This window comes from Chenopodium album, chromosome 5 (genome assembly GCF_948465745.1).
Source record: "Chenopodium album chromosome 5, dcCheAlbu1.1, whole genome shotgun sequence".
Lineage (NCBI taxonomy): Eukaryota > Viridiplantae > Streptophyta > Magnoliopsida > Caryophyllales > Amaranthaceae > Chenopodium > Chenopodium album.
In genome coordinates, this window is record NC_137838.1 from 35,354,945 (window position 1) to 35,499,123 (window position 144,179).

The window sequence follows — 144,179 nt, forward strand, 5'->3', positions numbered from 1 at the left end:
ATCTCTAAATAAGAGTCCATGACAAAGCCCAAATCCTAACTCTAATCTAACTATACTAGCCCAATCCAATTCATGATTGGTTACTTGTTCATGAGGCCCATAAACGGGCCTCTAACTTGCTTAACCCAATACCTTTGTTGTGTGACCTCATAGGATCCATTCTAGTGGGCTTTGGACTATTTGACTAGCCCAAAGATCAATTATCATATTCTAGAAACAGATAATGACGACCCAAAAGAACGAACTTATTATCTCCATAATAGTGATCCTTGATATATCTAGTAATTGCACTTATCGAAGACAAAACTCCTTCACTTATCATTGGGGTTTTCAATCAAGTTGAAAGTGGAAGTGATAAATTAGGAGGTTCTTCTAGTATTAGAGGAATCAATGCTTTTTTAGATTGGAGATTTAGTAGCAATGCCACAGAAGTCCCTTCTCTGGGCCAAGGTTTACTTGGAGTAACAAAAGAGAAGGAAATGAGCTTATTCTTGAAAGGCTTGATAAAGCCTACATTACTGAAGATTGGTTCCATCGTTCTCCGGAAGGAAAGGTGGTCCATGAACTGATTACCTGCTCCGATCATGCAGCAATTACTTACCACTCTAACTTGATTGCTACTTTGTCTAATAGGCCTTACCAAATTGAAAGTTGGTGACTCAACTTTCCAGAAATTAAAGAAATGGTTGGAACAACTTGGAAGACTGGTTTCAATGGCTCATATATGTTCCAGATTTCCAAAAAATTAAGTATGGTTAGAAATAAGATTCAATACTGGTGCTTGGAAAACAAAAAGGTTTGGGGGATTAATTGAAGGAAAACAACAAAAGATCTGCAAAGTTCGTGTTTGAACATTGGCTCCGTTCAAGAAGGAGATGGCTATATTCACATGATTAACCATCGTATTTCGGAGGATCAACTCAGTTTCGACTTTTGGAAGCAAAGAATGAAAGAAAATTGGGTAAGGTATGGGGATTGTCCAACTCTGCTAATGTATAGGAAAGTGAAGCAAAGACAAGTGAACAATGAAATTATGACTTTGAAAGATGACAATAATAATTGGGTGGAAGGGCATAAAGAGGTGGAAGATGTGGTCTTATCATCCATCAAGGGGATTTATAATCCTGTTATGTCTGATAATCATGGGGAAGAGGTGGATCTTTTGTTAAGACAAATGGATATACCTTCGATATCCTTAGATGACCGGATTTTACTTGACAAGCCTTTTACTGATTAAGAAATCAAGAGTGCCATGTTCAATATACACAAGTCTAAGTCCCCTGGGCCAGATGGTTTCATTGCTGATTTCTTTCATTTATTTTGGAATGATGTAGGGCAATTGGTGACTGATAGTGTCCACCAATTTTTGAAATCTAGTCATATGCTGAAAGAGTGGAATCAATCTCTTCTAGTTCTAATTCCTAAGATCAAGGTCCCTGAAGCAGCTAATCAATTCAGGCCAATCAGTTTATGCAACAAAGTGTATAAATGTATTTTAAAATGCTTGGTCAACAGGATTAAGGTAATCCTTCCTAAACTGATATCTAAGAATCAGCATGCTTTTATTCCAGGGAGGTACATGGAGAACAATGTTCTTCTAAGCCATGAGCTTATGCATTTGATAAACTCAAAAAAGGGTTCAAACTACACTGCAATTAAGATTGATATGTCAAAAGCATACGACAGAGTAGACTGGGTTTTCCTCCTGAAGGTTTTGCAGGCTTATGGGGTTTCTAGCCACTGGATCAGAATAATTTCGCAATGTGTCTCAACAGTAAGTTTCAAGGCTGTCATTAATAGGAAGACATCTGAGCACTTCTCTCCTAAATGTGGTCTTCGGCAAGGGGATCCTTTATCCCCATATCTCTTTATTTTCTGCATGGATATCCTCTCAAGAATGTTGACCTTAGCAGAGGATATAAATATTTTAAAAGGGCTAAAAGTCTCAAGAAGATCCCCTTTGATTTCGCATCTTTTTTTTGCGGATGATGCTATGCTCTTCTTTAAAGCAACGGAAGATTCCTGTAATTGCATCAGAGACATCCTTCAAAGGTTTGGTAGTGCTTCGGGTCAACAATTAAATCTTCAGAAATCCTTTGTCAAATTTTCTCCATGTCTAGAGATTAATGCTCGAATTTCTCTAAAAATAATTCTGTCAATGCCAGAGACTGATAATATGGGGATTCATCTAGGTGCTCCAATTGATATTCAGGGGAAGAAGAACTCCTCTTTTCAATTTCTAGTTGACAAGGTGTCAGAAAAGATGGTCTCTTGGGCCTCATTGAGGAGTTCTCAAGCGGAAAAATAATTTTAATAAATACTGTCTTGGTTAGTATCTCGGCTCATGTCATGAAATGCCTAAAATTACCACAAGGTGTAGAAAACAAAATTGACTCTCTGATTACAAGGTTTTGTTGGTCCAATAATGGTAATAAGGGAATGCACTGCGTGAGGAAAGCAACTATTCAACTGCCCAAAAGTATGGTAGGACTAGGGATTAGAGGTACGTCAACTCTTAATGAGGCCCTCCTGTTTAAGCAGGCAACAAGGATGCATCTGAATCCACAGCTGTTGATTTCAAGAGTACATAGAGGGTTTCAACCTTGTGGGATCTGTAATTTATCCAGGCCTTATGAGAGAGTAGGATGCCCATCGATGGGAAGGTCAAGTTTGCAAAAAGTGACCAGCTCTTTTAAGGAAGGTTTTGTTTGGAAAATGGGTAATGGGGAAAGCATAAAGGCTATTAGTATGCCTTGGGTCAATGGAGAAATCCCAGTTGCAAACTCAAACCAAACACTTGGAGTGTCGTTAGGTTGGAAGGTAAGTGATTTTATTGACAAGGACTCGGCTGCTTGGAAGGTGGGAAAAGTTAGGGAATTCTTCGATTAGAATAGTACGAGATCAATTCTGGCAATGGAGCTTCCCTGCACTATGGAGGATGATTTCCTCTACTGGAAATACCATCCGTCAGGTAGATTCACTGTTAAAACAGGTTACTACTTCATGGCAAAGAACCAGGGGACAGAGCATCTGAATCTTTCTGTAGAGGAGCAGGGATTTGTTAAGCTCATTTGGAGGATGAATATCCAACCAAAATGGAAGGTCTTTATGTGGAAGCTTTTTCATGATGGAATTACGGTTAAAAGCAACTTAGCCAAAAGAGGTTTACAAGTCGAGGAGACTTGTGAATTTTGTGGAGAGGATGAGGAAGATAGCCAACATCTTTTTAGGCTATGTAATCTAGCAAAGGAGGTCTGGGAGAACGGCTCCCTGGCAATTTGCTCTGACTCTACTGGGTTCAATTCATTAAGAATGTGGATCCAACATTATATCCTGCTGTTTAATAGCGAGGATAGTAAGTACAATTCCCGTATTACTAAGTTTATTGCCACCTTATGGGGACTATGGAAGACTAGGAATAAGTGAAGCTTTAATGGTGCCAATGGAGGAGCAAACCATGTCTCGGGTCTTGTCAACTTGGCAATGCAAGAGCATGAAACTTTCTGCCAAAGTGATGGGGATAGGAATAATAATATGGATAGTTTGAGGGAGGACCCCTACTTTCCTCCGGGTTTCAATGCTGTGCAATTGGGAAAAGAACGAAGTGGTTTCGACAACTTCATTGTGGGAGTGGATGGCTCGTGGGATAAGAGAACAACAAGAGCAGGGATTGGTTGGGGAGAAACCCTAGTAATAAGGTAAGCGAGGGGGGAAAACATGGAGTGGCGACCTCAGCCCTACATTGTGAGGCATGGGCTTGTTTAGAAGCAATGAAATTGGCTAGAGCAAAAGGTAAGCAAGGGATTCTCATCCTATCGGACTCCATTATGCTTATTAATAATCTCCAAGACCAATCAGGTAAGGATATTTTGACCTCTTGGATGACAAAAGAAATTAGGGAAGTGTGTGTATTGTTTCAAAGGTGTGCAATTCTTAAAGTCCAAAGGGACCAAGTTCAAAGGGCAGATAACATTGCAAGAAAATGTCGCACTTCCCTCTCGAATTATTTGTTTTTTTTTTGTGGTTTGCTATTGTCAAAAAAAAAAAAAAGAGATCCGATTTTATTGTTTAATCGCTATCTTAGAAAATGTATTTGTATGATTTGTTTTAGGTGAAGGTTTACTCTATACTTTGTACAGATTTATTTGGTACAATTTTTAATGAATTACATGATCTCGTATTCAAATATAGATTGTCTATTTATCTTATATGGGCATGTGTTATCTTATGGAGTCATGATAAATCATGGTTTAATTGAATCCCATTTTTAGTGATCTTGTTGATTGTATATATGTGCTTCTTTTTCCTTTCTTTTATTGTGATTTACTACATAGAGTATAATTGATCAGTTAGTTTGTGATCAGTTTATATGCTTTGAAATCAATTCAGAAATTTTGTTTTTTCAAAAACTCATCAATAGTTAGTAATTAATTATACTTAGCGTGATTGACTTCATGGTTCGACTGAATCAATATGAGCACTTCAGCTAGTATTAATGTTTTATTCACATTATGTCTATAGAACACTTTCATTATGTTGGTCATAAATAAGATGTCTATAATTAACCCCAACAGAGATAACAATCTATGTTAATTAATAATTACATAAATCCCAAAAACGATTTGATTATGGCTATTTTTTTTTTCCACTCGTGATCTTATTGCATATAAGATTTATCTCCGATAAACAATATGTGGATTGGATATGGGTCATAATATTGTGCCACAATTAGTGTGAAGACCTATGTGTAAGTGATTGCTATGTATTTCTGATCTTGATGCTATGCTTGGTTAATGGTTATCCTTGAATAATGATGATCTTAGTTTGTTAAATCGATCCCTTGATTTTAGGTATTGCTATTATTTGAACATATCTTTTAGTATATGATACTTTTCCATTTGTATATGTCCATTGTATACTATAGCATGATTTTCTAATTAAGCTAGCATCTACTTGAGTTAATATACCATATACTTGTTTATTATTTAGCTCATTTAAGTATTTTGCCATAGTTAAACTTGTGTTTCTAATATTTCTTACGAGCAAGTGGTCAAAACTCAAGAACTTGATGTGTATGTGCTTATAAAAGGATTAAAGTTTGGGGCCTAGTATATATGAAGAATGATGTATACGTAATTCTCTGAAACGCATAAAACTAATTATACTTTTATGACTGTGATGATTTATACATGTATATGATGTCATGTTTTATTGGGCACATGAATGTTTTGTTCCACCACGTACAATTCATGCTAGCTAGCACTTGTTTGAAGATGAATTTGACAACAATCATTTATTGTGCTAATTATACGTGAAAGGAGTTTCATTAATGAATTATACATTTTCATGATTATGTCAATTCCATGAAATACTAATGTTTTTTTATTTTTTTTTATGAAATATTAAGACAAGTAGTGTACTACCAAAGTACTTGTACACTAATTGCATACTCCTTTTCATATATGGACGGTAAGTTCTAGATATTATTCATGTACATATGCATCATAATTGACATTATTAAAATGATCATATAATTTGAATAACTATCACAATTTTATTATGAATATGTTGATTGATGTGTGATCAAATTCAATAATAGTATATATTATGTACGAATGTACCTACTTGAAGTTGGATCATTGAAAGTAAATTAAATATGATTGCACAATATTTATTTGAACAAGAGATAGATGACATTGTGGAAAACTTACTTGTAAAATTATATTTATTATGCCCATACTTATAAGAAATTATTAAAATTGGGCAAGATTTGCGAGTAAGAGTTTATAAGAATAATATTATTATGCAGGATACATGCATTGCTAAAAGAATTTATGCCTTAAAAGGTAGAAGAGATTTAAAGATTGTTGGATTATTTTTATACCCCCATATGCAAGGATTAGGGGGAGATAGTATTTATTCCATTGTTTTTATGTAATCCTTGCACATGAATAATTAATATGTTGATGGTCAGTTTGATACGTACACTAGCCTAAATATCAATTATTTATTTAATAGAGGTGGCCACACGATAATCAAATATTTAGAATGATACCATCTTGAAGATGGATATGAATAAATGTCATTTCCTATATACTAGCTATAAATGTACATATTAAGTTGATGTCCTAGAAAGACAAGATCAGTTGCTATTGAAACTAGCACACCTGAAGTGTGGTAATCCAAAGGGTTACAATGATAATATAAGAATTCTTGAAAGAGGAAAGGAGCAATAATTGACAATGACAAATTTGAGAAAGTGACACATTTTGATGCATCTCCTGAAGTGATCATTTCTACTACATTAAAATGTGTTATGGTTATATATAAAGTACTCCAGAAGAGTATAAAATGTTGTCCAATAAGATTAGCATGTATCAAGATTACAATCGATCAATGCTCTAGTGGAGTATGAGTATTAGTTAATTGCCTTGCCAATTGTAGAAAGAAACACATTAGTGTATTTATATCACACCATATTCATGGCCACGCATAAAAGTACTGTAATAAGGTGATCATCAATATTATAAAACTGACCATAATTTAAATACTAAAGGAAAAGTGATTTGATGTGAGATTAATAATTATGCCATCCGGGGTTTAATAAATTCCCGCTATGAAAACATGAAGTTTCATTTGATATGAAAGAAATAATGTGCTGACGCTCTCTCATGTTAAATATATGAAATAAATTGAATGGCAAGACATAACATTGAGATTGAACTATATTTGGATTGTGATTTTTAATAGTTTGTGTTAAAAGAAAAGTTCAAGAGATAATACATTAGTTTTTCTAAATAATTGGTGACCATAAGTTCACTAGAATAATTTATATGTTGACAAATATTAGGTGACCAGAAGCTCACCACGTACAAGTTATATGTAGAAATTCTAAGTAACTAGTATCATACTATCAATATTTCTAGTGATCCCGAAGATCACCACCTAGGGAAATTACAAGAAAGTTTATATTTGTATAACAATTCTCTTGATTGGGGCTATTGTATGTCAGCACATAAGGAATAAAATAAGAAATTAGCAACTGCACAATTTATTACCCCCTATTAATATTGATCTCTAGAAGAGAACAAATTTTCATTATTCTCCAGAAGAGATAGAACTTTGTTGAATATATATGATTATCCTACGAGATGAAATTTGATGCACATGAAATTATATTCTAAGTTGGTGAAGAATTGCCCCAATATTTAAGATGTTTTACCAACTTAGGGGGGAGAATGAAGTAAGTTGGCAAAATTATAAAATTATAATTAATTGATCCCTATTATGATACTTTGTAAAGTTACATGCCAACTTTTATGTCAAGATAGGTTGCACATCTACTATTTGATTTGTATACCATTATGACCCATTCAAACGCAAAGAGAGATATATTTTGGTCATAGAAGAATGTGCATACATTGAGATTGATCTTGCCTATTTTTGTTGAATCACTACACCCGAAGTGTAGATTGTAAGATCGGTTCCAATATATGTGATATTATATGTATATGGCAAGATAGTGCAGCTGATATTAAAACCATAATGTATGAAATACCGTAGATAGATTTGGTATATATAGATATTTGAGAATTATAATAGATTGCCTATGATGAAAAAAAAAAAGTTTTAATGGTACCAATTCAATTAGAGATGTATTCAGATATCATAGTAGATTAGCATGCAAACTTGTATCTTACTGAATTTTATAATACCGGTATACTATGGAACCGATAAATAATATGCATATGCATTATAGAATGGACCAGTGAATAAGGGATCTGAAATACATATGTCCATTTTAATGTCGACATAATGATAATAATTAAAAGTTTATCATGGACCAGAAGTCCAATGAAATATGGATTTTTAAATCCACACTGACAGATTATTCATTGTATATTTTGTTTAATATCTTATCATGATTCCTATATCTCATATTGCATGCATTAGCTAGTTTCTATATAATGTTTGTGGTATATGTAATTGTTCATTATATACATAGAATACATATTTACAACTTTAATGGAAAATTAAAAAAGACAAATTTATATTCCAATGGGCTTATAATTATGATGAAATTTTATATGACATTGATCTAATATTATTTATGAATTATGTAATAAAAGTTCCCGAAAAACTTATATACAACATATTTATAGCCCTACAAATTTTATATGTGAATATTGCAATTATTATCAAACTCATGAAAAGTCAATATGACTATATCATCGATATCTCAACCCGAAGTTTGAGTATGTGAGATTCAACAAGTCTTTGTATTCATTGGCGAAATCTCATGTAAAACATGAAATGTCTAATTAAAGAATAAAGTTGAAATACTATTAAGAATAATATTCTTGTGGTCCAGAAGAGCCATGAGCAAAATATGTAATTAGTTTAATTTCTTAATTCTAATGATACTGGAAAATGAAATATATATGATGATATCAAGTGAATTCATGATATTATGTTTGGATAATGTGATCAATCATTGATCATCATTTTGTAGTATATATGACCTCCAGAAGAAGAAGGCATATATCTAATTGTTATGATAATTCAAAACAAAACTATCGAATGAAATAGTGGTAAACACATGTATTATTTTCACAAGTATGAAGATATGAAGACGTCTCAATAAATCCATGTGAAGATTTGAAGATTCAAGTTCAATTTGAAAGGATCAATCATCAAGAAATGGTGTTCTACTACATGGAATAAGTTACCCAACCATATCGCGTCGGATTTATTGCACTTGAAGATTTCACGTTAGTACGTTATGTATTCATCAGGGGGAGAAAATACACGTTGCACTCTTTTTCCCTTAACCATGATTTTATCTTACAGTGGGTTTTCCTGGTAAGGTTTTTAACGAGGCATCATTTTGAGTGTATTACGAAGAATGTTTTACTCTTTTTCCTTCATTAGGTTTTTATCCCACAGGGTTTTTCCTAATGAGGTTCTAATGAGGCACAATCTTCGATAATAGACATCCAAGGGGGAGTGTTATGAAATATATGTGGATGTCTATATACTATGTACTCTCCGGAGCATTCTAGATCTAGGGTTTATTATTCTCAAAACAAACCCTAGCATTGTATCCGTATATATATATGTATATCCCTACTCTATAGAATAGACACACATAATAATTCTCTCTTAATCTCTCATGTTTCTCCTTATTTCACAACATAATTATAATTTTTTCAATTAAATTTTTATCTTTTTAAGATCATTTTCAAAAAATTAAATTATAATTAAAATTTAGAAAATAAAAAATTCATCATTTTTCAATAATGTTCTTTATTCATGTTCAACAATGTTTTTCATTCATGTCATATATTAACAACCCATTTCCAAAATCATTGTTATTTGTGAAAGTATACTCAAATCCGGCCTAAAATCCTCATTAAAATTCATAAATGAATTTTTTTGTAGAGTTTCGCTTTTTTTTTTTTTGTTTTTTTTAGTTTTGATGTTTAGGTTTTGTGCATTAAAAAATCTCAACAACAATCTCATTTTTAAGTATTTGTTAAAGAAGAATTATATGCATAGGTGTTTTGCAATATCATAGTGGTCGGCGACATAGTGATATAGGTTGAATGATTGGCGTTCTTCCAACTGCGTGATCGGAGAAGACGACTATTTCCTTTTTGTTTTCGAGTCCCATCAGTTTGATCGGCACAAATTAATTAATTTTTCGCAAACTTGTTTGTGGATTAGGTAGTGACCTAAACTACTTTTGGTCATTACATATAAGAATTATATGCTCTGTTTATATTTAAGGCATTTACCTAAGTATACTTTGGGCGTGACCTCATAATTATATACAAAACCGTAGCATTGATGGCTACTAATCAATAATCAACTAGGAAAGAATATCTACAGTCAACTAATTTACAATTATACAACTCATAGGCTCTAAACTAGGAAGGAAAATAATACACCAAATTAATTCACATTTACAAAGATATATAAAATATATTTAGGATACAATATATTTAACACATCCAAACATAAATCATAATGGTTTATTGACGGAATGTATATCAATTATTATAATTACCGAAATTTATCCTATTATTAAATATTAGATATAATCTTATATTTTATTTTATAATAACCAAAATTGTCCTTATTTAATATATTAGTTGTTTTCCATTCAAAAAAATATATTAATTATTATCCTACAATTAGGTTAATATTGTAATTAACAAAATTTATCCTATTTTAAATTATGTTTCATATTTTTGAGAATGAATAAAAATAGAATGTTTAATTCATGATGAAATTTATATTGTGATATAATTGTGTTGATAATAATAATAATAATAATAATAATAATAATAATAATAATAATAATAATAATAATAATAATAATAATAATAATAATAATAATAATAATAATAATAATAATAATAATAATAATAATAATAATAATAATAATAATAATAATAATAATAATAATAATAATAATAATAATAATAATAATATCATTATTCTAACTAAAAAGGAGAAACAAATTAATACTAGACAATAGTCATGACCTAATATAATAAAATTTATGTAATTTCCTTACTTTATATAAGGTGGTTGAATATTTGTTTTAAAAATGAAAAGAAAATTATGTAGCTTACTTACATTGTATAACACGCTTCCATATTTATATATTTGTACTCCAGGTAATTAATGACCTAAACATTTATAAGTCATAACATTTTTATTTAATGTTATTTAATTAGTGTATCCTCTTTCTTAAAATATCAATTGAAAGTCTAATAGATGTTAGTTTATCACTTTATAAATGAAAATGTTATCATCTTAAATTCATAGTTGTAACACTTTCCTAAAATAGAAATATCACAATAGTTAAAACACACTATAAAAAGAATGTTTGGGGGATTTTTCTGTGTGACTTGCCACAACGTGTGGCTAAGGTTACTCGAGTTACTCGGTCAGGGCTGACTCGAGTTAGTCCTGACTGAGTAACTCTTCAAGTAACCCCTAATCGAGTAACCCTTACCAAACCCCTCAAGTAACCCATGACCGAATATTCCCTCGAGTAACCCCTGATCGAGTAACCCCTCAGGTAACCTATGACTGAGTAACCCCTGACCAACCCCTCAACTAACCCTTGATTGAGTAACCCCTAATCGAACCCCTCAAGTAACCCTTAATTGAGTAACCCCTAACCGAACCCCTCAAGTAACTTATGACCGAGTAACTCGAGTAACCCCTAACCAAGTAGCTTGAGTAACACTGGCCACATGGTGTGGCCAGCCACATATAAAAATTTATGTTCAAATTAAAGAATGTATACTATTTAAGGTAAAAATTACCCCAAATACGTGGTCTAATCCCACAGTGACACATGGCCCAATCAAGGGGCGACATGTGTCACTGTAGGAAGGTGACACGTATAAAGAGCATAAGAGCACCTGAAATATAAAGAGAGTAAAGGCCTCTACAAGGAGGCCCAACTACCCTTGAAAGCCGAAAAACGGGACCCTAGAGGGACACGTGCCCTACACTGATTGCGTAGCCAATTATAGCACATATTCCTAGTCACTTACCTTAAGGGGCACAAATTCACACCCCTATAAATACCCCAATCATTGATGATGGGAGGGGTGGATTGTGACATAACATTAAATAGAGCACCAAATTGCTCCAACTTCTCTCTACTTTCTCACTCTAGTCTTACTCCGTTTTTCGATCACTAACTTGATCGTTGGAGGCGGATTGGAGTTCCGTGGTTTTTCAGGCGTCCGAGTCTCATTGCCAGCGAAGCGTGACCGGTATCCCAAGTGATTCCAAAAAACCCCGAAACATATACGATTAATTCCAAATATAAATTATTGTAGGCAATTATATTATCTTAGTGTCATGAAAGGCAATTAACAAGATTTCTTTTATAATAATTTTTCAAAACATCAACTTTTGTAAAATTTTACTTATACGTAGCCAAAGTTATTATTAATGGTCAAAGATGTTCATTGGAGACCATACAAATGTAAAGTGAATTGAAACGTTTAGGAATAGAGAGAGTACATCAATTCTCAAAATCTTATTAAGAACATAATACATTCAATGCATCTAGTCCTTTTCCCAACCATTATAGTAACATTCAATGCAGCTAGTTCTTTTCTCAACCATTATAGTAACATTCAATGTAGCTAGTCCTTTTCCCAACCATTATAGTAGTAGTAGTAGCAGCAATAACATCAACTAAAAGGTAAGACCTATATTGTGTTATCCCATTACCTGAATTTGTTGTCTAAAATAATTTTTAACTCTAATAAAACTTATTAATAATTGTCTTTCATGTGACTAAGATAAAAAAATTGCCTACTACGATTTATATTTGGATGTAATCGTAAACATTCTTTAACTTGAATTGTTCATCATTATTATACTTTGCAAATAACATGCACATGATTGTTCTATTTATGTGATCATATATATTTTTTAAAAGAAAAAACTGCATACATCCTCCATTTCTTTATAGTTATAATATAAACTTTATCACAGTAGTTAAAAAAAAGTGGACCTCACATGTTATAATACATCTAAAATTAGATTAAAAGGTTGTTAAAAGTATAATCAAGTGGGTCATGAGTTTTAGATACATGTAATAATACAATTTTCACCATAAAAACCTTCCTATTATAGTGTATTGCAACTATTGTGATAAATCTATTTTATGAAAGTGTTGCAACTATAAATTAGAGATTGTAATATTTCCATTTATAAAATGTAAACTAATACTCCATCCGTTTCATAATGTTAGTCCCATGTACTATTTTGGGAGTTTAAAAAAGATATACCCATGTTGAATATATTTCATTTATAACTTGATTTTTTTTTGGAATTAATAAGTTGTGGATTGATGACATGACTCTAAGTAAGGAAATCATTACCTTAAATTATGCAATTATGACTTATGTTTTCCTAATAAAAATTAAAAAAGTTAAACTTATTATGAATTATGTTGTACTTTAATGTTAAATTCCTAATATATTTCTTTTCTTATTTCACGTGATTGATTCCATTTGGGAATAACATTATGAAACAGAGAGAGTATCTATTAGACCATTAGACATTCAATTCATACTTTAAAAAGGAAATGCACTAAGTAAATAACATCAAATAAAAATGATATGACTTATAAAAGTTTAGTTTATTACTTGAAATACTTATAGATAAATATAGAAGTGGGTTATATAATATAAGTAAGCTACATATATATTTTTTATGTTTAAAACAAATATTCAACCTCGTTCTATAAAGTAAGAAAAATACATATATTTTGTTATATTATTAGGTCATGTCTAGTATTAATTTGTTTCTCAAATTTAAATTAAATAGTGTCAGTATTATCATATTTATCGACACAATTATGTTGCAATATAGATTTAATAATGAATCAAACATTCTATTTTTCACTCTCAGAAGTATGAAACATAATTTAAAATAGGATAAATTTTGTTTATTAAAATATTAAACAAATTTTCGGATAATAACTTATATAAAATATATATGTATAATTTTGGTAATTATAGTATTTAAAATAAATTGTAAGATAATAATTGATGTTTTTAGTAGGATAAATTTCGGTAATTATAATAATAAATAAATTCTTAGGATAATCTTTTCAAAAAATTAAAAAAATTCTTAAGATGATAATGGATATACTTTCCGTTAAAAAAACTCACTACAATTTATGTATGGAATTTTTAAATACATTGCATGTTATATATATATTGTATATATCTTTGTAAATATAAATTAGTTTTATTGATTCATGATTATATGCAAATCTGTAGCTTAACTAAAAGCTACAATCAAGGGGATCAAAGCTATAAACTAGTACAACACATCTACTACCAACTAATTTACAATTATACAAATCAAAAGCTATAAACTAGGAAGGAAAATAATATTAACTAACTTACATTTACAAAGATATATATAATATATCGAAATGGATCTAAATGGAAATAACTAAAACTACAATCTTAAGACTCCATACATAATGTATAAATAATTGTGGATTGATTGTGCTTTTATGTCATATATACATTCTTTTAAAAAATCTACATATTATTTATATAATTACGTCATAATATATTTTCAGGTAATGCCCAAAGTAAACATAGGTAAATTCCTTAAATACAGACAGAATTTATAATACCCTCTTTTCCTATGTAATGACCTAAAGTAATTTGGGTCATTAACTAATCCACAAACAAGTTGACGAAAAATTTATTAATTTTTACGAATCAAACTAATGGGATTCAAAAAGGAAAAAAATGGGTCGTCTTCTTCAATTACACAGTTGGAAGAACACTAATCATTCAACCTAAATCGCTACGCCACCGACCATCTATTGTGATATTGCAAAACATATATGTGGGTAATTCTTCCTTAGCAAATACTAAAAAAATGAGATTATTTTTAAGATTTTTTATAAACAAAAATCTAAATTCAAAACTGAAAAAACGAAACTGTACACAACAATTCATTTACTGAAAAAAATGAAACATAACAAGACAATTTATTTACAAATTGAAAATTAACAATGATTGGGAATGGGTGCAGTGCCTAATCTATGACATGAATGAAGAGCATTGATGAACAATGAAGAACAATGATGAGCAATTTTAATTTTTTGATTTTTAATTATAAGTATAATTTCGAAAACTAATTAGTTTTTTAAAAATAGATTTGTAATTTATAATTATGAAAATCTACAAAAATATATGTATTAAAAAGAATAAATAATATAAATAAAATTTTAAAAACGTTATGAACATTAAAAATAATTAAAAAAAAAATCAAAATACTAAATACGGGCCAATCAAATTTTGCCATGTAAGCAAATTGTGGTGCTTTTTTAAAGAATGGCATTGTAGAATTTTTAACCTAGACACCTAGTAATAAACAATCATTTTTGCAGCAATATACTATAGAGTAAAATGTTAAAATGTGTCAAATTATATGTACGGAAAAAGTATATGATTTTGTATAAATTGTTTTAGGTATTTTTACCCATGCCACGTGGGCCAATCATGTCGTAACACGTGTCATACTTTGATTGGTCCAAAGTGGACAATTCTCCATTTGACACGTGTCACTCCTAGAACTTAGGAGAAAAAGGCGGCCCTCAAGGACCCAAATATCGAGAAAGCCACAATTCGATGCAGCCTAGCAATATTAGGTCAAAATGACCTAATCTAGGGCACATTTCTCGATGACCCAATAAATAGGGAGATTTCCCCCATTTTGGGGCACCTACAATTTATGACAGCATACCCTACATTCTCTTACATCAGAGAAACACTTGATTTAAGAATCCTAGAAGATATCACCTAAATTTCCGCACATTTTTCTTACTTTCGTTTAAGTACTAACTTGACCGTCGGAGGCGGAGCTCCAACCATCTGGAGTCTTTGTTGTTTTTCAAGTACATGCCATGCGCAACCAGTCTTCGAACAGTAACTCTCCCGAGAGACAAAACACCCAAAACATTTGGCGCCGTCTGTGGGGAGAGTACCTCAAAGATGGTTCAAGAGTCTGTTCGCCTCCTGACCCCAATAGCCATCACCCGGAGGTCTTCACATACCAGGAGGATGATGACCCTCAGGTTGAAACATATGTGGCCAAAGATGGGTCACTCATTACTAGACACCTACATCCCAAGAATAACCTGGAACGAGGTGAAAGCCAGGCGGGTCCTAGCAGGCCCCCTGGGCAGGGGGAAACCCAGTAGGCAAGAGGTCAGGCTCCAGTCACCAGAGACGAGCTAATAAATTCATGACAAGTTTCAAGGGTTAGATCAAGGACCTGATCGAAAAGAGGATAGCTGGCTCTAGCAAGGGTCAGTCGGCCAAAAAATCTCCTCGAACTACGAGGAAGAAGCCAGTCAAGGACTTGCAGCCTACTCCGCATCCCAAGGATAAGATTATGCCTGCAATTGACTGGACAAAGATCCTTCTTCCCCAGACGGGCACAAAGAAGGTTATCCATGATGTTCAGCCGGATGACAGCAAGAAGACTTAAACCGACGCTTGACATGTCACTGAGCAGAATCGGAATCAGCAACTGTGTGAGTCAGCCTCTACATCGAGATTTTTAGACATCTTCAAAAATACAACTGCGAGGAATATTCAATCCTTGCATGACAGCCATAAAGGTGGTAATACCGTCCACTCTGGCCTTTAGATGATTGGGAATGCCCCGTACGCACCCCCTATGGTGTACGACCAATATTCCCCTCATTTCATGCAGCCGACCTTCTTTGGAGGTCGGCGGCATATAATGTCCAAGCTCTGGACTGGCAGCTCCATCTACTCAAACTTACTGAACAAACTTCTGCGTTCACCAAGGAGATAATCGAGACATCACAGCTGGCCAAGGTTAAAAATATGTTGGTGGGTGCCTATGATGGTACCACCAATCCAGAGGACCACCTTATGGCCTACTCCAACCTCATGCACATGTAGGGGCTGGAGGACGCTATGTGGTGTTGGTGCTTCTCGGCTATATTGAAGGGCATTGCCCAACAATAGTTAGGCAACCTGCCAGCTAGATGCACTGACAGCTTCAGGAAGCTTGCCTTCCTATTTGCCTCCAACTTCTCATTGAACATCCCTGCCAAGAAAACAAATCTTGACTTAAGCACTTTAAGGCAAGGAGAGAGAGAAAAGGACTACGTGTCTTTGTCAGGCGGTTCAACCTGGTGAGAATCCAAATCTAGAGGCTGTTTGACGAGGTAGCCTATACAAACTTCTTCAATGGTCTGAAGGACGGGTCGACCTTTAAGTTTGACCTTGTCCGAAAGAGGGTTTTCACCCTTCAAGAGGCGGAGAGCTTTATTCAGGCTACCGACCTCTGCTCGTCCAGCCATCAGTCGGACTCCAAGAAGTCCGACAAGCAAAAGGAGAGTCAGCCTGCTCAGCCGGCTCTAAAATATGAAGAGATCAAAAAGAGAAAAGAAGTTTGGGCGAGCCTGATCAGCCGTCCAAAAAGAAGAAAGAGTTCAAATCGTATGTCTCACGGTATGAGTTCAATAAAGAATGTTACACCATCTTCACAGAGGTGAAGGACTGGCTGACTATTGAGAAGCCAAATCCTATGAAGAGTTTCGTTCAGTCGCGGAACAATAATAAATTATGTCACTTCCATGAGGAAGTGGGCCACGACACTAACGACTACTATATCCTTAAGCGGACGTTGGACCATCTAGCTGACAAGGGCTTGCTGAAGTCCTATGTCTTGAATTCCGAAGTGGCTTCTAAGACGAATCCGGGGCAGTCGTCAAAGACTGTCCAGCCTAATAGTAGCTCGGATACCGATAAGGATCCGGTCTACACCATAGCAGGCGGATTCGCATGCGGTGGCCCGACCATCCAGGGCACCAAGGATCATCTCAAGAAGATGATCCATTCAGTTGATGACGAACATGCATCCTCCAATGGGACATTCCCTGACGTCCTCATCACTGAGAAGGATCGGGGTAAAGTGCGCCGACCGTATGACGACTAAGTCGTCATTAAATGCAAGGTCACCAACCAATTAGTTGGCCGGATCCTGATAGACACAGGTAGCTTATCTGATACCATCAGCTATAAGTGTCTGTCCAAGCTTAATTACAAGCTGGACAATTTGCGCGACTTCTCCTATCCATTAGTTGGTTTTAGGGGAGGGGTCGTGCACCCAGTCGGGAAAATTAACCTACCCATCCGGCTGGGGCAGAAGGGAAAAGGCGGCACATGGTCGTCCTGTTCTTTGTGGTTAAAGAGCTAACTGCCTACAATATTATTCTTGGCCGACCCACTTTGAACAAGCGCAAGGCCGTCATCATCCCAACTCTCATGCTTCTCAAGTATGAAAAGGATGATGACTCTATTGGCTCACTTAACAAGGATCAGAAGACGGCAAGAGAGTGTTACCTCTCAGACGTCAAGCCGACTGCTGATGGAGCCGGTCAGCCGAAGGAGCCAATAGATCTAAACGATGTCAAGGACCCTGATTCACCCCCTACAGTATCCGCACAGAAAAGATCAAGAGAGGACGACCTTCGTCACTGATCAGGGGCTATTATGTTATACGGTGATGCCGTTTGGCTTGAAAAATGCGCCGGCTACTTTCCAATACATGATTAATACAGTCTTCATTAATCAGATTGGGAGGAATGTAGAGGCGTACATTGATGACGTGATAGTAAAATCCTAGCTAAAGACGGATCATATTGCTGATCTCCGAGAAACCTTCACCACACTCAGGTGGCATAGTGTCATGTTTGTAGGGAATATTTCAAGCATTACCCTAAACTTGAACCCCACTGTGATCATACACTTAAGCATGGTGGCGTCCAAAGGGAAGGAAGCTAGAGCAAAAGAGTCGCCAACAAGTTTTAGGAACTTGTAAACCGTTCACATGGTGAAGGTTACACCCCTTAACGATCTAGGAGATCGTTAACTCCAATAGGTCTGTAACCAAGACTGGAAATTCAGGGATGAAGGTACAAATCCAATCTAAAAGAGAAAGAACCTGCCCTAATAATAGGCCTCTACTTTATTCTTCTCGTATTCATGTGCGCTTTTTGACTAACATGCAATCAATAAGTTAACCGTAAACCTGTTCAATCTATGTTGTTGAATATTAATGCACAAATAAAACTATTATTGGCGATCACTTGAAGTATAATCATATTAACCCTAAACAAGATTATTAATTATCTTATTAAGCGTGATTACAAGTAACAAATTCCCTTTAAACATGCATAAAAAGTGTGATCAAGCAATAACAATAAAAATATAATCAAGCAACATAATAATAATAATTAAAATAATAATCAAAATTATAACCATAAAAATTATAAAAATAATCATAATAATAATTGTAATCAATAATCATGTTAACAATAAAGCATAATAATAGCAAGATACTAGGCATGATACTAAAAAGATTAATAACAAACCCTAGCATGTCACTAAGCATCCAAGATCAAATATATAGCCTTAACATGATACTAACATGAATATTGGGAAAGACAATAAAAGGCATCATAGAAATCATAATTGACATTATATTCTTTACCCTAAACATGATACTAGGAACTTATTGTTGTCACCCTAAGCATTAAATTAAGAAAAGCATCCTAACATGATACTAAGAATCAAAATAACAACCTAAACATGATTTCTATATCATAATACCAATAAAACAATTGAAAGCACTTACTTGGATGCCTCATATCTCTTTCTAATAACAAAATACACACATTAGTAAGTTCAAGAAAAATATAAAATAAAAGAATTAAATTAAATAATTGAAAGAAAGAATCAAAAGAAAGTTTAGACTAGATTTGGGACCAAACCCTCAAAATTCAAACCTTTCACGTCTAGGGCAAAGGCAACTTCGAACTTGGCTAGGTGTCTAAATCTTGTGAATGCGGAATTTTGTGTTTGAGAAAAGGCTAGTAAATATAAGAGTGAGAGAATATCAAGAAATTCTTGATGATAGTTGGTTATTTAAAACGGAGGTTTTAGGAGGCTATTTATAGAGAAAATCAGCCGGATATGATAAAAAACCAAATCAAAGTTTCGAAAAGAATAAAACACGTCTGCAGCGCAAAACACGCGCTTGTCACCAGACGTCAGGTCTGTCGCCAGGCGACATACATGTCGTATGGCGGTGCAAATAGTTTTCCACGCGTTTTCTTTTTTTGATAAAATGTAAGCGTACGAGAGGGCAATCTGTAACTAAAGTCAATTTATCAATTCTAATCAAATTAGGATTCAAAAGAACCTTCTACAAGGTTCTAGAAGACTATAATCAATCCTAATCACATTAGGAATGATAAATCAATAATAGGCCCTCGTTTAGATTATTAGGCCGCTCATAAATATCAAACCGGACCCAGTCTAGTAATCTGGCCATAACTTCCTCATTATTCATCGGAATTGGGCTTATAATATATCGTTGGAAAGGTCTTTTCAATCCCTATCCAACTAAAATATTATTGGACCCTTATCATGGACCAAAATAAACTGGAATGCACGTTTTTCATAAATAAGGTAAGAAAAGAAATATTTTCAAAAACAGAAAGAAGAGATATTTTTAATAAAAACATGCTCATTACTAGACTTTTCACACTTTCGCTTTATTCAATAATCAAATGACGTGAAAGGTATTCATCACTAGTTTGGTTTTGGGGAGACACATTTGGGTGACTACAATGTTAAATCCCAAAAAGTGTGTTTTTGGTGTTGAGTCAAGGAAGTTTCTCGGATTCCTGATTGATCTAAGGGGGATAGAGGCTAACCCCGAGAAGATACAGGTGGTGATTGACATGAAGTCATCACGCACTATCAAGGAAGTTCAGAGGCTTACCGATTGTCTGACTGCGCTTGGGAGATTCCTCAGCTGGTCAGGTGACAAGTGCATTTATTTCTTCCAAGTAATCAGGAAAAGGACTAGATTCGAATGGGAAGATGATGCTGAGGTGGCCTTTCAGAAGCTGAAAGAACATTTACACTCCTTGCCAAGGCTTGTTAACCCTCTGCTAAAGGAGACGCTTTATATGTATCTAGCCGTCTCAGATCATGCCCTCTGTGCCATTCTCCTTACTGAGAGAGACGACATCCAACTCCTGGTTTATTTTATTAGCCATGTTCTCAGAAATGCTGAAATCCGATACCCCATGGTTGAAAAATTTGGTCTTACTCTTTACATGGTTGTTAAGAAGTTGAAACCATACCTCTTGGCACATCCGGTGGTTGTCTATACATATCAACCCCTTAAGCGGCCAATGACAACCCTGGACTCATCCGGTAGAATGCTCAAATGGGCTATTGAAATTCAAAGTCTTGAAATCACATACGAACCAAGAAAGGCAGTGAAGGGTCAGGCGTTTTTCGCCTTTGTTGTCAAAATGAAAAGGCCGGTTGCTCCGGACAACCTTGATCCGGTTTGGAAGGTGCATGTAGACGAGAGCTCTAATATGAACGGCTGTGGTGCAGACATAATCTGTAAGTCTCCAGAAGGAGATAAATACGAATATGCACTACGGTTCAAGTTTCAGGCCTTAAACAGTGAGGCGGAATATGAGGCCCTGCTAGCCGGCATCCGCATGTGCAAGGCGGTAGGGGCAACAAAAATTGACGCCTGCTCCAACTCTCAGTTGGTTGTTAGCCAATACAATGGTGAGTATGAAGCTACCCATCCGGCTATGATAGAAAATCTATAGGTGGTCAAAGCTTAAGTTGGGACACTTGAACAATTTCATCTAAGTAAAGTGCATAGGTATGAAAAAAACCAGGCGGATGCCCTGTCGAAATTGACATCCTTCGCCTCCTATGATACGCCTCGGTCAGTCTTTTTGGAAGTTATGGAAAAATGAAGTATATCTGATGACGAGCCCATTGGAGTACTAGACCGAAGTTCTACTTGGATGGCTTCCGGGCATACCTGACAGACGGCACGCTCCCTAATTCACCCCAAGAGGCGGCCGTACTGAAGAAGCGTGCTACAAACTTCGAGATAAGGGTAGGAGATCTCTTCAACGCTGGGGTTTTTGAAGCCTCTATTGAAGTGCGTCACCCCAAAAAAGGGGTAAGAAATTCTCGAAGAATTTCATGCGAAATACTACGCCTCTCATGCAAGTGGCAGATCTTTGGCTGTCAGAGCCAGGCGACACTATTTCTGGAAACCTCTTGAGTGAGATACCATGGAGTTGTTAAAAAATGTGACAAATGTCAAATATTTGGGAAGCAAATCCATTGGCCGGCTACTGATCTGATGTCAATCCACAGCCTAGTCCCGTTTGCTAAATGGGCCAGGCATGACCATTCTGGGTCCGTATACGCTTGGTGGTTGTGTATTATTTAACCAAGTGGGTGGGCATCAAGATAAAGTATGTCATCTCCTTCATCCGAAAAAATATTATCACCCGATTTGGGGTACCTATGTCTATGGTGTTTGATAATGGACCTCAATTTGAGACGCCTCAGCTTAAGACTTGGTTGGGAGATCAAGGGATCTCACATTTTTTGCATTATTCGGCCGACCCCAAGCAAATGACCAAGTTGAACCCTTCAACAAACTCATCTTAGACGGTATCAAAAAGAGAATTGAAAGAGCTGGTGGTTTATGGGCTGAAGAATTAATTCATGTCATATGAGCCATCTGGACAACTAAAAAAGGGGCAACCGGTGAAAACCCATTTCTCATTGTTTACGGTGCTGAAGCCGTCTTTCCCATTGAACATTACGAGTTAACTCTACGAGTCATGCTATACGATGAAGAGGCAAACTGGGAGGCCATGCGGCTAGCATTGGACTCACTCCCGGAGCGCAGGGGTTTAGACACCCATTTGTGTCTCCCCAAAACCAAACCCAGTGATGAATACCTTTCACGTCGAATCATAATCGAATGAAGTGAAAGTGTGGAAAGTTTAATGTTGCGGATAATTTTAATTTCTTTTCTCTTCTCTCTGTTTTTAAAAACTTATTTTAAGAAAACAGCCAATCCAGTTTGGTTGGTCCATGATATGGGTCCAATAGTAGTGTAGTTGGATGGGGCTTGACAAGAGCTTTCCAACGATATATTATAAGCCCAATTCCGATGAATATTGAGGAAGTTATGGCCAATTTACTAAACTGGACCCGTTTTGAGCCTTATATACGGCCCAATGATATAGGGGAGGGCCTAATATAAATTTATTATTCCTAATGCAATTAGGAATGGTTTTAGTCTTCTAGATTCTTCTAGAAGGTTCTTTTCATTCCTAATTCAATTTGCATTGATAAATTGACTTTTGTTGACTTTTTAGAGTTTTAATTAAAATCAAAGAGCATTTTTGAGGAAAATACGATTTTATCCTTCTGTACGGCAATTTTTATCTGATTTTAAGAAAACGCGTGAATTTCCAGATCAGCGCCAAACGCCAGCTGTAGCGCCTGGCGCTAGCATTGGCACCTGGCGCCAATAGCCAGCGTTGGCGCTGATCAGGTTTTACGTGCGCCAAAACTCTGTTTTGATATTTTATCTTTTTGGCTGATTTTCTTTATAAATAACGTGCTTAAAACTCTGTTTTCGACAACCAGTTTTCATCTATAATCAATTCACCAACTCTCATCAAGATTCTCTTGATTACTCTCTCTCTCTTTTTCTAAACTAGCTTTTCTCAAATACAAAATTCCGCATTCATTAGATTTAGATACACCAAGCCATATTCGAAGTTGCCTTTGCCCTAGACGTGAAAAGTTTAATTTCTGAGGGTTTGGTCCCAAATCTCTCTTTCAATTATTTAATTTAATTGTTTTGTTTATTATTTTCCTTGAAGTTACTAACGTGTGTATTTTGTTATTAGAAAGAGGTACGAGGCATCCAAGTAAGTGCTTTAATGGTTTTTATTGATGTTATTAGGTAGAAATCATGCTTAGATTGTTATTATGATTCTTAGTATCATGTCTAGGGTAAATTTAATATCAAGTATGATTAAAAGTATGATGCTTCCTATGTTCTTCCTAATATTTATGATTGTTAGTATCATGTTAGGGTTAAAGATTTGATCTTTATTACTTAGTGACATGCTAGGGTTTGTTATTAATCTTGTTAGTATCATGCCTAGGATCTTGCTATTATTATGCTTTAACATTATTATGATTATTCTTTATGATTTATGATTATAATTGTTATAATTATTGTCATGATGATTATTCTTAATTATGATTGTTATGATTATAATTTTATTGTTATTTCCTTATCACGCCTTTTATGCATGTTTAAAGGGAATTGGTACTTGTAATCACACTTAATAAGATAATTAATAATCTTGTTTAGGGTTAATATGATTATAATTCAAGTGATCGCCAATAATAGTTTTATTTGTGCATTAAATTCAACCAACATAGATAAACAGGTTTAGGGTTAATCTTATTGATTGTATGCTAGTCAAAAAGTGCACATGAATACGATCAGAATAAAGTAGAGGCCTATTATTAGGGCAGGTTCAATCTCTTTTAGGTTGGATTTGTACCTTTATCCCCAAACCTTATTTGGTTCAAGACCTTATGGAGTTGACGATCTCTTGGATCGTTAAGGGGTGTAACCATCACCCGGTGAACGGTTTACAAGTTCCTTAAACTTGTTGGCGACTCTTTTGCTCTATCTTCTTCCCTTTTGGACGCCACCGTACTTTAGTGTATGATCATAGTGGGGTTCAAGCTAGGGGTTAACGCTTGAAATTATTCCCTGCAGTTTTTGGCGACTCCACTGGGGAGGATTTCTATTTTAATTCCTGAATTTGTTTCGACAATGATTTAGAATGAGTGGATGAGACTCGAAACGTTCTAAGTATTATATGTGCGTAATTTTGATTAACATTATTGTCTTATGCATAAAAAAGATATCATTGGAAAGACCATCCGTAATGAGTTAAAAACATAGGATTTTACACGTAGGAAATTTGAGAAATATCTTTCACAACTAGGACCGAAATAACACTGCGCGAAACTGGAAAATTTTATCGAGCACAGAAAAGCTGCTGAGGCATGTAGGAATTAGCGTCAGCGACCAAAGGATTGGCGCCATATTTTTAACTGTAGCGCCAGACGCCAGCATTGGCGCCAGGCGCTACAGCTAAAATTTGGCGCCAAGCTCTGTTTGCTGGCGCCAAATTCTTCCAATACCGAGCCTGAAATATGCGTTCTAATTTCAACCATTTTTTTGTATTTTTTGCTCGATCCTACTTCTTGATTGAGTTTTTCTCACTTTTCTGAAACCCATATGTGTTCTAAATATGGACATAACCCTCTGGGAATTCATGCTCCATCTACCTGATTGAACGCTCTGAGCAACAAAAATTACATCCGAGAACGTTGAATTCACCAAACCATGGAAGCGAGTTTTTCTAAAACTCGCGGTGTCCCATCTACTCGCGCCAACCCTTCACAGTTAGGCTTCCACGCGGTGCATCTGGACAATTAACCATGGACCCTCTATTGACTAAACCATATCCCGAACTTTAGAGAACTAGAGCTATGGTTAGGTTACAAACTCATTACATCATATTGTGCCTACTTGATTAATTGAGCATATATATGTTTTCTTAACCGTTTGTTTGATTTGTATTGAGATTAAATAAATTAATAACTTAAAGAACTTTGCCTAATTAATTAATTAATTAATTAATTTGAGTCAATAAAGTCTAATATTTTAATCAAAATTGACTTAGTACGACTGTTGATTAATAACACCGAAAACAGTCCCAGATTGAAGCTCCAGCATTGGTGCCAAATTCTGGACTGTAGTGCCACTCTGTGGAGTGTAGCGCCTGGCGACAGCTCTGTCGTTTGGCGCTACACTACACAGTGCGACGCCAGTCCTGTCGTTTTGCCGACAGTTCGGATTATTGGTCGAGTCATCACCTAGTGTCTAATTAACCAGTTTGCTAATTAATTCGGTTAAATTTCGCTGTCAATAACACCTTGTTAAGTCATTAATTGAGTCTAGTCACATAGTCTAGCCACATGGTCATGACACGAGTCTTAACATATCACCTACACTCACTAGTTTTATCACACACTTCGAGTATATGTCACCATGACCATGTTTTAGGTTCATGCATGAGTCGGTTTTTTTTCCGTCATTTGAGTTGGGGGTACATTCTATTCCTATCCCTCCATCTACATCATTTTTTTTCTTCACATTTTGTTCCAATATTTCTTCACTTCCTCCATCCATTGCATGTTGAATAAAGTTTGAGTCAAATAATTAACAATGAATATCCCCAAATTCCTTTTCCAAAGTACTTGGTCGAGGAGAGAAGGGCGATTAATCAAGGAAAACCTCTTCATTCAAGTTTCACTTTTCGATAAACCAATTCGTCAAAAGAGGAAGGCTAAAAAGATAATGGCAAGTCAAGAAGAGGTTAATGAACTTAGGAATCAATTGAATGACGTGACTGAGGTGTTAAAGGCTTTAACCCTCAAAATTGATGATCCTGTGAAGCAACAACAAATGAACCTCATGCAAGAAAGTTTGAGAAAGCTATCTAGTGACTATAAATTTTAGGGCATGAGTTCACAAGGGGTCTCGCTGGAGAAGGAACTTCTTCCGCATAAGTTCAAGGCCACTGACATCCCAAAATTCAAGGCAACAGATAACCCTTACTTTCCATCTAAGAGCTTTCGAAACCATAATGAGTATTAAGGGTATCGATAAGAAGGTTTTCCCCTCTCTGTTCTTACTGTCTCTTGAAACCGTTTTCAAACAATGGTTCTTCTCCCTTGATAAAGAGAAAACCTCTACCTGGGAATCGATAGTGAACGCTTTCGTTGATAGGTACAAGTGCAATATTCAAGTTGAAACCAACTATAGACAACTTGAGATGCTAAGTAAAAAAGAGAATGAAGGCTTTACTTCTTTCTTTAATAAATGGAGGGAAACTTCCGCTAAGATGATTGAGGTGCCCACTGAAAAAGAATCCGTGAGGATGTTTATCAAGAATCTCCAAGAGAAGTATTCGAAGCATTTAAAATATCAACACAATCTGAATACTCTCAAGGCCGTTTATGACATCGGAATTGAAATCGAAGATGACCTCGCAGAGCAAAGAGCTACTAACAATAGTAACCATGGTGGCTGGAAAGGAAAGAAGAACGACAATCCTTCTTCTTCCGAAAACGCCCACTCTAGTAACAATGTTAGTACCTTTGATCTCAGTGAAGTTTTAGCCATGGATAACCAAGGATCTAAGAAGAAACTAAGGAAAGACTTCATCCCCATTGGGATGAGCTACGATACTGCCTTCGATCGACTCCATGCCAAAGGACTCATTACTCCCATTGGACCTATTCAAGATCCCGCACCTGTAGAGAGATTGCCTAGTTGGAATCCGGACGAACACTGCAACTACCATTAAGGTAGGTGTTTTGGGTGTTTTTTTTCCCTCGGGAGAGTTACGTCACGGAGTCTGATCCGGCTGAGTTCTACCTGCAAAACAACGGAGACTTCGGGCGGTAGGAGCTCCGCCTCCGACGATCAAGTTAGTTAATTTAAAGGGAATAAAGAGTACGAAAATTTAGGTGGGGATCTGCTTGGATTCCAAGCTCAGGTTCCCAAAATAGGGAAATATCTCCCTATTTATAGGGTCATTGGAGAACGTGCCCCTATCTAGGTCACTTGACCTAAATTTCAGTGGGCTGCGCCATTTTACGGCGTTCTTGGAATTTAGGCCCTTAAAGGGCGCCATTTCAGAGATGTATCTAAGGGCGCCATGTGTCAAGAGGATATTAAGCCACGTGGGCCATCCTGAACTCGACACGTGGCCTCCTCTCATTGGTCCATGTGTCTAGTGTATTTTTACCCTAAACATTTGCCCCTCACATGGTGCACGTGGATATCACGTGGGGCCTGTGACACATGTCCACCTTTCAAAGGTGAACAGTAACGGGTAGTAAAATTTGAATTTCAAATCAAAGTTTTCCCCCCGCTTTCACCTTCTATAAATAGAAGTTTACCTCCCCCTTTTCTCTCACCTTACGCTCATTTTGACTTTTTAGAGAGAGAAAGAGAAAGCTTCTAGAGAGAAATTCTCTGCCTCCGTCTGCATCAAAGCAGTTTCAAGTTTCCGTGTGCTAGAAGTTCAACACCCGGTTTACCGGCTGTAGTGGTTTTCAGATTTTTCAAAGTAAAAGTAAGGTAACCGCCTGTACCATTTTAGTTTTCCTCCTTTTCAACGTGTATACAATTTTTTCTCCGCTTGTATACCTAGTTTTTTAGAAAATATAAATGAGTTCTCAATCCACTCACTCGGCACTGCCTAGGACACTCAGACGGTCCCCCGAAACGGCTGAGTCTAGAACATGGGGTGCCTTTTCTGGACTGTCGGAACCGATATGCTCATCTCCGAATTCCTCCCTCTCTGTGTTTGTGCAGGACACAATGGCCAGAACGAAACAGAAGACCAGACGGTCTAAGAGCCGGTGCACTATGGAAGTGCCAGCCGATGAGGTTGTTCCCGACGGGGAACAGAGGGATTTGGAAGAGATTGGTTCCGATGAAGAGGCTCCCTCTACTTTCGGGAGCTCGGGGGTACGAGAGGTAGACGGCGAGGGAGCCGCCTCCTCTAATGAAGTCGGCGATGCTGAGGCCAGCCAAGGGTCAAGGGCCGAATCTTCCGACTCTGACCAAGATAATTTTACGGCTGACTATCAGCAGCCGCCTAAGGTCGTTGACAACCCCAACCCCAAACGGACCCGGATGCTACCGGGTAACATTGCCTTTCTCAAGAGCGGCTTTAGGGCCTTCAAAGAAAAGCACCCCTTTGGAAGGGGCTAGGACATCATCGTTCCTCCGGCTGACGCTGTAATGGCCTGGAACGATGATATTGATAATGTAGACCATTACTTTGTCTGCTACGAGGCGGCCATCGAAGCCGGCCTCCGGTTCCCCCTCCACCCCGGGATTAGGAAAATCCTAAAGGGGCACGATGTAGGAGTTTGGCAGCTTACCCCCAATTCGTGGGTGAACATTCTAAGCTACATCGTCGCCTGCGAGTTCCAAAATATAAACCCAAGCTTTTCCGCCTTCGCTTACATGCACTATTTGAGCAAGGCTCCAGGCGGCCATGGGGCATGGTATACTCTGACTACCTTGCCCCAATATTTGACGACTTTGGACAAAGTGTCCAAATGGTCCGGGGTGGAAGGACAAGTTTTACTTGATGTCTTCCCCAACTTTGAGACATAACCGGACACTGCGCCGGTACAACACTGAGCCGACTCTTCTAGGCAGGAAATGCCCTCTCCTGGTGCTATCTACTAAGGCCCGAGAGCAAATAATGGAGCCAGGATTTTTTGAAACAACAACTGAACCCATGGGGGATGGGACTCACATTATAGTTCCTAAGAACTGGATCCCCAATCCGGACTTCTTCAAGGACGAGTGCTTCTTGTCCGCCTGCGGGCTGAGTACCATGTTTCCCAAGGGTAGAATACTTTACATCCGAAATGCTTGTTATTTTTATTTTTATTGCAAACTTGCCATAGTTTCTTCTAACCATGAATTCTATTCATGCAGCCGACGCCTTGAAAATGGTCGACCTGGCGAAGACATCAGCTAAGTCGGCGGCGCTGCTGCGCAAAGAGGCTGCACTTGCCAAGAAGGCAGCCGTCGAAGCCAAGGACTCCAAGAAAGGCTGGGTAAGACCGCCTGACTTTTTATGTGTTTACATATATATATATATATATTTTTTTTTTTTACAATTTGTCGGTTGGGTATACTTACCCTTGTTCGTTTCTCAGGACTCCGCAAAGAAAATTCCACGATCCTTCTCCAAGCTTCTCAAAAGGCAAGGAGACGATCTGGAGAAAGCTCCGGCTGCGAAGGCCGCTAGGAAGGACCGCCCTCCCCAGAAACATTCTTCTGCCTAATCTGGTCGTCCAACGACCGGAGGCAAATCACCTGCTGCGATGAAGATTCTGAGCGAAAGCGCAGAATGCTCAAAGCAGAAAGCGCCGGATGCCTCTACGACATCGAAGGGTGGCGAGCCACCTAATGTTGCAGCCGGTGCGGCAACACCTGGGGAGTAGCAGAAGCCTGAGCCCCATCCGGATACCCAAGGTAAGGGAAGGATTGAAATACCTTGGCGTCTTGATTTCATGAGAGTCAAGACTAAGGTTGATCCCTCTGGGGGATCAGTCAGCGGCTGGTAACGAATGAATGCCAACTATGCTGCCTCTTTCTCACAGAGTACTACTTTTGATGCAGATCTGACATCCGACGAGTCGGATCTTGTGGGCTTCGCAAAACGGATGGTGAGGACCCTCACCCGGTCATAGAAGAACTCCATACCTGATCTGCAGGTGGTGGACTTCGACCGGATAATGGGCCAATGGCTGAGGTAAGGAATCCCGCAATCTTGATATCTTGTTCCTTTAATTCTACTAAGTAACTCATAATCCGACTGCTCTTTTCTCAGGTGATGCTGAGAGTGGATGGCCTCCAGGGCCCCTTTAGGCAGAAACAGGAAGAGGTAAATGACACCAAACGGAGGGCCCTTGAAAACCTCAACTCTGCTGAATATGCTAATTATATGTGTGATTTAAAGATTAAAGGAGTAGAGTTGAAACAGGAGGAGCTGATCCGGAGTTTGACGGCTGCGAACGACGAAGCTAACAACCAGGCTGATGATCTTGATCAGAAACTGGAGGATGCCAAGTCAGACCTAAAGGCATTAGAAGGGGTTGATCAAGAAAACACTCAACTTCGAGCAGACGTTTCCCGCCTGGGGGTTGAACTTGTCAATATGCGAAACAAGCAGTCGGACGAGCTAGCCCAAGAGCAAAAGCGGCTGACGGAGGAGAATGAGCGTGATAACCTGGCCCGGCTGAAGATCACTTGGAGCCTCCTCTACCCAGACATAGACTTTGAGGTCTATAAGCTAAGGTATGATTACGCCACTGAGGTGTATGATGCCAAGCTATTGGGTGATGCTCCACCGCCTCGCTTTAAAAATTAGGCTGCTAAGCAGGGATATGAAGTCTCTGATAACGAGGAGCCGGTGGCGGATGAGCATAACGAAGGAAAAACCAGCCAGACTCAGTGATATGTCCATTTTATATAGTGTTTTATCCCCGTCCCTTGGTCGTTATTAGTAGTGTTTTTGGCTCTTTCGGGCCACTTTTATTACTAATTTGTGTGTTCTAGTGTTTTCGTAGTTTTAGTTATATTTTACAGGAAATTGCACTCTTTGAGCATTTTCTCGGACTTTATGGATCGACTACGGAAGCTAGAAGGACACGACCACTCTTGAAGCCCAGGATCGGTGAGAGCCGGTGATTAAGGGCTTGGTATGTGATACCGGGGCTATTGGATCAATTAGTCAAGACCCGATGAGGAAATCCAGATTGGGCCGAGGAATCGAGCCCAATCGAAATCCAAGCCTTAGAGAAGAAGCCGGGCCCGATCGGGCAAGCATATGCCCGATCGGGCGAGTGCACGCAAGAGCAAGCCTCAGGAAGAAGCGCGCCCGATCGGGTGAGCGTAGGCTCGATCGGGGGCATCATACCAAGCAAGGGCAGAGTAAAAAGGCGGGCCCGATCGGGCGGCCCTTCACCCGATCGGGCGCGTGTTTTCTTAGTAGCTGATTAGTTTAGTTTTAATTCTTGTTTTAAGAAAGGTTTAAATACGATTATGTACGGAATTTTTAGTTTACCTTCTTTCTTAGACTTTCTCTCTCTACTTAGTATTTTCTCTCTCTTAAATTCTCTCTAAACTTTTGTTCTTAATACTTCCTTTAATTCCAGATTTATTCTTGGTACAATTTCTTCCCTTTTAATTTCAGCTGTTTTAATTGCTTTCTTGATTATGCTTTTAATTATTTACTTGATTGGGTTAGTTATGATGATTAGTGAGTAGTTCTATTCTAGGGTTTATGGGGATCCATAATTAATATGAAGGGATAGTTTGTTATTATTGACTAATGATATTGCATGATAATAACCTATTGAATTGTTTTAATTCTTTGCAATTAGATTATGAATCGAGCAGATGTAATTTGATTGTGAATGTTTAGCAATATTGAATTGATGAATCGAGCAGATGTTAATATAATGTTAAAGGCTATTTTTAATAGGAACTTAGGTCAAGTAAATTGCGAGAGCCTGTTAGATCTATGTTGATTAATAAATTGCGAGAGCCTGTTAATCATGTTATCTGTGCATTGTTAATTATTAATTACTTCGTTCTATCCCGGAATATTAATTATTAGTGAACCTGTGACCCTAGGCTTCCTTATTATTGTTTCTTTTCTCCCTAAACTTATTCTTCGTAGTATAGAATTCATACCTAAAATTATTGGTTACTTAGATAATTTAGATTATAATAATTAATTAGATTTAAAAAGACATGTTTCCCTGTGGAGTTCGACCCTACTTCCCTATCTACTTTAGTTAGAGATTTAGGTAATTATTTTTTATTAGGGGATACGACTTTACCCTGTCAAAATTTGGTGCCGTTGCCGGGGAAACGGTTTTATTTTTATTTCTGATTGTTTTTGTAGTCTAGATTATTTCCCTTTTTGTCTCAGAGAGCGATAGTTCTCTGAGACAAATCTCACATTTGCTTCTAGTTTTTGTTTATGCCCAGGTGTTTCAGATCAGGTTATATCCCATTCGATCCTGAGATCGAACGTTCCTTCCATAAACAGAAAAATCTCTACAAGCAAATCCTGGCGGATTCTGGTGATAATAACAATAATCACCGCGATCCTCCAACTGATTCTAGCGATTTAGAGGCATCATCAGACGCAGAATCAGAGATGACGACTCCAAAGAAGCTTAGTGATTATTCACAACCAAAGCTTACGGATTTTCCACATCTCACCCCTACTCCGGCTCTTGATGGGGTTCAATTCGAAATCAAACCTCACTTTATAACGATGATAGAGAGGAAGCAATTCAGTGGAGCCAAGGGTGAAGACCTGAATATTCACATTGCCGACTATTGTCAATATTGCAACACCATCAGGCAAGCCGGGGTCACTCAAGACCAAATCAGGGAGATTCTCTTTCCCTTCTCTCTAACTGGAAAAGATAAATTGTGGTTTAATGGCTTAAATAGAACTACACTTGGTATAAATGACTGGGAAACTCTTGTGTTGAATTTTTGTAATCAGTATTATCCTGCAGAGAGAACAACAGTACTACGGAGTGCGATTCAGAACTTTTCCCAAGAAGCCGATGAGTCTTTATATGAGGCTTGGGAGAGGTTCAAGGACTTACAAAGAGAATGCCCTCACCATAATTTAGCGCAATGGCAGTTAATCCAAGCCTTTTATAACGGCATTGGAAATTCCTCTAGAATAATTTTAGACTCTGCAACTAGTGGGAGATTCATGAATCTTAATGTTGATGATGCAGGTCAGGTTATTGAAGATATGGCGATACACAATTCCCAATATGGGAATCCCAGAGGATTTGCTAACAAGGGGAAGCATAGTGTCGACTCTGTATCGTTTTTGCAAGCTCAACTAACCTCTATTTGCCAAAAATTAGATAATTTGAGCACTGCTAATGTAGCTAATGTTTCTGCAATTAATAATAATTCTAATGAGGCTTTCTGTGAAAATTGTGGTATTGTAGGTCATTGGGAGCAAGATTGCAGGAGTTCCGTGGAGCAAGTTAATGCCTTCCAAGCTTATAGGCAGAATAACCCATACTCCAACACCTACAATCCTGGGTATCGGAATCATCCGTACCTTTCCTACCGGAGCACTAATGTTCAAAATCCACCACCACAAGAACCACAGGCGCCACAGCAGCAGAAATATTATCATCCCAATGCTAGCCAGAAGAACCAGCCACAACAACCCTCCCCATCTTCTGACCCTTCTCTGGTGGAAATTAGAGTAATGTTGGCTAATATGCAAAAGCACATGGAGAGCAGAGATGCGACAATTGATCAAATTATAGCGCATAATAAAATTATGGATAATCAAATTGCGCAACTCTCCGCTACTCTACAAGCCCGCCAACAGGGAGCCTTGCCGGCACAGCCTACTAGGCCTACGGATCAAGCATTTGCAATTACTCTAAGGAGTGGTTCAAACTATGAAGGGCCCTCTATGCCCAAAGTTGATGAACCTGTGTTATCAAATAATGCTAATCTTGATTCCATTAAACCAAACAATGTAGTTGATAGCCCTGCAGGGCTAAAGGATACAACTAACATATCTAATTTTACATTGCAGGGTACAACTCCAGAGAAGGTGGCTACTCCAGACAAGAATAATAATGTTCCAAAGCCAATTATCAAACTCCCTTTCCCCAATCGTCAATTGAAGACAAACGTGGATAAGCAGTTTGGTAAGTTCCTGGAGGTGGTAAAAGATTTGAAGGTAACAGTTCCCTTTACTGAATTGATCACACAAATCCCCTCATATGCAAAATTTATGAAAGAAATATTGACAAGAAAAAGGTCTATTAGTGAGGTAGAGACAGTAGCTTTCACTGCAGAGTGTAGTGCCGTACTTCAGAATAAGTCTCCACCTAAATTAAAAGATCCGGGTAGTTTTTCTATCCCTTGTCATATTGGCAATCTCTTGATTGATAATGCATTATGTGATTTGGGTGCTAGTGTTAGCGTCATTCCATTATCTGTGTGTTCTAAGTTGAATATGTGTAAATTAAAAGCCACCAATATAACTCTACAAATGGCCGACCGCTCTTTCAAATACCCCTTAGGTGTTTTAGAGGATGTCCCCGTTAGAGTAGGTAAATTTTATATACCTGTAGACTTTGTTGTTCTTGACATGGCTGAGGATATGCAAACCCCAATTATTTTGGGTAGACCATTCCTTAACACTGCAGGAGCAGTCATAGATGTACGAAGTGGTAAGTTAACACTATCAGTAGGGGATGATAAAGTTATTTTTTATCTGAATAATGCCCCTAAAAGCTCCATGACTGAGGAGAAATGTTTCAGTGTTAATGTGGTTGTAAATTATTCTAATAAGCCCCAAGCTCTTGAAAAAGATCCCTTGGAGGCGGTATCTTTTGTCGCATCCTTTTCAGATGAGATAGACAAATGGCAGAAGGAAGTTGATGCAATAGAAAGAGCACTCTACAATGTTGGTCTTGGTTTTGAGGGTGAAAAGGTGGAACCGTTAAAGCAAGTTGTGCGAATCGAGCCTACGGTAAGTGTTCCGCCAGATCGAGTTGCAAGTGTTGAACGCAATGACAATTTGAAGCAACACTCGATCGAAGAAGGATTTTTAGTGCGTAGCATTGAAGATTCCCCAATCCAAGTCAAAGAGGATCCACCAGATAAGGTGGTTTGGCGTCCCACAGGGTATGTCAAAAAGCTGAATCACAGCCTGAACACCGCTAGAACGGGTAAGAAACCACCCGATCAAGCGTTAGGCCAAGGGTCCTAGATATTTTAATTGGTAAGAAGGTCGTGCGGGACCTAGATAAACCAGCGCTTTGCGGGAGGCAACCCGTATTTCATGCTTTCTAGGCTAGTTTCCCTTTTCCCTTTTCCTTATTTTTGATTTTTATTTTAGAGAGGCGAGGAGAGTGATATTTCACCAGTTATAAGTGTTGTTGTACAGGTATGAATTTGACAGGTATAAAGACTTAGAAAAATTTGAAGAAGAAAAGAAATCGGAGAAAAAGGAGTGCAGCCGAGTTGGGCTCGGGCCCGATCGGGCGCGCAAGCAACCCAAGATTTCAGCCGCAAATTTGCCTGATCGGGCGGAGCAGCCCGATCGGGCGCGCAAGCAAGGTTGAATTCGAACCTATTTTCGCCCGATCAGGCGAAGCAGCCTGATCGGGCGCGCAAGCAGGGTTGAATTCGGAGGTATTTTCGCCCGATCGGGCACATTTTTGTGGAAAATCGAGTGAAGGAAAAGAAATGTCGGGCGACGCTCGCCCGATCGGGCGAGCAAAGTAGAGAAATTTTGCTTCGTGTTCGCGCCTGATCGGGCGGAGCTCGCCCGATCGGGAGCGCAACTGGAGTTCCGGAAAATCGTTTCTTCGCCCGATCGGGCGAAGCTCGCCCGATCGGGCGCGCCTTCAGCCACGACCCCTTTATTTTCTTTTCTCTTCTTTCTTTCCTCACTTTCTCCTTATTTCATCTTCTTCATTTCACTTTCTCTCTCTAAAACCTCCATTTTCAAACCTTCAACCTACACTTCAATTCAAGATCTCCTCCAATTCTTCCATCAAAACTAAAAAATTCTTACATATTTCCACTCCTCTCATCTTCCTCTACAATCTACACTAATTTTCCACTACTTTCTCTCAAATTTTCTCAAACCCTAAGAGAGAGAAACCTTCAATTTCCTACTATTTTACAAGAAGATGGCCTCAAAACGTTCAAGGAATCAAAGGGGTGAGAGTTCGAGGGCACCACAACCAAAGGTCAACCCGGATCTTCAAATTCCGGGATGGGAGGAGGTTGTCATTACCTCGGAGGAGCAACGGGTTAGAATGGTCAATCTCATCAATCGCCAGGTAATCTCTACCCGTTTTATTCATCATCCCACACTAGTTAGGTTAGGCCTAGATAAATATTTGGAAAAATTGTTCAAAGGTATAGGCATGAGTGGTTTCTTTCAAATGTGCCATGATACATATGACTACTTAACATTGGAATTTATTTCAAGTTTTAATGTTATTAAAATGAATGCACTAATTACTCATGTACAATTCCGATTGTTAAACAACGATGTGAGACTAACTCTTAAAGAATTTGGAAAGTTGTTTGATTTAAAATCGGATAAACCAATTGAACCCTCTCAAGACCACACCGTCGTGGTCTATAAGAGGCTAATTGGGGAGGATTTAGTGAACCTCCAGCATGCCAAAGGGACGTGGATTCAACATCCCGTCCCAAAACTTTGGCGAATATTTGCCGGCCTCACTATTTTTGGGAGGCATGAACCGGCAAATGTTAGGAGAGATGAATTGGAACTATTGGCATCCTATGTAATTCCTACCGCTGATTAATTGAACATACCCCATAGGATAGCCAATCACTTCCAAAGGGCGGCCAATGCGGCCGAGGCTAGTAGGTCTAGGGCACCTATTTATTTTGGGGGGTTAGTGACCCACATTGCTAGGAAACACCTAGGTTGGAACCCGGATGGGCATAGGAAAGTTGTGGGATCGAACCTCATGGACCTACCCTATTTAGGGAGTTTGAACTGGGTGCAACCTGTGGGGAGTGATACTTGGTGGATAGTCCACCGACAATCGGGTAGCAGAGACCAAGCCTTTACCTTACCCAACCCCGCCTTGACCAAATTTGAGAGGGGGAAGTCCTCTTATACTTTCGAGATAAATGGTCAAGGTGAGGTTCAACCACCTCACCCTTCACCACAACCCCACCATTCCCCCATTCACCATTCACCACACTACCAACCACCTCCACCCTTCACCTATGGCATACCCACTTCCTCGGTCGATTACAACGTCGACCCTAATGCCCCATATGACTTTTCGGCTTTTAGGAGCCAATTAGACCGCATCGAGACGGGGTAAGGGAGAGTTGAGGGTATGATGCAAAACCTAGACTCTAGGTTAAGCACCTTAGATGGGCGGGTTGGTTACATAGAGAGGAACCTAGGGAGGGGCCTTTATCCCATGTATGATGATTACGCCCGTCGGGGGGCTATTCCTCCCGATTCACTTACTCCCGATTGGTTCCAATACCCCCAAGGAGGGTATTCTCACCCTGGTGCATATGGTACTTATGTGGACTACTCTTCGGTCCACGGATATGGGGGTGATGCTCCTTTTGGGGGTATGGGTGGGAATGTGGACCCTAACTACTTTGCAGGTGGTTCGGGGTATGGAGGTGGTGGCTCTAGCCATGGAGGAGCCGGTTCTAGCCACGGCGGGGGCTATTTGAGGATGGATGAGGATGAGAAATAGGCTACTCTCCCAAGTCAATGAGGGCATTGCTTGATTTGGCTTGGGGGGTGTTCTTTCACTTGGTAATTCTCTTCCTTTTCTCTCTTTATTTGCTTTCTAGTATAGTTTTTATTTGCTTTCCTAGTGTAGTTTTTATTGCTTTCTTATATATGAAAAATACAAAAAAAAAAATTGAAAAATAAAAAAATTCAAAAATACGTTCCAATGAATTGTAAATCATGCTTCCATGTGCCCCATACTTGAGAAAAATTTGTTTTGACTCTTGGTATTTGATGATGAATATTGTGGATTTGTTGGTCGTGATTTGAAGTTTAATTGCTTGGGTTCCTAAACATGAGTCAATTTTTCCCAACTACTTGTGAATATAGTGCTTGACTAGTTGATTTGGTAAGGAATGTGTGATAGTTCCATAATTCCTGGTATGCCAATGAATTTGAGTATTGGTTTGCAACTATAAGTAATGTTTATATGATTCATTATTATGCACATTGAGGAGGACGAAGGCATTTGTTCTTTTAGGTAGCCTTCAGATTTATTTAGATACATTTGTTCCCTTATTGCTACCCATGTTGTTGCCTTGAATTTTTATTGTTTATAGCCACATTACAAGCCTTAATTGCCCCATTGGTTACTAGTCCCAAGCTTGGCTTGGGGGAGCTATTAGTGAGTGAGGTGAGGGAGTTTGTAGTGTGTACATTATTTGCAACATTTGGGTGGGTTTTGAGAAGTAATTTTTTCTTGATCATATTTTTGTTTTGATGAGTTTAAAATTTTTATATATTTGAGAAAAAATAAAAGTGTGATGAAAAAAAAAAGTTCAAAAAAAAAAAAGTGAGAAATTTGAAAAAAAAAAAAAAGAAAAGTGAACTTCTAAGAAAAAAAAAAAGAAAAAGTGTTTGATGTTCAAATGTTCTAAGTGAAGGTTAATCAAAAGAAAAGAAAGAAAAAAAAAAGTTGAGTTTTAATGTAAATATTTCAAGTTATGAGTTCAAAGTTTGTTATTCACTCTTGTTCCATATTATCATATTTTTATGAGTGAAATTGTAAGTGTTGGGATTGTTTATATTGTTTGGAGTATATTTGGTGGATTGTTGTTGGAGTTGGTTATGTTGGAGATGTGTATGATCATTATTTTTTATCATGGGTTTATTAGGATTTGGCTCCCTGTTAGCATAGCTTTTCTCCCACATAATCCCAAATTTATCCTACCTTTACCCTACCTTACATTACAAGCTTAAAAGACCTTCCGACCTTGTGCATAGAAGTTATGTAAATGTGAAAGTGTTGTTTATCAATGCAAGTTATGACTTGGCATATTTCGAGTCGACTAGTAGGATGAGCGTTCAATGTTTTTATACACACGAGAGTGTGAGTTGGGAGGGCATTTTTCACATTAGAGGGGTTGGTTGGAGAGCGATCGAGTACATCCTTTATTCGCCACATAAATGAGAGTTGAGTGTGTGAGCACTAGTCTTGAATTCTATATGCTCTTGTGGTTTGCTCTACTTGACAATTGTTGGGGAGGAAGGGTGATTAGATGAATAAGATTGATTGATGTTGAAGCGTGTTCATTAGAGTTGCCTTGAATCGTCAGTTTTTGATTTGATTATTGGGGTGAAGTATATTTTATATGTTCATTGATGAGCTCTTTGCTTAGGGACAAGCAAAGGATTGGCTTGGGGGAGTTTGATATGTCCATTTTATATAGTGTTTTATCCCCGTCCCTTGGTCGTTATTAGTAGTGTTTTTGGCTCTTCCGGGCCACTTTTATTACTAATTTGTGTGTTCTAGTGTTTTCGTAGTTTTAGTTGTATTTTACAGGAAATTGCACTCTTGGAGCATTTTCCCGGGCTTTATGGATCGACTACGGAAGCTAGAAGGACACAACCACTCTTGAAGCCCAGGATCGGTGAGAACCGGTGATTAAGGGCTCGGTATGTGATACCGGGGCTATTAGATCAATTAGTGAAGACCCGATGAGGAAATCCAGATTGGGCCGAGGAATCGAGCCCAATCGAAATCCAAGCCTCAGAGAAGAAGCCGGGCCCGATCGGGCAAGCATACGCCCGATCGGGCGAGTGCACGCAAGAGCAAGCCTCAGGAAGAAGTGCGCCCGATCGGGTGAGCGTAGGCTCGATCGGGCGCAGCATACCAAGCAAGGGCAGAGTAAAAAGGCGGGCCCGATCGGGCGGCCCTTCGCCCGATCGGGCGCGTGTTTTCTTAGTAGCTGATTAGTTTAGTTTTAATTCTTGTTTTAGGAAAGGTTTAAATACGATTATGTACGGAATTTTTAGTTTACCTTCTTTCTTAGACTTTCTCTCTCTACTTAGTATTTTCTCTCTCTTAAATTCTCTCTAAACTTTTGTTCTTAATAATTCCTTTAATTCCAGATTTATTCTTGGTACAATTTCTTCCCTTTTAATTTCAGCTATTTTAATTGCTTTCTTGATTATGCTTTTAATTATTTACTTGATTGGGTTAGTTATGATGATTAGTGAGTAGTTCTATTCTAGGGTTTATGGGGATCCATAATTAATATGAAGGGATAGTTTGTTATTATTGATTATTGATATTGCATGATAATTTCCTATTGAATTGTTTTAATTCTTTGCAATTAGATTATGAATCGAGCAGATGTAATTTGATTGTGAATGTTTAGCAATATTGAATTGATGAATCGAGCAGATGTTAATTTAATGTTAAAGGCTATTTTTAATAGGAACTTAGGTCTAATAAATTGCGAGAGCCTGTTAGATCTATGTTGATTAATAAATTGCGAGAGCCTGTTAATCATGTTATCTGTGCATTGTTAATTATTAATTACTTCGTTCTATCCCGAAATATTAATTATTGGTGAACCTATGACCCTAGGCTTCCTTATTATTGTTTCTTTTCTCCCTAAACTTATTATTCGTAGTATAGAATTCATACCTGAAATTATTGGTTACTGTTTCGGGGGTTTTTGTCCCTCGGGAGAGTTACAACACTGAAACTGGATTCAAATGAGGATGCCTGTACCTGCAAAGCAAACGGACCGCCGGATGGTCGGTGGTCCGCCTCCGAAGATTAAGTCAGTAAATATTCGGAGATAAAACGTGCGGAAGTAAAGTTATCTGCTTGGATTCCAAGCTCAGGTAAAGTGCTGTGTGTTCCTTGAAAACGACAGCTCTGTGGTAAGTGACGTATTGTCTCGTGTTGTGTGTCAAAAATTCTCTCTTTTTTCGTGTGTTATCATAAATGACATAATGTCCCTATTTATAGGGTCTTCTTAAAAAGTGTGCCCTCCTAGGATCTGGTGACCTAGGAATTAGGTCACGCCGTTTTGCGGCGCCTCGGGATTTGGGCCTTAGAAGGCCGTCATCCCAGGGCCAATGCCTGAGTGACACGTGTTACTGTGCCCGAAAGGATTCTGAAGCACCTTTTGAGTGACACGTGTCGCCACCTGAATGGTCCCTGCTGGACCTTCAGTCCACGTAGGACGGAGAAGAGTCCACCCTCCACGTGTCATCATTCCATAGGTCCAAATGGCACCTATATGGAGGACACGTGGCGCTTTTTGATTGGGCCACCTGGCCGGGTATAAAAATACCCAAATCATTTGCCCCTCACAGGGGACACGTGCATTGCACGTGACTCCTGTGACAGGTGTCAGTATCTGAGTGGTCAGATTCAAAAATTACTGGAGGGAAAAATTAGGGTTTTTACCCCCCTATAAATAGTAAGGTTTGACCCCCCCTCTTGGATTCACACCTTGGCGAATCTCTGTAGAATCTTGGACTTTTTGACTTAAAGAATCTCAAAATTCCCTAAGCGTTTTTCAAGCATCCGACACTCGGCTACCAGTTCGACTGTTCTTTAGTCAACCAGGCGTCTTTCTCCCTTCTTCTAAAGGTAACGCCTGTATTTTCTTTTTACTCTTCATTTTTTCTTTGTTTTCGAAAAAATGGTTCCCCAATTGCATGCGGCACGGCGTAGGATAGTGATCAGCCGGTCACCGGGGACGGCTGAATCTAGAACTAGCAGTGCTGAATGCTTGGCCAAAGACCCTGCTTTGCGAACTTCTCCGAATTCGACCGTTTCCGTGTCTGTGCAGGACACTATGGCCAGAATCAAAAGAACAGCAAGGCAGTGTAGCTCCGATGGAGTTTTCTACCATTCGGATGGGTCGACTGTTTTTTCAGACAGCTCAATAAGAGTGCCTCGAAGTGAGCTGTCGGAACACCCTGACAGCCCTTCCTATCTTCCTCCTACCCCCACTTATTACCATTTGCCCACATCTAGTGGAACTCCCAGTGATGGAATCCTGGGGGAGGCGGATGAAGAATATCAACCCGGGCCTTCTGGACAGGCGCCGGAAGAGAGTCTAGGGGAGGACCCCGCTGGCACCAGTCGGCGGTCCCCTAGCTCTGATGAGAGCTCTGATGACGATTCGGCCTCGTCATCTTCTTCAGAGAATGCCTCCGTAACTTCAGAGGAGGCTAGATCAAACATAGATTCTGCCAGAGAGTCCCTGGCAGTGGATAGGGGGGAAAGCTGAGCCGAGCCGAGTGCTTCCAGGCGCTTAGAGAGAGCCCCCTACTATCAGCATGTTCCGCCAGGCAGGCGGAGCGCCATGGCATCCGGCCTTGCCAATTTTAGGCGCAAGGTCGTCCTAGGCTATGGCTACACTTTGTCGGTCCCTAACGAGGGCGACACCATAACCTGGCCGAGCCTGGCCAGCTATCAAGACAAAGCATTCGGCTGCTATGAAGCGGCCTTCCAGGCTGGCCTCCGCTTCCCTCTCCATCCGGCCGTGGAGAGGATCTTGGACGGATACCAACTGGGTATCTGGCAACTTGTACCCAACTCCTGGATCAATATTCTGGGGTACGTTGCCGCCTGTGAGATGCTGCAGGTGGAGGCGAGCTTTGAAGCGTTCGCCCACATGCACTATCTGAGCAGGGCGCCTGCTAGGGGCGGTGAAGGCTGGTACACCTTGACCACTTGCAAGGGGTACATGATGGCTGTTGGCAAAGAGAACAAGTGGAAAGACTGGAGGACTAAGTTTTATATAGTCAAGTCTACCGACAGCTGCCTGAACCAAAAGTATAACAAGTGGAATAAGGATCCACCTCTCCTAGCAGGCAGGAGCGCATTGCCGCCTATTCCCAGGCGGGCAAAGGAGGAGATCATGGACGCGGGGTTGTTTACCGTGTCCGTGTGGACGAATGATGAGGGGGACAAGGAGGTCACCCCTCAATGCTATCTCCCTTTGTACAAGTGGTTTGAAGAAGGGACATTCTTAGCCGCCTGTGGGCTAAGTTCTGAGATGCCGAGAGGTAGTCGGTCGTCTGTTTTATATGCAATTTACTTCTGCTTTTCAGTACTTGTTTAATGATGCTAATCACTTGTTCATTTTTGCAGACAAAGCAATGGAAAAGCTCTCGGCCACAAGGAAGCCGGTTGTATCTGCTGCTCGATACAGGTCGAATGTTTTAAACAGGGCAGAAGTAACCACTCACACCAAAGTGGATGAACAGAAAACTGGCGGCACCTCTAAGGTAGAAAATTGTTATACTTTCATTTCTGACCAATATTAAATTTGCCCGAATGATTTCTAACTTGCGTTTATCTTGTGTTGGTGTAGGGTGCGCCTTCCAAATCTCCTTCAAAACCATCCAACCCTAAAATCCAAAAGACTAGGGCGGGTGATGTGAGCGCATCCGGCAAGGGCGCCCGGAAGCACATTGCTCATAGGCCCAAGAAGGGCCCAGACGCCTCTTCTCTCGATGCTGAAAAGGAGATCAGCAAACCGGATGCCCAGAGGGCATCGAAGGGTGGCTTTAAGCAACCCACCACTGCTGTCGGCTCAGCAGGAGAGAAGAGGAGCCTGGGGAGAGAGGAGGAACAGAAGGACGACGGTAAAATCCATTCGCCCCTATTGTTCTTCCGTTTAGATGTACTTGAGTTATTTTTTCTAACTTTCTCTCCTTCTCAGTTCCTGTGCAGAGGCCGACTGTAGTCCAGATGGCCAAGTCCATGCTGAGGGCGGTTGATCCTGACGACAAGGCGTCTGTCAGAGGAGTCGGCACCCTTGACTTGGATGGCATCTTGGGGAACCTCTGCGAGGTATGAGTTAGCTCAAGCAACTTTTTTTTTTTTTTTTTATTTAGCATTATTTCTTTTTCCGCCTGGTTTTAACCATTCGGCTCTTTTGCAGACCATGCTGCGCGTCCAAGGGCTCAGGCAACCCCTCAAGGAGAAATCCAAAGAGGTAACAGTCGCTAAAGCTCGGGCCGAGTCCGCCTTGGATCGAGCTCAATTTGATATTGCTCAGAATGAGTATCTGACGCTTGATATGATGTATTCGCAGGCAGAAGCCAATATGCAGGTGAAGAAGGACCTGGACTCGGCCCGCCTGTGCATCACTTCCCTTAAGAAAGAGATTACAACTATTAAGGAGAAGCTCGAGCCTCTTCAAGATGCCAAAGAAGAGGCCGAGAGAGCCAAGCAGAAGGTGGGCCGCCTGGAGCAGCGCCTCAGCAACCAGGAGCATCAGCTGAAGTCCAAGTTTGAGTCCGTGGCTGATCAAGAGAGAGAGGCTCTTGTTAAGAAAATGATGAGCGATTATGAAGCCATCATGCGGGACACTTGGGCGGCTGTACAGCCAGACTCGGACTATCAGATTTGGAAATCCAAATTTGACGAAGCCAGCAAAGCATTCGACGCTCGCCTTATTGAAGAGGCTGAGAATGCTGAGGCCGAGGAAAGTTCTTGGTCCGACTCTTCTGGGGAGTCGTCCTCGGGCGGCGAGGAGGAGGATCAGGCGGAGGAGCCAGAGAAAAAGGAGGAAGAGCAGCCGAAGGACGACAAGTCGGCTGCCACTGAAGAGGCTCTCCCCTGATCACTTAAGCTTTTATGCTTTTCTGCGGCCGAATGGCCATGTACTTTTCTTTTCCGGCCTGTGTGCCGAGTATTTGTATCTTACCGACCGAGGGGTCGGGTAATTTGACAATCTTTCTGGCTTTGCCAGATAACAATCTTAATCAATCGTCTGGTGACGATTGGTCTTTTTTAATTTAAATCCTTCGGCCATTTGGCTGAAGTTATCCATATTGTTGTTGTCCTTTGCATTTTGAATTTTTCATTGCATGTTTTTGGCTAAGTATTATAACCTGTATACCATGCGAATGTTCTTGCCCCTGGACGGATGTCGAGTGGTTTCGGTTTATTGGATTGATTGACTTAGAAATTTTTGATACTTAGAAGAGTATGCATGGTTTCTAAGTCAATCAATCACTATGGTGATTGCCCCAAACCACGCGGCAGACGTCCATCCAGAATTGGCAAACATAAGTGTTCATTCGGCCATTGGCTCGAACTAACTCAATATTTCCAACTTAGCTAATTTGCTAAGGGTAAACCTCCGCTTGTTCTGCCCCATAAGCAAAAACAAGCGCCTCCGGCCATAGGCCTCTTTGAGATAAAATGCTAAGTTTGTAACTTAACCAATTTTCTTTAAAAATAATTGTCCGCCTGTCTTGCCCCATAGGCAAGGATCAGACGTCATCCGGCCAATAGCCTCAATAATTGCTAAGTAGTTAACTTAACTTGTATATTAATAAAATATTCCGCCTGTTTTGCCCCTGAGCAATAACAGGCGCATCCGGCTTTATGCCTCAATTAGCCTCTACTCATGAAACAGTGACAACTGTGTTAAATAGAAAATTCAGGTCTTTTAGATTTCACTTTCGATTAAAATAAACGACTGCGAATGCTGCCTTAGCATTCGGTAGGGCCGCTTGATATATTCGTAGAGCAATGTGCCACCCAAATGGGAGATGCTTCTCCTCGACGAATTCGCCCAAATGGACGTCGCCGGTTATCTGACTCATGTTGGAGCAGACGGTCATGCTCATGTTGGAGCAGACTGTGACCATTCGGTCTCTTTTTGTTTATTAACATCCGGCCATGGGCCTTATCATGATTTTATCTGGCCTTAGGCCTCTAATGATTAAGTTAATATTCGTCAAGTGTTGGTGTAAACTTGATGAATTTAGTAGGAACGACTGTTCTAAAACAATCGGCTCCTTCAGAGGGATTGGGGCGTCTGCTGTTGGGATAGACGCTTTCCAAACATGTTGGGAAATGAAGGCATATTCTCATTAACAATACGTGAGATTTACAAAATTGAGGTCTTTACATTCGTACTTAGAAGTAGTACTTTTTCAAGTTGTCTACATTCCAAGTTCTGGGCAGCTTCCTGCCGTCTGGTTCTTCCAGGCGGTAGGTGCCGTCTCTTACCTCCTCATAAATTCGGTAGGGGCCTTCCCAATTTGGGGTTAGCTTTCCCTGTTCATTCGCCCTACCGACTGCCTCCATTTTCCGTAGCACAAAGTCCCCTACTTTGAGAGGACGCTTGTGTACTCTTTTGTTGTAAGCCCGAGTCATTCTCAGACGGTATATCTCATGACGCAAGGCAGTATTGCCCCTGCGCTCTGGAAGTGAGTCCAATGCTAGGCGCATGGCCTCCCAATTTGCCTCTTCATCATACAACATGATTCGAAGGGTCGGCTCATAGTGCTCAATGGGCAGAACAACTTCTGCACCATACACCATTAGGAATGGGGTTTCTCCCGTTGCCCCTTTAGCAGTCGTTCTGATGGACCAAAGGACGTGTGGTAATTCATCCGCCCAAAGGCCACCAGCCCGCTCAATCTTCTTTTTAATCCCGTCTGAGATTAACTTGTTGAAGGCTTCGACCTGGCCGTTTGCTTGCGGCCGGCCGACTGATGCGAAGAAGCTTGAGACCCCCTGGTCTCCCAGCCAAGTCTTGAGTTGAGGCGTCTCAAATTGAGGACCATTGTCAAAAACCATAGACATGGGCACCCCGAAACGAGTGATTATGTTCCTCCAGATAAAGGAAATGACGTCTTTAGTCTTGATGTTTTTGACTGCCTCAGCCTCTACCCACTTGGTAAAGTAATCCACAGCCACCAATATATAGCGCTTGCCGCCTGGTGCAGTTGTATATGGCCCCAGAATGTCCATGCCCCATTTGGCAAAGGGTATTGGGCTGTGGATGGCCGTCAGGTCTGTAGCCGGACGATGGATGAGCTTGCCAAACTTTTGGCACTTGTCACATTTTTTGACCATTTCCATGGCATCCGACTCCAGAGTTGGCCAAAAGTAAAGCCGCCTGGCCTTGGCCGCGAGGGATCTGCCGCCTATATGGGAGGCGCAGAATCCCGAATGCAATTCTTCGAGAACTTCCTTCCCCTTTTAAGGGGTAACACACTTCAACAGGGGTTTCAAAAAGCCAGCCCTGAAGAGCTCTCCTTGCCGTAACTCGAAGTTAGCTGCTCGTTTTTTTAGATCAGCCGCCTCCCGTGGTGAGTCAGGGAGCGTGCCGTCTGCAAGATAGGTCCGGATGCTGTCCATCCAGGTTGAGCTTCGGTCAAGAATTCCAATGGGGTCTTCCTCAGATATACTTCTTTTTTCCATGACCTCCCAGAAGACTGACCGAGGCGTTTCACAGGAGGCGGATGATGCCAACTTGGACAGAGCATCCGCCTGATTGTTTGAAGACCTGGGCACCTGAGTTAGATGAAATTCTTCAAGTGACCCAACTTCACTCTTGACCGCCTGCAAATATTTTATCATGGCCGGATGAGTGGCCTCGTACGTTCCATTAACCTGGAGTACGACCAGTTGAGAATCAGAGCAGGCGGATACCTTCTTCGCCCCTGCCGCCTTGCAATACCGGATGCCGGCCAGCAGGGCCTCATACTCGGCCTCATTATTAGAGACCTGAAACTTGAACCGTAGTGCGTATTCGTACTTATCTCCTTCAGGAGATTGACAGATAATCCCCGCACCACAGCCGTTCACAGTGGAGCTCCCATCCACATACACTTTCCAGACCTGTATTGTCCGGAACAACCGGCCTTGTCATTTCGACAATATAGTCAACGAATGCTTGTCCCTTTATTGCCTTCCTTGATTCATAAGTGATTTCTAATCCTTGTATTTCAATTGCCCATTTGAGCATTCGTCCAGAAGACTCCAAGGTTGTGAGTGGCCGTTTGATCGGTTGGTCAGTATAAACCTCTACCGCATGCGCCAAGAAGTAAGGTTTAAGCTTCTTGATGGCCATGTAAAGGGCAAGGCCGAATTTCTCAACCATGGGGTACCGAAGCTCCGCATTTCTCAAAACATGGCTTATGAAATACACCGGGAGCTGGATGCCGTCTCTTTCAGCTAAGAGGACAGCACTGAGGGCATGATCAGAGACGGCTAAGTACATGAAGAGCTTCTCTTTAGGCAAAGGGCTGACAAGCCTCGGCAAAGAGTGCAGATGAGTTTTTAGCCTTTGAAAGGCCGCCTCTGCATCATCCCCCCATTCAAAGTTTGTCTTCTTTTTTATTGCCTGGAAAAAGTAGAGATACTTGTCGCCTGAACGGCTGAGGAATCTCCCCAGGGCCGCCAGACAACCTGTTAGTTTTTGCACTTCCTTCACAGTACGGGGCGACTGCATGTCAATTACCGCCTGTATTTTCTCAGGGTTGGCCTCTATTCCTCTTTGGTCAATCAAAATCCGAGAAACTTCCCAGACTCAACACCAAAGACACACTTTTTTGGGTTAAGCATGACCTTGTGCCGCCTGAGTGTGGCGAATGTTTCTCGGAGATCAGCAAGGTGATCCGCCTGCTGTTTGGATTTGACTATCATATCATCAATGTACGCCTCTACATTCCTTCCGATTTGATTAATGAAGACCGTATTAATCATTCGTTGGAAGGTAGCAGGCGCATTCTTCAAACCAAACGGCATCACCGTATAACAGAACAACCCCTGATCAGTGACGAATGCCGTCTTTTCTTGATCTTTTTTCCACAGGGGGATCTGATGGAAACCTGAATAGGCGTCCATGAAACTCATCAGGGCATGTCCGGCTGTTGAGTCGACCAGACTGTCGATCTTAGGCAGTGGATAGCTATCCTTTGGACATGTCTTGTTGAGGTCTGTGTAATCAACATACATCCGCCAAGTTCCATTCGGCTTTTTTACTAACACAACGTTAGCCACCCACTCAGGGAAGTTGCACGGTCGAATGAACTTGGCGTCTAACAGCTTTTTTACTTCGGCAGCTGCCGCCTGACTTCTTTCTTCGCCGTGGTTTCTTTTCTTTTGCCGGATGGGCTTCTTTTTAGGATCCACGGCGAGTTTGTGGACGGCGAGATCCGGGCTGATGCCCGGCATCTCTTCCACTTCAAAGGCAAAGATGTCTTTGAATTCCTTGAGCAGCTGGTAAAGGTTTTCACCCAACTTTGCAAAGGCAATCGTCCCCACCTTAACAGTCCGCTCTGGACGGCTATCATCCAGAGGGATATCAATGTGCTCTCCAGTAGGCTGGGGACGAAGATCATCCGACCTTTCCCCGGTCAGTGATTGCTATTGCTTTTCTGTTTTGACCACCACCAGCTGATCAGTTTTTCTTTTCTTTCCGGCTAATGGGGCCGACTGTTCTTCCTCGACATCGTCGAGGTCAATCATTTGCTTGCCCCGGCCGGATGCTGCGGCCGCAGGCTTGACGTCCGAGAGATAACACTCTCGAGCCGTCTTTTGGTCCCCATTAAGGGAACCAACTGTTCCATCATCCTTCTCATACTTGAGTAGCATGAGAGCAGGGATGATGACGGCCTTACACTCATTAAGAGTGGGTCGGCCAAAGATGAGGTTGTAAGCCGTGAGCTCTTCAACCACTAGGAGACGGATGGTCATGTGTCGACCGTCTCCCCTGCTTCCCAGGCGGACAGGTAGGTCGATTCGTCCGACTGGGTGCACAAGTCCTCCCCCAAACCCAACTAAAGTGTGGGTGACCTCCATCATGCTATCCGGTTTGTACTTGAGATTGGACAAGCATTTGAGGCTGATGAGGTCAGAGGAACTTCCTGTGTCAATCAGAATTCAGCCAACCAGCTGGTTGGCGACTTTACACTCAATGACAACAGGGTCATCATGCGGCCGGCGGACTTTGCCTCTGTCCTGCTCGGTGATGACAACTTTAGGGAAGGTGGATGTGCTAGCTGTATCCCCCTCCTCAACAGAATTGACCATCTTTCTCAAATGGTCCTTGGTACCCCGAATGGTCGGGCCACCACCGGCAAATCCGCCTGCTATGGTATACACCGGTTCTTCATCAGTTTCGGCACTCATAGTAGGCTGGGGAGTCTTTTTCTTGGACTGCCCCGGATTTGCTTTTGAAGTCACTTTGGACTTCACATAGGACTTCAGCTGTCCTTTGTCGCCCAGACGGTCGAGCTCCCGCTTGAGACTAAAGCAGTCGTTCGTGTCATGGCCAACATCCTCATGGAAATGACAATGCTTGTTCTTGTTCCTATTTTCAGCGGAACCTTTCGTAGCAGTCGGCTTTTCAAGAGTTAGCCGATCCTTAATTTCCAAAAGGATGGAGCAGCAGTCCTTGTGGAATTCGTACCTTGGGACGTACGGTTTCCACTCTTTTTTCTTCTTCTGGGCTGGTTGATCAAAGTTATCAATGGCCCAGACTTGCTTTTTCTTTTTGCTTTCTTCTGGCTTAGGATCCGGCTGAGCAGACCGAGTCTCTTTCTGCCGGTCGGACTTCTTATGGTTCGACTGCTTATTGGAGGAGCAGAGTTCGGTCGCCTGTATGTAGGCTTCCGCCTCTCGCAAGGCTCCTTGCAGAGTAAAGATTTGTTTGCGGACGAGTTCGTACTTAAAAGTAGACCCGTCCTTCAGACCCTTAAAGAAGTCTGTGAAGGCGACCTCATCAGACAGCCCATGAATCTGGATTCGGACCAGATTGAACCGCCTGACGTAGGATCGCAAACCTTCTCTATCTCCCTGCTGTACATTGCCCAAGTCAAGACTTGTCTTTTTGGCAGGGATGTTCATAGAGAAGTTTGATGCAAACAAGAACACAAGTGTCTTGAAGCTATTTATGCAGCCAGCCGGCAGGTTGCCAAACCACTGCTGGGCTATGCCCTTCAGGGTGGCTGGAAAGCAACGACACCATGCAGCATCATCCAACCCCTGTAAATACATGAGGTGGGTGTATGCTAACAGGTGGTCTTCTGGGTTGGAGGTCCCGTCATAGGCTCCAACCAGAACGTTTTTAACTTTGGCCGGCTGTACGGCTTCAGTTATTTCCCTAGAGAAAGCAGAGGGTTGATCTCCAAGGTGTTGCAGCCTAAGCTGCCAGTCCATCGGCTGATAGCCGTATGCCGCCTGTCCTCCATAGAGGGTAGGTTGCATGTAAGGTACAACTGGCGCCTGGTACAATGGCTGTGCCATGTACTGGGCGGACTGAATCACATGCGGCCCAGACTGAACCCTTTGGCTGCTTGCTGGGGTCTCATGTACAGACTAGGAACACCTCACAGAGGTATTCTGAAAGCTATCATGATAAGTCGACGTTGAAGCCGACTCTGATTGCTGGGTTCTCCTCTCCTCAATGTATTGCCGAGCGTCAGAGAACGTTTTCTTGCTACCATCCGGCTGTATGTGCCGGATGGGTTTTCTTGCGCCCATTTCTGGGAAACGGAGCCGATTAAGGTCAAATTGGGGCCTGGCCTTCTCCTTAGGAACAAGATGAGGAGTCGGCTGATGGTCCCTGACCGACTTCTGTTTGCCAGCTTGGGCTGGCTTCTTGGCCGACTGCTCCTTTCTAGGAGTAGGCGACTTCTTTGAGGCGAGCTGCTTGATTTCACCCCTGAGGCTGCTCAGGAGTGACATTAGCTCATCCCGAGTGACGGGAGTTGATCCTGCCGCCTGGGAAGGATCAACCGGCCGCCCCGAGGGCTTCTTTGGCTGGCCAGCAGTTTTGCTTGGTCCTGCCTGAACATGGGGACGCTCTCGTCGTTCCTTACTGCGGATGCGTTTAGAGATGAGGGATCCATTTGGATCCACATAGGTTTCGACATCAGCGTCGTCACCTGAGTCATGGTCCGTTTGGACCAGTACATCATTTGGAGGCCGAATGGTCTCCGGATTTGGTACAAGCTCTTGTGAAGCCATTTCAGAGGTACTCTCCCCACAGACGGCGCCAAATGTTTCGGGGGTTTTTGTCCCTCGGGAGAGTTACAACACTGAAACTGGATTCAACTGAGGATGCCTGTACCTGCAAAGCAAACGGACCGCCGGATGGTCGGTGGTCCGCCTCCGAAGATTAAGTCAGTAAATATTCGGAGATAAAACGTGCGGAAGTAAAGTTATCTGCTTGGATTCCAAGCTCAGGTAAAGTGCTGTGTGTTCCTTGAAAACGACAGCTCTGTGGTAAGTGACGTATTGTCTCGTGTTGTGTGTCAAAAATTCTCTCTTTTTTCGTGTGTTATCATAAATGACATAATGTCCCTATTTATAGGGTCTTCTTAAAAAGTGTGCCCTCCTAGGATCTGGTGACCTAGGAATTAGGTCACGCCGTTTTGCGGCGCCTCGGGATTTGGGCCTTAGAAGGCCGCCATCCCAGGGCCAATGCCTGAGTGACACGTGTTACTGTGCCCGAAAGGATTCTGAAGCACCTTTTGAGTGACACGTGTCGCCACCTGAATGGTCCCTGCTGGACCTTCAATCCACGTAGGACGGAGAAGAGTCCACCCTCCACGTGTCATCATTCCATAGGTCCAAATGGCACCTATATGGAGGACACGTGGCGCTTTCTGATTGGGCCACCTGGCCGGGTATAAAAATACCCAAATCAGTTACTTAGATAATTTAGATTATAATAATTAATTAGATTTAAAAAGACCTGTTTCCTTGTGGAGTTCGACCCTACTTCCCTATCTACTTTAGTTAGAGATTTAGGTAATTATTTTTCATTAGGGGATACGACTTTACCCTGTCACTCAGCCGGAGCAGCAGCATCCACCTCAGCCTTAGGCGAGCCTCCCCAAATTCTGCGGCAGTATGCCAACCATTTTCTTTACCGGCTTATATGTCGTGTTTTGTTGTATCTTTACCAACCATGGGGTTGGGTTAACAATTTTCTTTTTTTCTTCGCCGGATGTAACTCTGGTTAACACAACTTCTGGCCTTTGAGCCATTTTAAATATTTAATGAATTATTCCGTCTCAGTCGGTTGTTTATACTTGTTTGTGTTTGAGTTTTTCAATTTGAATTTTTCATCTGTTTGCAATTCTTTAATATTTTTCCTAAATTAAAAAAGCATGCGGCAATTTGCAATCCGAGTGCTCTTGCCCCTGGGCGGCTGTGTGGTTGGTTTTATTTCAAGTTGATTGATTGGCTTGAAAACAGTTGATACTAGGTGAAGTATGGAGTGTTTTTAGGCCAATCAATCACAATGGTGATTGCCCCAAACCAAGTGCACAGCCGACCATTATAGCGGGTGCTTTGAGCTTCTTACCCCGACGGTTGTATTCCGTCTGGGGTTAACACATAGCCATTACACAAAATCTTTTGCCCCAATAGGGAGAGTGAGTGCAACTTTGGAATAAATAACCTAAGTCCGGCCGTTTTGGCCTTTGGTCTTGTTTGAGACCGTTTGTATAGCCATTAAGCGTTTTTGTGCTTAGTTTTAAATCGGACCATTGGCCGAGTGTTATTATAATGTTGAATTTACACTAAATGTCGAACTTAGTTGGTTGAACGAATAGTCCGTCAGAGTATTACCCAGGCGGACAAACAATTATCTAAATTACACTAAGTATCAAACTTAGTTTTTTAAACAAAGAGTCCGTCTGAGCTTTACCCAGGCGGACTAGGACAAACAATTATAACATTGAATTATACTAAGTATCAAACTTAGTTAGTTAACAAAGAGTCCGACTGAGTATTACCCAAGCGGACAAGTAATAAAAATGGCAAACTAATTCTGCAAACAAAGTCTGAATTCTCATTACACTACTACAAATAAGGGCTAAGAACCGTCAATAAGAAACCATATATGCCACTTAAAGGGTTTCTTAGGTAAAGAAACCATACAATTCAAACTTATGGTATCTTAGAAAATGAATAAGAAACCTTTGTTTAATAATTATGGTCTCTTAGATATTATTTGACTTGAGGAGCAAGGATACCACATTTTTTTTAAAATAAAACACCGGTATGTTTGCTAATTTTTATAAAAAAATATATATTTTTTTTTAAAAAAAAAATTAAATCTATGTTAAATTAATGTAAATTTAAAGTGGGCCGGATCCATTTTTCACATGGTATATCAATCTCTTTAAACAAAAACCCTAGCATAGTAGCCTCCCTCTATCTATCACCATAGTATACCAAACCCCCATTTTTTTGTTTATCGATCTATCCTCTCCTATGTCATTCACATCTAACTACTCCTATTCTCTTTCGTTTTTTTTTTCTCCATGTTCAGATCTTCTTCACGGTTGACTCCTCCATTGAAGCGGCTCCATGTTCTCCTCCCTTGACACAATTCCGAGTTCTCTGTCATCAACAAAACTCCGACTTCTCTGTCACCAATGAAACTCCGACTTCTCCGTCACTAATGAAACTCCGAGTTTACTCCATTGAAGTAGATCTGATTTCTCCTCCATTGAAGCGGCTATTATTAGTAAATTTGTGTTCGACTATTTATGAATTTATCTCATAAATCATTGAATTTTGTTTGAATTTCTGGTAATTAATGATAGAAATTGGCAAATCCTAAAGAGCATGTTGGAAGGTCGTAGAAAATTACAAATTAAAGAAGGTGGTCGTGGACCCAGGTGGTGAGAGCAAGAATGCCGGCCATTTTCTTACTGCACTTTTGCTACTGTATATAATATAGACATACATCTCCCGAACATTAGTTTTGTTAGAATTTTATAGGATATATGTTAATAAGGTTAAAACCTTTCTAGATTGTATTATTAGTAATTTAGTACTTGATATGTGCTGTGTATATTAACATTGGAACTTTGGAAGTTATTACTGATAAATAAAGTTAAATTAAGGTTTAAGTCGTATTGATTTTGTTTAATTTGGATTCCAAATGCATGGACATATTTACTTATTGTAATTTTGATTTAGAAACTAATATTTTTAATTCAAATTTTATTATTATTTAATTTATATAAATGTATTTAAAAAATTAAAGTCTATCTAAGAAACCAAACTAGATACAACTATGGTCTCTCATAATTTATTTAAGAAACCATACTTCAAAGAAAGCAAGTTACTTATCCTTTTATTTTATATACAAAAATACTAACCTATGAAACCAGACTTCTTACCAGTATGGTTTCTATGTTTAACCTAAGAAACTATACTAAAATTGTGGTTTCTTAGGCTAAGAGACCATTGAGATAGAAACCATACAATTTATGGTCTCTAAGGCCTATTTTGAATGGTTTCTTAGCCATTTTTTGTGGTAGTGTTAATTGACTCACTGTTTACAAAAAACTTACATTCTCAAAAGTAGTACTTTTTTAGATTATCTACATTCTAAGTTCTAGGCAGGCGGCGGCCGTCTGGGGTTTCCAGACAACTTCTTCATAGATCCGGTAGGGGCCTTCCCACTTAGGGGTTAGCTTCCCAGCCTCATTGGCCCTACCGTTGTCTCCATTTTTCGTAACACGAAATCATCCATTTTCAAAGGGCGCTTGTGCACTTTCTTGTTGTAGGCTCTGGTCATTCTCTGACGGTATATCTCATGGCGCAGGGCAGCGTTGCCCCTGCATTCCGGGAAGGAGTCCAATGCCAGCCGCATGGCCTCCCAATTTGTCTCTTCATCATAGAGCATGACTCTGAGAGTCGGCTCGTAGTGCTCAATGGGCAAGACGGCTTCAGCACCGTATACCATAAGAAATGGGGTTTCTCCGGTTGCCCCTTTAGCAGTAGTCCGGATGGCCCATAGGACATGAATTAACTCTTCTGCCCATAAACTACCGGCTCTTTCAATTTTCTTTTTTATGCCGTCTGAGATGAGTTTGTTGAAGGCTTCAACCTGGTCGTTTGCTTGGGGTCGGCCGACTGATGCAAAACAATGTGAGATACCCTGATCTCCCAACCAAGTCTTGAGATTGGGGGTCTCAAACTGAGGGCCATTATCAAACACCATAGACATAGGTACCCCAAACCGGGTGATGATGTTCTTCCAGATGAAAGAGATGACATCCTTTGTCTTGATGTTCTTAAGCGGCTCAACTTCTACCCACTTGGTGAAATAATCCACAGCCACCAAAATGTAGCGCTTTCCTCCTGGTGCAGGCGTATAAGGACCCAAGATATCCATGCCCCATTTAGCGAATGGAACTAGGCAGTGGATTGCCGTCAGATCAGTAGCCGGGCGGTGAATAAGTTGGCCAAATCTCTGGCATTTGTCACATCTCTTCACAACCTCTTTAGCGTCTGCTTCAAGAGTAGGCCAAAAGTAATGCCGCCTGGCTCTGACGGCTAGGGACTTGCCGCCTATATGAGAGGCACAATACCCAGCATGCAATTCTTCGAGAACTTCTTTCCCCTTTTCTGGGGTAACACACTTCAATAGAGGTTTAAGGAAACCCGCCTTGAAGAGCTCTCCGTTTCTTAACTCGAAGTTTGCTGCTCGTTTTTTCATGACGGCTGCCTCCTCTGGTGAATCAGGAAGTTTGCTGTCTGCTAAGTATGCCCGGATGCCATCCATCCAGGTAGAGCTTCGGTCTAAGATTCCAATGGGCTCTTCATGTATGCTTATCTTTTCAAGAACTTCCCAAAAGACCGAACGAGGCGTATCACAGCAGGCGGATGAAGCCAATTTGGACAACGCATCCGCCTGATTGTTATTCGACCTAGACCCTTGATTCAGACGGAATTCCTCAAGTGCCTCAGCCTCTTCTTTGACTACCTGAAGGTATTTGATCATAGTCGGATGAGTTGCCTCATATTTTCCCTCATACTGGCTAACGACCAACTGTGAATCAGAATAGGCGTTAATTTTAGTTGCCCCTGCTGCCTTACACATGCGTAGTCCCCCCTCAGGGGATTCATATATAATTCCTGAACCGCAGCCGTTCTTCGTTGAGCTTCCGTCTACATATACTTTCCAAACCTAGTCAATGTTATCCGGTTGCACCGGTCGTGTCATTTCAACAATGAAGTTGGCAAACGCCTGACCTTTCACTGCCTTTCTAGGTTCAAAAGTGATTTCAAGACTTTGCATTTCAATATCCCATTTCAGCATTCTGCCGGATGACTCCAAAGTAGACATTGGCCGCTTGAGGGGCTGGTCGGTGTAAATTACCACCGGATGAGCCAGAAAATACGGTTTCAATTTCTTGAAAGCCATATACAGGGCAAGGCCAAATTTTTCTACCATGGGGTACCGGAGCTTAGCATTTTTTAGAACATGGCTAATGAAATAGACTAGGAGCTGAACGCCGTCTCTTTCATCAAGGAGAACAACACTGAGGGCATGATTTGAAACGACTAGGTACATGTATAACACCTCTTTAGGCAGTGGACTAATAAGCCTTGGAAAAGAGTGCAAGTGTTCTTTCAGCCGTTGAAAGGCCGCCTCAGCATCATCCCCCCCCCCATTCAAATCTGGTCTTCTTCCTGATTGCTTGGAAGAAGTAAAGGCATTTGTCACCTGAGCGCCTGAGGAATCTCCCCAAGGCCGCCAGGCAACCGGTTAGTCTCTGTGCTTCCTTAATAGTGCAGGGTGACTTCATGTCAATTACCGCCTGTATCTTCTCGGGGTTAGCCTCTATCCCCCTTTGATCAATCAGGAATCTGAGAAACTTCCCAAACTCAACACCAAAGACGCATTTCTTAGGATTTAACATAACCTTATGCCGCCTGAGTGTGGTGAAGGTTTCTCGGAGATCAACAAGGTGATCCGCCTGCTTCTTGGATTTGACTATCATGTTATCAATGTACGCCTCTACATTCCTCCCAATTTGATTAATAAATACCGTATTAATCATCCGTTGGAACGTAGCCGGAGCATTTTTCAAGCCAAACGACATCACAGTGTAACATAATAACCCCTGATCAGTGACGAAGACCGTCTTTTCTTGATCTTTCTTCCACAGGGGTATCTGATGGAAGCCGGAGTAGGAATCCATAAAACTCATCAAGGCATGCCCAGCTGTCGAATCGACCAGATTATCAATATTAGGAAGCGGATAACTGTCCTTGGGACATGCCTTGTTGAGATCTGTGTAATCAACACACATACGCCAGGTACCATTCGGCTTCTTTACAAGCACAACATTCGCCACCCAGTCGGGGAAATTACATGGCCGAATGAACCCAGCGTCCAACAACTTTTTAACTTCGGCAGCTGCTGCCTGACTTCTTTCCTCGCCGTGATTTCTTTTCTTTTGCCGGATGGGCTTCTTTTTAGGGTCCACGGCGAGTTTGTGGAAAGCAAGATCCGGGCTGACGCTTGGCATCTCTTCCACTTCAAAGGCAAAAATGTCTTTGAATTCTTTCAGCAAAAGGTGCAAGTCTGCACCCAACTTAGCAAAAGCAACCGTCCCAACCTTCACAGTACGCTCCGGATGGCTGTCGTCCAGAGGTATATCAATATGTTCACCAGCCGGTTGGGGACGGAGCTCATCTGACCGTTCACCGGTCAGTGATTGCTATTTTTTCTCTTTCTTCTCCTCCACCAGCAGAGGTGCCTTTCTTTTCTTCCCGGCTGCTGGTGGGGCTGGTACTAGGTTGGCATCCTTGACATTGTCAAGGTCTATTGGTTCCTGGCCGTCTGGGACCACAGTATCTTTGACGGCTGAGAGATAGCACTCCCGGGTCATCTTCTGATCCCCATTCAAGGAACTAACAGAGCCGTCATCCTTCTCATACTTGATGAGCATGAGGGAAGGGATGATTACAGCCTTGGCTTCGTTGAGGGTTGGCCGGCCTAAAATAATGTTGTAGGCGGTCAACTCCTCAACGACCAAGAACTTGACGACCAGGTGTCGCCCTTTTCCTTTCTCACCCAGCCGGATTGGTAAATCAACCCTTCCGACTGGGTAAACCATTCCACCCCCAAAACCAACTAAGGGGTGGGTAACCGGATGCATGATGCTGTCATTGTATTTTAACTTTTTCAGGCACCGGAGGCTGATGATGTCTGATGAGCTGCCAGTGTCAATAAGGATCCGTCCAACAAGCTGGTTGGCAACCTTACATTCAATGACGACCGGGTCATCATGCGGACGGCGAACGCTGCCCCTGTCCTTCTCAGTGATCAAGACGTCTGGGAAATAGGAGCTTGCAGACGCCTGCTCATCATCATCTTTGTCCATCTTTCAAAGATGGCTGTTGGTGCCCCGGATGGTAGGGCCACCGCATGAGAACCCGCCTGCCATTGTGTAGACCGGCTCCTTGTCAATGTCCGAACTACTAGCAGGTTGGGAAGTCTTAGACGACTGCCCCGGATTCTTCTTATTAGTCCCTTTGGACTTAGAAATGTAGGACTTTAACATCCCCTTGTCAGCCAGACGGTCCAACGCCCGTTAAAGATTGAAGCAGTCGTTGATGTCATTGCCAACTTCCTCATGGTATTGGCAGAATTTGTTTTTGTTCCTTGATTGAATGGAACTTTTCATTGGATTTGGCTTCTCTAGGGACAGCCGGTCCTTAATTTCCATGAGGATGGAGTTGCAGTCCTTGTTAAACTCGTACTTAGGGATGTACGGTTTAAATTCTTTCTTCTTCTTCTGGGACGGCTTATCAGAGTCACTAACCGCCCATACATCTTTTCTCTTCTTGCTCTCTTATTTCTTTTTGGCCGGCTGAGTAGGTCGGCTGTCTTTTTGTTTGTCAGACTTCTTGGAGTTCGACTGATTACCAGGCGTGCAGAGGTCGGTTGCTTGAATATAGCTTTCCGCCTCCCTCAAGGCCGCCTGTAAAGTGAAAGCCCCTTTTCTGACTAGGTCGAACTTAAAAGTTGACCCGTCTCTCAGACCCTTGAAAAAGTCTGTAAAAGCTACCTTATCAGACAGTCCTTGAAGCTGGATTCTAATCAGATTGAACCGCCTGACATAGGAGCGCAACCCTTCTCTCTCCCCCTGTTTAATGGTGCTCAAGTCCAGGCTTGTTTTCTTAGCAGGGATGTTCATTGAGAAGTTGGAAGCAAACAGGAAGGCAAGCTTCCTGAAACTATCAATGGACCCGGCTGGAAAATTGCCAAACCATTGTTGGGCTATGCCCTTCAATGTAGCCGGGAAGCATCGACACCAAGTGGCATCATCCAACCCTTGTAAGTAAATGAGGTTGGTGTAAGCCATGAGGTGATCTTCCGGGTTGGCGGTACCATCATAGGTACCAACCAATACATTCTTAACCTTGGCCGGCTGTGCCGCCTCGGTTATCTCCCGGGTGAACGCAGAAGGTTGTTCACCCAAGCAAAGCAGACAGAGCTGCCAGTCCAGTGGCTGGACATTGTGATATGCCGCCTGACCTCCGAAGAGAGCCGGCTGCATATAGTAAGGTGGGTACTGACCGTAGACCTGAGAAGGTACATGTGGTGCAGTCCCGATCATCTGAGGGCCAGAGTGGACGGTATTACCGCCTGTCTGACTCTCATGCAAGGAAAGTGCATTCCCTGCAGAAGTATTGTTGAAGCTGTCTGGAAAATTCGACGTAGAAGCCGACTCAGACAACTGTTGATTTCTCTTCCGTTTGATAATCTCCCGGGCATCAAGAGTTGATTTTTTACTTCCCACTGGCTGCTGGGTCCGGCGGGTATTGTTGGTATTCCTCTTAGGAAGAAGAATTTTGGACCAATCAATGGTCCCGGCTGCCTTCTCCATTGGATGAGGAGTGCGCTGCCGATCTTTGACTGACTTCCCCTTTTCTAGAGAAGTCTTCTTGACCGACTGACCCTTACTTGGGCCAGCCCGACTCTTAGTGATTAGTTCTTTAATTTCACCCTTGAAACTTGTCATGAATCTCATGAGTTCGTCTCGGGTGACAGGTGCTGATCCAGCTGCCATATGGGTTTCCCCTTCTTGCTGCCCAGGGGGTCGATTTGTACCTGCTTGGGAGGCACCCCGCTCCAGAGTGTCTCTGGGCCGGATGCGCTAGGTTATCAGAGAGCCATCATCGACTGTATAGGTTTCGACCCGAGGATCTTCATCCTCCTGGTCTGTAAAAACTTCCGGGTCATCACCCAGACGGTTAGGAGGTGGTACAGACTCTTGAACCATCTTCGAGGTACTCTCCCCACAGACGACGCCAAATGTTTTGGGTGTTTTTGTCCCTCGGGAGAGTTACGTCACGAAGTCTGATCTGGCTGAGTTGTACCTGCAAAACAACGGAGACTCCGGGTAGTAGGAGCTCCGCCTCCGACGATCAAGTTAGTAACTTGAAAGGGAATAAAGAGTACGAAAATTTAGGTGGGGATCTGCTTGGATTCCAAGCTCAGGTGTTTCTCTGATGTGAGAGAATGTAAGTGTAATAAATGATTGAATGTGTCCCCAAAATGGGGAAATATCTCCCTATTTTTAGGGTCATTGGAGAACGTGCCCCTATCTAGGTCACTTGACCTAAATTTCAGTGGGCTGCGCCGTTTTACGGCGCTTCTTGGAATTTGGGCCCTTCAAGGCCGCCATTTGAGAGATGTATCTAAGGGCGCCACGTGTCAAGAGGATATTAAGCCACGTGGGCTATCCTGAACTCGACACGTGGCCTCCTCTTATTGGTCCACGTGTCTAGGGTATTTTTACCCTAAACAGTAGGGGTCATGCTACTGAGAGCTGTTGGAAGCTAAAGGAGGCTATCCAACATTTGATTGATAATAAAAAGCTTCCCATGCCTCCAGTTAACAAGAAGAGTGAGTGATGATAAAGGAAACACCAAGAGGCGAGCTTCAACGACAAGATTTCGTGACCTCTTTTTTCTATTTCTTTTTTACTTACCCTTTCCCCAATAAGTCTAGCATAGACACCTTTTTATTCTCCTTAGATTTATTTTGTAGGATCATTATATATTCTCTTTTAATAAAATGAGCATTTACTTCCTTATATATGATCATTTCATTATATTGCATTAAAAAAAAAATAAATCCATGTTGAATTAAGCACAAGGTATACCAATGATTTGAGGCACCCCTTGTAGCCACATCAAATCTCCTTTCACCTTTCAAATTTACAATCCTTTCTTCATAAACCACTTTGAGCCTCGTCTAACGATAGACCCTTCATTTTTTCAACCTATATCTACCTAACCTTGGGATGGGATGGTGTGTAACTTATGCAATTTCAAAAGCTTGAGTGATTTCAAAAGATCAAAATAAAAATAAAAGCAAAAAATAAATAAAAGTGTAACTAAGGGCGAGTGTTCCAATGTCATTGACATAAACATGTCTTCGATAAGAACACGTCTCAGATTGCGTCTCTTATCGAGTGCTCGGTACCGTGCCTGAGAAACATGAATTCCAAGTGAGTGATAGACCGCATGATCAGGATTGCCCACACTTATAAAAATAAAATAGATGCTAAAGCAAAAGATAAAAGAGAGCTAAAAAAAGAGTAGAAACTCAAGCGTAAAAATATAAAGATTCAAAAGCGAGGTTGCACACCTTGGGGGCTTATCTAGGTCTTGAGCCTTTATCCCCTTCTTCTTCTAACCTTTAGCCTAACCACGTTACAACCCTTAAAAAAACCTTTTTGAGGTATACACATAATTGTGCGAGGTTCGGCTAGAGCTACGTTCGGCCTGATTCCTAACGGATACGTAGGCAACCTCACATCGAGGTGCGGCCGTAATAAAAATGCATTCATATTCAAATTCACACACTTAAACCACGATCATATCAAGGGATCTCCTATGCTCATCCCGATCCATGTAAATCTAGACTTGGGGGCTTGATCCCTACATCATTAGCTTGCCTAGCCTAAGAGCCACCATTTGAGTCTTTTAACAAATAATATCTTTCCACACACTTAGCCCTTGCGGCCTAACTTTAGTGTCACTATCACACACTGCACAGATACATGACCAAATATACTTTCCCTTAGGAACCCTTTGTCATGAAATCTTAACATTGGAGCATGTTTCGTCAAAATCACTCATAATTGTCATTGCATCACGAAGTATGAAGTGCTTAGCCTCCGTGCCTAAGTTACCCAACTATTTTCATCATTGAGTCAACCATTGAGATAGCCTAGGATGGATTAATCCTTGCACTTTGAGAGATAGTATCAAACAACATTTGACTAAGCTCATTCAACATGCATTCGAAAACTTCGACTCTTTTTTTGCGTCTTTCTTTTTCGGGAGAAAGTCGGTACCCTCCAAAAAAATGACACCCTCCACAAAAATGACGGAAATTTTTTTCTTTTTTGCATTTTTGAGTCACATTGAGTCAACACTATGCACACACGGGTCATGAGTCACACGTGTCATTTCACTTTGAGTCGAGTCAACCTCGAGTCAGTCAATCACAGAGAGTCAAGTTTATACCTTGATTCGTGTCAAGTCGATGAGTCAAGCGACATTAAACCTTAGGTCAACCCTAAGATAATTAAAAAAAGATTGGCAAAGTTCTATTGTAAAAAATAAATACAGGTGCAGCAGAATAGGGATGACCCTACTCCAGCGCCTGGCGCTAGATCCAAGTGTCTGGCGACATATTCAATTCCTGGCGCTAGAGATATTTCAGCAGTGACAGAGCTCGAAGCCTCTCAGAAAAGTGATTTCGACCTCATACAGCAATTTCGGGTTCCTTGGTACACCAGTTAGCCCCTATAAGCAATTTGACATGATTGAGTAGTCGATTTGATTACAATCGCAAATAAGTGATCGACCTGACGAAAGATCGTCTCACTTAGCTTAAAGCGCCTAAACATTGGCTCATCACGGAGACACCAACATACTGGTTTTAGCGGAAGCAAGTTAAAGCGAGCTTTAGAGATCGACAAGCGTTGGTCTTCGGAAATTTTTCTTCGGAATATTATCGCAACAATTGAGGATGACTTCAAGTAAAGTTATTTTCGACAGCGTTCGCTAAGATTGTGGAAGTTGTCACCCAAGATTTGAGAAGATAACACGAGATGGGCGGTCTTCGACGGCATTCGCTAAGATTGTGGAGGTTGTCACTAAGATTTGAGAAAAGATTTGAGAAGATAGCACGAGATGGGCGGTCTTCGACGGCATTTGCTAAGATTGTGGAGGTTGTCACCCAAGTTTTGAGAAGATAACACGAGATGGGCGGTCTTCGACGGCGTTCGCTAAGATTATTGAGGTTGTCACCAAGATATGAGAAGAGCGGTTCACGATGAGGCGGTCTTCGACGACTTTTGCTATGATTGGAAAGGTTGTCACTATGATTCAAGAAAAGGCTTGAGATGTAGCAACATTGATCGACGACGTTCCCTAGATTGCGGAAGATCGTCAAAACAAGCAGCAAGATGGCGTTCCCTGGCTTGCGGAGAGTTGTCACAAACAACTGAAGGTGATTTCAAGCGAAGTTGTCTTTGATCGTGTTCCCTAAGATGTGGAAGATGGTCATAAAGCGGAAGAAGATTGTTTCAAGCAAAATAATCTTTGATAGTATCCCCTTGGACATGGAATATTATCAATGCGGATGAGGATTGTTTCAAGCGAAGCAATCTTCGATAGTATTCCCTTGGACATGGAATATTATCAATGCGGATGGGGATTGTTTCGAGCGAACCAATCTTCGATAGTGTTCCCTTAGACGTGGAATATTATCAAAGCGGAGGAGGATGGTTTCAGGAGAAGCAATCTTCTATATTGGAAGCAGTTACAAGCGTAGCAGTTTTCAAGCGGGATGGCATTCTCTTGGCAGGAGGTCATCAAAATAACAGTAAAACAGCAGCAAATCGGTTACTTTCAGAGATGTGTGCTCGACGGTGCAAGATACGCGTTTCTTAACTCTTTTATCTATTTGACTAACGCTAGTTTTGCAGGTATCGGCGTTACAAGAGTGAATTAGAATCGCAGAACATTCTGAATCATTCTCCGTCCCTATCGATACTTTAACTTTTGTTTTCGAAACTTACGTTTCTCCAAACTCAGTCAAAGTGGGGGCTTCTGTAGACACTCATTTGTGTCTCCCCAAAACCAAACCTAGTGATGAATACCTTTCACGTCGAATCATAATCGAATGAAGTGAAAGTGTGGAAAGTTTAGTGTTGCGGATAGTGTTAATTTCTTTTCTCTTCTCTCTGTTTTTGAAAACTTATTTTAATAAAACAGCCAATAAAGTTTGGTTGGTCCATGATATGGTTCCAATAGTAGTGTAGTTGGATGGGGCTTGACAAGAGCTTTCAAACGATATATTATAAGCCCAATTCCGATGAATATTGAGGAAGTTATGGCCAATTTACTAAACTGGGCCCGTTTTGAGCCTTATATGCGGCCCAATGATCTAGGGGAAGGCCTAATATAGATTTATTATTCCTAATGAAATTAGGAATGGTTTTAGTCTTCTAGATTCTTAGAAGGTTCTTTTCATTCCTAATTCAATTAGCATTGATAAATTGACTTTTGTTGACTTTTTAGAGTTTTAATTTAAATCAAAGAGCATTTTTGAGGAAAATACGATTTTATCCTCCTGTACGGCAATTTTATCTGATTTTAAGAAAACGCGTGAATTTCCTGATCAGCGCCAAACGCCAGCTGTAGCGCCTGGCGCTATGCTTGGCGCCTGGCGCCAATAGCCAACGTTGGCGCTGATCAGGTTTTACGTGCGCCAAAACTCTGTTTTGATATTTTATCTTTTTGGTTGATTTTCTTTATAAATAATGTGCTAAAAACTCCGTTTTCGACAACAAGTTTTCATCTATAATCAATTCACCAACTCTCATCAAGATTCTCTTGATTACTCTCTCTCTCTCTTTTTCTAAACTAGCTTTTCTCAAATACAAAATTCCGCATTCATTAGATTTAGATGCACCTAGCCATATTCAAAGTTATCTTCGCCCTAGACGTGAAAGGTTTAATTTCTGAGGGTTTTTTCCCAAATCTCTCTTTCAATTATTTAATTTAATTGTTTTGTTTATTATTTTCCTTGAAGTTACTGACGTGTGTATTTTGTTATTCGAAAGAGGTACGAGGCATCCAAGTAAGTGCTTTAATGGTTTTTATTGATGTTATTATGTAGAAATCATGCTTAGATTGTTATTATGATTCCTACTATCATGTCTAGGGTAAATTTAATATCAAGTATGATTAAAAGTATGATGCTTCCTATGTTCTTCCTAATATTTATGATTGTTAGTATCATGTTAGGGTTAAAGATTTGATCTTTATTGCTTATTGACATTCTAGGGTTTGTTATTAATCTTGTTAGTATCATGCCTAGGCTCTTGCTATTATTATGCTTTAACATTATTATGATTATTCTTTATGATTTATGATTATAATTGTTATAATTATTGTCATGATGATTATTCTTAATTATGATTGTTATGATTATAATTTTATGATGATTATTATTATGTTTCTTGATTATTTATTGTTATTGCTTGATCACGCCTTTTATGCATGTTTAAAGAGAATTGGTACTTGTAATCACACTTAATAAGATAATTAATAATCTTGTTTAGGGTTAATATGATTATAATTCAAGTGATCGCCAATAATAGTTTTATTTGTGCATTAATTTCAACCAACATAGATAAACAGGTTTAGGGTTAATCCTATTAATTGTATGCTAGTCAAAAAGCGCACATGAATACGATCAGAATAAAGTAGAGGCCTATTATTAGGGCAGGTTCAATCTCTTTTAGGTTGAATTTGTACGTTCATCCCCGAACCTTTTTTGGTTCAAGACCTTAATGAGTTGATGATCTCTTGGATCGTTAAGGGGTGTAACTTTCACCCTTTGGACGGTTTACAAGTTCCTAAAACTTGTTGCGACTCTTTTGCTCTATCTTCTTCCCTTTTGGACGCCACCCTACTTTAGTGTATGATCACAGTGGGGTTCAAGCTAGGGGTTAACGCTTGAAATTATTCTCTACAAGGGGCAATGCTGCCTTGCGGCATGAAATTTACCATCTGAGAATGACTCGTGCCAATAACAAGAGAAAGCACAAACGACCCTTGAAAGTTGGGGACTTTGTGTTACGAAAAATGGAGGCAACCGGTAGGGCCAATGAGCTAGGAAAGCTAACCCCTAATTGGGAAGGCCCCTACCTGATCAATGAAGAAGTGAGAAACGACACCTACCTGCTGGAAACCCCATACGGTAGGCGGCTGCCTAGAACTTGGAATGTAGACAACTTGAAAAAGTACTACTTCCGAGACTTGTAAATTTTTGTAAATAGAAAGCCCATCAACGAAAAAGTTGCCTTTTGTTTTCAATTCAATTTAATTGCTTTGTATATATACATGCGCAACAATATATTACCGTCTGCTAAAAATACAGACGATCCATAGAATAAATGAAGCTAGATTAAAAAATTATTGGCTAATTTGGTATTTTAATTGAGGCTAATGGCTAAATACAAATTCGTCTGCTCCAACATGAGTATGGCGTCCGGCAACTCCCCTCCGGGTGTGATCGTCACAGAGGGGACTCTATCGTTTTCTCTACAAACATATGCAGACGACAAAGACTGAACGACCTAATAGGTCAACTCATAGCTGTCTGATCAAAATAGCCTAAAGAACGATTAAGTTTAAAACCAAATTTCAAAAGACACCAGTTGGTTGATAACCAAAGTTCTGATTTAGACTATTCGACGAAGTTGTACGAGTATCCCCAATAGCAAAGAGGGACAAGTGAAATGGATTGCAGGTACCTCAGACGGTCTTTAAGCCATCTACGGACCATATGTCAGGCGGACAATTAGTCCTCTGCTTCGTTAACTTTCAGATGGCAATATACCGCCTGCGTTATCAAAAGAATTTAATTGAATTAAGTATACCCTAGGCAATATACCGGATGGTAAAAGTGGATACTTATTGGTTTAGTTGACGGCTATGTACCTGGTTTGGGGAAATTACTACTGTAATTGATTGACTTAGGAACATTTCATACTCCTTAAAGTATCAAAGATTCCCAAGTTAATCAATTAAAGAGGTACTGAAACCTACCACACAGCCGCTAGGGGTAAGAGTAGCCGGTATACTAATTGCCGCATGCTATAAAAATATGGGCAAATATTTTAAATTAAAAATTGAAACAAAATAACAAATTCATCAAGCCCAGTTAGTCGGAAAATTTCATTCAAAACCGATTAGAACCGGATAATATTGTTAACTGGATAAACATCCGGGAGAAGAGAAAGTTATAATGTTATAAGACACCTTAGTCGGTAAAAACTAAGAAATACTCGGCATGTAGGCCTGAAAAGCTAAAAATTAGCATAATGCCGCTGAAAGTCAAGGGTGAGGTTGGGCAGCCTGGGTGCCTGGTCCTCCTTATTATGCTGGGCCGCTTGGTCCTCCTTCTTAGGATCCTCCCCATCATATTGGAGATCAATTGTTTCTCCTTCTTCGGGGAGCTCCTTGGCAGGATCCCCAAGCTCAGAATTTGCCTAGGCTTCAAAGGACTCGGGATCCGGCTCTCCCTTTTCTCTCTTATACACAACCTCTTCAGCGTATTGGAAAGTCGGAGCCCAAATGCCATACTCCTTGTTTGGGTAGAGAGCATTCCAGGCGATCTTCACCCGGGTGTCGGAGTCCTCTTCATTTTCAACAATCAGGCGGTCTTGCTCCGCCTCAATTGTTTCTTTAATGTCATTTATACTTGTTACGCATCTTTCTTCAGTTGCTCAACCTCCGCCTTGAGATCTGCATTCTCCTGGGAGGTACCCTGTAAGGCCTTGAGGTCATCCTACACCTTATTGATGTTGGTCTCAGCCGTATTGGCCTTCTCCTTAGCCTCATTCAGGGCTTTTTGAAGACCCATGATCTGATCCGCCTTTTTCATCAATTCGACTTTAGTTTCAAGTTCATTAATTATACATTGATATTCAGCAACATCTTGAGAATCCCTTGATAATCTAGTGGCTCTCTTTACCTCCTCTTTCTTATAGGCATAGGCCGCTTGAGTCCATCAACTCTGAGCGTAGCCTGCAAGCACAAACAGTGTCAATCAATTGGGATATATTATACTTGTTTCCAGAAAAGGGAATCAGTTATACCTCAGACAGGAGTGCAGTGATTAATTCAACATTGAACGTCTCGATGCCCGGGATGGCATCCTTCTCCTTCTTAGGGACGACCGCTAGCATGGAATTGGAATGCGCTTGCACGTCCGGCCATCGGGGGGATTGATATGCACCATATGTGAAAGGGGGTGATTGAGCTATATAGGTGGCACCAGCTTGATGCCGGTTGTAGGACGATGAAGTTTGTTGAGAGTGAGATTTCACTCGCAAGGGCATCCCAACTCAGGCGGAGATTTGAAGGTGTTGAAGCATAATGGTTTTGATGATGAGGAACTTGAACTAAAAGCAAACTCAACTAATAAAGATTTTCTAGTGTGTGATTAGTCAAGGTGTAGATTGATCGTGGTGATTGAAGAACCATCTGAAACTAAGAAGACTTGAAGAAGATCTTTATTTGAAGAAGTTAAACAAATCAAAGGAAGAGTTCTCTAACAAGAACTAAGTTCCCTTATAGGAACGTTCCCTAAAAGGAACTTGAAGACTAGCAGTTAAGTTCTTAGGTGGAACTTGATATGCTTGGAGCCCAAGTAATTTATCTGATCAAAGTGCGGCACAGCAATAATAGTCAAGGTTTTATCTTAGAAATTATTGTTAATATGGTAAGTAGGTTAGTGCACAAAATTTATTAGAAACGTGATAAGTTTGCTTGGTAAATAAAATAAATATGGAAAATCATAAAAGATAGATTTTAGGAAAAGATTTTCTAAAAAGATTATTTTCTCTAAAGTCGATTTGTTAAAAAGAAAAGTCTTTTTAATAAATATCTTTTTATACTTATTTTCGGAAAAGATTTTATTCCACTTAATTTGCTAAAACCGTGTTTAAAAGATAAGTTAAGTTAACATATTTATCTTTTTAGAAAACCTACTTTCTATACGAGTGTTACTTGTATAAATAGTAGAGAGCAAAATGATTTAGGTTTTTGTGAGTTTATGCGTGGAGAAATCACAGTGCTTTAATTGAGTAAGTTTACCAAGCTTTTAACTTATCATATTAGTTTCGGATTTCGTGCATTACTTACCTATCATAATAGGCGTCTTATATTTGTATTGGTTGGGTTATTTGGGTAAAATTTATAGTTTGTGTTACATACAGTTTTGTGTTAGCTTCTTGGTGAGGCTGTGAGTTTTGTACTGGGGTGGTACGAGTGTTTTGTACTTTGGCAGTACGTGTAGTACTTTGGTGGTACGAGTGAATCTAAGTGTGGTGCTTAGATTGGGTAGGATAGGGTCCTATCAAGTAGCAAGTCCAGTGAGGAACTTGTAAAATAAAGGTCTGTGTCTAATAGGTTGTAACTTGGTGTTTGCCCTAATATAGTGAAGTGTTTTGTGTTTGAAATCCCTAAGGTAGGGTCGAGGTTTTACTTCAAGCAGGGCCCTGGAAGGTTTCCTCGTAAAATCTGTGTGTTTTATTAAGTTCCTATACGCATTGTTTATTTATCCGCAAAAAGTAGCCATTAGGAACTCTATACAATTCACCCCCCTCTTGTATTAATCGTCTCAACTAACAGAAGGGATTGTATTTACCTTCAGAAGCCTATATGTTTGCACTACCCACAGGCGCAGTGAGGCCGGATGGGACCATGTCCAAGCCCACTACAAAGCCTCGAACAGTTACGTTCCTTGCCCGATGCGGATAAGGTTTCTCCCAGAAGAGCCTTCTGGACCCGTCTTACCTGAAGCTGCCTTGGCAGACTCTGCAGGCTTAAATGGAGTTGAGACGGCGTCATCGCATCCCTGTTTGAATAGGTTCTTAGTGAAGGACCTAGGAGCCTCTCCACCGTGCAATTTAAGATGTGTCAAGTACACAACTAACAATGCTTGTTTGAACATAAAATCAAGGGGTTGGACAGTTCTTTACCTCAGCCTTCAGCTTGGCGGCTCTAGCCTTTGTCAGGTCCCTTCGAATTTGTGCAGAGGACCGCTTGGGAGTTTTCTTGTCTACGACCATTTTCAAAGCTTTTTCTGCAAGAAAGAATAAACAAATTCTTAGCACAAAATCATAATTGGTTAACAAAGCAATAGTACAAATGGCATTTCACCGGATGTGTAGCAAACATACGCTTTGGAAACATCGTGCTTAGCCCAGAAGAGGACAAGATCGCCTCACCTCTAAACCATGCGCACATGGGAATCCAGTTATTGGGGACCTTTATTACATCCTTGGTTGAGAGTGTCTCTGGATGGAGTTCAAAGAACTTAGTTTCCATGATTGCATCATAGTCATCCCTTAAGATCCAAGGAAGGGAACATTTGCAACCCAAGAGGTCGGGTTTTTTATTATACAGGCGTAACTCCCAGTTTTCTCGATGAGTAGGGGCAGACAGCAGATAGAAACGGTTCTTCCAGTCGTCATATTTGGACACTTTGTCTAAAGTCATTTGATTTTGGGGAAGGGTGGTCAAGGTGTACCACACTCTCCAACCGCCTGGGTTACAGCTGAGATAGTGCATGTGTGCAAATTCCTCCTAGCCAGGGTTCAAATTTTGCATCTCGCAGGCGGCGACATACCCCAAAATGTTAGCCCATGAGTTTGGGGTGATCTTCCAGACGCCTAGGCCCTAACCCCTTTGTATGGCGTTCAAAGTATTATGAAGCGAGAACGGGAGGCCAGCCAAGAATGTCGCCTTATAGAAGCCAAAGTAGGCATTGGCATTCTCCTGGTTATCCTTCTAAGAGATGGTGCCTAGCTCAGGCCGCACCCAAATAGTATATCCATCTCCTAGGGGCTGCTTTTGTACAAAGCCTTCAATCCCCTTTAGCATGATCCGCCTGTCTTTGGCAGAGAGATGGATATTAAAAGGATCATCCTTGGCTTCCCATTTTTTCCTCATTTCAGCCTTGCTATCCTCAAGTGGGGAAAGAAGTGCATCACTATCATCCTCAGTGCTAGACCCTAAGGTGGAGCTCTCCCCGTCTCCCTCTCGGGGGACCTCTTCACCAGCTGACCCCGAGCCTGATGCGGACTCTTCCCCGTCTCTATCTTTAGGGCCAGCCTCATCAAGTTCCATATGGGAGACGACTTCCTCATCGTCTGTACCCTCAACTTTATACAAAATTGTGCTACTTGGGGTTATAGAATACCAGACGAGGAGTATTCTCCTGACTCTTCATTCTTCTCTGACCCCTCAATCAGGGTTATTTCATTGGATGGAACTTTCAATGTACAGTCTCTTCGACGTCGTTTGGTGCCTGTTTGTTTAGTTCTAGCCATCATGTCTTGCACAGGCACATAGATGGTCGGTTAGGGAGTATAAAATTGCTACATGCACCCAGAGCCGACACTCCCAGTCCTAGACTCATCCGTACTAGGAGACAGATTGACTACTGACCTAGGTCGTGCCATGTGTGTTGGTGATGAGTCCATTTATTGAATGAAATAAAACAAATGTAAATGAGCTGAAGGGGGTAGAGACGGTACCTTACTTTTGTCTCTAAAAAGGGGCAAGCGGTGATGACCGAATGAGATGCTGCTGAAGCTGACCTTTCTTGCGTGGGGCACAGGCAGTTGTAAACCGCCTAGGGTAGGCAGAAAAGGAGTAATGTGTTCACACACAGACGGAAGTCAGACCCTTCTCTCTCTAGAATTTTTTAAATTTCTCTCTCTAGAAGATTTTGGAAACGTCCTAAATGAGGAAGGGTAAATTATGTATTTATAGAGGGGTAAAAACAGTGAAATCTAGTAATTTTCCTCGGAATGTGAAAGGTTAAACTTTCACAGTAAAAAAAACCCTTTTTATTACTATTTTTTATGGCTGAGTGACATGTGTCACAGATGCCACGTGGTATGCCACGTCACATTTGTGAGCAGGCAAATGTTTTGGGTAATTTTACCCATGCCACTTGGGCCAATAATGTCATGATATGTGTCATACTCTGATTGGTCCAAATTAGACCAATCTCCATTTGACACTTTTCACTCCTAGAACTAAGGCGGCCCTCAAGGACCAAAATCTCGAGAAAGCCACAATTCGGCATAGCCTAGCAGGATTAGGTCAAACTGACCTAATCCGGGGCACATTTCACGATGACCCTATAAATAGGGAGATTTCCCACAATTTGGGGGCACCTATAATTTATGACAGCATACCCTACATTCTCTTACATTAGAGAAACACCTGATATCGGAATTCGAGAAGATCTCACAAAAATTTCCGCACTTTTTTCATACATTCGTTCAAGTACTAACTTGACCGTCGGAGGCGGAGCTCCTACAACCCGGATTCTCCGTTGTTTTGCAGGTTCAAGCCGTGTGCAACCAGTCTTCGAGCAGTAACTCTCCCGTGGGACAAAACACCCAAAACATAAACTAATCTGCAAAGGGGAATTGTATCTTCTTCTATGTCCGGACACTAGAGGGAATACTCCATTTGCACAATAGTTATAGGATGGATATTGTGTGCTCTTCTGATAGTATCAGCACTAGCTTCAGATAATTTGAAAAGTTACGTCCAAAATTATGATTATTTCAAAGTCAGCCCTAGCATATTAGTCGAAAGTTATGGAAAGATATTATCAAATATACACAATATATATATACTCCAAGATATTATCCTAATACCCCCCTTAAGTCGGAGCATGTAAGTCAACGATGCCTAACTTGCCAAGTAAATAATCAAATTGCCGCTTCCCCAACGCTTTTGTGAACACATCAGCTAGTTGTTCCTTAGTAGGCAAATACGAATGGGCAATTAGACCCTCTCAAATAGCATCTCTCACAAGATGACAATTGATCTCGATATGCTTTGTACGCTCATGGAAAAACCGGATTTTCACGATATGTAGTGAGGATTTACTATCACAAAAGAAAAGAATGAATTTAGGATGATGCATTACCAAGCTATAGAGAAATCCCTTCAACTATTTCATTTCACAAGTGATCCCAGCCATGGATCGGTATTCAGCTTCGGAAGATCACATCGAAACCGTGGGTTGTTTCTTTGTTTTCCATGATATTGGTGACTGACCCAAAAACACCAACCAACCAGTCAGACTCTGCCTAGTAAGGGGGAAAGATTCCCAGTGCGCATCGCACCAACCTATCAAAGATAGCTCGTTGTCAGACCGAAGAAGAATACCTTGTCCTGGTGTTCCCTTCAAGTATCGTACTACTATCAAGGCACAATCCCAATGCTCTTGCCTGGGCTCATGCATCAATTGGGACACAATGTGTACGACATAGGCAAGGTCTAGACGCGTAACAACCAAATATATCAGACGTCCAACTAGCCGACGGTATAGGAAGTTGACTGTGAGAAGAGAAAATAAGCCACTGGGCAAATTTAAGGATTGTCGTGATACGACAGAGTGTACCGTGTCACGGTGCCTACACCTGTGTGACGGTGTACGGCGCTGTGACACAACAGCATCTTCCATGGCGCTGTAGTCAGAAAATCTGACTGGTGCCCTGTTTTCCTTCGTTCGCAATCAAGTTATTCAATTTTCCTACGGGACATGCCTTAATGCGACGTTAGAACGACTATGGTTATGCAAAAATGCCAAATTAATTACAGGAATATTTTTCAAGAATCTTTTAAGTATCATCCACTCATCTTAATTAAATACCGATCACTCAAATCGATAAATATCAAAGAATCCTCCCAGGTGGAGTCGCCAAATTGTAGGCGTCGTTCAAAGTGCGCATACGTTAAGCATGTGTGAATATGCTTGGCACTCATAGGAAGTGGGAATTAACATATTACGATTAGGGACAAGGAAAGTAGGGAGCCGCCAACAAGTTTTTAAGGAACTTGTAAACCGTTCACGGATTATAAAAGGCAATTACGATTAAGGGACAACGAAAGGCAACAACGATTGACCAGTGAAGGTTACACCCCATTCATAATCCATGAGATTACTAACTCCATATGGTTTAAAACCATGAAAGGAGGATCGGGGATGATGGTACGAAGCGAGTCATGGAGTCACATTCGCCCGTATTGGACTCTACTCGATTCTTATAGTGAAAAGTGATTTCTGCGATCTCAAAGGCATGCAAACAAAATATTCAATTTGCTCCAAACTATTATTAAGCTAAATTGGTTGAATATTAATGCAACACATAATTCTAAAATATTAGAGATCACTATAATTAACAACAAGATTAAAAAGGAACCTAAACCGGTTGTCCAAATTATCTTATTAGGCGTGATTTTCAATTACATATTCCCTTTAAACATGCAATATGGTGATCAATAAATATAATAAAATAAGCATTAATATTAGAAACAATTTAACAATCAATCCAACAATACAAAATCGTTAGAAAAATAATTAAAATAAAAGGAACATAATTCTTACTTTGATTTTGTTTGCTTGCAACTGTAAAATAATAAACTAGTTAGTAACTTCAAGGAAAAATAATAAAACAATAATTAAATTAAATATAGTGGATTTGGGGCCAAACCCTAAAACAGTACTACCTTTCACGCCTTGGTAAGGACAGAACCTCGAGTAAAGTACGGACTCCTTGGAGTGCTTAAGGAAGGAATTTTGAGAGAAGAAGGGTAGGCTAGTGTTTAGGCTAGAGCATAGAAGAGAGAAAGATAGAGTTAATTCATGTCCCGTACATCAGAAATGAGGGGGTATTTATAGGGAAAATGAGTAGAGGGAACACATGGAACCCTAAAATGGATAAAAACCCAAACAACTACCACGACACGGAAAAATATACCGCGACATGGCAAAAATTGCTGTGACACGGTGCACATTTGTGTGATAGAGGATTTTTTTGTGTGACACGGGAAATATCTGACCTATGGGAATGCACACCGTGGCGCGGCATTGAGCCCCGTGACGCAGTGCATTTTGCCGTGACGCGACAAACTCTACGTCAATTTTTCCGTCTAAATACATTTTTGCCCTAAGTTCGTTCAGCCTTTTTAAGTGTCGATTGATAATTTCGGGCCAATTCTGATTTATTATTTATTCATTGGAAAAAAAAAATTAACTAAAAAGGTTTGTACCAAAATTAAAAAAAAAACTATGCTTTGACTAAATATCAAGACTGATCCATGAACTATTAAAAACTTAATTTAATTAAATACGATTTTTTAAGCACTCTCGGGAATAAATACTAAACCTGATCAATGATGGCGGTGAAAGATTGATCATCATCGGGTTTGGTTTCGAGGAGACATTTTTAGGTGTCTACAGAAGCCCCCACTTTGACAGAGTTTGTAGAAGCGCCAGTTTCGAAAACGATAGTCAAAGTAGTCGATTGGGATTTAAGACGTTCTGCGATCCTTAATCACTCTATATAAGCCGATACCTGCAGAAAAATGTTAGTTCCATTGATAGAAGAGTAAAGGGATAGATTGCTTATCTGACACGAGTGTATTGGTGACAAATGAGTTTGATAGCTTCCTATGCTTGAAGGAATCCACCGAATGACGTTTCGCTGAAACACTTTCCATGCCTGAGGAAATTTGACTGATGAGTTTGGTAGCTTTCTAAGCCTTAAGAAACCTACCAGATGATACATTCCATGCCCGAGAAAAGTCGACATATGATTTTGGCGTTTTTTTATGCTTGAAGAAATCCACCGAATAATACTTTCCATGCTTGAGGAAAGCCGAAAGAATAATTTGGCGGTTTTTTCTATACTTGAAGAAATCCACTGATAATACTTTTCATGCTTGAGGAAAGCCGACTTGGCGGTTTTCTATACTTGAAGAAAAAATCCATTGATAATGCTTTCCATGCTTGAGGAAGCCGACTTGACGGTTTTCTATATTTGAAAAAAAATCCACCGATAATGCTTTCCATGCTTGAGGAAAACCAACAACTGATATAATCGCTGACTTCTTTACTTTGAGAGGTGACAATGACCGACAATTTTCCAAGGTTGAGGAAAAAACTTGTCGAATGAAATTCGCAAGTCTTCGTGTATCGAGAATCTTGCGCCATGAAATAATGATGGTTCGATAGTCCCCGATCGTGGGCCGTAGATGATTTACCTTCAATTCGACTATCCGACCATATTGGTTGTTTAAAATGTCAAAAATGTGACCCTGATGCTTGTTAGGGGTAAACTGGTAATTTTGGTACCCTTTCAATACCAAATAAAAATTTTCGCGCAATTCTGGTGAGAAAATAACTGTCCTAAAGTTGCGGAAAATCATTCCAACTTAGTCAAAGATACCAAAATATTTGCCAGGAGCATTAAAGAGTGTGCAGGACACAAAGCTGTGCACCGCATCACATGGAAAAATCCCGCGACACGGTGGCATATCCCGTCAGACGGTGGAGAACCCCGTGACGCGGGATATTTTTCTTGCTGAAATATTCAACGCGCCTCGATAAAAAATGCCTTGTAACACGAAAAGAAGCCGTTACGTGGTAACGGGATGAGTGGTACGGGAACAGAGCCGTGTAAGGGCTATATTTTTGGCTTTAAATTCAAGCTACTGCATCCCATTTTGTTACTTCTTCTTCGCCATTTTCATTTCCCCAATTTCCTTTTGCTCTTTCTTCTCTATGTTTTAATTTTTAATTTCGCCGGTTACCGTGCCACGGCCTCTGAACATCAGCGCACGTAGAGCCCCATCGTGTCATAGTTTTTGTTCTTGTGTCACGGCGATTCTGCTCCGCTGTTGTTCGCCGTTGCTGTCTGTTGTCACCGCTGCTGTCAGAGGGTTGCTGCGACACGGACGGAGATACCGTGTCACGGCTTGGACTATTGTGTAATGGTAGTTCTGCTGCTGCCTTCAAGGGTTTTTTAAGCTTTTGGAGCTCAATTCTCCACCAAATTCGCTCCAATTTTTTGCTATTTTCCTCATTTTCGATTTCTTACAAGGATCCATGTAAGTTTCCTTTGCTTTTTTTCTTAAATATTGTTGTAAAATGCCATCTTTGCTTGAAACCCTAAAAAAATCAAATTAGGGGTTTTTTATTTTGAACTTTTATGTCAAAATTCTTGCTATGAATTAACTTGTATATGAGTGTATGTTTGTTTGTCAGCAATTTGAGACCATGTTTGTTTGATTTGGTGAAGAATTGAGCAAATCACCATTTTTTTGGTACTACTTGTGTCAAATGGTGTTCTCATTGTTCATGTTTTTTTTCACTTGAAATGGTGATATACTGGTTGTAGATTTTGTAAAATATGCCATGTTGCGCCGATCTATTGTTTTTGTGCAATTTCAAAACATGCTCTGTTTTGTGTATGTACTATGTTGTCATGGAGAACATAGTATCATGCAATTAGGAGAACTGTAGTATTTGTTCGTCATGGAGAAACTAAGTACTAGAAATAATTCCATTATTTTGCTAATTTTTAGCCATGAGGTAAAAATTTTGCGTATAATAGAAAATGCAACTTGAGATATTTGTTAAGCCGCTTTTGAATAAATAGCTAAATAACGTAGGAAATGATGCTAGTATTTAGATTTTTTTTTTTGTAATAGCATGCCTAGACAATGGGATCGCGATGTTTCTGCTCGTGGCCGTCGTCATGCTTTTCGAGAGGACACTCCCATAGTTCCCGAGGGCATGGACGACGACCCCTTAGATATTGAGCCTCGCCCTTCTTCGAGTAGGGGTAGGTGGATTCCACGTCCGTGGACACCAGACGAGTTGGTTTTCTATCGTGAGAACCACATTTCTCACCGTCCACTTACTAACGTAGTCGATGGCACGCTTCGCTATCATGGATCAGGAGATGGAGATTTGATTATACAGGATTATCACGAGGGATCCCGTCACTAGCGCCTTGTGGGAGTGTGCTTGTTTAGGAGATTTCTATTCAGTGGTCGTAGGATTTCGCAGTCCCCGAGGTTGTGGTTCGACGGTTGTTCGTGCGTTATTGGAGTATTTTTGGGATACTACCATCACTTTTCACTTTGCTTGGGGGGAGATAATAGCATGATAAGCGGCTTACGCTTCACCGAGCGGGTTGTACGACAGATTCCTAACCTTACTTGGGGGGCTGCTGAGGTAGCAGATTTGTTAGGTCCGGTCGTTCAGCATATCAAGACTCAGCCAGTGCCTCGAGGTGGTCCTAAGAGCGGGCGATCAGAGGTTGCTTCTGTTCTTGCCCGTGGCTTTGACATTGTTGAGATGACACCTGAGTAGCGAGTACGGATCTTTATCTTGATTCTCATTTTCGGGAATCTTTCTCAAAATAGGAGTTCACGTGCGCTCCTTTACTACCTTCTTTCTCTAGTCGGGATCGGCGAGATAGGATCCTATAGTTGGGCTAGCATTGGATATGCTAATTTACTCTCGTCGCTGCGTCATGGCTGCAGGCAGCTGAATGACCAGACCCCTGTCGGTGTCTACGGTTTATGGAGAGTCGTAAAGGTGACGATTATTCTTCTTCTTGTCTTGTTTTAACCAGTTTAACACATGTGCTTAGAGATTACTTTTCATTGAAGCTGTGGTTCTATGAGTACTTTCCGGGATTGGCCCCTCGACGGCGTCGCGGAGCGGTCCATGATTTTCCTGTTGGAGCCAGCTGGCGTGACCGAGGCAAGTAACGAATGGAGTCCGTATCTATGCTGCACGGGTTGCTGCGCCAAGGCACCTCTTCTGTAAGTGTAAGAATTGATCTTGCAGCATGTTATTCTCTACCTTGATGTTATTTTTCGGCATTCATTGCAAATTTTTATGGTTTTTAGGTTGCTGAAATTTTTATGGTTTTTAGGTTGCTGTTGAGATCCAGTATCCGCTTTGGGCTGGGATGATTGATCATCCCGAGGCCTTGAAGCTTTGGCGTGCCATACTATTTTCGTTGGTACTGCACGCTTTGTTTGGTATCTTAGGGAGCGCATTGTTCGCCAGCACAGCGCTAGTCGCTTTGTGGTGCCTTTGCCTCCACCGAAGTCGATGCTAGACTCACATTTTCTTAGGGCGTTGATGAACAGGGGGGAGTGCTACACATTTCCTTCGCAGGAGCTTGTGCGTATTAGGGGCGATTATTCACAGGACTTGCTTCCTTCTTTGGGTCCTCCGCCCTGTCTTCCCGTGGTATGATTTTGTTTGAGAATTTGGTCGCTAGTCTCTGTTTAAACCGTCTAATAACCTGATTATTCGATCGTATTTTCAGACGACTGCTCGTCGTATGGGGAAGGTTGCGGTCCCGTCTCAATCAGTCCGCTACTCGAGGCCGATCGGTATTACTAAGGATCATATTGCTGACGCACCACAAGGTTTTAGACAGACACAGGAGTCTCTACCTAATGTGTTTGAGCCGGTAAGCTTTTTGATACGTTATTCATCTTTTTTAATACCGCTTGTTACCGATTTTTTCTTTGTTCTCAGCCTACGCACTCGGACATGATGGGATTTATGAAGTTGGTTGACGCGTTGAAGTACTGCATCATCAAGCTTCGACGTGGTGCGAGTTGTCGGGGCTCGGCCTTCTCAGCCGTTTAAGGAGGCTCATTGGCAGCAGCCTCAGTCTTCTCAGCCCTTCCAGCACTTTCAGAGCCAGTGGCAGCGACCTTTGTTGAAGCATAAAGGTTTTGATGATGAGGAACTTAAACTAAAGCAAACTCAACTAATAAAGGTTTTCAAGTGTTTGATTAGTTTAGGTGAAGTTGATCGTGGTGATTGAAGAAGTAGCTGGAACTAAGAAGACATCAAGAGATCTTTATCAAAGAAGTTAAAAAAATCAGAAGAAGAGTTCTCTAACAAGAACTGAGTTCCCTAACAGGAATGTTCCTTAACAGGAACTTGAAGACAAGAAGCAAAGGTTCTTTGGTGGAACTTAACAAGCTTGAAGCCCAAGTAATTTGGATGAACAAAAGCACGACGCATCTATTAATTTAGTTAAGGTTTTTATCTTTCTAGATTATTGTTAATATGTTAAGTAGGTTATTGCACGAAATTTATTAGAAGCGTGACAAGTTAGCTTGGTAAATAAAATAAAACGGAAAATAATAAAAGATAGATTTTAGGAAAAGATTTTCTAAAAGTTTTATTTCCTTTAAATCGGTTTGTTAAAAAGATAATTCTTTTTAACAAAATATCTTTTTATCTTATTTTTTTGGAAAAGATTTTATTCATATGATTTACATAAACCGTGTTTTAAAGATAAGTTAAGTTAACTTATTTATCTTTTAGAAAACCTACTTTCTATACGAGTGTGACTTGTATAAATATTAGAGAGCAAAATGGTTTTAGGTTTTTGTGAGTTTATGCGTGAAGAAATCTCTGTGCGTAATTGAGTAAGTTTACCAAGCTTCTAACTTGTCATATTAGTTTCGGATTTCGTGCATTGCTTGCCTAACATACTAGGTGTCGTATTCTTTTATTGGGTTGGGTTATTTGGGTGTGTTTATCGTTTATATCATACACAGTTTTGTAAGCTTCGTGGTGAGGCTGAGTGTTTGTTCTTTGGCAGTACGTGTAGTACTTTGGAAGTACGAGTGAATCTAAGTGTGGTGCTTAGGTTGGGTAGGATAGGGTCCTATCAAGTAGCAATTCCAGTGAGGAACTTGTGAAACTAAAGGTCCGTGTCTGATAGATTGTAACTTGGTGTTTGCCCTATTATAGTGGAGTTTGTGTGTTTGAAATCCCTAAGGCAGGGCCGAGGTTTTACTTCTAGTTGGTCCCTGGAAGGTTTCCTCGTAAAATATGTGTGTGCCTTTAAGTTCCTATATGCATTGTTTATTAATCCGCGAAAAGTAGACATTAGGAACTCGACACAATTTACCCCCCCTCTTGTATTAATCGTCTCAACTAACAACCTTCATCTACCCAGCCATTCCAGCCTTCATAGCCTGAGTTTAGGCCAGTCATTACTCCCTTGGACCAAGGTTTATACTCAGTTCCATTGTCTTGTGCGGCCTCCACCGATGTAGGGCTTATTTTACGTTTCATTGTCTGGAACGATGCTTCCACCGACGCTTCCTATCTCTTGGAGTCAGCCTACGCCGTTTTCTAGCTAGACAGGTCCTGCTTTGAGTTTGTCTTCTACTGGAACTATAGGGACTAGTAGGGATACTACTCCTTGTACCCGGATGATGGAGGGACTATTTGGTCCGCCATTCCCGTATTCGTAGGCTTGAGATGACACTAATCCCAACTCTTCTAGTTCTTGAGAGTTTTGACTAAGAGTTTTTATTATGTACTTTGATTGATGACACTTGACATTATTTATGCATCATGACTCGCTTTGTATTTTTTATTCACACATTATGCATTTATTAGTGTGTGTATTAGTGTGTGCTTAAGACTCATTGTGTGTTATTTTGTATTTAATAATGACGCGAAAAAATCGTAAGTAGAGGGTACCGACCTTCCCCAAAAGAAAAAGAAAATGAAAAATGGAACAAAATTTGCAATTCCCCTAAAAAGAAAAAGAAATAAAAATGAAAATGGGACAAGTTTTACAACTTCCCCAAATAAAAATAAAAATGGGACAAATTTTGCAATTTCCCCAAAAGGAAACGAAATAAAAATGAAAATGGGACAAGTTTTACAAATTCCACAAATTAAAAATAAAAATAAAAAAAGATAAAATTAAAAAAAAAAAATTAAAAATAAATCGAGAATTTTATTAGGAATAAAACTCTCGAAAAACAAGATTGGAAGATAAATGGTGAAGGAAAAACAATAAAAATCCGGATAAAAATAGGTAAAGGGTAAAAATATGTAAACGCATGCGCACCGCGACACGGCAAAACATGCCGTGTCGCGGCACAAATTCCCGTGGCACGGTTGGAGTTCCTGTGTCACGATGCGCGTATTCTGCAGCGGTGTAGCTTGCGCGCATAAAAAGATAGATTTTGAGTGTTTAATTTCCGAGCGTTTTGGATATAAAATAGGACCAGTTTATTCGTGATATGCATAATTACGAAACATAAAATAATTAGAATTTCATATTTCAGTTATAATGTTTCAGAACTTTGGTAATACATTGCGTGACTGGTCCTATTCTTTGACCAATGTAGACAAAAGAGAACTGAAATTGTTTCATGTCAGAGGCTTATTAGCCTTAAGGCATGTAGCAATTGAACATGATTTTCTTAGGGCAACTTTAGATTATTAGAATCCAGAAACTCATTGTTTCAAATTTGATTATGATAAAATTTGTCCCCTGCCGGAGGAATTCGATGCCATCTTTGGTTAACCGGCTAGAATTCTCATTGCAATGCCTACCCTACGTGAGTATTTTTACCAAATCTTTGAATGCCATTTGAATCTAACATGCAAATCCAAATCTAAATAAAATTTTGTGTGGTAATGAAGTAGATCTTGGAAAAGCTTTCAAATTTGTATTTCAATCGTCCTGTCTCTAAGTCTTATCATGTATACCGTAGAAGGGCTTATATTTTTTGTTTGTTTAGCAAGCTTTTATTTGCAAACGGTAGGGTAGGACATGCTTCTTTAGCGTCTGTGCTTGAACATGTTGAATTTAGAAGATCTCCTATGCCTACTTGCCTTGGAGAAACTTTGCGTGACCTTGACAAAGCAAAAGCTGACCGGAAAGCCATCAGGAAGGGCTCTTTAGTACTATTGCAGGTAAAAACGCGCTCTGATTAGCTCCCGTGACACTTAGAAGGCAACGTGTCACGATGTTTTTCTGCAATTTTTTTTACTGCTTATTTTATTTTATTTTATTTTTTTCTTTTTTTGCAGATTTGGTTAATGGAGAGTTTAGAACTTTTTGAAGCCCCCGACGATATTGAAAAATATGGTCCCAATGATCTGGTCCGTAGGAAGAAGAATTACTCTGTAAACATGTCATATGATGATTGGAAGGTGTTCTTTGCAAAGAGGGGATTTTCCACTCGGTGGTGGTGCCTTGGTGGAGGCTTACTAGGATGGTTGGCATGAATGATACTCTGTATTGTCGCATTCTTAGTATTTCAAAGTTGACTTTTTATTATCCTTCCCGATTGATGCGACAATATGGACTTGAACAAGTAGTTCCACGCTATAACGATAGTCCTCGTGAAGTATCGTTGCATGAAAGTAATGTTCACAAGTACGAGACTTATTGGATTGGAAGGCCTTTGTGGATCGTTTCTGCGAGTAGCCAAGCTCCTCCTCCCTTATCTAGTGCATACAAGGCATGGTTGTATCTTAGAAGTAGAAGGGATCGAGTCAGATCACACAACTTAGATGTGAAGGGACGTCTTGGAAGTAAAAAGGCTCCTCCTAAAGATCGTCTAAGTCCGAGAACACAAGGAATTGAGTTTAAGACTCCTATAATGCCTAAAAAGAAGAATTATTTGAAAGGAAAGGGTAAGGAAAAAATGTTTTATAGAGAGAAGCAACCTAAGAATTGTAAGAAAGGTGAAAAGGGTGAAAGTTCAACTAGAGGTGTGACAGTTCGGGCTATAAAAGACACATAATGGTGAATGCCGACCTAGTTGAAAAAGAGAAGGAGGTTCCTAAAGTGAAGAAGGATAAGATCGATATTGCTTTGCTTATATGATTTAAATTTTTAATTTTTAAATAAGGTGCATGATGCCGATAATTGTAGTCACATTTATTTCAATAATAATAGCATACTTATTTTCGCCTTAAATAAAAATTACAATGACTTCTTTTTTTTATATATTATTATCAGAGTCAAGAAGTCGGACGTAATGGAAGAATAATAACAATCGTCAAATAAAATATTCGTAAAACAATAAAATGCAAAGTTCAAGATCTGCCGCGCCATGGAAAAATATACCACATCACGCTGGAAAATACCGTGACGCGGGGATAGTCTGTTGTATTTTGTAACCAGAAATCCACCGTATTAAGGTGGAATCTGGTGTGACACGGTGACAGTTTCCGTGGCACGGTAATACCTAATGTGGCGCGGAATTTATTTTTTATTTTTATTTGCTGTTCCACGGTGTATATTGACGTGCCGCGGTGACTGCTGCCGAGGTGCGGTGGACGCTGACGTGGCGCGATAGCTGCTACTGTAGGATTTTCTTAATTTTAGATCCATTTTGTTGTCTTGTGTGTTATACTTGATCGACGGAGGAAGGATTTTATTTTTTAAAGTGGCCGGGCCCCCTTCGGGGGTTGCCTACGTATCCTTAAAAAAGGAATCAGGCCAAACGTAGCTCTATCGGGTCATGAACCCATGCAACTAGGCATATAATTTCTTGAGCTGATCCAAGTTGGTTAAATTGTTGAAACCGTTACCGTCCATGTCTACCAATTGTGCCGCTCCGCCAGACAAAATGGATTTAACAATGTACGGACCTGACCAGTTTGGTCTAAATTTTCTTCTTGGATTCAACACATTTTTGCGAAGTGCCTTAAGCACCAAGTCACCTTCTTTGATGTTCCTACTCTTGACTTTTTTTATTAAAATGTCGTGGCATACGCTGTTGGTAGGTTTGGACATGATGTAAAGCTGCCAAGTGTAGACACCCATTTGTGTCTCCCCAAAAATCAAACCCGGTAATGAGTACCTTTCGCGTCGAATCATAATCGAATGAAGTGAAATTGTGGAAAGTCTAGTGTTGCGGTTAGTTTTTATTTCTTTTCTTTCTCTCTGTTTTTGAAAACCTATTTTAAGAAAACAACCAATCCAGTTTGGTTTGGTCCATGGCAAGGGTCCAATAAAGGTGTAGTTGGGACAGGTTCAAAAAGAGCTTTCCAACGATATATTATAAGCCCAATTCCGATGACTAATGAGGAAGTTATGGCCAAATAACTAAACTGGGCCCGGTTTGACCTTTATATGCGGCCCAATGATCTAGAGGAGGGCCTATTATGATTTATCATTCCTAATGCGATTAGGATTGATTATAGTCTTCTAAAATCTTCTAGAAGATTCTTTTGAATTCTAATTTGATTAGCATTGATAAATTGACTTTAATTGACTTTTAAGAGTTTTAATTAGAATAAAAGAAGTGTTTTTAAGGAAAATACAATTTTGCCCTATCGTACGCTTAAATTTTATCAAAATAAAAAAACGTGTGGAAAATTGTTGGCAGCGCCATACTACAAGTCTGTCGCCTGGCGACAGACCTGGCGTCTGGTGACAGTTCTTCGTCTGGTGACAGGCGCGTGTTTGGTGATGTAGTCGTGTTTTATTCTTTTCGAAACTCTGATTTGTTTTTTTATCATATCCAGCTGATTTTCTCTATAAATAGCCTCCTAAAACCTCCGTTTTCAATCACCAACTCTCATCAAGAAATTCTTGATTACTCTCTCTCTCTTTTCTAAATTAGAATTTCTCATACAAAATTCCGCATTCACAAGATCTTGACACACCTAGCATTGTTCGAAGTTGCCTTCGCCCTAGACGTGAAAGGATTTAATTTCTGAAGGTTTGGTCCTAAATCTTTCTTTATATTATTTAATTTAATTATTTAATTATTTGATTATTATTTTCCTTGAAGTTACTAACGCGTGTATTTTGTTATTAGAAAGAGATAGGAGACATCCGAGTAAGTTCTTTAATTGATTTATTGATATTATGATATAGAAATCATGTCTAGGTTGTTATTATAATTCCTAGTGTCATGTTAGGGTGTTTTGATCTTTCTAGTATCATGTTTAGGGAAAAGGTTATAATATTAAATATGCTTATTATAATTCATGCGATGCTTCCTATTTTCTTTCGTAATATTCATGTTAATATCATGTTAGGGTTATATATTTAATCTTTTTTGCTTAGTGACATGTTAGGGTTTGTTATTAATCTTGTTAGTATCATGCCTAGGATCTTGCTATTAATATTATGCTTTAACATGATTATTTTTATAATTGTTATGAAAATGATTATGATTATTATTATGATTTTGATTAATATTATGTTGCTTGATATATATTGTTATTGCTTGATCACACCTTTTATGCATGTTTAAAGGGAATTTGTACGTGTAATCATGCTTAATAAGATAATTAATAATCTTGTTTAGGGTTAATACGATAATAATTCAAGTGATCGCCAATAATAGATTTTTTTGTGCATTGTTATTCAACCAACATAGATAAACAAGTTTAGGGTTAATCCTAATGATTGTATGTTAGTCAGAAAGCGGACATGAATACGATATGAATAAAGTAGAGTCCTATTATTAGGGCAGGTTCAATCTCTTTTAGGTTGGATTTGTACCTTTATCCCCGAACGTCCAGTCATGGTTCCAGACCTATTGGAGTTAACGATCTCATGGATCGTTAAGGGGTGTAACCTTCACCCTGTGAACGGTTTACAAGTTCCTAAAACTTGTTTGCTATTCTTTTGCTCTAGCTTCCTTCTCTTTGGATGCCACCATGCTTAAGTGTATGATTACAGTGGGGTTCAAGTTTGGGGTAATGCTTGAAATATTCCCTACAGTTTTTGGCGACTTTGCTGGGGAAGATTTGGATTTTAATTCCTAAAATTTATTTTGGCAATGATTTAGAATGAGTGGATGAGACTCGAAAAGTTCTAAGCAATTCATGTGCGTAGTTTTGATTAACATTATTGTCATATGCATAAACAAGATCTCATTGGAAAGACCATTCGTAATGAGTTAAAAACATAGGATTAAATTTGAGAAATATCTTTCACAACTAGGTTCGAAATAATGCTGCGCGGAACTAGAAAATTTTATCGAGCACAGAAAGCTGATAGGGATAAGATAGGTCGTTAAACTACTCCCCTAATCAAATTAACAATTTATAAAGCTTAAACTTACACTAAACTAGTTAGTGGCAAGTAAAGGGTCGAACCCAAAAGGACTAAGTGTATTAATTTGTGCCAACTAGACTACTAGGAAAGGTTGTGAGATAGAGAGAGGTTAAACTAAACACGACTAAGAACAAACAACTAAAACTAGGGAAAGTGGAATCCAATCACATCAATGTATTAAACAACATTATACAAATAGATGAAAATGACCTTGATTAGGAACATCAACACATTTAACTCACTCTCGCACAATTAAGCATGTTAATTATCCTACTAAACTAATTCACTCTCGTTCAACTAGCCTAGCAAAGGTATGGAAGAATTTAGGGCTCTCAACCAACTCACCCTCGCACAATTGATTGAAAGCACAATTAAGAGCATAGAATCGATTAGCTAGAAAGATTCAAATCCATAAAAGCATCACCCATACACAATAATCAAGAAACAATTTCATACTAATCACAATCAATCATTTAATTCATTAATATAACCTTCATCCAATTCCCTAGAACAAGACCTAAGCTAACATAATGAAGAAAGACATGGAAAAAAGGTAAAATAAGAATAAAAACAAGATTAAACAAATAAACTAATAAACTAATTAATCTAATCAAATCAACAAACAAAAAGCATAAAACTAAGAATTAAGCAAAGAAATAAAGATGAGAGAAATTTAGAAAATTCTCATTGAATAGATGAGAATAAGTTCCACAAAGTTGCTTCTTCAACCTCTCAAAAACTCCATGGAAATCCAAGCTTTCTCTCTCTACACTACTCCTAAACTAACCCTAAGAGAGAGAAAATAAAATTAGGCTAAACTAATCTAATCTATCTAAAATAAAATGTTGATTGAAAAGTTCTATTTTTAAAAAAAATAACCCCAAAGGGGTATTTATAATATAAGCTAAGAAAATAAAATAAAAGAAAATAAAATAGAAATTAAACTAATTAAAATAAATAAAAATAACAAAACTAAAAAAATAAAAAGAAAAGAAACCAAAAATCCTCGATTCCCCCTTAAACCCAAGAATCCATCAGACCCCCAAATCCCCTTCTCTTCGTGGCTGCTCTAAACTTTCATCACCATCACGCATCATCTTCACCCTTCATCGAAAATCATCATCAAGCATCATCACATCGCAGCCATCCGATTTTCATTAAAAGTCACGCGCGAAGCTTGTGAAATGGTTCGGCCGAACTACGGGGTTGGTTCGGTCGAACCATGGGTGTGTTCGACCACACTTCTTCAAATTACAAAACCTCAAAAGTTTCTGACTCGAACTTCGACTGAACTCTTATTGGGTTTGTTCGAACCCAATTGAACTTGAATTGCTCTGAATTTGCTCTAATTTGGGGTTGTTGCTGATTGAGTTGAATTGGACATGGGTTGCTGCAATTTTTTGCCGCTGCTGTGTCGGCTTTTATTGGTGGCTAACGATGGTTCTGGGTGGTGGTGATTGGAGGTGTTTTGGTGGTGTATTGGTTGTTGGATATGCGTGGGTGAGTTGGTCGATGTGGGCTGGTAACGGGGCTGATTGGAGTTGCGTGGTGGAGTAGGGGAGTTGTTAGGTGGGTGCGTGGCTGGAGATTGGTGTGATTGGAGGTGGTTTGGTGGTGATTGATGGCGGTTTTGGCGGTGACTGGTGTTGTGGGTTGCGAAGAGATGTTGCTGCCATTGTTGTTGTTGTTGTGGCTGGTGGTGTGTGGTTGTAAGGAAGTTGCGTGGGTGCAGCGGAACAGTACGGGAGAAGCTGTGTGGTGGAGGTTAAGGAATGGTGTGATGTATGATAAGCTGGCAGCAGCAAGAGGTTAGGGGCAGCAGCTTGTAAGAATTTTGTTGAACTTGATTGACTCGGGTCCCGAACTTCCAATGCAAACCATTTGACTTTGAAATCCGTGCTTCAACCCGAAAACATACCTACACAACAAAAAAAAACCAAGAGAAAAAGGGAGAATAAAATAAAACGAAGTAAAATAAAATAAAATACGAAACTAAAATAAATAAGAAAACGAGATAAAAAGAGAAATTATTAAAAATAATAACTAAGAACTTAAACTACAAACATTAAAAGTAAGAAAAATAAAATAAAACACGAAAATAAACTAAAAACTATTAATAATTACAAAAATACTCAAAATAAAGATAAAAGGCGAGAATAAGCAAATAATAGAAATAAAGGATAAAAAAAGGGCTAAATTATTAGAAAATAAGCCGGAAAACAACTCAGTAAACACCCTAAAAGTGACATAAAAGTCACTTTATCAAAAGCTGCTGAGGCATGTAGGAACTGGCGTCTAGAAAACAGAGTCTGTCGCCAACGATATGACTCTATTGCCAGGCGACACTCCTGTCGCCAGGCGACAGAGTCATATCGTTGGCGACAGCCTCTATCGCTGGCGCCAAGTTCTTCAACAACCAAGCAAGAAATATGCGTTCTAATTTGGACTAGTTTTTGCACTGTTTGCTCGATTATACTTCCCGATTGAGTTTTTCTCACTTTTCTGAAACCTATATGTGTTCTACATATGGACATAACCCTCTGGGAATTCATGCTCCATCTACCTAATTAAACGCTTTGTGCAACAAAGGGTACATCCGAAAATGTTGAATTCACCAAACCATGGAAGTGAGTTTTTAACTCGCGGTGTCCCATCCACTCATGCGAACCCTTCAAAAGGTAAGGCTTCCGCGCGGTGCATCTGGACAATTAACCATGGACCCTCTTTGACTAACCCATATCCCGAACTTTAGAGAACTAGAGGCATGTCTCGTAGATTTAAAATACTGTCTCAGATCAACGCTCCAACAATGGTGCCACGATTTGGGCTGCAGCGCCACACTATGTTGTGCAACGCCTGGCGACAACTCTGTCGTCTGGCGCTGCACTGCAATGTGCGGCGACAGTCTTGTTGCTTTGGCGACAGTTCAGAATTTTGCTCGAGTCATCACTATGAGTCTAATTAAACAGTTTGCTAATCAATTCGATTATTTTGTTAATAACGATACCTTTGTTAAGTCCTTAATTAATTCTAGGCACTAAGTCCCATGGTCTTACACAAGAGTCAAAGCAAGTCACTTACACTCACATATAAAACACATACTAATATGTATATACACTTCGACCATATTAAGAGAGTCTTGTATGCTTGTGTTTTTCTTCATTTTTTAATGGGGGTAAGTCAGATATTTATCCTCCAATTAAACTACTTGTTTGAACCCTATACTTGATTCCCAAAAATATACACCCTATTTTTGCTCTTCGTTTTCTTTATAAACCCGTAAAGTCAAAGTCAATTTGAGTTAAGTTATAAAAATCAAAATGGTTTAATTTTACAGCGCGTGGTCAAGAAAGGAAGGACGTTTGATCAAAGACAACCTTTTCGTTCAAGTACAACTGTTTGACAAACTAATAGCTCGAAAAAGGAAAGCAAAGAAGATAATGGCGAGTGAAGAAAAAGTTAATGAGCTCAAGAAGCAAATGGCTGGTGTTACTGAACTACTTCATTCGCGGAATGGAAAGAGTTAGGGGAAGAAGGGTCCACAGGAAATGAATGGGAAGACCGAAAAGTTGGAAGAAGAAAGGATTTTTTAGTTAGACGCATGGAATTAGCTAAGAATTTTATTCGAACAAATATAGAACCAGAATGGATGATTTTGTGTCTATTACCGGTTCTTCCTCCCGAATTGAGACCGATCATTCAGCTAGATGGAGGTAAATTAATGAGTTCGGATATTAATGAACTTTATAGAAGAGTCATCTATCGGAACAATACTCTTACTGATTTATTATCAACAAGTAGATCTACGCCGGGAGAATTAGTAATGTGTCAGGAGAAATTGGTACAAGAAGCCGTAGATACACTTCTTGATAATGGAATCCGTGGACAGCCAATGCGGGATGGTCATAATAAAGTTTACAAGTCATTTTCAGATGTAATTGAGGGGAAAGAGGGAAGATTTCGTGAGACTTTACTGGGTAAACGGGTCGATTATTCCGGCCGTTCTGTCATTGTCGTAGGTAGAGACCTTAACCCTCCAAATTAATGACTCTGTGAAGCAACAACAGATGGATCTTATGCAAGAAAGCTTGAGAAAGCTATCTAGTGATTACAAGTTTCAGGGCATTAGTTCACAGGGGGTCTCGGTGGAAAAGGAGCTTCCTCCACAAAAGTTCAATGCCAACGACATCCTAAAATTCAAGGCAACTAACAACCCTTATTTCCATTTAAGAGCTTTTGAAACAATAATGAGTATTAAGGGTATTAATAAAAAAGTATTTCCTTCTTTATTTTCCTTATCTTTTGAAACCGTTTGCCAACAACGGTTCTTCTCCTTTGACAAAGAGAAAACCTTTACTTGGGAATCAATAGTAAACGCTATCATTAATAGGTATAAGTGCAACGATCAAGTTGAAACTGATCATAGGGAACTTGAAATACTTAAAAAGAAAGAGAATGAAGGTTTCACTTCTTCTTCAATAAATGGAGAGAAACCTCTGCTAGGATGATTGAAGTACCAAGCGAAAAAGAATCTGTGAGGTTGTTCATCAAGAATCTCCAAGAAAAGTACTCCAAGCATCTAAAATATCAAAACAATTTACACACCTTCAAGGTCGTCTACGACATTGGAATTAACATTGAAGACGACCTTGCTAAATTAAAAGCTGCTAAAAATAACTCCAACAGTGGCTGGAATGGCAAGAAGAACGACAATCCTTCTTCTTCCAAAACCACCCACTCAAACAATGTTATCACCTTTAATTTGAGTGAAGTCCTTGTTATGAACAACCAAGGACAAAAGAAACCATTTAGGAGGAACTTTACTCCTATTGGTATGAGTTATGACACCGCATTTGACCAGCTGAATGCAAAAGGTCTTATAACTCCTATTAGACCATTTGGGGACCCACCAGTTGAAAAGAGGACACCTAATTAGAACCCCAATGCACACCGCAAATATCACCAAGATAGGGGTCATCTCACTGAAAATTGTTGGAAGCTTAATTTAAAGAAGCTATCTAAGATTTAATTGATAACAACAAACTACCATTTCCCCCTGCTAGTAAGAAGGAAAGCATCGACAATGAAACTCTCTCCAATGCCTTGGCCATCTATGATGAAGAAAACGATGTTGATCCCTCATCTCTTATCACCTATTGAAGAAACTCATGCTATCGAAGAAAAGGAGGAAATCTTTTTCGATGCCATGGATGACTTTCCAGAACCAGCAAGCAAGGAAGATGTGCGAATGCTTATATGGTCAATGTGGGAGGGAATAGAATTACTACGTGAGGCTATTGAATTTGCAAAGAAACAAGGGGAAGAGCTTCAGAAAAAGTACAATAAAGTTCCACCCATGAAGAAGAAAACATTCCCTCTACAAGTAATCGACACACCCAAGAAGAGTAATAAACTCTATACTCCAATTGGGACTACATATGCTAAAATATTCCAAATGCTCTCAGAGAATGGTAAGGTCAAACCTCTCGAACCGAGACCATATTAATCCCTAAAGAGGACAGATAGGTTCTACTGTCCATACCATCAATCAGGGGGACATACTATTCAAAACTGTTTAAAATTTAAAGATTTAATTCAGAAGATGATTGATGATAAGAAGCTAGTTCAAATCCCACAAGAAGATGATATATGCATTAATGTGGTTTAGAATAGTGATGAAGAATATGTCTACCTAAAAGACATGGAAAAACCTCCACTTTCCGTTTCTTTTTCAGTAGGTGATTTTTGGGACGAAGAGGATTCACCTATAGACGTCCTCACAAGATCTGGGAGAATGCAACCTCCCATCTCTACACAACCTATGCCAACTGTGCAGAAAGTTCCCATACCTATTATAGAAGACAATGACATTGTCAAGCAATTCAAAAAGACCAAGGTCGATATGAATGTATGGAAGCTCCTAGCTACGTCTCAAGAACATAGGTTGGCAGTAATGAATGCCTTGGATAAAATAGGGATAGATTTTGACACCACTCCTAAGGGGTTGGCCAACTTCCTTACGATTGATCTCCCTAGTACTATCAACTTGATCACTTTTTCTGACGAAGATGTACCTCTATAAGGTGACAAGCATTATAAGGCATTAAACCTCACAGTAGTATGCAAGAGAATGAACGTCCCAATGACTCTTGTAGATAATGGATCGTCAATTAATGTATGTCCACTCAGAACTGCGAGGATGTTAGGCATAAGGGATGAAGACTTGACCTCGTCAACATAAGGAATAAGAGCTTACGATAATACTCGTCGCCAAGCTCTTACTATGAATATAACGGCGGGAGCAATAGAACATGCCACTACCTTCCAAGTAGTAGATATTAAGGCTTCATTCAACTTATTATTGGGACGCCCTTGGCTTCATGACCTCAAGGCCGTCCCCTTATATCTTTACCAATAGGTAAAATCCAAAGTTGGAGGAATCCCTATCACAATCGATGCTTCACCTATGAGGATTAAAGCTGTTTAAAACCCAATCATTAATGTGAAGCACGATAAAGATGATGAAGACTTTTGGGGCTTTAATGAAGAGGTCTCCTTAATCGAGGAGGATGAAAGGACCCCTCTCTGTCACGATCCCCACTCCAATATGACAGTAAACGCTATTCTCAAGAGACAAGGGCACTTTCCTGGAATGACTCTAGGAAAGAAGAAGGAGACAGCAAAACAACAGGAATTACCTGGCCTCCCTAAATTAGATAATTTCAGACTTGGTTTCGAACCGACTTGGGAAGATCTTAAGAGAGTCTAGGAAAGGTCTAAGGCACGTAGGAACGCTCGCATCCAAAAGAAAGCAATCCCAATGAATCAGTATCCTCTTACTCTCAATGGACAGTTCGTAAGAGAAGGAGAAAAAGGCATAAGGCAACCGGGATTTGAAATCTTCTTGGATTGCTAATTTCTAGATGAAATCCGAACTCCTATTCACAAGGATAAAGCACCCCCATGATTTGACTTTAATGTCATGGGATTACTATTTGGGCGATAAAAAGATGAGTCGAGATACATAGAGGATAACTCCTCGCTCATCCAAATGGTCCTACAAAGAGAGAACTTTGACCCTTCAAAGCTCATCACTCCAGCGGAAAGATTAGTACAAGGGTGGAGTAAGACAGTCAAGGTGACTACTCCAAGTGGATGGAAAATCTTCATAACAATAGGGCAAGGACTGATGTTTGAAGAGTCGTCTGAGTTAGAGTCAGAGTCAAAATCTTTTCCTGTAGAGTCGTCCAAGTCTTTAGTCGTAGCACCCCCTCCTTCTATTTCTACTCCTAGGATAGTTAGTAATCAAGTCCCTGCGGACATTTCCCTTTTTGATGTAATGATTTCAGAGTTCAATAATATGTCTTCTTCTGCTTACTCCTCGTGTTTTTCATTAACCCAAGATGACGAGCATTGCTTAAATAACAATGAAAACGACAAAGAAATTATTAAAGCAATGGAAACACTGGTAAAGAAAACACCAATAATTGAGGAAATAGAGACGGTTGATATCTCAAATGATTCAACCATTAAAAGAGAAGTTAAAATCGGATTAACACTTAATGAAGATATGCCAGGTATTAATAGAGAAATAGCTCAACACACTATACCAGTAATTCCAAAAATGAAACCTGTAAAACAAAAGTTGCGTCATATGAAACCCGACTTAGCTCTTAAAATAAAAGAAAAAGTTCAAAAACAAATAACTGCAGGTTTTATTAGGGGATCCAAATACCCCGAATGGGTGGCCAACGTCGTCCTAGTTCCAAAGAAGGATGGAAGGGTAAGAATGTGTGTCGACTATCGAGATTTGAATAAGGCAAGTCCAAAGGACGAATTCCCTTTACCACACATCAATATTTTGGTAGATAATACAGCAAATCATGCACTTCTCTTGTTTATGGATGGATACGCAGGATACAATCAAATTCTCATGGCAGAAGAAGACACGGAGAAAACAACATTCATAACACCATGGGGTACTTACTGCTACACGGTAATGCCATTCGGGTTGAAAAACGCGGGTGCTACTTACCAACGAGCAGCGATTGCCTTGCTCCATGACATGATGCACAAAGAAGTTGAAGTATATGTTAACGACATGATTGTTAAATCAAAAGATTGCCCAGGACATCAAGTAGCCTAAAGAAAATTCTTCGAAAGGCTAAGAAAATACAACATGAGGTTGAATCCATCCAAGTGTGCTTTTGGAGTCACCTCAGGAAAGCTCTTGGGATATGTCATAAGCTCCAGAGGAATAGAGATAGACCCAACCAATATCAAGGCAATCATGTCAATGCCACCGCCCAAAATCGAGAAACAAATTCGAGGAATTATTGGCCGGTTGCAATATATAAGTAAGTTCATATCAAAATTAACAACGATATGCGAACTAATATTCAAGAAGCTCAAGAAGAACGTACTAGTAATATGAGACGATGAGTGTCAAAAAGCATCTTAAAAGATCAAAGCCTATCTCGCAAATCCTCCCGTATTAGCACCAACACTTCTAGGGATACCTCTTAGGTTGTACTTAACAGTCACCAAGGAGACAATGGGAGTCATGTTTGCACAAGAAGTAGAAGGTAAAGAAAATGCAATCTACTAACTAAGCAAAAAGATGCTCGACTATGAAGTACGCTATACACCGCTTGAGAAATTGTGCCTCGCATTGGTGTGGACCACAACCAAGCTAAGACATTACATGCTCGTGCATACAACCTTTGTAGTTTCACAAATGGATTCACTTAAGTATCTATTCGAGAAGTCTACACTCAATGGGATCATATCAAGATGGATAGTCAATTTAGCCCAGTTCGATGTGAGATTCATGCCTCAAAAAGCTATCAAAGGATCCGTGGTGTCAGATTTCCTATCAGATTTCCCAATAGAGGATTCAACGCCAATACACAACAATGAATTTCCAGACGAAGACTTGATGGTCACTGAAGATGATACTTAGACTTTATACTTTGATGGAGCCTCAAACCAAAAGGGATGTGGCGTTGGTGAAAGGAATGGTGTCCTCGAAGAAGTGTATTATTCTGATAGTGGGTTCAAAATTATTAGAAAGCTAATATATTCAGTAAGGTCAAGTGATCGGAATGCCTAGGTGGAGGCCGCTTTCGATCAGTAATATTAATGCATAATTAATGTTACAACTTAATCTTGACTGAACCCTTAGGGTCACACCCTTAGTAGTATATGAACCTACTCGACGAATTAATTCGGAAGAAATTAATTCGTCGCCTGAGTATTAAATATTTAGACGTCTAAAATTCGAGCTTAGAGCGTCAAAACCGAGCGTCGAAAGTCGAGTCAAAAATAGTAAAAGATGAGATGACAAAATTTGTAATAAATAAAAAATGACCGAAATACCCCTAGAATCGGAACCCCGAGTGCTAGGGGTTTGGCAAGCTAGCAGCCCGCACCATGTGCGAGGCATGCTAGCAAGCTACGGCTAGCAGCCTGCACATAATGCGTGGCTTGCTGGCACGCTGCATCTAGAAGCCTGCACATGTGCGAGGCTTGCTAGCAGCAGCAGCCCGCACAAGTATGCGTGGGCGTGCTGGCCAAAGAGGCTTGCAGCAAGCAGCCCGCATGTGCGGGGCTTGGCTGGGCCGGGTAGCTAGGTAAGTGGTACATGGGAGTGCATGTGAGGTAGTCCTCAAGTGTGAGGGACAAGTGGTACAAGGAGAGGAAGGAGTGGGGAGCATGTATGGTCCCCTCCTCTCCAAGTGGTCATCACTTCCCTTTACATACAATGATGACGGTTGTTAATTTATTACTTGCTTGCTTATTTAACTTATTTTAGCTTTAAAATAAATTGTGGAATTTCATGATCCCACATTGATGGTATAGAAATTCCCACTCTCCCTCTTGCCTAAAAATACCCATCTTGGGTTTTTAGTCGGACCTTGCTAACCTCGAGGTAACGGACCTAAAAGTCGCTAGTAGTTTTTGCGGGTGGATTACCGTAGGAGGCTCACGTATTTTCGGAACTCGAGCTTTCAAGTAAGAGCCCGTCTTTGAGGGCGAAGCACGCTTCAAAGGTAAATTTTGATTTTACCCTTTTATGATTATTTGTTATGCTTTATGGTTTTATTAATTACAAGTGGTTCCTTGGGTCGGAGTTTTTTTCGCGGTGAGTCGGACTCACCAAACCCCAATAGTTGGAGTATTATTAGTATCACATAAAGGAGAGCATGTCCCAATCTCCATAAAGTTAGATTTTGACGTTACCAACAATGCTGCTGAATCCGAAGCATGCGTGGTAGGCCTTGAAATATCTTTGGCATTGGGAGTAAAGAAGCTACGAATATTCGAGGACTCTTCATTGATTATCAACCAGATTTCTAAAAGATGGAAAGTAAGGAGTGAAAGTCTAGCCCCTTACCAAACTTATCTAGAAACTCTCACCAATCAATTTGAAAATGTAGAATATACTTATCTACCTAGAGAGGAAAATCAATTTGCTGATGCTTTGGCAAGACTAGCCTCAATAGTTAGGATTCCTACGGAAATTGAGCAAATGCCACTAACTATAGAGAAAAGGCACAAACCGGCTTACATTCAAGACATAGATGATGATGAAGTGATCCAAGATGAAGAAGAAGAAGAAGAAGAAGAAGAAGAAGAAGAAGAAGAAGAAGAACCTTGGTATACGGATATACTTAATTATGTCACCAAAGGAGGATACTCTCCTCATGCTGATAAAAAAGCAAAACGAGCATTAAGACTCTTGGCTTCCCAATACGTACTCATAGACAACGAGTTACATAAAAGGGTACCTAAGGGCCGAGCTCTCTTATGTGTATAAAAAAAGGATGCCCAAAGAGGTATGAGGATAGTCCAGGAAGGCATTTCTAGAACAAATGTTAATGGTAAAATGCTAGTCCAAAAGATAATGCAAGAAGGGTACTATTGGACTACCATGAATAGGGATTGTCATCAATATGTAAAAAGATGCCCTAAATGCCAAATCTATTCTAATTTACAACATGTTCCTCCATCTCTACTTTATACCTACACTTCACCATGGCCATTCTCTACATGGGGAATTTATATCATTGGTAAAATTACCCCTCCAGGAACAGGAGGTCATGAATACATCCTAGTAGCAATTAATTACTTCAATAAGTGGGTTGAAGCACAATCATATGCTAAACTCACAGCAAAACATGTAGCACTCTTTATCGAAAGAAATATCATTTGTCGATACGGAATCCCACATGAGATTATAAGTGACAATAAAACTCACTTTCAAGCTGAATGTGAAGAATTGCTACAGAAATATGGCATTCAACACCATCATTCTTTCCCTTATAGACCTCAAGCAAATGGAGCAGTTAAGGCAGCTAATAAAAATCTAAAGACTATCATCGAGAAAATGACAGAAAATTACAAGGATTGGCCTGACAAACTCCATTTCGCAATTTAGAGTTATCGCACGTCAATTTGCACATCAACAGGAAATATGTCGTTCTCCTTAATTGATGGAATGGATGTCGTACAACCTGTAGAGCTAGAGATACCATCTCTACGCATTGCATTAGAAAGTAAACTCGATGAAGTCGAATGGACTAGAGCAAGAAATGAAGAGCTAATTCTACTTGATAAAAAGCGACTAGAAGCTCTACATCATACCCAATGCTATCAAACCCGTATGGCTAGGCATTTTAATAAGAAGGTTAAGACGAGACACATAAAAGTAGGAGACTTGGTGTTAAAAGCATTAAGGAAAAATGTTTTGGATCCAAGTGGCAAATTTAGGCCTAATTGATCAAGACCCTATATTGTCAAAACAATACTATCAGGAGGTGCAGCAAAACTAAATGATATGGATGGCAATGAGTTCTCGAACATGACAAATCTTGAACAACTTAAAAAGTACTACCCATAATCCCTTGAGTAGGACACTCAAGAGAGCTACGTTTAACCTGATTCCTTAGGAAATGATATATAGGCAACCCTTTACGGGTGCAACCACTTTAATTTTCGCAAACCTTGCATCCCAGAAATAAAAAGAAATTCAACAGAAATTCGACGGTACAGTAGCGTCGAAGAAAAAAGTCTGTCATCGGCCGACAGACTGCAACGCAAGGCGACAGCGCCTGTCGCCTGACGACAACGGCCGGCGATAGTCGCAAAACGGAAACGCCGCTCTTTTGGGAGTACCTGGGCAAATTTCGGTGTTTTTTCGAAAAATTTTCGACTTCCGTACTCGAAAAAATTTCTGGAAAATAAAATTTTCTGTTTTCATTGCTTTAATAAATTAAATTTACAAAAGTTGATTTAATTAAAAAGCTGGATTTCATTATTAATATAAATTAAAAATTACATTATTGATGGAATTTAAATAAAAGCTTAATAAAACAAATTAACTTTAAATTTAAAACCAAGTCTAATAAATTGGAAGTTAAGCAATGCTTCAATCTTTCTTCTCTTTCTTTGCTCTTTTCCATTTTTTATCTGAATCCTCTTCATTGTCCATGAATTTAGCTAGTAGGCATCCTTTAGAGGACCTACATTCAATTTTAGAGTAAATGGTTTCTCCCTTAGCTAGGACTCCATGTTTCTTTTCTACCCAAACCTTCTTCTCTAGAGTGCCAGCTTTTCTTTTCCTTTTATCCTTTGCATGGTCTTTCTTCTTAGGCATCATAGGTGTTTTGAGTTCAATCTTTTTACCCAAGCGTTCCTTATCAGGAATCACTTTGTCACCTAGACGACTCTTCACATTGGATTTACTCTGATTTTTCTTCATGTCCTTTGAAGGTTTCTTAAGAAGCCACCTCTTTACATCATTCGGCAAAGAAGGAGGAACCTTTTGGGTAATCACTTCCGGTGACACAATATGCATCAAATATGCATCAAATTTCTCTACTTCTTGTGACACAAGGAATTCATAGAGACGACAAATATCCCGAGAAGGAATTATTTGAAGTAGGTCGTACTGTCTTTTTACCCTGCAGGGATAGTAAAAAGTCATCTTGGTTAAGCTTGGAAGACGGCAGAAAGGTTGCTTGTTGACACCAACCATCTTCTCTATTTTCCACTAAGGGATGACCCACTTGATAGCAAAGCTGCAAGAGGCAAAGACTTTATTCCATTTATGGCGCCCCATCTTAGAGAAGCGTTTCTTTCGCCTCACAAAGCAATTTGGAGTATATTTTTCTACATTTTCAGGAGGACTAATTAATTCTAGTCCCTCCATTAGTCATATCTGCAAAAATTCATGCAAATAAATTAATATTTGTATACAAATATATGATTTTGATTCCTATAATTAAAAATATTATTTTTCTACCTGTAATAAAATTGGAGAGCCTCAAAAAGGTGCTTTTGGATTTCTCTTCAATTCATCAAGACTAAGCATAGTCTCTCCAATAATTAATGGCATTGGATTTCTTCCAAATTCAATTTTCTCTAAAATAGTTAATATAATTGCTTGACCCTCTATAGTTCTTCTACTAGTGAGAAGATATTGGTTAAGCATACAAAAGAGAAAATCCCTTCTTCTATAAACTTGAAAAGATTCCGAATAAGGTCTATCAAAGTAATTGCGTGCAAATTCTTTTAAATTAACTACACTACCATCTACAATATTTGTTAGATCTTTGTATCTTAAATTAAAGAAGCGCTTAAAATCTTTATAATAGTATTCATTTATTCTAGGAATTACCACAAGATCGAATGAAGGGAAGCCTAAGATGGCACCAAATTCTTCCAGTAAAGGGCTAATTTCATCACACCCTAGTCTAAATTAATGAGTATCTGTGTCCCAATATTCTAATGCGGTATGAATAAAATCTATATCAAGATCTACCCCATTAACACCATAAATACCTCCCATGTGAAAAAAGTCATGTTCTTTTCTCTCTTTAGCAGTTAAAGACCAACACCATTAACGAGTGAATTTGGTAAAACTCTTAGTAACTAAAGACATGATTATTTGTTGAGAAACTAAGATTATAATTAATCTGCTGGAATTATGAAGAAATTCGGCATATTAGGGTCTATTTATGCACAAATTCGATGCAGTTTTACTATGGAAAGGATTTGGAGTCAGCGCACTACAGCGCCAAATGACGACCCTGTCGCTTGGCGACATCAGCAACATTAGGCGCCAGCACAAAACGCGTGGCAACACGTGGCGTTGTAGCATAGCCTCAATGTGCTATGTAAACCGCGTTTTTCTGGCTATGATTCGAACTCGTACATTGACTTTACGATTTTATCCCTTCCTACAAATACCCTTACATATTAATTTCATATATTTTCCTTTAATTTTTTTTGGAATTATTCATACTTAATTTAATTTAGGTTTGTTGCAAGTCTAATTTATTTTTCATTTTCTCTTTTTTTGGGGAGAAAGTCGGATACCCTCCATTAATAATAAAATGACGGAATTTTTTGCGCAAATTTAATCACAATTTTATAACAATTCTTTCCACTCACAAACATGCACATAAAAATGAAAAATAAATGCAAAAATAAATGCAGCCGTAATAGATAATAATATAAATATATGTCTAATAAGTGAGTCAATCAGGCAAAGTCCTATACAAGTTAAAATAAATAAAACACAAGTAGAACTACAGCACTAGAGGATGCAGATGATGAGGAATGTTCATTATATCAAAGAATTGCGCATAACGAGGAGTATGCTCTCCACCAGCTCCAGTCTCTCCAGGTTGAGGGAAACTCAGCTCAGGACCCGTCCACCAAAGGTCGTCCTGGGAATGAATCAACAAAAGCTGAGGCTGCGGAGGCTGCTGTGACGATGAGCTGACCTCGTACGTCCCACCACCACTCGGAGCCGAAGTCGCCTCTCCCTGGCCTACCGGCCCAACATGTGCACCCACAGATGAAGAGCCTGAGCACTCCACCGCCTCGGTCCGGGCAGCGTTAGATCGACCACCCTGACCGCCAAAATTAGTGCGGAGACGCATCGAGCTAGACCTTACCGGCTCTCTCTAAACCTCAGGTCTTGTCCGAGTATGGGAAGGAATGGGTTGTCCTTTCAAGAAGAAATCAAGTCAGAAGCAATAAAAAATAGAAATACAAATAATGAAGGAATAAAGAAAAGTTACTTCCTGAACAGCGTTGTCGCGACGAAGGGAAGCCACATTCCTCATCCGTACGAGCTGGCTAAGGAAGGCGTCTATGCACCTCGCCATCGCTGCAACCACCTCGTGCGAGAACTGTAAAAGAAATAAAATCAATAACAATACAAGACATATATGAACAAATAGCAAGTACATAATTCACCCGAGTATAGTGCGAGGAATGGATCACTCCACAAAGCGCTGATCCTCGGGAGCTGGAGGAATCATCTCCACGATAGGCCCGTATGTCCCCTGGTACTGGATGGACATACAAGGGGGGCACGAACATAGTAGGCCTAGCCTGACAAAAAGCAAATCAAAGTTAGTAAAATATCACTTGGGGGCTACTTAGCAAAAGGTAACAAATAAAAATCATACCGCCGCCTCCGTAGACAGAACAGGGGTCGGAGCTAACAATGGCAGCAACTCCTCCTCATAGCACCGCCTTGGGACAACATGAGATCGCGTAGGGGTACCTGCCGACGACCTCTCCAACATGCGGAGAAGCCTCACGTCATTGAACATGTGACGTGGCAGGAGAGCAGGAACGACAGGAATCTCCGAAGATTGCTGAATAGCGACTCTCTCTCCTAGGTACGCCGCCGCCCCATATGTCCCCAGGAAGTAGCGACGCTCAGCATTGTAATGCGCAGCCAGCCTAGGGATAACCAAACCGCCACATGGCCGATAACCAGCTCTACATAAGACAAAACATATCAGCAAGTGCTAACAAGAACTTAGATCTAAATTTGTAGGAGACAAAGTATACCTCTACGACTCTCTAGAAGCCGGACAGAGCAATGTCTCCCGTGTAGGACCGGTGTCGACAGGAGTCTCGCAATGCACGCAGAAAGTCGACATAGGCCAAGCTGGCCTAGTCGTAAGTCCCGATCAGATAAAGATCGTGGACAGGAGGAAGATAGTAAATAAGTGCCCTACTACCCCTGTCAGGGGAAAACGTCCCTGACAGTAAAATAAGCGCAAAGATGCGCACCCGCTGCTCTCGGGTGGTCGCATCATCCTCGAAAGCTGCCGCCAGAGTAGACCGGCGAATGCACTTGGTGCTGAATTGTGATGACTCAACCTCAGCACGGGCCCAAACAACTATCGGACCCAGCAACTCATCAACCTCAGGAGAGTAGACGCTGATGGTGTTGTCGAACGGTAGTGCAGTCGAACTAAACTTGTTAGCGACTCTTTTGCTCTAGCTTCCTTGCCTTTGGACACCACCATGCTTAAGTGTATGATCACAGTGGGGTTCAAGTTTGGGGTAATGCTTGAAATATTCCCTAAACCAATCGTTTTTCATTAATTAAGACTAGTTCATCATATCTTGCTCTTATCCAGTCGACTTCATCTAGTTGGCTTTCCAACGCATTTCGGAGACAAGGGATTTTGAGCTCTATTGGTTGTACTGCTTGAAATCCATAGACCAAAGAGAAGTGGACGGATCGGTGTCCTCCTCAACAGGCTCATGCTCCCGTCGCGTGTCTCGGGACCGTGAACCCGAACCTCGCTGTCTAGCCATGCTACATTGTGCAAAATTGACAAAAATTAAGGTTCTATAGTATCTAAGGTTTGCCTAGCCGCATGATACTATAATCGCAAAAAAAAAAAAAAAAAAAAAAAAGATAGAGTACGTAGTACTAAAACAGACCACAATTTCAATTCAAGCATATACATCATTTTTCAAGCATCCAAACAATTTCTTGCAATAATATGATAATTATTGTGACAAATTGGACAAGAATTGCTAGCAAAAACATCAAGAGCAAGCCACATTGTTTTCCCGACCTTAATAGGTCCAACAATGGTGAATTGTTCGTTTCTTCTCCAAATTGAGTCAAACAAGTCTCAAAATACTCCTAAGGAAATATACAAACATAATCAAGCAATTTCATGGCATAAAATTTGACAAACAAAGCGAATTAAAAAAATTTAAGTTTCGAATTTTTACAAAATTCGTGAACCAACATGTGCAAAATTCATCAAAATTTGAGTGAGTTTGGAAAAAACTTACATAGATCAGGAAAGTAGATGAACAAAGATTTAATTTGCAACAAATTTGAGCAAATTTGGTTGAAGAACGAGCAAGTTTCAGCAATTCGAACTTTGCGGTAATTTTTCGAAGAAAGAAAGTAGTAGTAGCGAAATGGCGAAGGAAAAGGGATTTATACGGAAATCCCAATTCTGGTGCCAAACGACAGCTCTATCGCCTAGTGACAGAGTGCAGCGTCTGACGACAGAGAAAAATCTTGGCGCCAACGACGTTGCAGCGGCGACACAGCTCTGAGCCACTTAGAACGATTATTTCAACCTCTTACAACAATTTTGGGTTCCTTGGTAAGCCAGTTAGCCCCTATAAGTAATTTGACATGATTTAGTAATCGGCTCGGTTACAATCGCATTACGTGATCGACCTGATAAATAATCGTCTCACTTAGCTTAAAGCGCCTAAACATTGGCTCATACGCAAAGGCACCGACATACTGGTTCATAATTCAAAAGCACCAACATACAGGTTCAAAAGCAGCAAAAGCGGCGATGAACTGGCACATCAAAAGCAAAGGATCGACAAGCGTTGGTCTTCGGTGATACTCTTCGGGGTATTGTTGTAACAAATGAAGATAGTTTTAGGCGAAGCAATCTTCGATCGTGTTCCCTGGCTTGCGGAAGATAATCACAAAGCGCTAGAAGGTCGTTTCAGGTGAAGCAATCTTTGATGGGGTTCTCTAGCTTGTAGAAGTCTATCACGGCGGAATTGGAGGCAGTTACAGGCGTAGCAGTCTTCAGGCGGTATTCTCTAGCTTGTGGAAGATCGTCAAAACAAACAGCAGGATGGCGTTCTCTAGCTTATGGAAGGTTGTCAACAACAGCAAAAGCAGCAATTCGGTTACCTCAAGTGATGTGTGCTCGACGGTGAAAGATACGCGTTTCTTAACTCTCTTATCTGTTTAACTAAGGCTAGTTTGCAGGTATCGGCGTTGCAAGAATGATTTAGGATTGCAGAACATTCTGAATAATTCTCTGTCCCTATTGATACTTTGACTTTTGATTTCAAAACTTGCGTTTCTCCAAACTCAGTCAAAGTGGGGGCTTCTATAGACACCCATTTGTGTCTCCCCAAACCCAAACCCGGTGATGAGTACCTTTCGTGTCGAAACATAATCAAATGAAGTGAAAGTGTGGAAAGTGTAGTGTTGTGGTTAGTTTTTATTTCTTTTCTTTCTCTTGTATTAAGAAAACAGCCAATCTAGTTTGGTTTGAACCATGCAAGGGTCCAATAATGGTGTAGTTGGGACGGGTTCGAAAAGATCTTTCCAACGATATATTATAAACCCAATTCCGATGAATAATGAGGAAATTATGGCCAAATTACTAAATAGGGTCTGATTTGACCTTTATATGCGGCCCAATGATCTAGAGGAGGGCCTATTATGATTTATCATTCCTAATGCGATTAAGATTGATTATATTCTTCTCGAATCTTCTAGAAGGTTCTTTTGAATCTTAATTTGATTAGCATTAATAAATTGACTTTAATTGACTTTTAAGAGTTTAAATTAGAATAAAAGAAGTGTTTTTTTAGGAAAATACAGTTTTTCCCTATCGTACGCTTAAATTTTATCAAAATAAGAAAACGAGTGGAATATTATTTGCAGTGCCATACGACAAGTCTGCCGGCTGGCGACAGGCGCGTGTTTGGCGCAGCAGTCATGTTTTATTCTTTTCGAAACTCTGATTCTTTTTTTTTTTATCATCTCTGGTTGATTTTTTCTTTAAAATAGCCTCCTAAAACCTCCGTTTTCAATCACCAACTCTCACTAAGAAATTCTTGATTTCTCTCTCTCTCTCTCTCTCTCTCTCTCTCTCTCTCTCTCTATTCTAATCTAGCTTTTCTCATACAAAATTCCGCATTCACAAGATCTAGACACACCTAGCATTGTTCGAAGTTGCCTTCGCCCTAAACGTGAAAGGTTTTAATTTCTAAGGGTTTGGTCCCAAATCTCTCTTACAATTATTTAATTTAATTCTATAATTGTTTGGTTATTATTTTCCTTGAAGTTACTAACGCGTGTACTTTTTTATAAGAAAGAGATACGAGGCATCCATTAAGTGCTTTAATTGATTTATTGATATTATGATATAGAAATCATGTCTAGGTTGTTATTATGATTCCTAGTGTCATGTTAGCGTGTTTTGATCTTCCTAGTATCATTTTTAGGGAAAAGGTTATAATATTAAATATGCTTATTATGATTCCTGCGATACTTCCCATTTTCTTTCATAATATTCATGTTAGTATCATGTAAGGGCAATATATTTAATCTTTGTTGCTTAGTGACATGCTAGGGTTTGTTATTAATCTTGTTAGTATCATGCGTAGGATCTTGCTTTTAATATTATGTTTTAACATGATTATTTTTATAATTATTATGAACATGATTATGATTATTATTATGATTTTGATTAATATTATGTTGCTTGATATATATTGTTATTGCTTGATCACACCTTTTATGCATGTTTAAAGGGAATTTGTACTTGTAATCACGCTTAATAAAATAATGAATAATCTTGTTTAGGGTTCCAAAAGAGCTTTCCAACGATATATTATAAGCCCATTTCCGATGAATAATGAGGAATTTATGGCCAAATTACTAAACTGGGCCCGGTTTGACCTTTATATGCGGCCAAACGATCTATAGGAGGGCCTATTATGATTTATCATTCCTAATGCGATTAGGATTGATTATATTCTTCTAGAATCTTCTAGAAGGTTCTTTTGAATCTTAATTTGATTACCATTAATCAATTGACTTTAATTGACTTTTAAGAGTTTAAATTAGAATAAAAGAAGTGTTTTTTAGGAAAATACAGTTTTGTCCTATCGTACGCTTATATTTTATAAAAATAAGAAAACGTGTGGAATCTTATTTGCAGTTCCATACGACAAGTTTGTCGCCTGGTGACAGTTCTGTCGTCTGGCGACAGGGTCGTGTTTGGCGCTGTAGTCGTGTTTTATTTTTTTCGAAACTCTAATTCGTTTTTTTTATCATATCCAGCTGATTTTCTATAAAATAGCCTCCTAAAACCTCCATTTTCAATCACCAACTCTCATCAAGAAATTTTTGATTACTCTCTCTCTTTCTCTTTTCTAATCTAGCTTTTCTCATACAAAATTCCTTATTCACAAGATCTTGACACACCTAGCATTATTCGAAGTTACCTTCGCCCTAAACGTGAAAGGTTGTAATTTCTAAGGGTTTTGTCCCAAATCTCTCTTTCAATTATTTAATTTAATTCTTTAATTGTTTGATTATTATTTTCCTTGAAGTTACTAACACGTGTATTTTGTAAGAAAGAGATACGAGGCATCAAAGTAAGTGCTTTAATTGATTAATTGATATTATTATATAGAAATCATGTCTAGGTTGTTATTATGATTCCTAGTGTCATGTTAGGGTGTTATAATCTTCCTAGTATCATGTTTAGGGAAAAGGTTACAATATTAAATGTTCTTATTATGATTCCTGCGATGCTTCCTATTTTCTTTCTTAATATTCATGTTAGTATCAAGTAAGGGCAATATATTTAATCTTTGTTGCTTAGTGACATGCTAGGGTTTGTTATTAATCTTGTTAGTATCATGCCTAGGATCTTGCTATTAATATTATGCTTTAACATGATTATTTTTATAATTATTATGAACATAATTATGATTATTATTATGATTTTGATTTTGATTAATATTATGTTGCTTTATATATATTGTTATTGCTTTATCACACCTTTTATGCATGTTTAAAGGGAATTTGTACTTGTAATCACGCTTAATAAGATAATTAATAATCTTTTTTAGGGTTAATACGATTATAATTTAAGTGATCGCCAATAATAGATTTTTTTGTGCATTAATATTCAACAAACATAGAAAAATAGGTTTAGGGTTAATCCTAATCATTTTATGTTAGTCAGAAAGCGCACGTGAATACGATCAGAATAAAGTAGCGTCCTATTATTAGGGCAGGTTCAATCTCTTTTAGGTTGGATTTGTACCTTCATCCCCAAACTTCCAGTCATGGTTCCAGACCTATTGGAGTTAACGATCTCACGGATCGTTAAGGGTGTAACCTTCAACCTGTGAACGGTTTACAGTTCCTAAAACTTGTTGGCGACTCTTTTGCTCTAGCTTCCTTCCCTTTGGACACCACCATGCTTAAGTGTATGATCACAGTGGGGTTCAAATTTGGGGTTATGCTTGAAATATTCCCTACACCAATCTTTTTTCGTTAAGTAAGACTAGTTCATCATATCTTGCTCTAATCCAGTCGACTTCATCTAGTTGGCTTTCCAACGCATTTCGGAGAGAAGGGATTTCGAGCTCTATTGGTTGTACAGCTTGAACTCCATAGACCAAAGAGAAAGGGGTAGCCCCCGTTGATGTACGAACAGAGGTTCAATAACCCCAAAGGGAAAAATGTAGCTTACTTGGCCAATATTTGTAATATTCCGTCATCTGTTCGATGATAGTTTTCACATTCTTGTTGGCCGATTCAACCGCACCATTTGTTTGGGGCCTATAGGGTGATGATCTGTGATGCTTGATATGATATTTCTTTAATAGTTCTGCACACTCGGCTTGGAAATGTGTTCCATTATCACTGATCATCTCATGAGGTACCCCATAGCGACATATGATATTTTTCTCAATGAATTGTGCTGCATGTTTTGCAGTTAGCTTAGCATATGAGGCAGCTTCGACCCATTTGGTGAAGTAGTCAATTGCTACAAGGATGAACTCATGTCCCCCTTGTCCGGCTTGCGTTATCTTTCCAATGATGTCGATTTCCCATGTGGAGAAAGGCCATGGAGAAGTATATGTGTAGAGAAGCGAAGGTTGAACGTGCTGCAAATTTGCATAGACTTGACACTTCATACATTTCTTGACATATTCGTGACAGTGTCTCTCCATGGTAGTCCAATAATAACCTTGTTGTTGAATCTTTTGGACTAACATTTTTGCATTCATATGCGTTCCACATATTCCGGCGTGGAGATTTTCCATGGTTTTGCGTGCTTCACTCTTCGCTATGCATAAGAGATTTAATGATGCCGTTATAATCCCCTATTATGACAAATGTTTGACAATCATCAAAGCGGACTAGTACTCAAATAAGAAAGCTCACAATACTCATGGTTAAGGAAAAAAAAGGTCCCAATAACATTAATGAGAAGTATAGGTCAATCCAATATGGTTCTAAACCAATACCTGTGCAATTCATTCATGACAATCATGTCCTTATAGCACAAGAAACGGTGCAATAAATCAAACTACACACTAATCTCAAATGGTCATTAATCGTCCATCGTTTAAATGACCTCGATTAGGGATAATTTTCGATTATAGTATTTAATGTTCACTTAATAGGTGTTTCTTTACCAAGATTGGTCTTGATACCCTATGTTGAATATTCCAAGAGTCGAATGGACTCATTATTTAATTCTAAACCGCAATTAAGTAGCAAACAGAGTGATAAAATTGCATGAAATTTTAAATTACTCCAAAACCTGAATGGTTCATCTCATGATAAATGGTTTTTCCGAATGTTTTAAGAGTAAATATCTTTATAAAACATTTATAGAAATCACACCCATATCTTATATGCTTGATTTCTTTCATGCAATTGTAAATGTTGTCGTTCACATATTACATAGGTTTAGTTATAATTACTTTGCTAATCTTAGCATCTTCATTACTGATCACTTTCATAATAAGATGATAAAATTTGAGAGTGCCATGGATTTTATGTGATTTAGGATTTATTGTCCAAGTGATGGCTCCTACTCATTTTCATGATTGAGATCTTCAACTTGACAACCTAAAATCATTAACGTTCAACAACGAACTTTCCATAGAACATCTTCTTTATTATCGCCATTAAGGCAACAATATTCTTGTAGACACCCATTTGTGTCTCCCCAAAACCAAACCCGATGATGAGTACCTTTCACGTCGAATCATAATCGAATGAAGTAAAAGTGTGGAAAGTCTAGTGTTGCGGATAGTTTTAATTTCTCTTCTTCTCTCTCTGTTTTTTGGAAACCTATTTTAAGATAACAGCCAATCCAGTTTTGTTGGTCCATGATATGGGCCCAATAGTAGTGTAGTTGGATAGGTCTTGAAAAGAGCTTTCCAACAATATATTATAAGCCCAATTCCGATGAATATTAAGGAAGTTATGGCCAAATTACTAAACTGGTCCTGGTTTGAGCCTTATATGCGGCCCAATGATCTAGAGGAGGGCCTAATATGGATTTATCATTCCTAATGCAATTAGGAATGATTTTAGTCTTCTAGATTCTTCGAGAAGGTTCTTTTCATTCCTAATTCAATTAGCATTGATAAATTGACTTTTGTTGACTTTTTAGAGTTTTAATCAGAATAAAAGAATGTTTTTGAGGAAAATACAATTTTATCCTCCTGTACGGTCAATTTCTATCTGATTTTAAAAAAACGCGTCAATAATTAAGTTAGCGCCAAATGCCAGCATTAGCCCTCACGCTAAGCTTGGCGCCTGGCGCTAGGTTAGCGCCTGGCGCTAATGTCAGCGTCTGGTGCAAACCTCATTTTTACGCGTCAGAACTCTGTTTCGATTTTCTATTTTTTGGCTGATTTTCTCTATAAATAGCCTTCTAAAAACTCCGTTTTGATTCACCAGTTCACCAATTCTCTCTATTTCATCAACTCTCATCAAGAAATTCTTGATTATTCTCTCTCTCTCTTTTCTAAACTAGCTTTTTCTCAAAATACAAAATTCCGCACTCGCAAGACCTAGACACACCTAGCCTTATTCGAAGTTGCCTTCGCCCTAGACGTGAAAGGTTTTAATTTATGAGGCTTTGGTTCCAAATCTCTTTTTCAATTATTTAATTTAATTGTTTTATATTTTCCTTGAAGTTACTAACGTATGTATTTTGTTATTAGAAAGAGGTACGAGGCATCCAAGTAAGTACTTTAATGGTTTTATTTATATTATGATATGGAAATCATGTCTAGGTTGTTATTATGATTCCTAACGTCATGTTAGGTTGTTTTGATCTTCCTAATATCATGTTTAGGGTAACTTTAATATCAAATATGACAATTGTGATGCTTCCTATATTCTTTCTTAATAGCATGTTAGGGTTAAAGCTTTAATCTTTATTACTTAGGGACATGCTAGGGTTTGTTATTAATCTTGTTAGTATCATGCCTAGGATCTTGCTATTATTATGCTTTAACATGATTATTTTAATTATTATGATTGTTATTATGATTATAATTATTGTTATAATTATTGTGATTATTATTATGTTGCTTAATATTACTTATTGTTATTTCTTGATCACGCCTTTTATGCATGTTTAAAGGGAATTGGTACTTGTAATCACGGTTATATAAGATAATTAATAATCTTGTTAGGGTTATTGATTATAATTCAAGTGATCGCCAAAAATATATTTATTTGTGCATTAAATTCAACCAACATAGATAAACAGGTTTAGGGTTAATCCTATTGATTGCATGTTAGTCAGAAAGCGCACATGAATACGATCAAAATAAAGTAGAGGCCTATTATTAGGGCAGGTTCAATCTCTTTTAGGTTGGATTTGTACCTTTATCCCCGAACTGCCAGTCATGGTTCAATACCTATTAGAGTTGACGATCTCCTGGATCGTTAAGGGGTGTAACCTTCACCCTGTGAACGGTTTACAAGTTCTTAAAACTTGTTGGTGACTCTTTTGCTCTATCTTCTTTCCCTTTAGACGCCATCGTACTTTAGTGTATGATCAAAGTGGGGTTCAAGCTAGGGGTAATGCTTGAAATATTCCCTACAATTCTCAACATATATTTTAGTAGACTTCCAAATGATGCTTTGCTTGGGTTTCACTCCAAACGGCTCACAATGATTTGGGATACCCCAATCACTTGTGATCATGGAAATTTTCCTTAAATTCCCGCACATTACACATGGATGCACGTCCATGTTACCATTCTCAAGCCACGACTCATTGTTAATTCGTACTTATAAACGGCTTCCTTGTTAAGGATCTAATCCTTATTAAGGCTTGTGTTGCAACATCGATTCTCAAATTGTATTTGTTTCCACAAGTCAAGAACTCGTCATGTTTCTTATCCAACTACTTGGATGTTCTTGGCCATAATCTAACGATTTATTACAGAGATTCAGGTTGATTGGTACTACATATATACTTCACATGCTCTAAGCAAGTAAGTCGTTCGACGATTCCATATCATAGCGTACATGATGAGTTAAGTTGCAGAGTAATTCTCAATCTTATCCCATCCTTGTGACATTTTAGCTCATTTAGTTTCACTGAGTCTTGCTAAATTATTTTCTATGTGATATGGTTGAAAGTCTCTATTATAGTCTTTCATGTTTGAATTAGTATTTAGCCTAGTTTATACTTAATTCAAACATTTACTTAGCTTTATACATACGGGTCGAAAGTCTTTCAAAGTTCTTCAATTTAGAGTTTAACACTATAAATTCCTTTACACGTTCAATCATTTTATTAAGTCTATACAATAGATCTTAATTCCCAATATGTACTAAGTATCGCCTTTAGCTTGGTCCATTGTCGAAAATACTTTGAAATCTAACCATTTAGCATTTGATATTTATTTCACAATAGAGTTCATAATCTTCTCGTTGGACCTTTACTTTTGCTCCCACTAAACTTCTTATTCATCAGAATTTATATGTTTCTCCTTGAGCCAATCTTCTTATTAACTTCATGCGACAACACGTACCAATTCCTACATGCAATGCTTCCTTAAATCCCATAATAGATTCCTTTAGCTTGCTTTCAAATCTAGCATTATTTAGATTTTCAAAACCCTTAGACTATTTTCATAGTCACTTCCAAAATCATATTTTAGGAAAGCGGTTTTGGTATCTATTTTGTCATATTTCATATGTGCAATTTTGCTAGAACAATCACGAAAAGACTTTAGCATTTCGATTGGTGAATAGGTTTTTATTAAAATATTAATTGTATCCTGTTTAACCAATCTAGCTATGTATACACATACATTTCCACATTTGTTAGTTTTCTCCTTGAAAACTTATTTGCAATCGATGGGTATTTCACCCTTTATGCAAATTAATCAAGTTTTAAAACATGATTTTCAAACATGGAGTTTATTTCGGATTTTTATGGCCTCTAACCACTATTTGGAATTTGGATTTGTCGTAGCTGTTTTACAAGACATTAATTCCTTAATCTAATAGTAAATAGTATGCTTGTAAGTCTTAGGTTTATTTCTAACTTACTAGAAAATTTATAGGATTCAATCCAAGCCTTTGGTGAATTCTATACCTTTACGGGGTTATTGCATCAAACACTGAATTTCAAGGCGCTTCCAAAGCCTTTAATTTTCTTGATCTTACTCCTACTTTTCAAAAGTTTTGTTAGAAAGGAATTCTCTTTTAAGGCACTTGTAAAGTTCTTCTGAGTATTCTTGATCAAGTATTCTCACAAAGCCCTTTTAAGGCCTTCCGAGATTCTTAGTTCTAGTTTGTTGCTAAGTTCGATTATCGAGTTCATTTTCCTTCCACTCGTCGTTTTGGAAATGTGTTACTTTCCAGAAAGACACCACTTAGAACAACAAACATGCTGTTCGCAATTAGGTTGTGGAGGTATTGCCCGTGGTCTCACTTGAATGCTTACAAAGAGACATGTATTTTGTCTTTGGGTAAGATTTCGTTGTAAAACAAACAGTTAGCTCCCACTTGAGCTATCTTAGCCTTTTATGAGCCATTAAGCTCCCACTCAATCACCTAGCTCTTGCTAAGCCGGTGAGCTCCCTCTAAGTCACTTAGCTCCCACTGAGCCAGTGAACTCCCACTGTGGCTAAGAGTTTTTGACATATACTTGAAAAGACATTTAGAAGTTAAATTTATCCATAACTGAATATGGCGTCCTTTCTTAGCTTCGACATTTTTTTTAGTGTAACATCAGTCCTTCGTGAAAATCTTAAGAACTTTATAGGATGGGATATGATCAATCATTGTTCGAGTAATTTTTTAAATGGCATCGAGGTCTCCGTGAAGACACACCATGTTTTTTGTGTAGTTATGACCGAGGAATAATCGCGTCGTTAAACGACTATCCCTAGATCAAATACAATTTATACAACCTAAACAAACCTAATACGAGTATAAGGCAAGCACAGGGAACGGGTAAACACTACCAAATGCTATCAACAACTAAGCTAGTCCAGAATAGAAGGTAAATAAACCAAAGTCTAAAGATGCTAAAACAAGAAATAAAACATTAAGGTAAATGTTTTAGGTATAACATTCGCTTGAACATAAACAAAGGCATAGAAATTGAATTAATTATGAACTAAACATGCTCGAATATCAAAGAAAAAGATCCAATCTAGTCGCCTTCCGGGGTCAATTGGCTTCTCCTAACATAGCCTCTATGTTTCCAGACTAGAACCATATATTGGGAGGTGCAATCAAAGAACAATCGATAGTAATGAACCTTAACTAAGTCAACTTCCGTTCTATGTTAGCAAAGATTCACATTTAATCAACCAACAATGTGCACTTGCAAGAAGATTAAAGAATATCAAGCATATAAAGACTTATGACAAATAAATCAATTCTAAACCCTAGAAGATGCTCAAGATCCAACTACACCACAACCATCCCTTTAATGGGGGAATTACTCACTAATCATGCTAATAACCAGATTAATTAACAAATAATCAAGAATAAACATGATTAATAAGAAATACCAACAACAAAAATAATAATCAAAAGAAAGAAAATAAAAATAGAGGAGATAAAGTTAGAGATTCTCATTGATTGAATGTGAAAATCTACAAACAAGATGATCAATCTTCTTCTTCAATATCCAAGCTCAACAATGGTGAAACCCTCACTTTCTCTCTCTAAACTACTCTAGTCCTAACCTAAACCTAGAGAGAGAAGCTCTCCTAAAAACTAATTAGAGAATTGAATAGTTGGTAATTCCCCTTTTTCAATTATCCCCAAAAATGGGTATTTATACAAAGCTAAGAAAATACTAAGTAAATAATAGAAAAGAAAATAAAGTAAAAAGGAAAAATAAAATAAGAATTTAAATATAAAAATAAAAGAAAGAAATAAGAAAAGGGAAAAGAAAAGAAAGAAATAAAAATAAAAGAATAAGAAAAATAAACCCAAAATCCCCAAAAAACATCAGACTCTCTCAAGCTTTCTTCTTCGAGCATTGAAGCGCATCACCGCATCACACCATCATCAATGGCTAATCACCAAACATCATCTTTCATCTTCGCTCTTAGCCGTTCGATCTCACTAAATATCATGTGCATAGATCGTGAAATGGTTCAGTCGAACCATGGGTTGGTGTGGCCGAACTACGGGGTTGGTTCGGGCGAACCATGGGTATGTTGGACCACACCTCTTCAAATTACAAAACCTCAAAAGTTTCTGACTCGCTCTTCGACCAAACTGCTATGCGGTTTGCCAGAACCCGATTGATTTGCTTTTTACTCTGATTTGGGCGCTTGATTGAAGGGTTGATTTGGGTTTGCGGTGGCCGGGAATTGCAGGGAAGAGGTGTGAGTTGGGTGGCTGAAATGAAGTGGCTGCGGTGGTCGGAGTCGTGGTATGGTGGCTGTGACTGTTGGTGATTGAGAATAGTGGTGCGGAGTGAATTGTGATTTATTGTTCTGGTGGTGATTAGTGGTTGATGGTGGTTCAGGTGCATGGCTGAAAGTGGTAATTAGGTGGTCAGGGTTGCAGCTCGTGTTGGTCAAGTGAATTGCGTGGGGTGATGTGGGTTGGAATTGGTGCGTCAAGGTGGTTTGGTTCGGTTTAAGTGGTGAAGGAGGCAACATTAGCGGTGTGGGGCTGTTGTTATTGCGGTTTGTGGGTGCTGGTGGTGATGTGCGTGGTTGTTGTTGGATGGAGAATGACGACTGGTGGCTGAAGGTGGTTGACATGAGGAATTTGGGTGGTTGTAGGAATTGGTGAGTGAATTGGAGCAGGGGAACAGTGGAGTAGAAGAAGCAGGGGAATTAGCTGATGTTGTTAGGGTGGAGGAAGAGGGAATGGTGGGGTGATGGATAAGGTGTGGGCAACAACGTTGTGGCAGTGGAGCTGGCAGCATGCTCATGAAATGGGCATTTGGCGTTTGACTCAAATTGGAACCCGAATTCACTTGACATGTATCCCGAACCCCTACACACAAAACCAAAGGAAGGAATTGGGATAAATAAAATAAAATAAATAAAATAGAACTAAGTAATAAAATAAAACTAAATAAATTAAATAGAAAATGAGAGAATTAAAACTAAAACAAATAAAAATATACAACTATACAAGTAAATAAAATAATATAAAATAACAAAATAAACTTAAAACTAATAAAAACTATGAAAGTAACAAAGAAAAGGAACATAAAATAAATCAAAGCAAATAAAATAAAATACAAAAATAAACTAGAAACCAATTAAATAAAGAAATTAAATTAAAACATACTAAAACTTTGAAATAAACTAGAAACCTTATTAAAAAGAAAATAAGAGAATAAAAGGGAAAATAAGGGAAAATAAACACGAAAATAACTCTAAAACTACTCTCTAAAAGTGACATAAATGTCACTCATCAAATTCCCCCAAGCTAAACCTTTGCTCGTGCTCGAGCAAAGCTAAGGCAAAAGAGAACAAGATAGAATTATTGAAAGAAAAAGAAACAAAATAGAAACAAAGAGGAAGAATGTACACTAACTCACTGCCATAGGAATCACGGATGCATTTAGCGTATGCATCAAGCCCTTTAAACCCCCATGTCGCCAAAGAGGACGAGTAAGCTCTCGTGAGGGTTTCCTAAGATGTTTAACCAACAACTCTCAACAAAAACCAAGGCAAAGCAACAATTGGAAAAAGAGAAGAAACATGAAAAGAGAAAACAAACACAAGCTCATGTATGGACAAAAGATAGGGATAAGTACTAATGAATGCAAACCTTTCTAAATGAACAAATGTTTGCACGTTCCAAGATGTCAATGGTTGATTGAAACATAACACATGCTAAGCATAGAGAACTACTTAGGACTCAATCCACCCTAGCCCCAACCAATCGGGCCACGTTCTCTCCACTAGCTTCAAATCAACCCTTAAGCTAGCTTCTCAAGATTCCACGAAGGAACCAGAAAAAGATAAAGAAATGAAAAACTTTGAGAAGGTAATCCCGACGTCTCAAATATGCATATTCTTTCCATAGGTTTGAAGTCTATCTCCCTCCACCGTTCTTTTGACCTAACCCACTAGAGTCTAAGGGTCTTTTTATTGGTAGTAACATAAGGATAAGGGTTAAGGCGGGGTAAAAAATTGAAATTTAGTGATATTTCCTAAGTGAAGCAAAAAGTGCGGCCGACACTCAAAAACAACTCAAGAAGTCACTAAATATCAAACAAAAATACCAATAATGCCACTCCCCCAAGCTTATTCAACACCAACACACAATATATACAAAATGAAGGAACGATCCCCCCAAGCTTAAACAAAGAATTGTCCCCAATGCTTAAACAAGGGAAGAAAACGAAACCATCAAAAATATTTTTATTATTTTTGTTTCTTTTCCAATTTTTTTTATTTATTATTTTTTTTCGTTGTCCTTGCCTTTTTAACTATGGACGGCTTTTTCTTGCAACATCATTTGATTTTCTTGAATTGCATCTTTCTTTTGAAACTAAACTCTAACGAAATCTCAAAGTGCTTCTTGTTTATGATCAATATTCTCAAAACTCAAACCTCACATGCCAATCCTTCACTAACTAAAAGGTTGGTAAACATAGGTCATTAGGTTTGTAACTGTGGGGAATAATTTCAAGCTTTAATCCCACTAGCTTTAACCCCACTGTGATCATACACTAAAGTACGGTGGCGTCCAAAAGGGAAGAAGATAGAGCAAAAGAGTCGCCAACAAGTTTTAGGAACTTGTAAACCGTTCATAGGATGAAGGTTACACCCCTTAACGATCCAAGAGATCGTCAACTCCATAAGGTCTAGAACCAAATACAGGTTCGGGGATGAAGGTACAAATCCAACCTAAAAGAGATTGAACCTGCCCTAATAATAGGCCTCTACTTTATTCCGATCGTATTCATGTGCGCTTTTTAATTAACATGCAATCAATAGGATTAACCCAAAACCTGTTTATATATGTTGGTTGAATATTAATGCACAAATAAATCTATTATTGGTGATCACTTGAATTTATAATCATATTTACCCTAACAAGATTATTAAATATCTTATTAAGCGTGATTACAAGTACAAATTCCCTTTTAACATGCAATAAAGGCGTGATCAAGCAATAAATAAATATCAAGCAACATAATAAATAATCAATCATCATAAAAATAAATTATAATTGAAATAATCATGATAATAATCATAAAATAAAATAATCATCATTAAAATAATAATAATCATAAATTATAACAATTATAATCATAATCATGTTCACGTTAATATTAAAACATTATAAAAGCAAGATCCTAGGCATGATACTAACAAGATTAATAACAAACCCTAGCATGTCACTAAGCAATAAAAATCAAATCTTTAACCCTAACATGATACTAACAATCATAAATATTAGGAAGAACATAGGAAGCATCGCATGAATCATATTTAATATTAAAAATACCCTAGACATGATACTAGGAATATCATAACAATAATGTAAACATGATTTCTACATCATAAATCAATAAATCAATTAAAGCACTTACTTTGATGCTTCGTACCTCTTTCTAATAACAAAATACACACGTTAGTAACTTCAAGGAAAATAATAAACAAACAATTAAATTAAATAATTGAAAGAGAGATTTGGGACCAAACCCTCAGAAATTAAACCTTTCACGTCTAGGGCGAAGGCAACTTCGAACTTGGCTAGGTGTGTCTAGATCTTGTGAATGCGGAATTTTGTATTCAAAAACAAAGTTTAGAAGAAAAAGAAAAAGATGAATGATTTAGAGAATGCTAAAGAATTAATGATTGCGAATGAAAACTAATCGTAGGTGAGAATTCGTGAATGAAGAGAATTGGTGAAAATTGGTGAAGATTGGTGAAAATTGATGAATGAAAACAGAGTTTTTAATACAATATTTATAGAGAAAATCATCCAAAAAGATAAAATAAACAAAACAGAGTTGGCGCCAACCTTGGCTAACTGGCGCCAGGCACCAACACTAGCACCAGGGGCCAGTGGCTAGCGCCAGGCGCCCGGCCTGGTTCCAGGCGCCAAGCCTGATTTTAACGCGTTTTCAAAAATCAGATAAGTTTGCCGTACTGGAGGATAAAATCATATAATTTTCTCAAAAATGCTATTTGATTTTAATTAAAATTCTGAAATGTCAAAAGTCAATTTATCAATGCTAATTGAATTAGGAATGAAAAGAACCTTCTAGAAAGTTCTAGAAGACTAAAATCATTCCTAATTGCATTAGGAATGATAAATCATATTAGCCCCCCCCCCCCCAAAGATCATTGGGCCGTATATAAAGCTCAAAACAGGCCCAGTTTAGTAAATTGGCCATAACTTCCTCAATATTCATCGGAATTGGGCTTATAATATATCGTTGGAAAGGTCTTGTCAAGCCCCATCCAACTACACTACTATTGGACCCATATCATGGACCAACCAAACTGGATTGGCTGTTTTCTTAAAATAATTTTTCAAAAACAGAGAGAAGAGAAAAGAGATTAAAACTATCCGCAACACTAGACTTTCCACACTTTCGCTTCATTCGATTATGATTCGACGTGAAAGGTACTCATCATTGGGTTTGGTTTTGGGGAGACACAAATGGGTGTCTACAGTAACGCGGTTTAAACAAGAGCGGGAAACATAAGGCTCAAATTGGTTATCAAGTAGGTTAATGCAAAATAGAAAATCAAATTTGTAACAAAACAAAAAGAAGATAAAGAAAAATGAGAAAGAGTGCCCTTTTCCTTCCCCAGAGTGCTTCGGTCACGATCTTGGGAGCTGTAAGTCAAAACAAGGATCAAGAACTGCATAGCTAAGGATCCAAATGTGCCACACAACAAAGTGATGAAGGCTAGAACAATGTTACCCCACAAGGGATTATAACTAGTCAAATACCAATCAAGGGTGTCAAATCCACTATAGAGAGCAACACCATCTTACCACATACCTGTGAACTAGGGCTTCATGGATTCCTAAAAGTTCTTAACCCAACTACCTTAGCATGTAATATCCTAGAGTCAACCAATGACACTGAAATCGTGCACACATTAACCACTTAGGAAGAAATGCATTCAAGAGTAAACAAATCCACAAGATATAATGTCCAAAATAAGAACAAATAAAACATATTTTTGCTAAACTTGCCTTGAAGTAAACAAAAATCTATTTGGATTTTTCAAAAGCATGAAAAACATGGAAATTCATATACTCAAGTGGCATATAAAAATCAACATCCCACCAAAAATGATAGAATACCCTCCCCCAAGCTTCAATGAGATCAAGCTCTCAAACCATGAACAATGAAACCAAAGAGGGGAAAACAAGGAGAAATTAATCCAACATTACCAACACATGATCTTCAAGTCACAATGAGTAAGAGAGAGGGAAAAGAAGGATATTACCAGTTACAGGGAAAATGCAAAATCACAAAAAAGTCCGAAATAACCTCATAGGATCCACAATCTCTACAAATAAGGCTTGAACTCCACATGGGTAAGTTGAGGCACATTTCCTTGATTCTTGATCATCACAAATGCACAAGATTATATCGAGTTGTGTACCTAGTAAGAAACACAAACACGTCCATGAGAGAAAATCTTATCTAAAAAGAAAGGAAAATGAAAGCAATAAAACACGGGTTACGTCCCGCAAAGGGTTGTTTAACGTCCAAGCGAGACCGCTCTAGGAAATAATAATTCAACGCACGTAAGAGCTTATCAAATGCACTACTACACATTTCATGGGGGTGTAAATAGGCAAATGACGGAAAAAGAACGTGCAACAAAATCATTGCACGCAAGTGAAGAGGGAGATGCCAAAAGAAAGAAGAAGATGGATCAAAAGGAAACTCAAGAAAGTAAGAAGTAGAAGAAGGAAAAGAAGAATGGAAAGAAAAGGAAAAAGGCAAATCCTCATCACAAAATTTTTGGTTGACAAAATTCCTCTCTTCCTCAATAATGATGGAATGAGGGAAATGAAAATCATCCATAGAGGGCGGCTCCCTAATAAGCTCTTTGAGATGAGAAGGGAGAGAAATAGGGTAAGGAGAGATGTGGTCAAACCTTAGAGAAAAATGGGTATGAGAAACGGGAAAAGGGGTAGCTACTCCCTCACCACAAGGTCTCACATCGCCAATGAGGGCATGAAAATCAATCATAGAGTCCTCAAACGAAGGACACTCACGATCTACACCTCCCTCAAGCTCAAAAACTCCAAGGGAATCAAACTTATCCTTTTTTTCTCCACATTAGACAACCTTTCCTTCAACTATCTCAAAACCCAAGGTCCCAAAATCACGCATGAATGGAGGTAGATTCATCTCAAACACATCTAAGTCCTAAGAAGCGTTCTCGATGAAATCATCCAATAATTTATAAGTCCTGATATGATTCTCGAAAAATATATGGGACATTACCTCAAAAAAGTCTATGTAGACACCCATTTGTGTCTCCCCAAAACCAAACAAAGTGATGAGTAACTTTCACGTCGAATCATAATCGAATGAAGTGAAAGTGTGGAAAGTTTAGTGTTGCAGAAAGTTTTAATTTCTTTTCTCTTCTTTCTGTTTTTGAATACCTATTTCATGAAAACAGCCAATCCATTTTGGTTGGTCCATGATATGGGTCAAATATTAGTGTAGTTGGATGGGGCTTGAAAATTTCTTTCCAACGATATATTATAAGCCCAATTCCGATGAATATTGAGGAAGTTATGACAAAATTACTAAACTGGGCCCGGTTTTAGCCTTATATGCGGCCCAATGATCTACAGGAGGGCCTAACATGGATTTATCATTCCTAATGCAATTAGGAATGGTTTTAGTCTTATAGATTCTTCTAGAAGGTTCTTTTCATTCCTAATTCAATTATCATTGACAATTTAACCTTTGTTGACTTTTTAGAGGTTTATTTAGAATCAAAGAACGTTTTTGAGGAAAATACGATTTTATCCTCCTGTACGGCAATTTCTATTTGATTTTAGGAAACGCGTCAAATTCTTGGTCAGCGCCAAACGCCACTTGTAGCGCCTGACGCTACGCTTGGCGCCTGGCGCTAGCCTTAGCGCCTTGCGGTAAAGGTCAACGTTTGGCGCTAATCTAGCTTTTTGCGTCAGAACTCTATTTTTGATGTTTTATCTTTTTGGATGATTTTCTCTATAAATAGCCTCCTAAAAACTCCGTTTTGATGAACCAGATCTCATATAGAAATTCTTGATTATTCTCTCTCTCTTTTCTGAACTAGCCTTTTCTCAAATATAAAAATTCCGAACTCATTAGATTTAGAAATACCTAGCCATATTCGAAGTTGCCTTCACCCTAGACGTGAAAAATTTAATTTCTGAGGGTTTGGTACCAAATCTTTTATTTCAATTATTTAATTTAATTATTTGTTTATTATTTTTCTAGAAGTTACTAACATGTGTATTTTGTCATTAGAAAGAGATACGAGGCATCCAAGTAAGTGCTTTAATTGGCTTATTGATTTTATGATATAGAAATCATGTCTAGGTTGTTATTTTGATTCCTAGTATCATGTTTAGAACATTCCTAGTATCATGTTAGGATGCTTTCTTTAGTATGATATTTAGGGTGATTTGCTTATATCAATTATGATTCCTGCGATGCCTTTTATTTTCTTTCCTAATTTTCATGTTAGGGTTAAAGATTTGATTTTTGATGCTTAATGACATGTTAGGGTTTGTTATTAATCTTGTTAATATCATGTCTAGGATCTTATTATTATTATGCTTTAACATGAACATGTTTATTTTTATGATTATAATTATTATTCTTATAATAGTTGTTATTATTATGATGATTATTATGTTGCTTGATTATATTTATTATTATTGCTTTATCACACCTTTTATGCATGTTTAAAGGGAAATTGTACTTGTAATCACGCTTAATAAGATAATTAATAATCTTGTTTACGGTTAATATGATTATAACTCAAGTGATCGCCAATAATAGTTTTATTTGTGCATTAATATTCAATCAACATAAGTAAACAGGTTTAGGGTTGATTCTATTGATTGCATGTTAGTTAGAAAGCGCACATGAATAGGATTAGAATAAAGTAGAGGTCTATTATTAGGGCAGGTTCAATCTCTTTTAGGTTGGATTTGTACCTTTATTTCTGAACTACCAGTCATAGTTCCAGACCTATTGGAGTTAACGGTCTCTTAGATCGTTAAGGGGTGTAACCTTCACCTCGTGAACGGTTTACAAGTTCCTAAAACTTGTTGACGACTCTTTTCCTCTAACTTCTTTCCCTTTGGACGCCACAGTACTTTAGTGTATGATCAAAGTGGGGTTCAAGCTTGGGATAATGCTTGAAATATTCCCTACCGTTTTTGGCGACTCCACTGGGGAGGATTTCTATTATCATTCTTGAAATTTATTTCGGCAATGATTTAGAATGAGTGGATGAGACTCAAAACGTTCTAAGTATTTCATGTGCGTAATTTTGATTAACATTATTGTTATATGCATAAAAACGATATCATTGGAAAGACCATCCGTAATGAGTTAAAACATAGGATTTTACACGTACGAAATTGGAGGAATATCTTTCCCAACTTGGACAAAAATAACACTGCGAGAAACTGGAAAATTTTATCGAGCACAGAAAGCTGCTAAGGCATGTAGGAATTTGCGTCAGCGAACAGAATATTAGCGCCGGAATTTTAACTGTAGAGCCAGACGACAATTCTGTCGCCAAGCGCTATAGCTAAAACTGGCGCCAATCTCTGTTTGCTGGCGCCAAATTCTTCCAATACCGAGCTAGAAATATGTGTTCTAATTTCGACTAGTTTTTCGCATTGTTTGCTCGATCCTACTTCCTGATTGAGTTTTTCACACTTTTCTGAAACCCATATGTGTTCTACATATGGACATAACCCTCTGGGAATTCATGCTCCATCTACCTGATTGAACGCTCTGAGCAACAAAGGGTACATCCGAAAATGTTGAATTCACCAAACCATGGAAGCCAATTTTTTCTAAATTTGCGGTGTTCCATCCACTTGAGCCAACCCTTCACGGTTAGGATTCCACACGGTGCATTCAGACAATTAACCATGGACCCTCTATTGACTAACCCATATCCCGAACCTTAGAGAACTAGAGCCATGGTTGCAAACTCATTGCATCATATTGTGCCTACTTGACTAATTGTGCATTATTTGTTGTGCATACTCTATGTGTTGTTTCGTAACCGTTTGGTTTGACTTGTAATTAAGCCTAAATAAACTAATTAATGACTAAAGGAATTTAATTAATTAATTAATTAATTAATTAGAGCTGATAAATATACCTAAAATCGAGTCATAGTTCCTTTAAGTCAACCCAAATTTTTATTCCTGTATACTGCACAAGCGTCAACTTGTTTTGGTCATATCATGAGTTCTAGAAAGAACTACGAGTCGTACAACCAATGGGTCTGTAGCCCCGAGTTTTATCTTTAATTTGGCGTTGGTTTCATCTAAATAAGAGTCACAAATCAAAAGTTATGACTAAAATACCACAACCTGTCCAGTTTAATGCATATACGTGAGGTCTTAACTTAGTATTTGCTTGAGTCTAGTCACATAGTCTAGCCACATGGTCATGACACGAGTCTTAACATGTCACCTACACTCACTAGTCTTAGCACACACTTTGTACATACTCTTTTCACACCATGACCATGTCTTAGGTTCATGCATGAGTCGATTTTTTTCCGTCATTTAAGTTGTGGGTACATTCCATTCCTAATTCTTCATATCCCTCCATCTACATCATCTTTCTTCACCTCCTCCATCCATTGCATTTTGAATAGAGTTTGAGTAAAACAATTAACAATGAATATCCCCAAATTCCTTTTCCACGGTACTTGGTCGAGGAGAGAAGGGCGATTAATCAAGGACAACATATTTGTTCAATTCTTACTTTTTGATAAACCGATTCGTCAAAAGAGGAAGGCTAAAAAGATAATGGCAACTCAAGAGGAAGTTAATGAACTTAGGAGTCAATTGACTGACGTAACTGAGGTGTTAAAGGCTTTAACCCTCAAAATTGATGACCCTGTGAAGCAACAACAAATGAACCTCATGCAAGAAAGCTTGATCAAGCTATCTAGTGACTATAAATTTCAGGGCATTAGCTCACAAGGGGTCTTGGTGGATAAAGAACTTCTTCTGCATAAGTTCAATGCCAACGACATCCCGAAATTCAAGGCAACTGACAACCCTTATTTTCATCTAAGAGCTTTTGAAACAATAATGAGTGTTAAGGGTATTGATAAAAAAAGTGTTTCCCTCCATATTTTCTCTATCTCTTGAAACCGTTTGCCAACAATGGTTCTTCTCCCTTGACAAAGAGAAAACCTCTACCTGGGAATCAATAGTGAACGCTTTCATTGATAGGTACAAGTGCAATATTCAAGTTGAAATCGATTATAGACAACTTGAGATGCTAAGACAAAAAGAGAATGAAGGCTTTACTTCTTTCTTTAATAAATGGAGGGAAACTTCCGCTAAGATGATTGAGGTGCCCACTGAAAAAAAATCTGTAAGGATGTTTATCAAGAATCTCCAAGAGAAGTATTCGAAGCATTTAAAATATCAATACAATCTGAACACTTTCAAGGCCGTTTATGACATTGAAATTGAAATCAAAGATGACCTCGCAAAACAAAAATCTACTAACAATAGTAACCACAGTGGCTGGAAAGGAAATAAGAACGACAATCCTTCTTCTTCCAAAAACGCCCACTCTAGTAATAATTTTAGTACCTTTGACCATAATGGTGTCTTAGCCATGGACAATCAAGGATCTAAAAGGAAACCCAGAAGAGAGTTCACACCCATTGGAATGACCTACGATGCTGCTTTCGATTGTCTCTATGATCGAGGATTAATCAAACCTATTGGCCCCACCGAGGATCCAACGCCAGTAAATCGATCTTCGAGATGGAATCCCAACTCTGATTTCAAGTACCATCGAGGACGCGGTCATACTACTGACGAATGCTATAGGTTTCAAAATCTCATTCAAGATCTCATAGAGGCAAACAAGAACCCATTGCCTCTAGCTAGCAAGAAGACTGGATGATGTCGGAGCAAACGACACAAGACAAGAGGCGAACTTCAACGACAATATTTCATGACCTCTTTTTCTATTTCTTTTTCAATTTTTTCCTTTCCCCAATAAGTCTAGCAAAGGCACCTTTTTCTTCCCTTAGATTATTTTTGTAGATTCTTTCTTTTCCCTTAAATTAATTTTGTAGGATCATTATTTATTTTCCTTTAATAAAATGAGCATTTATTTTCTTGCATATGATCATTTCATTACATTGCAAAAAAAAAAAAAAAAAAAATATTGTCGAATTAAGAACAAGGTATACCAATGATTTGAGGCACCCCTTGTAGCCACATCATATTGTCTTTCACCCTTCTAATTTACAATATAATCCTTTCTTCATAAATCACTTTGAGCCTTGTCTAACGATATACCTTTCTTTCTTCAACCTACATCTACCTAACCTTGGGATGGGATAGTGTGCAACTTATGCAGTTTTCAATATCATAAAAAGCTTGAGTGATTTCAAAAGATCAAAATAAAAAAAAAAGAAATAGAAAATAATAAAAGTGTACAAAAGGGCAAGTGTTCCAATGTCATTGACATGAACATGTCTTCGATATGAACACGTCTCAGATTGCGTCTCTTATCGAGTGCTCGGTACCGTGCCTGAGAAACATGAATGCCAAGTGAGTGATAGACCGCATGATCGGGATCGCCCACACTTATAAAAATAAAAAAATTGCAAAAGCAAAAAAAAAGAGAGCAAAAAAAAAATAATAATAAAAAAGAAAAGAGCTCAAAAGTGAGAAACCTCAAGCATGATAATATAAAGATTCAAAAGCAAAGTTGCACACCCTGGGGGATTATCTAGGGTCTTGAGCCTTTTATCCCCTTCTTCTTCAACCTTTAGCCTAAATACTTTATAACCCTTAAAAAGACCTTTTTAAGGTATACACACACTTGTGCGAGGTTCGGCTAGATCTACGTTTGGCCTGATTCCTAACGGATACGTAGGCAACCTCACATCGAGGTGCGGCCGTAAGAAAAATGCATTCATATTATCATTCACACACTTACACCGTGATCATATCAAGGGATCCCCTATGTTCATTCCTATTCACTTAGAGCTAGACTTGGGGGCTTGATCCTTACATCATTAGCTTACCTAGCCTAAAGAGTCGCCACCATTTAACTTTTTCAATATATTTTCCACACACTTAGCCTTTGCGGCCTAACTTTAGAATCACTATCACACACATCACAGATACATGACCAAATAGTTCTTCCCTTAGAAACCCTTTGTCATGTAATCTTAACACAACGTCGAAGCATGCCTTGTCATATCAACATCACTCGTCAATCATAATTGTCATTGCATCATGAAGTATGAAGTGCTTAGCCTCCGTGCCTAAGTTACCTAATTACTTTCATTATCGAGTCAACTAGGATAGTCTAAGATGTTACAATCCTTGAGAGATAGTATCAAATGACATTTGACTAAGCTCTTTCAACATGCATCTTAAAAAAAAACTTCACTTCGATTCTTTTTCGTGTCTTTCTTTTTCGGGAGAAAGTTGGTACCCTCCACAAAAATGACGGAAAATTTTTGCTTTTTGCATTTTCGATTCCCACAATAACAATACAATGCATACACGAGTCATGTACACGTTGAGTCATGTCATGATATCACCTTGATTTGAGTCTAACACATGTGTCAAACACTTTGAGTCGAGGCTACCTCGAGTCAATCACAGCGAGTCAAAATCATACCTTGAGTCACGACAAGTCATTGAGTCAAGCAACACTAAGTCTTAGGTCAACCATAAAGAAAGATAAGCAAAGTCCTATAGTCAAAAATATAAATGCAGGTGCATCCCAACAAGCGAGGACATTCCCGGATTTTTTCAAAAAACCCGCGAATATGACACAGGAGATTCCTCCAAGATAAGAGGAGTTACATGGATCAGTAAATTAGAGATGAAGAGATTTAATTTACAAAAGATTTGAGCGGATTTGGTTGAAAGGAAATGACCAAGCTCAAAGTTCGGAGCAAAACCAAGTAACAGCAGCAGCAAGAGCTGAATAGGGAAGACTCGACTCCAGCGCCAGACGACAAGGCTGTCGCTTGGCAACAAAGTTCAGCGCCTGGCGCTAGATCCCAACGTCTGGCGACAGAGCCATTTCTTGACGCCAGAGATATTTCAGCAGCAACAGAGCTCGAAGCCTCTCAAAATGGTTATTTCGACTTCACACATCAATTTCGGGTTCCTTGGTATGCCAGTTAGCCCCTATAAGCAAATTGACATGATTAGTAGTCGGCTCGATTACAATCTTAGTAAGTGATTGACTTGACATAAAAAATCGTCTCACTTAGCTTAAGCGCCTAAAACACTGGTTTATTACAAGCACCAACTTATCGGTTTAAAAGCAAGCACTTAAACGACAATATTTCCAAATATGGATTGTCACGCATTATATTCTTCTTAAACGACAATATTTCCAAATATGGATTGTCGCGCATTCTTCTTAAACGACAATATTTCCAAATATGGATTGTCGCGCATTCTTCTTAAACGACAATATTTCCAAATATGGATTGTCGCGCATTCTTCTTAAACGACAATTTTTCCAAAAATTGGACTGTCATCCCCAACTGACAATATTTCCAAAAATGGATTGTCGTGCATTTTCTTCAAACGACAATTTTTCCAAGATTGGATTGTCATCTCTGGCAAAGTTTCCAAGTGTGGATTGCCGTTCTCCTTCTCCGTTTGGCAATTTTTTCCAAGTTCAGATAGTCATCGCTGGAAAGTTTTTCGAGATTAGATTGTCATACACCCAGTTCCCTATGGAAAATTTCCCAAAGTATTGTCTTAGGTCTCTATTCATCATAAATTTTGGCAAAGGTTCCTCAAACGTGGATTGTCATTCATTTCAGTAAGTGGCAAATTTTCCCAAAGTGGATTGTCGATCGACTCTTTTTTGGCAAATGTTCCAAGACGCGGATTGTCAATAGTGGCAATAATTTACTAAAAGGATTGTTGCATAGCGTTGGAAAATTTCCAAGGTGGATTGCTTTCAAGAGTTATATTCCAAGATGTGGATTGTCGATAGTAGCAAAATTCTTATGGCAGATTGTTATGAAGCATTGGCAACTTTTCCCAAAATTGGATTTTGGGAAATTTTCCGAGATACGGATTTTCGCTTCATCGTGGCAACATTTCCAAGGATGGATTGTTACAAAGCATTGACAACTTTCCCTATATTGGATTGTCATACATCATACAAGAGTTATGTTGGCAACTATTCCCAAAGAAAAGAGGATTGTCATCACAGCAAAAGCACCGACATACTGGTTCACAAGCAGCAAAGCGCCGACGTACTGGCGTAGTAGCATTATATTAAGGATCAACAAGCAGTAATCTTTTATATGACTATCACAGCAGAAATTGGAGGCAGTTACAGGCATAGTAGTGTTCAGGCGGTATTCTCTAGCTTGCAGAAGATCGTCACAATGAATCGGTTACCTCCATAGACGTGTGCTAGACGGTGCAAGATACGCGTTTCTTAACTCTCTTATCTGTTTTAACTAATGCTAGTTTTGCAGGCATCGATGTTACAAGAATGATTTAGGATCGCAGAACGTTCTGAATCATTCTCCGTCCCTATCGATACTTTGGCTTTTGTTTTCGAAACTCGCGTTTCTCCAAACTCAGTCAAAGTGGGGGCTTTTGTAGACACCCATTTGTGTCTCCCCAAAACCAAACCTAGTGATGAGTACCTTTCACGTCGAATCATAATCAAATGAAGTAAAAGTGTGGAAAGTTTAGTGTTGCGGAAAGTTTTAATTTCTTCTTTTATTTATATTTTTGAAAACCTATTTTAAGAAAACAGCCAATCCATTTTGGTTGATCCATGATATGGGTCCAATAATAGTGTAGTTGGATGGGGCTTAAAAAGTGCTTTCCAACCATATATATTATAAGCCCAATTCCGAGGAATATTGAGGAAGTTATGGCCAAATTACTGAACTGGCCTAGGTTTGAGCCTTATATGCGGCCCAATAATCTAGTGGAGGGCCTAACATGGATTTATCATTCCTAATGCAATTAGGAATGGTTTTAGTCTTCTAGATTCTTCTAGAAGGTTCTTTTCATTCCTAATTCAATTAGCATTGATAAATTGACTTTTGTTGACTTTTTAGAGTTTTATTTAGAATTAAAGAACGTTTTTGAGGAAAATACGATTTTATCCTCCTGTACGGCAATTTCTATCTGATTTTAGAAAACGTGTCAAATTCTTGGTCAGCGCCAAACGCCAACTGTAGCGCCTGACGCTACGCTTGGCGTCTGGCGCTAAGGACAGCATTTGGCGCTAATCTGGCTTTTTGCGTCAAAACTCTGTCTTTGATGTTTTATCTTTTTGGCTGATTTTCTTTATAAATAGCCTCCTAAAAATTCTGTTTTGATGAACCAACTCTCATCAAGAAATTCTTGATTATTCTCTCTCTCTTTTCTAAACTAGCCTTTTCTCAAATATAAAAATTCCGCACTCATTAGATTTAAAAACACCTAGCCATATTCAAAGTTGACATCGCCCTAGACGTGAAAGGTTTAATTTCTGAGGGTTTGGTCCCAAATCTTTATTTAAATTATTTAATTTTATTATTTGTTGATTATTTTCCTTGAAGTTACTAACGTGTGTATTTTGTTATTAGAAAGAGATACGAGACATCCAAGTAAGTGCTTTAATTGGATTTTTTATTTTATGACATAGAAATCATGTCTAGGTTGTTATTTTAAATCCTAGTATCATGTTTAGAACATTCGTAGTATCATGTTTAGAACATTCCTAGTATCATGTTAGGATGCTTTCTTTAGTATGTTATTTAGGGTGATTTGCTTATATCAATTATGATTCCCGCGATGCCTTTTATTTTCTTTCCTAATAGTCATGTTAGTATCATGTTAGAGTTAAATCTTTGATTTTTGATGCTTAATGACATGCTAGGGTTTATTATTAATCTTGTTAGTATCATGTCTAGGATTTTATTATTATTATGCTTTAACATGAACATGTTTATTTCTATGATTATAATTATTATTCTTATAATAGTTGTTATTATTATGATGATTATTATGTTTCTTGATTATATTTATTGTTATTGCTTGATCACTCCTTTTATGCATGTTTAAAGGGTAATTGTACTTGTAATCACGCTTAATAAGATAATTAATAATTTTGTTTAGTATTTATATGAATATAACTCAAGTGATCGCCAATAATAGTTTTATTTGTGCATTAATATTCAATCAACATAAGTAAAAAAGTTTAGAGTTAATTCTATTGATTGCATGTTAGTCACAAAGCGCAAATGAATACGATCAGAGTAAAGTAGAGGCCTATTATTAGGGTAGGTTCAATCTCTTTTAGGTTTGATTTGTACCTTCATCCCCGAACTACCAATCATGGTTCCAGACCCATTGGAGTTAACGATCTCTTGGATCGTTAAGGGTGTAACCTTCACCTCGTGAACGGTTTACAAGTTCCTAAAACTTGTTGGCGACTCTTTTGCTCAATCTTCTTTCTTTTTGGACGCCACCGTACTTTAGTGTATGATCACAGTGGAATTTAAGATTGGGATAATGCTTGAAATATTCCCTATAGTCTATATACTCATAGATTTAAGGATCACAAATATACACTTGGGACTCATCAAGATGGGAAGAAGGATTAGGATTTCCAAAATCAACACTCTCTTCATTTTCAACTCCTTCATCATCACTCGAATGCTCTCTTATGGGATCCTCACTCATAAGGGGAAGAGAAGAAGAAGGAAGGCCATTTTCTTGAGAGTTGGCTAGTTGGAGAATTTGGCTCTCGAGTATCTTCATTCTAGCTTGTGTCTCCCTATTCTCAACTTCATTCATCTTGTTATCCTTCTCCATCATCTCCATTATCTTCATTATCTTCTCTTCCTTCAAGTTTTCCATTGAATTACCCTCATAAAAGGACTCATTAGAAGCATAAGGGAAATCATTTGAAGCCATGTAAGAACAAGAAGATGAGGAGGGAGGATCATTCACATTATAAACATGAGCATCATCATATTAGGGAGAGGGGGCATAATCAAGCAAATGAGATTCATCATCACAATAGGAGATAGAGAGTTGAAATCACTTGTACTAGGTTCACAAATAGGATCACAAGACAAATCATGGGGATGCATGCCACTAATAAAACTATTATCACATTGAGAATCAAAATCAGCAACATTACATGCCCTATTGCGTACATCCTTAGCAAACCATACCAAAAAGCTCCAAGCACTACGAACCGATAATGCTTAAAATTCGCCATTAAACCTACTTTCAACTTCATATCTCGTTGGTTAATTCATGCCATAATAACAAATCTCACAAGTTTCACAAGGATTACAACCATTATAGTTCAAAAACCCTACAAGTCTATGGAAGTAGATATAAAAAGACACACCATCATATAGAGGAAAAGAAAAACGTGCCATTTTTCAACAACAAAAACACAACAAATAGAACAAAAACAAATCAAAAGAAAAGAAAAATATACATAACGGACTAGTCTCAATAAGATAACACAATGGTAATGGAAGCCGTTCCCCGGCAACAGCGCCAATTTGACAAGGGAATAATCGCGTCGTTAAACGACTATCCCTAGATCAAATATAATTTATACAACCTAAACAAACCTAATACGAGTATAAGGAAAGCATATGGGTCGAACCACAGGGAACGAGTAAACACTACCAAATGCTATAAACAACTAAGCTAGTCCAAAATATAAGGTAAAAAAACTAAAGTTTAAAGATGCTAAAACAAGAAATAAAACATTAAAGGAAATGGTTTAGGTATAGCATTCTCTTGAACATAAACAAAGACATAGAAATTGAATTAATTATGAACTAAACATGCTCGAATATCAAAGTAAAATATCCAATCTAGCCGCCTTCCGGGTTAAATTGGCTTCTCCTAACATAACCTCTATTTTCTAGACTAGAACCATATATTGGGAGGTGCAATCAAAGAACAATCGATAGTAATGAACCTTAACTAAGTCAACTTCCGTTTCTTGTTAGCAAAGATTCACCTTTAATCAACCAACAATGTGCACTTGCAAGAAGATTAAAGAATATCAAGCATATAAAGACTTTAATCACAAATAAATCAATTCTAAACCCTAGAACATGCTCAAGATCCAACTACACCACAACCATCCCCTTAATGGGGGAATTACTCACTAATCATGCTAATAAAAAGATTAATTAACAAATAATATCAAGAATAAACATGATTAATAAGCAATACCAACAACAAAAATAATAATCAAAATAAAGCAAATAAAAATAGAGGAGATAGAGTTAGAGATTCTCATTGATTGAATGTGAAAATCTACAAACAAGATGATCAATCTTCTTCTTCAATATCCAAGCTCAACAAGGGTGAAACCCTCACTTTCTCTCTCTAAACTACTCTAATCCTAAACTAAACCTAGAGAGAGAAGCTCTCATAAAAACTAATTAGAGAATTGAATAGTTGGTAATTCCCCTTTTTTAATTATCCCCAAAAATGGGTATTTATACAAAGCTAAGAAAATACTAAGTAAATAATAGAAAAGAAAATAAAGTAAAAAGGAAAAATAAAATAAGAAACTAAATATAAAAATAAAAGAAAGAAATAAGAAAAGGGAAAAGAAAAGAATGAAATAAAAATAAAAGATAAAGAAAATTAAACCCAAATCCCCAAATAACATCAGACTCTCTCAAGCTTTCTTCTTCGAGCATTGAAGCTCATCACCGCATTACCGCATCACACCATCATTAATGGCTAATCATCAAACATCATCATTCATCTTCGCTCTTAGCCGTTTGATCTCACTAAATATCATGTGCATAGTTCTTGAAATGGTTCGGTCGAACCATGGGTTGGTGTGGCCGAACTACGGGGTTGGTTCAGTTGAACCATGGGTGTGTTCGACCATACCTCTTCAAATTACAAAACCTCAAAAGTTTCTTACTCGCTCTTCGACCGAACTCCTATGCGGTTTTCCCGAACCCGATTAATTTGCTATTTGCCTATTGAGCGAGTTATCGATGCCAAGATGTCGGGTAGCCTAAATGTATTTCATTGCTTATTTGTTCCGGTTCCTTCGAGGAATATCGAGATATCACTTTAAAAGTGGATGCAAAACTAGAGAGGACGCGGAAGTTTGGTTGGAGATAAGGAGGAATGTAAGTCCCTCTAAGTTCTCTACCCTTTGCATGCTTTATGTGTGTACCAACCTTAGCTATTCTTTTGCTTGGCTACCTTAAATGTCTAGAAAGGATTGTATTCTTGTGCACTTAGCCCGTTGTTTGTGTTTGGTTTGAAATGTCAAAACCCGAGTTTTCTTGATTTCACCTTTGCCTTGAATGTTATGTATTTCCAAGAGTTGTGGGTTAAACATCTTAGGAAACCCTCACGAGAGCTTACTTGTCCTCTTTGGCGACATGGGGGTTTAAAGGGCTTGATGCATACGCTAAATGCATCCGTGATTCCTAAGGGATTGAGTTAGTGTACAATCTTTCTCTTTGTTTCTTTTTATTTCAATAAATCCATCTTGTTCTCTTTTGCCTTAGCTTTGCTCGAGGACGAGCAAAGGTTTAGATTGGGGGAATTTGATGAGTGACATTTATGTCACTCTTAGGGAGTAGTCTTAGAGTTATTTTCGTGTTTATTTTCTCTTATTTTCCCTTTTATTCTCTTGTTTTTTTTTAATAAAGTTTCTAGTTTATTTCTTAGTTTTAGTATGTTTTAATTTAATTTCTTTATTCAATTAGTTTCTAGTTTATTTTCATATTTTATTTGCTTTCGATTTATTTTATTTCGTTCCTTTTCTTTGTTACTTTCATAGTTTTTATTAGTTTTATGTTTATTTTGTTATTTATTTGATTTTATTTACTTGTATAGTTTTATTTAATTGTTATTAGTTAAGGGTTAATTCTTTTATTTTCTATTCCATTTTATTTATTTTATTCTTTGTCCCAATCCTCTCCTCTATCTTGCTCGTGTTTGTAGGTGCGTTCGAGGTTCAAGGAATATGCTACAATATCCAAATGGAGTGAGTTTCAGGTTTAAGATAAGGGCATAAAAACCTGTTGCCTCCTATCCTTCGCCCCACCTCTTTCTTAACCTCCACTACACCAACATTTCCCCTACTCCCTCACTCAACCAACCAACCACCAGCTCAAACTCCAACCCAATTAACAGTCACAGCCACGCACCTGGTAGCAACCCACCACCAATCCGCAACAGCACCACCTGCAACCCAATTTATAGCCATCCCGCAAACACCACTCACCAGCCATGCAACCACCTCAAATCAACCCAATCACCAACTCCCCTACTGCAACCACCAACCAAATCATCCCACCAATTAACCGCACCAACCTCCACCATCACCCACCAATTCCACTCCAGCTCCCACGCAACCAACACCCCGCAATATCCCTCACACCAACCATCCCGCAACAGCAACACCGGTATACCACTCACCAGCTACCGTTGCTACCTTCAATCACCACCAAAAGAGCAGCGCGGAATCTCCACCAGCCCAAACCTCAGCACATCTGCACCAATTTACATCCTCTAATTGACCTTCGCACCGCTCTATTGCAGCAACAAATCGCCCACCATTGCATCCCAAATAAGAGCAAATAGAAAATTAATCAAGTTTGAGCAAACCGTTGAGAGTTCGGTCGAAGTACGAGTCAGAAACTTTTGAGGTTTTGTAATTTGAAGAGGTGTAGTCGAACACACCCATGGTTCGACCGAATAAACCTCGTAGTTTGGCCGCACCAACCCATGGTTCAACTAAACCATTTCACGAGTTTTGCGCGTGATAATTAATGAGATCAAACAATTGACGCTTGGTGATGGCCGTTGATCTTTGATTTGTGATGATGATGTGCGGTGATGATGGTGTGTAGTGGTGATGAAGTTCAAGCAGCCAATAAAAGTCGAAGAAGAACATTGGAGTCTGTTGGTTTTGTGGGAATTGATTTTTGGGGTTTTATTTTCTTTTTCTTTCATTTATATTTCTTTCTTTTCTTATTTATTTATTTTTTTTAATAAATATTTTCTTATTTTTTTTTCCTTTTTACTTTCTTTTCTTTTCTTTTATTTACTTAGTATTTTATTAGCTTGGTATGTATACCCATATTTTGGGGTAATTAGGGAGGAGAGAAAATTACCAATTATTCAACTCTCTAATTAGTTTTTAGGAGAGCTTCTCTCTCTAGGTTTAGGGTAGGATTAGAGTAGTTTAGAGAGAGAAAGTAAGGGTTTCACCATTGTTGAGGTTGGATATTGAAGAGGAAGATTGATCATCTTGCTGGTAGATTTTAACATTTAATCAATGAGAATCTCTAACTCTCTCTCTCCTCTATTTTTATTTGCTTTATTTTGATTATTATTTTAGTTGTTGGTATTCCTTGTTAATCATGTTTATTCTTGATTATTTGTTAATTAATCTTGTTATTAGCATGATTAGTGAGTAATTTCCCCATTAAGGGGATGGTTGTGGTGTAATTGGATCTTGAGCATGTTCTAGGGTTTAGAATTGATTTATTTGTGATTAAAGTATTTATATGCTTGATATTCTTTAATCTTCTTGCAAGTGCACATTGTTGGTTTATTAAAGGTGAATCTTTGCTAACAAGGAACGGAAGTTATTTTAGTTAAGGTTCATTACTATCGATTGTTATTTAATAGTACCTCCTAGTATATGGTTCTAATGTGGAAACATAGAGGCTATGTTAGGAGAAGCCAATTGACCCCGGAAGGCGGCTAGATTGGATCCTTTACTTCGATATTTGAGCATGTTTAGTTCATAATTAATTCAATTTATATGCCTTTGTTTATGTTCAAGTAATTGCTATACCTAAACCATTTCCCTTAATTTTTTATTTCTCGTTTTAGCATCTTTAGACTTTTGTTTATTTATCTCTTATTCCGGACTAGCTTAATTGTTGATAACATTTGGTGGTGTTTATTCGTTCTTTGTGGTTCGACCCCTATGCTTGCCTTATACTCGTATTAGGTTTGTTTAGGTTGTATAAATTGTATTTGATCTAGGGATAGACAATTGACGACGCTTTTATTCCCTTGTCAAATTGGCGCCGTTACTGGGGAACGGCTTCCATTACCATTGTGTTATCTTATTGAGACTAGTTCATGTATATAATTTTCATTCTATTTGTTGGTTTTTATTTGTGTTGCTTTATTTGAAAAAATGACTTATATTTCTATTCCTCAATTTGATAATGAACCGTTTTGGGTGTATTTCAATAGACTTGAGGATTTCCTAGATGGTGTTAAAGGTTTTACCAAGGGTGATTATTGTGAAACCATTAATTTGGGATTAAATGAGCATTTTAGAGGAGTAGTTGACAATTTGTTAAATGGTAGATTTCAAGACATGTCTTCGGATGAAGCTTGGGATTTCTATTCATGGTTAGCTAGGGATAATTATGATTGGGAGAGGGCCAATCATGAGACTTATGTTCGGGATTCTCATGATTCTAATGTTGATGCGAATTGTCAAGATTTGTCTAAAATGAATTCCCATGATGTGCTTGATGCTCCCCATAATGATCATGTAATGCATGATTTCAACTCCCTTCCCTCTATAGCTCAATGTAATGAGGTACATTCTAATGGTGATGAAGTGCATGTTCTTTCTCATATTGCATCCGATTTTTGCATGAATTCTAAAGGTGTTCCCCATAGTCCCCTAGATGATTCCAATGAGCAAGCTTTTGACTCGTCTATCCATGATGATTTGGACTCATTTGAGATTATGGCCCAATTATTTCTCGAGTTTCAAACGGTAGCCCATAACCTTATGAGTGAGTTCATTGATAAGGCTTCATTAGAAAGAGATGAGTTTGAGAGAAATTTGCCCCCATTCACTCTTGATTTTGAGATGGTAGGCCTTGAGAAATTTAAGGGAAATGTTGTTCAAGGTTGTGAAGAGGAGGTTGAGGTTGAATCATTTGGAGTTTTTTATTTGAGGGAGATGTAGAACGTGAGGGTTCTTCATTTGAGGATTCCATGATTGATTTTCATTCCCTCATTAGTGATGTGAGATCTTGTGATGACGGATTAGCTACCCCTTTTTCCCTTTCTCATACACCTTTCTCCCAAAGGTGTAACCATATCTCCTATTATCCTATGTTCCTCCGTTCTTTTCTCAAAGAACCTCTTAGGGATCCTCTTCCTATCAATGCTACGAAGCCCCCAACTCTTTCGTTGTTGATGAGGAAAAGAGTTCTAATGCCAACCAAAAAGATTTTTTTGAGGAGAGTTTGCCTCCCTATTTTTCTTTTTTTTATTCTTCTACCTTTTTTTCTTATTTTCTTGATTTTTCTTTTGATTCTTTTACTTTTTCTTTTCTCCCTTCTCTCAAGCATAAAGTCTCCTTGTACTTTATGTTTGTTTGTCATATGAGCATCGCGTATGCTCTATTTCTTGATATGTTTGCCGGTGCATATGACAAGCTTTTGCGTTCTTTGTCGGGTTATTTACTATATTGGTCATGCTTGGATATTAAGCAAGCCTTTCTCGGGAAGTAACCCGTGTTTTATTGCTTTATTTTTCTTTCTTTTACGTTTCTCATTCTTGTTTACTCTCTTGTCTATGTGCATAGGTACTTGATGCATATACTCATGTGCAAGGATTTTTGATTGAGATCCTTGAGAAGAATCACACCGATGATTACTTGCATTTGGAAAAGCAACAAAGACGAGGAATAGATGAAAATGTGGACAATGTGCTCAATTGCGGGTTTCAACACCCACCTCACATTTGGTTCACTCTTTCCTTCTTTCCACGTCTTTAATTTGCTTTCTTAAATGCATGTGGATTGAATGAATTATGATTTGTTGTGTGGATGTGTTTTCTTTCTTCCCCTCCCTCCCACCCTTTTTGCCTTTATTTTGAGCATTGAGGACAATGCTCCATTCTAGCTTGGGGGAGTAGCTATTCGCTAGCTTGGAGGGTTATCTATATCTCTTGGTGGTTTCTTAATCCATAGTCTCATGATTGCTTGATTTATTTCTCTCATAATTGCCAAAGTCTATTATTGAGATTGGTTTTCTATGTTTTGATGGCCATGAGCACCTTATTGAGTTGACTTTTGGTATTTGTAGCTCTGATTGTTCATGCTTTCATGTTGCACGATTGTATGTGCATTCTCGAGTATTGTTGGTTTTGTGAATATTCGTGTGTATAGTGTCTTTCCATGGCATTCAAGTCAAGGTTTCAAAATGTTTTGTTTCAATATTGGACATATTTGGGCTTTAGCACCTAGAATACTCTATTTCCTAGTTGTTAGAGGTTTTCGTGCACTTGGATGTCGGGGTTGGTTGACACATATAGTGTTGCCAACGTAGTAGAATTTAAGGGCTATGAGACCTTAGCTCACTTGGTTTGTGGTAAGATGGTTGTCGCTCTGTAGTTAGTTGAAGCTTTAAAGGTGATTTTTGCTATTCCACTACCGTCATTCTTGTTAGGATGTGTCTATATTGTTCTAGCCTTCTACATTTCTTGCATGTGTGGCGTTTGGATCCTTGGCATTGCTAGCTCATATCGAGAATTTGACTTTATTCTACCCGAGATCGAGACCGATCCAACCTAGGGGAAGACGAAGGCAATTAGGATTTTTGTTTTGTTTTATTATTTTCTATTCTTATATTTTTCTTTTGCATTTGCTCATTTAGTAACCCAATTTGAGCAATTTTCCCTTCTTTGGCATAACCACATTACAAACCAATGGACCTTTGCTTTATTTTCACCTTTATTAGTTTTTGTGAAGCACTCTTGGGACTTGATTTGTATTTTTGGTTAATGAAAGTGAGAAAAAAGAATGAAAAAGAAGTGAAAAACTCAAATTTTGGTACTTGTGATTATCTTTGTTATGTTGAATGATTTGAGCAAATGAGAAGAAAATAGAGGAAATGAAAGAAAAAGTCGCTCAAAGTTAAAAGAGGTGAGAGCAAAGAATAAAAAGAAATGAAAAAAAAGAGAAAAAAAATTGAGAAAATATAAAAATATTTGTTTTTTGGTTGAAAAAGAATAAGCTTGGGGGAGGAGTTGCTTTATGATCTATAGCTAGAATTTTTTATTTGAAAGTTGGTAGTTTATTGAGTTCGAATTGAGGAATGATCAACCTTGCTTCACTTCTAAGTTTACCACCAATTTCCAAATTTATTTCCACACCCTTTACCCTAGCCTAAACGTTTCAACCCTTTTAAGACCTTTTGACCTTAGTGAGGTTTAGTCACTACCGGTGGAGGGTAATGAAGCCAAGCCTATTGAGTGAGCTATCGATGCCAAGATGTCGGGTATCCTAAATGTTTTTCATTGCTTATTTCTTCCGATTCCTTCGTGAAATCTCAAGATATCACCTTAAAAGTGGATGCAAAACTAGATAGGACACGGAAGTTTAGTTGGAGATAAGGAGGAATTTAAGTCCCTCTAAGTTCTCTACCCTTTGCATGCTTTATGTGTGTACCAACCTTAGCTAATCTTTTGCTTGGCTACCTTTAATGTCTAGAAAGGATTGTATTCTTGTGCACTTAGCCCGTTGTTTGTGTTTGGTTTGAAATGTCAAAACCCGAGTTTTCTTGATTTCACCTTTGCCTTGAATGTTATGTATTGCCAAGATTTGTGGGTTAAACCTCTTAGGAAACCATCACGAGAGCTTACTCGTCCTCTTTGGTGACAATGGGGTTTAAAGGGCTTGATGCATACGCTAAATGCATCCGTGATTCCTACGACAGTGAGTTAGTGTATAACCTTTCTCTTTGTTTCTATTTTGTTTCTTTTACTTTCAATAAATCCATCTTCTTCTCTTTTGCCTTAGCTTTGCTCGAGGACGAGCAAAGGTTTAGCTTGGGGGAATTTGATGAGTGACATTTATGTCACTCTTACGGAGTAGTTTTAGAGTTATTTTCGTGTTTATTTTCTCTTATTTTCCCTTTTATTCTCTTGTTTTGTTTTTAATAAAGTTTCTAGTTTATTTCTTAGTTTTAGTATGTTTTAATATAATTTCTTTATTTAATTAGTTTCTAGTTTATTTTCGTATTTTATTTGATTTTGATTTATTTTATTTCATTCCTTTTCTTTGTTACTTTCATAGTTTTTATTAGTTTTATGTTTATTTTGTTATTTATTTGATTTTATTTATTTGTATAGTTTTATTTAATTTTTATTAGTTTAGTGTTAATTCTTTTATTTTCTATTTTATTTTATTTATTCCATTTTATTTATTTTATTCTTTGTCCCAATCCTCTCCTCTATCTTGCTCGTGTTTGTAGGTGTGTTCGAGGTTCAAGGCATATGCTACAATATCTAAATGGAGTGAGTTTAGGGTTTGAGATAAGGGCATAAAAAGTTGTTGCCTCCTATCCTTCACCCCACCTCTTTCTTAACCTCCACCACACCAACCTTTCCCCTGCTCCCTCACTCAACCAACCAACCACCAGCATAAACTCCAACCCAATTAACAGTTATAGCCACGCACCTGGAAGCAACCCACCACCAATCCGCAAAAGCACCACCTGCAACCCAATTTACAGCCATCCCGCAAACACCACTCACCAGTCACGCAACCACCTCCAATCAACCCAATCACCAACTCCCCTACTGCAACCACCAACCAAATCAGCCCACCAATTAACTGCACCAACCTCCATTATTACCCACCAATTCCACTCCAGCTCCCACGCAACCAACACCCCACAATATCCCTCACACCAACCATCCCGCAACAGCTACACCGGTATACCACTCACCAGCCACCACTGCTGCCTTCAATCACCACTAAAAGAGAAACGTCGCATCTCCACCAGCCCAAACCTCAGCACATCCGCACCAATTTACATCCTCTAATCGACCTTCGTACCGCTCTATTGCAGCAACAAATCGCCCACCATTGCATCCCAAATTAGAGCAAATAGAAAATTAATCAAGTTCGAGCAAACCCTTGAGAGGTCGGTCCAAGTACGTGTCAGAAACTTTTGACGTTTTTAAATTTGAAGAGGTGTGGTCGAACACACCCTTAGTTCGACCGAACCAAACCCGTAGTTTGGCCGCACCAACCCATGGTCCGATCGAACCATCTCACGAGCTTCGCGCGTGATAATTAATGAGATCAAACAATTAAAGCTTTGTGATGGCCGTTGATCTTCGATTTGTGATGATGATATGCGGTGATGATGGTGTGCACTGGTGATAAAGTTCAAGCAGCCAAGAAAAGTCGAAGAAGAACATTGGAGTCTGTTGGTTTTGTGGGAATTGATTTTTGGGGTTTTATTTTCTTTTTCTTTTATTTATTTTTCTTTCTTTTCTTTTCCCTTTTCTTATTTCTTTCTTTTTTTTATATAATTAGTTTCTTATTTTATTTTTCCTTTTTACTTTGTTTTCTTTTCTTTTATTTACTTAGTATTTTATTAGCTTGGTATATATACCCATTTTTTGGGGTAATTAGGGAGGAGGGCCCTTGCAAATAGGGCCAAGTAGGTTGCGATCCCTGCCACCCTGGGATCGGGCCTTGTTGGGGTGGCCAATAGGGGTAATTTACCGGGGGGGGTGACCTCACTCCTATCCACGGCCGCACCATAGAGAGCTTGGGTTTGCATAAACATACCTTGTTGGTTCTCCATTAGGCTCTGCAAGCCAAGTTTCATGCTAATCATTTGTTGTTAAAGGCTACTCATGCCTTGATGTTGTTGATGTTGCTGATGATGATGATGTTGTTGTTGTTGTTGTTGTTGCTGTTGTTGTTGTTGTTGCTGTTGTTGTTGTTGTTTTTGCTGCTGCTGTTGTTGTTGCTCAACTACCATATTCCTTGCGCCACCTAGAGTAGTGGGTAGCACACCATTGTCTCGCGGAATTTTCCATACATTTCTAGCGTTCCGCTCCAAGTATGTACGGCTGGGGTAAGGCAAGATACAATGGTGCTCACGGTCAACCATCCAAGCATGACAATTGTTGGCATCTGATGTTCCTTGGAGGAACCCCGACCTTCTCATTTGTTGTATGTCAATGAATAGATCTTTGTCGGACCCAATTTGAGTGCATGAGGGGAAGAAGCATTCATAGTTAAGATTCTTGGCAATCCTTGTAATCATCCCACCAAGGGCAATTTCTCCCGTCTTGTGAACCAACTTGATTGCCTCGCATCACAAGACGAACCAGTACCCCATATTAAGCCGCCCTTTCAATTCCTCCCTAGTGGCAACCCACAAAGTAAATATCTCTTCATGCGAGAGCTTACTCAAGTCTTGCTTGCTAAACACCGCAAACCCAAGAATGCGGTGTAGAATTCGGAGGGTGGATAATATGGTTGGCCACCGAATACTTAGTGATGAACTCTTCAAAATCGGTAATCGTTTGCCACCATCGAAATGCATCGTACTCTGGGAATATGCTCAATGAAAAGGCAAGGAGGTCCGCCTCGGGGCTCAAATCCAACAATGCATTAAGATCACTAAGAGTCATAGTGTGCTAGTTGTTGAACAGATG

The 144,179-nt window shown here is 39.0% G+C and overlaps 1 non-coding gene across 1 annotated transcript; it reads right to left on the bottom strand.

The window, feature by feature from the left end:
* Positions 1-32,719: 32,719 nt before the first annotated feature.
* Positions 32,720-32,826, bottom strand: LOC145633354 (small nucleolar RNA R71). Its single transcript, XR_014112685.1, has one exon. It is a non-coding gene; the product is annotated as a small nucleolar RNA R71 (small nucleolar RNA).
* Positions 32,827-144,179: the final 111,353 nt, after the last annotated feature.